This window comes from Saimiri boliviensis, chromosome 21 (assembly GCF_048565385.1).
Source record: "Saimiri boliviensis isolate mSaiBol1 chromosome 21, mSaiBol1.pri, whole genome shotgun sequence".
NCBI lineage: Eukaryota > Metazoa > Chordata > Mammalia > Primates > Cebidae > Saimiri > Saimiri boliviensis.
The window spans coordinates 13,031,794-13,155,938 of record NC_133469.1 but is presented as its reverse complement, the minus strand read 5'-3'; the positions used below and the strand labels follow the sequence as shown (position 1 = coordinate 13,155,938).

Here is a 124,145-nt window from a genome sequence, read left to right as displayed (position 1 = left end):
AGAGAGAGAAGAGAGAGAAGAAAGAGAGAGAGGGCGAGGGCAAGGAGCCGGCCTCTGTGCTGCCGGGCCAGGGAACACTCAGGCTCTGTCTGTCTCCTCCCCACCCCTCCCCCCACTCCACCCCCGTCTCCCACCAGCTTTCATCACTGATCTAACCCAGGGGGCAGGGCGCTGGGGGGTGGGGGCGGAGGGAAGGGCAGAGGTCAGCCCATTACATGCCAGGCCGAGCCAGGAATAGAGCCGCTTTGGGGGTGGCTGGAGGGACTTGGGGCCCCACGGAAGCCCACCTCCCACCTCCGGCTGGCAGCAGCGGGCTGGAGGAGGCAGTGGAGAAGAGAGGAGACAGCTGCCGTGTACCCCGAGGGTGGTGAGAACCAGGGCTCCATCAAAGCTAAGAACAGGCTTCCAGAAGGATGCGGATGGCCCCTGTGCCACTCTAACTCCCTTCCAGGCCTCCACCGCCACCACCATAGTGGGAGACACTTTCCTGTCCCAAGAGGAAGCTGATTCTCCTGACCCGCTGTCCTCAGGGCTGGCCCGCCCCGCCAGGCCTCCTTCTGCTGCCCCAGCCCAGCCTCCCAGTTGTCTGGCCTCCGTGCCCTGTGCCCCTCTTGCTGTAGACTCAGGGGTGCTGTTCCCACCTCCACCAATGCTCCCCCCCCCCACTGCCCCATCTCCCTCAGCCTGTCTATGCTAGCCAGGGGGCTCCAGGCAAACACAGGTCTGAGTACCCTGTCCCTTCCCTGCTAGAATCTCCTGCAGCTCCTCAGTGCCAGGCAGATCAGTCTGGGGTTCTGATGCCAGCACTTGAGACCTCTGCTATCTTCTGCCACCACCTGGCATCCAGCCTCCTACATTTGATGACACAGTTATTCGTTCATTGAACAGACAGGTGTCACCACATGCTAGACAGTGTGCTAGGTGCTGGGGACAGAGGTGTGAGCTGTTTCTGCCAGGCTTCCGTCCTCAGGGCCTGGCTGGCTGTGGAAAACGGACCAGAGGCTGGTTAGCAAGCAAGTGCGGGCCCCATCACCAGCCGCTCTCTGTGCATCTGTGAAATGCGGGGTCCAAGGACTCAGGACTGGCCCCTCCTGGCTACACTGCCTCTTCTCCAGCCACTCAAGGGTGACAGTGTACATCTGCTGCAGGACGCCCCACCGCCTCCTGCCTGGCGCCCCTGGTCACTGCTGCAGGGAGACCCTCCCAGCCCAGCCTGTCTAAGGAACCCCCTGCTCCCATCACCTCTGCCACCCCTCCTTTTTATTTTTTTATTTTATTTTTGCGATGGAGTCTTGCTCTGTCACCCAGGCTGGAGTGAAGTGGCACAATCTCGGCTCACTGCAACCTCCGCCTCCCGGGTTCAAATGACTCTCCAGCCTCAGCCTCCTGAGTAGGTGGGACTACAGGTGGGTGCCACTACACCTGGCTAATTTTTGTATTTATTTATTTATTTTTTTGAGACGGAGTTTCGCTCTTGTAACCCAGGCTGGAGTGCAATGGCATGATCTCGGCTCACTGCAACCTCCGCCTCCTGGGTTCAGGCAATTCTCCTGCCTCAGCCTCCCGAGTAGCTGGGATTACAGGCACCTGCCACCATGCCCAGCTAATTTTTTGTATTTTTAGTAGAGACGGGGTTTCACCTTGTTGACCAAGATGGTTTCGATCTCTTGACCTTGTGATCCACCCGCCTCGGCCTCCCAAAGTGCTGGGATTACAGGCTTGAGCCACCGCGCCCGGCAATTTTTGTATTTTTAATAGAGACAGGGTTTCACCACGTTGGCCAGGATGGTCTCTAACTCCTGACCTCGTGATCTGCCCGCCTCAGCCTCTCAAAGTGCTGGGATTACAGGTGTCTGTAATCCCAGGGCACCACACGCCGCCCTGCCCCGCCCCTCCTTTTTCTAGAATCTCTGGCATCTGCCACCAGCTGGAAGTGGCCAATTCTTTACTTAGGAGTTGATTGCCAGCTCCTCCCACTCATGCGGGCTCTGTCAAGGCAGGACGTCGTCTCCTTCGCTCGCTGGTGTGTGGCCTGGACGTAGTAGGCACTCAATAAATACGTACTGAATGAATGAGTGAATGAATGAGTGACTGTGGGACCACCACATGGCTCGGTACTGGGCCTGTGCACAGGAGGTGCCCAGCCTTAGCTGCCAGGGTCACTGTCGTCTGCTTGACCTGAAAGCCCACACTCTAAATCTCCCTGCTGACAATGAACTGAGCTGAATTCCAGCAACCCACTCCGGCTTCTGGACCTTTAAGCAGGGAGGATTACAGGCCTGGACTCGGGGCACAGCGGTGGCTGCAGAGCGGGCAGCCAGGCACAGCTCAACGTGCGCAAGACCAGCTCACCCGTCGTCCACAAAGTGTAGGGACCCGTGAGCACCCCGCAGCCGTGAGTCAGCAATGGCAGGTGTGGAAAGTTGGGGGCTCTGTGGCCGGCGGTGAGCTCCAGGAGCTGTTTCTCCTAATGGCCACCAGGTGGCAGCACTTCCCCAGGAATGCGGACAGCAGAGCCAGCCCTTGCGGGTTGAATCTGAGACTGGCAACCATCGGGGTGGAAACTTGGAGGGACTCCCCTCCGAGGCCCTTGCCAGTCGCTGCCCCCCAGTGTCTCCCTTGCCAGACTATGATTCCCTGGGGACTGGGACTCTGCCTTGTCCCTTCCACCACCTGCCCGGGGAACCCTGGGAAGCCTTTGCACCTTTCCCTCTTCTCAGCCTGGGCATCACCAGCACCTCCTCCAGGAAGCCCTCACAAGCCTTTGGTTGGGCAGGAGCCCCTTCTCTGGGTCCATGCAACACCCTTAATTATTGGGGATGGTGAGGCCCTGGGGCAGGGATTGCTGGTGCCTCGCACAGGCCCACCCGAGTGTGCACAGACACTGCATGCTCACAGCCTCTGACACAGTGGTCCTCAAACTGCGGGAGGCACTGGCATCACCCGCAGAACGTTGTGAAATGCAGTCCCCAAGCCCTCCCCTTCCCCAGAGATTCTGATCCCACATGTCTGAGCCGGAGCCCAGGAATCTGCATGTAAGACACTTCCCAGCCAAGTCTGATGCAGAGGCCTGAGCACCTCAGGGTCCTTGAAATGTACCATCGGCCCCGCTTTCTGCAGGGTTTCAGCAAAGTAACTCTAAAGGACCATAAAAACCTCTGACATCTGTGCTATGTCAATCATTCGCCAAACATTTTCACACATGGCTCTCCTTTTAATTTATTTATCTATTTTATGAGATGGAGTCTCACTCTGTTGTCCAGGCTGGAGTGCAGTGGTGCGATCTCGGCCTCCACCTCCTGTGTTCAAGCCTCCACCTCCTGTGTTCAAGCAATTCTCATGCCTCAGCCTCCTAAGTAGCTGGGACTACAGGTACGTGCCACCACACCCGGCTAATTTTCTGTATTTTTAGTAGACACAGGGTTTCACCATGTTGGCCAGGTTGGTCTTGAACTCCTGATGTCAGGTGATTTGCCTGCCTCGGCCTCCAAAAGTGCTGGGATGTGGGCAGCAGCACAGGCCAAATCCTGGGGCCAAGAGAGCCCAGGTGCCGCTTGTGGGAGGCTGTGGGCAGCAGCACAGGCCCAATCCTGGGGCCAAGAGAGCCCAGGTGCCGCTTGTGGGAGGCTCAAGTCCTGATGATTCAGGTTCAGCCCGTGGACGGCACGAGGCTGGTAGCGGCACCTGGCACACCTGGCCGGAATTTCCCAACTGCAAGCTTCCTTTGCCCCGCCCCCCTGCCTGGCCTATTTAAGCTGTGAGCTCAGCAACAATAAACGAGACTTGATCAGACTCCTGTCTTGTCTCCATTCTTCGCGTCTCCTGCCCATCCATCCCCACTCCCTCCCTTCGGGCTCCTGTTGTTGTCCTGCAGGTCGGGACACTGGGATTACAGGCGTGAGCCACCATGCCGAGCCTCTCTTCCTCTTTTTAACTACTGTCTTGGGAGGATCATCATCCTCACTCTACAGACACCAAGGCTCAGAGACAAAGGGTGACTTGCCCAAGGTCCTCCAGCTAAAAGAGCGGAGCTGGGATTTGAGCTAGAGCAACCCTGGGCTGCGGGAGCGCCAGTCTCTGTTACAGCTGTTGGATTTGAAGAATGCTGTTTTTTCCAAAACCAAAGTTCAGAACCTAGACACAGCCTGGTGACTCCAGCCCTGTGGAGGAAACTCGGGTCACTGCCACCATCCCTGTTCGGGCCCTCATCTCCTCCCTGAGGCGTCCGACCCTCGATCCCTCTGTCCACTCAAGTCCTCTCCTGGACCCAGAGAAAGCCTCATCTCATACTGAGGCCGCAGCTATTTCTGCAAGCACTAGATTTGCGGCTAGGTATTGTGCTGGACACCGTGGACAATTCAGAGAAGAGCAAAACAAGGCACCCCCTACCCCCACCAGGGACTTCCTGTCTAGCCGGGAAGACAAGAAGTGCTTACTTGGGTGACAGAATAAGGTACTTGAACTTTCTTTTTTCTCAAATAGATTCCTGGTCCCAACCAGACCCCCTGAATTGACTGGGGCATGTTCCTGTGCTGTGCGAGCTGATTCCAGTGACCCCTCTGCTAAAAAACTAAGCGGGTCATGACATTTTCACACCAACAGGTAATTCAAAGCAATCCGATTTTCTTTTTCTTGTTTGTCACAATGACACCTGTTGATGGATTCCAAGTATCCTATGGAAAGTGGGAGTGCCAGGGATTAGAAAGTCGGTAGAGAAAGAGGCCAGCTTAGGTGGCTCACACCTGTAATCCTAGTACTTTGGGAGGCTGAGGCAGGTGGATCACCTGAGGTCAGGAGATTGAGACCAGTCTGGCCAACATGGTAAAACCCTGTCTCTACAAAAAATTTAAAAATTGGGCCAGCTGCGGTGGTTCACTCCGGTAATCCCAGCTCTTTGGGAAGCCAAGGTGGGTGGATTACCTGGGGTCAGGAGTTCAAGACCAGCCTGGTCAACATGGCGAAACCTCGTCTCTACTAAAAATACAAAAAATTAGCCAGGTGTGGTGGTGGGCGCCTATCGCCCCAGCCTCTCAGGAGGCTGAGGCAGGAGAATCACTTGAACCCAGGAGGCAGAGGTTGCAGTGAGCCAAGATCTCGCCATTTGCACTCCAGCCTGGGCAATAACAGCGAGACGCCATCTTAAAAAAAAAAAAATAGCTGAGTGTGGTGGCAGGTGCCTGTAGTCCCAGCTACTCAGGAGGATGAGGCAGGAGAATCGCTTTGCCCAGGAGGCAAAGGTTGCAGTGAGCTGAGATTGTGCCACTGTACTCCAGCCTGGGCGAAAGAGCAAGACTGTCTCAAAAAAAAAAAAAAAAAAGTCAGTAGAGAAAGAGAACACAATAAAAAGAGGGACAGGGAGAAGCATTTTGTAATTTGTCAAGATATGAGCTCTAAGCCCCAAATTTAAAGGAGAAAAAACCTCTCCAGACAATATACAACCATGTAATAAATTAATCATCACAGAATTGGCTCAGGAAAACCATGGAGAGATTTCACAAGGCCAATACATAGCAAATTGCTGAATGAATGATTCCAAGAACAAATAGGAGCTCAGAAAGGGAGCAAGATATATGAGCTAAGCTTGTCTGCTAAGGCTGCCGGGAGGAGGCAAATTAGATCGGGGCCTGGAGGTAAGAGATGGATGAAGCAGAAAAAAGGGGCATCTTGCCCCTACCTGGGAAGAGGGGCCAGAGTGGGTAGGGGTTTTGAGGTCAGAGTGACAGCTGTGCCATGTAAATCGTTTACAAAGCACTCACACCTGTTTCTCCTTTTAATCTTTTTTTTTTTTTTTTTTTTTTTAAGATGGAGTCTCGCTCTATCACCCAGGCTGGAGTGCAGTGGTGAAATATTGGCTCACTGCAACTCCTGCTACCCAGCGTTCAAGCAATTCTCCTGCTTCAACCTCCTGAGTAGCTGGGATTACAGAAGCATGCCACCATGCCCAGCTAATTTTTGTGTTTTTAGTAGAGACGGGGTTTTGCCATGTCGGCCAGGCAGGTCTTGAACTCCTGACCTCATGATCCACGCGCCTTGGCCTCCCAAAGTGTTGGGATTACAGGCGTAAGCCACCTCACCTGGCCTCTCCTTTTAATCTTGACTTTCACAAACACCTGGTGGCAGGCATCATTTCCCCATTCTACAGGCACCCGAGGCTCAGAGTCAGACAGTGACTCAGCCAAGATCTCCCAGCTACACAATGGCAGAGCCTGGGCTTGAGCTAGCATGGTCATGGGCCCGATGTGCCACAGTCCATGTTAAAACAGCTGGGTTTGGAGACTGCTGCTTTCTGTTTGTTTGTTTTGTTTGAGACAGTGTCTTGCTCTGTTGCCCATGCTGGAGTGCAATGGCCTGATCTCAGCTCACTGCAACCTCCCTCTCCCAGGTTCAAGTGATTCTCCTTTATCAGGCTCCTAAGTAGCTGGGATCACAGGCGCACCACCACACCTGGCGAATTTTTGTATTTTTAGTAGAGACGGGGTTTGTCCATGTTGGTCAGGCTGGTCTCGAACTCCTGACCTCAGATGATCTGTGCGCCTGGGCCTCCTGAAGTGCTGACATTACAGGTATGAGCCACCATGCCTGGCCTTAGACTGCTGCTTTTTAAAACCAAAATTCTGGCCTGGAAACAGAGCTTGGTTGTCCCAGCCCTAGCCCTGCCGCTATGACACCAGAGGAAGAGACTTCTCCGGGCCTCAGTTTCCTTGCCTGCACAATGTGGCTGGCAAGACTTGGTCTTTCCTCACAGGGTGGTGGTGAGCTTGAAAATCCTGTAAAAGTGATCTGACTGGAGAGCAGTGGACACGTGGGAAGGCTGTTGCGATCACGGCATTCTACACATCTGCCCAGACTCAGATTGGCTCCCTAAGGACAGCGTAGGGTGGGGCTTCCATCGCCTGTGGGATATGTGGATATCCATCCTTCTGCATCTTTCCTCCGTGGCCCCTGGGGCAGCTAGGGAAGCTGGCTGGCCCTGGCCCCGTGCTGTCGCGGTGAGGTGGAGGCCTGGCTGTGGCTCTGGGAGATCCAGCCTCCCCCGGGGAATCCACTTTACACGATAGCAGTGGCAGCAGAGGCTGAGAGAAAGCTTCGACAGGGGCGCATTGATGACGTTTCCCGAGCCTCAGGTACATGGGGGCCGTGACCCTCCGTGGGACCCCAGGGTGGCTGCTCCTCAGGACTAAGGAAGCGGGGGTAAGAAATCTTTCACCATATACCATAGAAAGCATTGACCATATGGCCTTAGTTTACATATGGGGAAACTCACGCACCTATAGGGAAGGCGGCATGTCCAATCTGTCCTTAATAGCAAGATCCACTGAATACACCACTCCTGGCTCTCTTCTTAGTGTTCGGATGTTCCGAGATCCCTAGACTAGGCGGCGGGAGTTTCGGGGCCACGATCCAGATCTTATACCAACTGTGTGTGGCTCTGCACAAAATCACTCCCCGCTCTTTGGCACTTAAGTTCCCTTGCCTGCGAAACTGGGGTGGGCTGGGACCTCAAAGGGCCATTCTACTAGGGGAGTCACAGGCCCAGGTGGTTAGGGGGTGGAAGGGCAGGTCTCGGGGTTTATACTCCACTGAGCCTCGCCGGAGGTAACCCTGGCTCAGAGATGCTTTCGTTGCCCTGGCAACCGTCTGGCCGGCGCGGGCCCCTGAGTGCCGCTGAGGAAGTTGGGACAAACCCTGCCCTTCCCAAGATGGCGGCGGCGGCAGGGCAAAGGGCGGGGTTAGAGGCTGACAGCCTGTCCAGACTTTTCCTCTGTTTCCGCTTGTTCCTACTAACAGTGAGCCTCTGCCAATACTTGTTCTTGTTCTTGGCTCTGAGAGTCCTGGGAGCGGGTGAGGGAAGGATTGTCTGCGGGGATTGGGGCAAACACCCAGCGGGGGAAAGGCGGGACTTCCGCGTCTTGCCGGAAGTGATGTGATAGTCGCGGCCACCGCCAGGTGGAACGGCAGGTGGGTTCAGGTACCAGCCTGGCCCGGACCCGGCTGTGGGACTAACGCTTCCGGTGAGCAACAGAGGCAGCTCCCCAGGGCCTGGAGACCCTTGGGCCGGGCTCTGGGGTCTGAGCCCATCGTCCTGGCCTGGAGTCCCCCCTTGTACCTAGTAAGAATCACCTACCCAGCCTGCCCCCGCCCCCCCCCCCACAACCCGGAGACTGCCCCATCCCACTCCAGAGGGAAGAAGAGGGCCCTGCTGTCCCGTATGAGAGTGGCGGAGGAACGGGTGGCGTTGACATTTAAGCACTTCGGTTCCCTGAATCCTATGCTCCTTTCTCTCCCGGATCCAGTTCCCCAGTCCCCTGCCGAGCTGGGCAGTTAGCCAGCCCGCTCCAACTCTCGGAGCCATGTTTGCAGACTTGGATTATGACATCGAAGAGGATAAACTGTGAGTATTTTATTCCCCCAAGTTCCAGGAGCATAGGACCCCCCAAATCCCTTATTTCCCTGGACTTTCCAGCCCCACAAACCCTTGCTTCTCCGCAGTGGATCAGGTGTTGTCCTGAAGCAGCAATGGACCCTGCTCTTCCAGGAGCTCACTATTATAGGGGGCTGTGGACAGTTAAAGGGATAATCACAGCTCAGTTCCATAAGGGCACTATTAGCATGTCTTGGTGACAAGGAGAGAAAGCAGATGGAGCAATGCTTCTGCTGGGGTGATCAAGGAAAGCTTCATGGAGAAGGTGGCAGTTGAGCCAGGTTTTGAAGGTTGAATAGGAATGTTGTAGACATACCTTCCTTCCCAACATAGGTTATTAGTAGATTTTCAAAAATGAGATTTGTCTTCCCATTAGAATGTATCCTCTTTCGGATCAAGGAGTGAGTGCAATGCCTTTCTCTGTGCTCAGCACTTAGTAAGGGGCTTGATGTCAGCAGGTTGGTAGCAAATGTTTTTTGAATGCATAAGCGAATCAGCGCAAGTACTTGCCATGAAACACCAGTCAATGCTAGTTTATGGTGGAAACTGAGAGGTAATTGAGGAGGTGGGAGGTGGATAGTTTAACAGGGGAAGACTCCTTGAGCAGGTGGCCATCATATTCCCTAGATGCCTGATAAGGTGACAAGGACAGAACCTGTCTCAAATCGCAGAGATCAAATGAATGAAAGGGAAGGGGACCTATCTTTATGGAGTGCCTGCTGTGGGTTGGGTTGCTGTTAGTGGGCTCCATGCATGGGTAGAAGAACTTGGATAAGGGTGCTCATCCCCATTTTATGGATGAAGAAATTGAGACGCACAGAGGGTGACTTACCCAAGTTCCATAGCTGGCCAGGTGCAGTGGCGCACGCCTGTAATCCCAGCACTTTGGGAGGGCGAGGTGGATGCATCACCTGAGGTCAGGAGTTCCAGACCATCCTGACCAACGTGGTGAAACCCCGTCTTTAAAAATAATAATAATGATAAAACAATACAAAAAATTAGCCAGGCGTGGTGGCAGGCACCTGTAACTGTAATCCTAGCTACTTGGGAGGCTGAGGCAGGAGAATTGCTTGAACTGGTGAGTCAGAGGTTGCAGTGAGCCAAGATTAGTGCCATTGCACTCCAGCCTGGGCAACAAGACCAAAACTCTGTCTCAAAAAAAGAAAAAGAAAACCAAGTCCCACAGCTGATAAATGATGGCAGATTTGATGGGGTTTGATCCCACATCTGCAGAACTCCAAGAACTGTACCTGTTTCAGCACAAAGTGCTATGGTTTAATCCAAGGGAGGGAGAGAAAAAGCTGGGCAGCCAATGGCGCCCCTCAGGAGTTTTGGAGGGCCCACCCCCTCCAGTCATCCTTCCTCCAGGAGAGTCAACCTCACTTGCTTTTCTTTCTAGCGGAATTCCGACTGTGCCTGGGAAGGTGACCCTGCAGAAGGATGCTCAGAACCTGATCGGGATCAGCATTGGAGGAGGGGCCCAGTACTGTCCCTGCCTCTATATCGTCCAGGTATTGGGCACTTTGGAGGGGGGATGACGCAAGGTACGTTCCTACTTGGGCATGAAAAAGGCAGGTTCATTTGTCCACACTGTATAGCTGACTCCTCCTCATTCTTGAGGTCTGACCCCCTCTGAGGGGCTTTCTGACCATCCGCGCTGCATTGGTCTGGCCCGTCTTCTCCCCTGCGTCCCTCTGTGCTTTTCCTTCTCGGCACTTCTTACTTGTTATTTGTCCTCCGTCTAGGAGAGTAGACTCTTTGCACTGAGGACAGTGTCCTGGTTTGCCTTTTCACTGCAGTTAGCACCAGGTACAGTGCCTGACGCATAGTGGACCTGCAATAAAAATTGACTGTTAAATCTTGGTGACAAGCCAAGTTGAAAAAAAAATCGGATAAAAAAAGAAATTGACTGTTGAATCGACAAAAGCATCAGCCTTGGGCTCTAGCAAATGAAGTGTCATAGGAACTCTATGAAATAATGGCCAGAGGTCAAATGCAAGCTTCTTCCCTACTTACTGGCAAGTCACTTAACCTCTTTGGGCCTCAGTTTCGTCACCTAGAAAGTGGGGTTTTAAAACATGTAGACATGAGCATCTTTGGGTTCTTGTGAAAAGTCAACAAAACAACATAACACACTAGCATTTAAGAAACATGCGTGGGCTAGGCACGGTGGCTCACGCCTGTGATCCCAGCACTTTGGGAGGCCAAGGTGGGCGGATCATGAGGTCAAGAGTTCAAGACCAGCCTGGCCAACATAGCGAAACCCTGTCTCTACTAAAAATACAAAAGTCAGCTGGGCATGGTAGCAGGTGCCTGTGTTCCCAGTTACTTGGGAGGCTGAGGCAGGAGAATTGCTTGAACCCAGAAGGCGGAGGTTGCAGTGAGCTGAGATCGCACCACTGCGCTCCAGCCTGGCCACAGAACAAGACTCCATCTCAAAAACAAAACAAAAACAAGAAAAACCTGGAAATGTGCATTGGCCAGGAACAGTGGCTCACACCTGTAATCCCAACACTTTGGGAGGCCAAGCCGGGTGGTTCACCTGAGATCAGGAGTTTGAGACCAGCCTGGCCAACATGGTGAAACCCTGTCTCTACTAAAAATACAAAAAATTAACTGGGCATGGTGCCGCACACCTGTAGTCCCAGCTGCTAGGGAGGCTGAGGCAGGAGAATCGCTTGAACCTGGCAGGTAGAGGTTGCAGTGAACCGAGATCATGCCACTGTACTTACTCTAGCCTGGTTAACAGAGTGATACCCTGTCTCAAAAAAAAACCACACAACCCCACAAAACAAAAACGTGCATTAAGCAGTAGCTGCTGTTAGTTTTCAGGCAGCTGTACATTTTCCCAGATGCTCTGTCAGTGGTAAGGAACACTCTTGTGTCCCCTGCAGAGGAAGTGGCGCTGGTGATATTCTGTGCACCGTAGCTCAGGAGTGGTGACCGGGCTGCTGTGAGGCCTCCTTCACTGTGTGGCTCATTAAAGTCAGTGACCTTGCTCTCGGCTTAGGAAGACTGGTTCTGACCCTCTCAGCTGGGTGGCCGCTGGTGGCAGATGGGAAACTGGCCTCTGTGAGGATCTTGCTAAGGAGTTGCTTCTAGGCCTCGAAGACGGATTCCCAGATTGGCCTGGTCTTGCTTCTGCTCACATGCTGTCTCCTTCATGAGCCATTCGGTCTCCTGTGACCCAGGAGGCGTTAGCAAGGCGTTCCCCAGGCCTGGCCTCCTGGCCATGTGCCTGCTCAGCCTCTCGCCACCTCCCTCTCCCTACCTCGGGGGCAGGTTTGCTTAGAATGAACACACATTATAAAATAGTAGAGTTGGTGTTTGTTTGTTTGTTTGATTGTTTTTTTGAGACAGAGTCTCACTGTGTCACCCAGGCTGGAGTGCAATGGTGTGATCTTAGCTCACTGCAACCTCTGCCTCCTGGATTCAAGCAATTCTCATGCCTCAGCCCCTTGAGTAGCCAGTATTACAGGCATATGCCACCACGCCCAACAAATTTTTGTATTTTTAGGAGAGACAGGGTTTAGCTATGTTGGCTAGGCTGGTCTCGAACTCCTGGACTCAAGTGATTCTGCCTACCTCAGCCTCCCAAAGTGCTGGGATTACAGGTGTGAACCACTGGCCAATAACATAATAGAACTGATTTTTTAAAATTCAGTTTTGTTTTTACCAAAGTGCCATGTAACTTGCTTCTAGCAAGTCAAGAGCATTGACAGCCCTGTGTCAAATAATAGCAATCCACTGCCCTTTCCCCGTGCACCTCACTGGCTTCACTGCTTCTTCATGCGTGAGCTTCCATTTTTCTCAATAGGACGCTTATCCTGTTGTTACTGTCTTTTCGAGTCAGGGTCTCACTCTGTTGCCCAGGCTGGAGAGAAGTGGTTCAATCATGGCTCACTGCAGCCTCAACCTCCTCAGACTCAGGTGATTCTCCCACCTCCAAGTAGCTGGGGATTACAGGCAGGTGCCACCACATCCAGCTAATTTTTTTGTATTTTTTGTAGAGATGGGGTTTTGCCCAGGCATATCTCGAACACCTGGGTTCAAGCAATCCACCAACCTTGGCCTCTCAAAATGCTGGGCTTACAGGCATGAGCCACCTCGCCTGGTCTATCCTGTTTTTGTTTTTTTTTTTTTTTTTTTTTTTTTTTTTTGAGACGGAGTTTCGCTCTTGTTACCCAGGCTGGAGTGCAATGGTGTGATCTCGGCTCACCGCAATCTCCGCCTCCTGGGTTCAGGCAATTCTCCTGCCTCAGCCTCCTGAGTAGCTGGGATTACAGGCACACTCCACCATGCCCAGCTAATTTGTAGTATTTTTAGTAGAGACAGGGTTTCACCATGTTGACCAGGATGGTCTTGATCTCTTGACCTCGTGATCCACCTGCCTCGGCCTCCCAAAGTGCTGGGATTACAGGCTTGAGCCACCGCGCCCGGCTATCCTGTTATTTCTTGATCTATCATCTGTAAATATCTATTGCCTTTGTCTCATCCGTAGGTGAGAATTCAGTTCTTTCCACGACCAGTCTGTTTCCTCTCTCCCCACCTTTCCAACATAGTTATTTTTCCATTTTTGGCTAAATTAATATTAGTACAACGGAGACTTTGTTCAGGAAATCTTTCCAAGTGCCTGGCTAGGCTCTGTTGTGGGCACTAGGGACAAGAAAGTGAGGAAAACAAAGATCCCACCTTCGCGAGCTCTCATTCTAGTTGAAACAGCTCAATGTCTAACTTTCTGAGGATTCTGTTTCTTTTCTCTATTCAGCCTTTTCTTCTTTTTTGAGACGGTGGGGTAATTTCCTGTTTTGTTTTTCATTGCACTCCTTGTTTTCTCAGTATGTTTTCCACAGTTTCCCATCTTTTTTTTTTTTTTTTTTGTAATGAAGTCTTTCACTGTCACCAGGCTGGAGTGCAGTGGTATTATCTCAACTCACTCCACAGGAGACAGGGGAGTAAACCAAGAGCGGGACCTCTGAGATGGGGGAATCCGAAGAAGAGGTGCAGGAGGAGGGCACAGGGGGAGAGGTTACAGGGTGGAACACAGACTGAAGAAGATGGGGCCGGGTGTGGTGGCTCACGCTTGTAATCCCAGCACATTGGGAGGCTGAGGCGGGCAGATCACTTGGAAGTTAGGAGTTTGAGACCAGCCTGGCCAACATGGTAAAACCCTGTCTCTACTAGAAATACAAAAATTAGCTGGGTGTGGTGGCATGTGCCTGTAATCTCAGCTAATTGGGAGGCTAAGGCAGGAGAATCACTTGAACCTGGAGGGCAGAGGTTGCAGTGAGTTGAGATCAATTTTGAGTTATTATTATTATTATTATTATTATTTTGAGACAGAGTCTTGTTCTGTTGCCCAGGCTGGAGTGCAGTGGCATAATCTCAGCTCACTGCAACTTCCACCTCCTGGGTTCAAGCGATTCTCCTGCCTCAGCCTCCTGAGGAGCTGGGACTACAGGCACCCACCACCATGCCCGGCTAATTTTTGTATTTTTAGTAGAGATAGAGTTTTGCCGTGTTGGCCAGGCTAGTCTCGAACTCCTGACCTCAGGTGATCCACCTGCCTTGGCCTCCCAAAGTGCTGGGATTACAGGCGTGAGCCACTGCGCCTGGCCTTGAGTTAATTTTTCTATATGGTGTTAGGTTAAGTGTCAACTTCATTTTTCACATACGGTTGTTGAAATGACTGTCCTTACCCATTGAACGTTCTTGACACCATTGTCAAAAATCATTTGACTATCTATGTGAGGCAGGAGGATTGCCGGAGCACAGGAGTTCAGTGCAGCAGTGAGCTGTGATCATGCCATGCACTCCAGCCCAGGTGGGCGAGACCCTTTCTCACAAAACAAGAGCAGAGGGTAGAGTGGAAGGCAGAGCCGGGCAGTGGTTGGGGTGTCTTCTCGGGCTGCATCTCGGTCCTCCGTTTCTCCCCACCGCTCTACTTCTGCACCCACAGGTATTTGACAATACCCCAGCAGCCTTGGACGGCACAGTGGCAGCTGGGGATGAGATCACCGGCGTCAATGGCAGATCAATCAAAGGGAAAACTAAGGTGGAGGTGGCGAAGATGATTCAGGAGGTGAAGGTAAGGGCTGCTACCGAGGGAGTGTCCAGAGGCGGCCACACGTGCTTCTAGGCCTCCAGGCTGCCAGAGGTCCCAGCAGGCCTGGAAAGGGGAATCGGCCCTCACCCCTTCCTTGGCACATCGGAGTCAGGGTCACACTCCAGCCTCCCTCATCCATCCCTCATCCATTCAGTAAATAGTAATCGTGCCCCAGGACTTGTGCTGGACCTTGGCAAGAGAGTGGCCAACCCCAAGGTCCCTGTGAGCTCCCAGGGAGCTGACAGACCAGGAACCATGCCTCAGGGCTAGCCCATGTGTCCCCAGTCAGCGCTGGAGCCGAAGCTAAAAGTTCAAGGTGATCCTGCTTAGGTCAGTAGACACCCAATAACGTCAGCCGGGCCATGCAGGGCCTGGGAGGGCTAAGAGGGAAAGAAGAGCGCGCTTTCCCCTCCTGGAGGAACTTCTCGTCCTGTGCGTCCTCCTGGGCTTATAGACACCCAGAGACCCCCTCCCACACTAGCTGATCTTTGCTCTGCAGACCGGAGTCACATGCTGCCTGCCTCTGCTTTCCCCAACTCCTGCTGCTCCAGGCCCAGGCCTCTCCGCAGGGACCCTCCCTCCTGGAATGTGACAGTGTCCTGGCCTCTCTGGAAGCGAGCATGCAGCCCCTTTGCCATTTCCTAGCAATGGGGCTGCTAGCAAGTCTCAGGAAACCAGTTCTATGAAAGAACTGATGTGGAGGCAGTGGTTTAACAGTCTCGGGGGCAAGGGTCCCCATTGTGAGTTGAGCTTGGCCAAGGGTTGCAGCTTTCTCCCTCTGCTCCACTTCCGTCCTCCGGGTTCTAGCACCCCTGACAGCCCCCCTTCCTGCCTTCACCCAGGCCAGCCTTGGCTCCATCCTCTCCCTTTATCCTCCCACCCTGCTCCTGCGTCATCCCCGCTACTCCTTCCTTGCCGGAGGGAGGAAGATTCCAATCCTGCACGTTCTCCTATTCCAGCCCCTTTAGCCATTGGACAAATCGGCCTGGGGCTGGGGCTCAGAGCTCTGTTGTACCAAAGGAAGCGACAAGGTTCACTGAGACTGCAGCTGCCACTGCACGTGGTCTGGGTATCACTGCCCCCAGCATGACCTGTTAGACAGAGGAGCTGGTCACGGGAACAGGTGCAGGGGGTCTCCGTCTGGCAGAGTTGAGTTGTGTGTGCCCAGTTCAGCAGCTCCGCCCCCCCTCCCTATCTCTGCTCACCTCCCTCCCTGACCTCTCAGGCTTGGTGACACCAGCCCCTCAGGTTGCCTGTGAGGACAAGAGCTTTGTGTTTGCACACAGCAGTGACAGTGATGCAGCATGGGCCCCGCTCCCCTGTTTGGGTGCTGGGCAGGGATTCCTCTCCCATCTTTTTGAAAATTTTTTTTGAGTTGGAGTTTTGCTCTTGTTGCCCAGGCTGGAGTGCAATGGTGCGATCTTGGTTCACTGCAACCTCCGCCTCCCAGGCTCAAGTGATTCTCCTGCCTCAGCCTCCCGAGTAGCTGGGACTATAGGCACCCGCCACCACGTGCGGCTAACTTTTTTGTATTTTTAGTAAAGACGGGGTTTCTCCGTTTTGGTCAGGCTGGTCTCAAACACCCGACCTCAGGTGATCTGCCCGCCTCGGCCTCCCAAAGTGCTAGGCTTATAGGCGTGAGCCACCGCACCCAGCCTACTGTCCCATCCTACAGGTGTGCAGAGTTGGGGAGTGACCTGCTTGTGGTCACACAGCTAAACTGGAGCCCAGGTCCGACTCCCACTGCAGCCCGCTTGCCGTTAGCCTACAGCTACTCTGTGTGGGATGGCCCCTGAGCCCGGCTGTGTTGCATTTTGGGGGAGCGAGTCACACCCCATCTCTGACTCTGATTGCATCGCTCATTTTGGTTTCCCTTTGGGACTTGATTTTTTTTTTTTTTTTTTTTTTTTTTTTTTTTTTTTTTTTTTTTGAGACGGAGTTTCGCTCTTGTTACCCAGGCTGGAGTGCAATGGCGCGATCTCGGCTCACCGCAACCTCCGCCTCCCGGGTTCAGGCAATTCTCCTGCCTCAGCCTCCTGAGTAGCTGGGATTACAGGCACGTGCCACCATGCCCAGCTAATTTTTTGTATTTTTGGTAGAGACGGGGTTTCACCATGTTGACCAGGATGGTCTCGATCTCTTGACTTCATGATCCACCCGCCTCGGCCTCCCAAAGTGCTGGGATTACAGGCTTGAGACACCGCGCCCAGCGGGACTTGATTTTTAAATCCTGTTTTATATTTGGATGAATGTGGTCCCAAGTTCAAGGGCTTTTGGTTTGCAAGGATGAGAGTGAACACGGTGGCCTCCTGTGCTCAGGGAAGTCCTCTTAGGAGAAGCCTGTGTCTCCTGAGCAGTCACTAGAATGCAGTTTGCATAATTCCCTGGATCAAATCAGCCTTGGGGGTCTGGGGCCGCCCCTGCCCCTTCTCCTTGGCTCCCTAGCACCAGGCACAGAGCAAGTGCTGAGATGTATCTGTTGAATGAGTGGAGGGATTCCCGGAGATGGGGGTGGTTTGGGCGGAGGAGGGAATAATTGGCATACGGAAACGACACGGCCAGGGCGTGGAGCGTGGCGAGCGTGCGGAGGGAAGGAGAGTCTGACCTGGCTGAAGCACAGGGCATCAGAGACCACCAGGCTGTGGGCTCCGTGTCGGCCCTGTCTCCACGGATTCCCCAGGGCTTGGACGTAGAGTGGGAAAGGAGGGGCCTGGGAGCAGACATGGTCACAGCTCTCAGCCTGGTTCCTTACTGGGGCTTAGGATTCTTTTTTTTTTTTTTTTTTTTTTGAGACAGAATCTCGCTCTGTCACTCAGGCTGGAGTCCAGTGGCGCAATCTCAGGCCGCTGCAATCTCTGCCTCCTGCGTTCAAGTGATTCTCATGCCTCAGCCTCCTGAGTAGCTGGGATTATAGGCATGTGCAACCATGCCTGGCTAATTTTTGTATTTTTAGTAAGAGGCTTGCTAGACCCCGGAGCTGAGAGACCTGGGTGTGCACTCACCAGGGGGTTGCTATATTGCCCAAGCTGGTCTTGAACTCCTGACCTCAAGTGATCTGCCCGCCTCAGCTTCCCAAAGTGTTGGGATTACAGGCGTGAGCCACTGCGCCTGGCCTTGGGCTTAGGATTCTTAGTCCAGAACAGTGCTGCCGGAGAAGGGGCTCAGGCCTGGAGCCCCCTCACAAGTCTGTGTGTGCTGCTCTTGCAGGGGGAGGTGACCATCCACTACAACAAGCTGCAGGCGGACCCCAAGCAGGGCATGTCCCTGGACATTGGTAAGCCGGCCTGAGCAGTGACGGGTGTCCAGCAGCCCCCCTGGACAGGCCCCCACCTCCAGGAGAAGTGCCACGGCCAGCCCTGGCCTCCCCTTACTATGGGCGCATCCATGGCTGTGCGCTCCGCCTTCTGAGCGAGCAAATCCGAAAGGCCTGGGAGGACCCATAAGTGCTGTCCCTCCGTCTGTCCCTGGTTTCTCACTGTCCTGTGTTTCACCCCCACCGCCCCGCTTCGGCCACCTCCCCTGGGACCTTGCTGCCCTAGGGTTGTCCTTTGCAGGCCAGCGCCTCAGCTCACCATGGCCCCGGGCCTCACCCTTCATAAACGGAGAGCAGCCCAAGCCTGGCCTGGCGCCTCATGCCCTCCAGCACAGCCGTGCTCCTTCCCACCCCTCCTGCCGTCAGCTCTCGGGGAGACTGGATCTGACCTGGACCTCGGGCTACGGGCAGAGGGTCCATACCTGGGGATAAGTTCCCTCCTGTTAGAAGGGCTGAGCTGTGGTTCTGTAGAAACTTTAAGACCCAAGAGCCGGAGAGCAGCTTCGAGTCCTCTGGACTGGCCGCCTCACATGATGGATCCAAGCCTGAGACCCAGAGAAGGCGCTGCAGCCCCCTGGTGAGCGCACACCCAGGTCTCGGCTCCAGAGTCCAGCAAGCCTCTCCCACACCCTAGAGCGGGCGTCCCCAAACTACGGCCCACGGGCCGCATGCGGCCCCCTGAGGCCATTTATCCGGCCCCCGCCGCACTTCAGGAAGGGGCACCTCTTTCATTGGTGGTCAGTGAGAAGAGCACAGTATGTGGTTCACTGTCCCTCCAATGGTCTGAGGGACAGTGAACTGGCCCCCTGTGTAAAAAGTTTGGGGACACCTGCCCTAGAGCCAGAGGCCAAGGGACTCAGGGCAGACTGGACCTGTCTGGGAGCCTCCTCTAAAACCCTTTGGTTCCAACACAGGTCCCTTCCCAGGACTGAGCTGCTCATATGCAGTCATTGAGTCTGGGGTCCCAGGTTCATGGTCATTGATAGTGCCCACTGCTTTCACATAATCAGCCCGGGCCCCCCCCTTCTCCTCCTTCCCTTGTATGGGACACCCTAGGTCCTGATGTGGCACAGAGGAGGGGAAGAGGCCTCCTTGGCTTCCATCAGCCCGTACTGAGCCGGGGCAGCACTGGGCTCTCAGTGACACCAGCTGATGTCACGCAGCAGGCCCTGGGCAAAGCACTTCATGCTGAACTCTGCCCAGACTGCCAGCAGCTCTGTGAAGCAGAAGGAACAGGGACACTCCCCATTTCAGAGCCACCCCCAGCAGCCCTTTTGCCCCCGTAGGGTGCTCCCTGTGAATGGAGGTAAGGCTGGAGGCAGGGATGGCCTCTGGGCAGCCACACACTCACCAGGTCCTTCGTCCCCCATTCAGTGTTGAAGAAAGTCAAGCACCGGCTGGTGGAGAACATGAGCTCGGGGACCGCAGATGCCCTGGGCCTGAGCCGGGCCATCCTATGCAATGGTGAGTCCCTTCCCAGCCAGCTTGGGCCCCGGGGACTCAAGCCCATGCTGGGAAGATGGGAGGGGCACCGTGGCTGCCTACCAAGCTGCTGTGGGTCCCACGGGCCTGACCTAGCCTCTGCCCGTGGAGCTGAGAAGTCACCATCTCCACATCCCCAGAGGCTTCTCCAGCTCCCGGAGTGTCCACAGCTGTCAGCTGGGCTGTCCTTCTAGCCAGCGTCCCTCAGGTCACAGATGGGGAAACAGACTCCGTATGGGGAGGTGCCTCAACCGCTGCCCTCAGCCCCCTTACTCCTCACCCCAGCACTCTCGCTGCCCACCTCGTGCCTCCTTTGTCCAGGAGGTGGCGCTGCTGCCCTTGTCCTCCTGGGCTGGGAGGTGGCTGCCCAGGCGAGGGGGAGGCGTGTACACGCACACTTACACATGCATGCACACATGCGCGCACACCTTCCCTCCCCCGGGTGGCCAACGAAACACTCAGTCCCACTCCCACCGTCGCCAGTCCAAGTTTAAAAATAGCAGCAGCTCTGCAGTGTGCGTGTGGGGTAGATATAAATACCTGTAGGAATTGTAGGCTCAGCTGGGCACACTGGGCTTTATTGGCTGGGGAAGTGGGGGTGGGGTCTGAGCGCGTTCCAAATGGTGTACAAAAGTGGCGGCTGCTATTTCCAGCCTCCTGGTGCCTATAAACCCCTGTTACTGTAGTTACCAGCCGTTGAGATGAAATTAGAACTGGTTGTTGTGTTTTTCCCCCCAAACCTTGCAATTTTCCTGGCCTGAAATAGGGTTTCTAAAATTGAAGCTGTCATGATGTCCCATGACCCAGCTAAAAACAACAGCGTGGTGCTTACATGGCTCCTTTCCTGCCGGCTGGCAGGGCACTAAGGCTCTGGGGTGCCCGGGCCTGGAGGCCACCGGGGGCCAAAGCCTCCCCAAGACCTCCAGAGTGCCCCTTCTTCCCCTGACAGCCTGTCCCACAGCCACCTCCCTGCCCCGAGAGGCCTGAACACAGCCTGCGCCCCTCCCCTCTTCTGCTCAAAAACCCTGACCCAGATCAGCACGGGAGGCTGGGAGCAGAGAGCACCCAGCTGCCACAGGTGGCCGTGTGACTTGGGCAGGCCACCTTGCCTCCCTGTCCTTTGGTTTTCTCTGGGAGAGAGTTGTCCCTGTCCCATGGCTGACTGAGGAGGGACCAAGACGTGCGTAGGGAGCCCTCGGCAGGCCCAGCTCGTTGAATGGGGATTCAGTCAGTGGCTGCCGGCACTGTGAAAGGCCAGGCCCTGCTATCCCGTGGGGTGGCTGGGCCAGGAGGCCGCCGACACAGGGCCCCTACTCTCTGGTGGCTCCTGGTGGGGAGGTGCACATCTGCCTCATCCTCCTCGGGGTGGATGTCCCATACGGGGTCAGCAGGAGCACTGAATGTCATAGCGCCTCTGCGCTGGCCCTTAGCTTAGCGCCTTAGCTTTCTGCCCACCCTTCCATCTGGAATGCCTGCCTGTCCCTGGCAATCCGCTTCCTCCTCAAGGTGAGGCCGCTTCCCCACCTCTCCCCTGCAGCCCTCACCGTCACACTGCTGCTCATTGCCCGGCCACTGGCCTGGCTCCCCTGCCAGACTTTGAGCCTTGAGAGCAAGACTTGGCTCAAAGTGAGCTTGACCTGGTGGCTGGCACATAGTAGGTGCTCAAGAAACACTAGTTAAGCCAGTGGATATGATCACCAAGGCCTTTTCTCAGTGTGAGCTGTCTCAGCCTTCCTGAATTTCCCCCTCCCTCCCCAAGTTGCATTTCCCCTTTTGAGCCATCTGTGTGCTTGGGAGGCAGAGGCCACGTCCTGCCCGCGCTAGAGGCCTGGCTGCTCCATCTCCGATCTGATGGCCCCTGCCGGCCTTCCTCCCCAGCTGCCAGCAGGCTTTGTGGTTAGAAGTGCGGGAGCTTTGCCTGCTGGGCAAGAACCCTCCACTGGCCATGAGGAAGGCCCAGCCATTTACAAAACACCTCTGAACCCAGCTGACCTGAGATGCCAAATCCCCTCCCTCGGACCCCTGATCTTTCCCATCCTGGTTTCCTCTGGGGCCGCCCCTCCCCTCGCAGCCTGGCCCTGGGCCTCCTGTGGCTTTTGAGCCTGCTGACCTCCCCTCTTCTCTGGGTCCCCACAGATGGGCTTGTCAAGAGGCTAGAGGAGCTGGAGCGGACCGCCGAGCTGTACAAAGGTGGGTGGGGACAGCCTCGTCCCAGCACTGGCTCTACCCCAGGGAGCATGCTTTTAGCAGAATGGCAGTGGGGGTGCTGGCACCCTAGGATTCTAGGACCATGGGCATTAAGAGTTATTAAGAATACGTACTTCTTCTGAATTTAAAAGTAACCCACGGGCCAGGTGTGGTGGCTCATACCTGCAACCCCAGCACTTTGGGGAGGCTGAGGCAGGTGGATCACTTGAGGTCAGGCATTCGAGACCAGCCTGGCCAACATGGTGAAATCCCATCTCTACTGAAAATACAAAAATTAGCCAAGGATGGTGGCGGGTGCTTGTAGTCAGTACTCAAGAGGCTGAGCCTCGAGAGTCACCTGAACCAGGGAGGCAGAGGTTGCAGTGAACCAAGATCACACCACTGCACCCCAGCCTGGGCAGTAGAGCAAGACTTCATCTCAAAAAAACCCTCATACCCTTAAATTCGGAGAATAGCACCCGTAAACATAGTGAGAGTCCCCCAGAATCCCACGCTCTCCCAGGGCTAAAGCCCACAGCAGGCTGTATGCACCTGCATCTTACAAAGTCGTGGCGCCCCTGTCTGGAGAGGGTCCTCATGGGTGGGGCTGGACTGAGCATTTACCCCTAGGCCCTAGTTGGGCGGTGGGCAAAGGCAGGGCACCAGGGCCAAGCAGAGGCCTCAGGTTGGGTGGGCACTTGGAGGCCTTGGGTGGCATGGGCACTTGGAGGCCTTGGATGGCGTGGGCACTTGGAGGCCTTGGGTGGGGTGGGCACTTGGAGGCCTTGGGCTAGTACAGTCCCCGCCATGTGTCCCCGTTCTGCCTCACTCGGTCTCTCCCACAGGGATGACGGAACACACCAAGAACCTCCTACGGGCCTTTTATGAGCTGTCGCAGACTCACCGGGGTAATGGCATCCCCCAAACCTGCGGCATGACCCTGGGCAATCCCTGGGGCCTCTCACATGCATGCTGAGGTGGGTCAGACCCACAGCGCCTGACCTCAGGCCAGCTTTGGGCTGGTCCTGGTCCCAGGTGCTGGGATGTAGCGATGGGGGCCTGCGGGGAGCATCTGGATCAGCTGGCCTCCTAAGGGCTGCAACCATGGACATCCAGGCACCACCCTGTCTCCTCACTGCCACTGGCAGTGCACAGGCCCTTGCTGATTTATATTTCTGACAATCCTGTGGCTCTGGGCAGGCCAGCTGCAGCTGACCCCAGTTACTGCAGAAAATGAAGCTTAGACAGAGGAAAGGGCCACACCGCTCCCAAGGGGTGGAGCTGGTGTTAGAACCCAGGTATCTCCACTCAGACCAGTGCTCTGTCTCAGGCAGAGCCACTGCCTCAAGTCCTGACCCAGCTTCCCTCACTCGTCCCTCGGGGAATGAGGGTCAACTCCCTTGGTGTGTACATGCAGGACGTTAGGGGCATAGACCAGCTGTTGGAGGTGTCAATCCAGTTGCCTCTGGGTGTAGACTCAGCTCCTTCAGGGAGTTTAGACCAGCTCTCTTGAAGGTGTAGACCCCGTGCAGACACTGGCCTCCAGCCTGCCAGGCCCCCTGCCCTGCTTCTCCCCCAAAACCCCTGGTTCTCCATTAGGAGGTCAGGTAGGGGCATCCTTCAAGGGAGACTTGTCACGCAGCCTTTGGGGATGTGTTCTCCGTGATCGGGGTGCGGGAGCCCCAGCCAGCCGCGAGCGAGGCTTTCGTGAAGTTTGCCGATGCCCACCGCAGCATCGAGAAGTTTGGCATTCGGCTTCTGAAAACCATCAAGCCGGTAGGTCCTGTTGATTACGTGTGCGTTTGGCATGTGAGGGTAGGGAGGGGACAGTGTGGCAGACAGAGGGACCTGTGCTGGAGTCCAAATGCCTGGGCGCAGTCTCTGGCACAGTCACCCGCACAGTGGACTGTGGGTGAGTCCCTGCGCCTCCTTGGGCCTTGGCATTGACCTCTGGGCTGGCTTCTGACCCTGGCTCGCCACTGAGTCACAGCCTGCCCTGGGCCTGGCACTAGTCTTCTCATCCTTGGGAGGGAGAAGGCATCGGGGGGGGGGGGGACCGTCTGGCTCTGACAGTCAAGTCCACCAGAAGGGGTGACACATCACTGATGTTTATTGTCACCCTGGCACCCGCCACTGTGAGGGCCTCAGCATCCACCCACCCTCTTTCAGATGCTGACAGACCTGAACACGTACCTCAACAAAGCCATCCCGGACACTCGCCTCACCATCAAGAAGTACCTGGACGTGAAGTTTGAGTACCTGGTGAGTAGTCCAGGCGCGTGAGCCGTTGGAGTGAGCACCCACCTTGGAGAGCTGCCCTTTGCCATCAGCCACGTCTCGGCAAGCAAGGCTGGCCAGAACATACGGCATGTCCGCTCGCGGTATGGGACCAGGGGCCTGGGGAGGTGCAGCCGAAGCCCTGCTGCCACCTGCAAAGAAGTGTCAGAGAGCCTGGGTGGGCACAGCTCTTGCTCTGTGCATGCTGACCCCTTGGGATTTGTGTATTGCCTTTAAACAATGGGTTAGACTAGGTGAGTGAGTGTAAAGCGGGTGCCAGTGAACCTTTGTGAGTTTTACATTTAATAATTCTGTGGTCAGCTGGGCAGGGTGGCTCACCCCTGTAATCCTAGCACTTTGGGAGGCTGAGGTGGGTGGATCACTTGAGGTCAGGAGTTCAAGTCCAGCCTGACCAACATGGTGAAACCCCATCTCTACTAAAAATATAAAAATTAGCCGGGTGTGGTGGTGGGCACCTGTTGTCCCAGCTACTCCAGAGGCTGAGGCAGGAGAATCGTTTGAACCCAGGAGGCAGAGGTTGCAGTGAGCCAAGATCGAGGCACTGCACTCCAGCCTGGGCGACAGAGCAAGACTCCATCTCAAAAAGAAAAAAAAAAAAAAAGTAATAATAATAATCGTATGGTCAAAGGAAGAGGAATTGAGAGAAAATCCTCCATTAAGCAAGCCAACGTTCCTTTGCCGCAGGACTTATCGGAGCCTTTGATAGGCCCATGCACAGTGTGAATTTCAAGGGTCTTCCTAAGCTCCTTTGACCACAGACCCCTTTTTTCCCATAGCATCTCTTGGGCCTTGAGTTTGGTAAACTCTGGGCCACCGAAGCCTCAGGCCCTGGCCATCCCCCAGCCTCATACCTCAGTTGCCTGCTGCTGCCCTCTCTGGGCCTCCCTGAGCACCTTTGCCAGCCTCCCTGGATTCATGTGGGTGATCGGGGTGGAGCTGGGGACGTGGGGTAGGGGTAGTCACTCTGACACCTCACCTGTCCCACACAGTCGTACTGCCTGAAGGTGAAGGAGATGGATGACGAGGAATACAGCTGCATCGTGAGTACTGGAGGGAGGGGCCCCTGGTCTGCCAGAGATAGCAGGTGGCTCGGGCCAACCTGGGAGAAACCCAAACCTTTGCCACTTGGCTGGACTCTTGTTCCTGGAGATTTGGGGCCATCCTCCCCAGTCCCTCTGAGCCTCAAGGTGCTGGCCACCTGGCATGGAACTACTCCCTCTGCCTGTCCCAGGACACTGCCCTTCAGAGTCTGTGAGGCTCTTGGAGCGAAAAACAGATATTCTTCACTCCTACAAGGCACTTTTAAGTTTCTGATTTTTTTTTTTTTTTTTTTGAGATGAAGTCTTGCTTCATCGCCCAGGCTGGAGTGCAGTGGTGCTATCTCGGCTCGATCTCAGCTCACTGCAACCTCTGCCTCTGGGTTCAAGCGATTCTCCTGCCTCAACCTCCTGAGTAGCCAGGATTACAGGTGTGCACCACCACACTCGGCTAATTTTTGTATTTTTAGTAGAGACGGGTTGGTCAGGCTGGTCTCAAACTCCTGACCTCGTGATTCGTCTGTCTCAGCCTCCCAAAGTGCTGGGATTACAGGCGTGAGCCACTGCACTTGGCAGTTTTTGATGGTTTTGCTGTCGGGATCCATCTCGTGGCCAATGTTTATTTAATGTGGCAAAGGTTTGGGTTTTGTTGCTTTTTCCTCTCTCCAAAGCTATCCCTGAGCGCTTCTAAGGAACGCTGAAATCTCAGAAGTGAGGTCTCGGGAACCACCGTGGCTTTGAAAGGGTGGTTTGGTTCTGGTGTGAGGCTGTCCCTGAGCAGACCCTCCTGTCCCACCCCCACTCCAGGCCCTAGGCGAGCCGCTTTACCGGGTGAGCACTGGCAACTACGAGTACCGTCTGATCCTGCGCTGCCGCCAGGAGGCTCGCGCCCGCTTCTCCCAGATGCGCAAGGACGTGCTCGAGAAGATGGAGCTGCTGGACCAGAAGCACGGTGAGCACCGCCCTTCCGCACTCCGTCCGCTCTCCATTTCAGAGGTGGGAAAACTGAGGCCCAGAGGGGCAAGGTACTCACCTGAGGCCTCAGGGCCAGACCACGGCCCAGATGTAAAGCCCCTGCAGGAGCCCAGCCACCTGCCCGGAGCCCGGAGCCCGGCCTGGGTGGGGCTGGCCTGTGCCATGTGGGCTCTGCAGGCTGCGGTCCATGATCCATTTCCCCTGCAGCCTTCTTCGTTCCCTGAACTGGGAGCTAGGAGGCCTGGGTTCTTCCGGGCTGGGCGGCCCCTGCCTCCGCCCCTTGCCAGGGCATGAGGGGCCAGGGAAGTACCAGAGTAGGAAGCACAGGGGAGGCGAGAGGTGGGCCGTGCGGGCTGGGAGAGTGTCCTCCTTCCTGAGGCGGGCAGCCAGAGCCGACCGGTGCCTGTGCCCCAACCTCCCGCCCCAGTCCAGGACATCGTGTTCCAGCTGCAGCGCCTCGTGTCCACCATGTCCAAGTACTACAACGACTGCTACGCGGTGCTTCGCGATGCCGACGTCTTCCCCATCGAGGTGGACCTGGCGCACACCACCCTGGCCTATGGCCTCAACCAGGAGGAGTTCACCGACGGGGAGGAGGAGGAGGAGGAGGAGGACACGGCTGCTGGGGAGCCGGCCAGGGATGCATGAGGGGCTGCTGGGCCCCTGGACAAGGGTGGAAGCTGGCGTGACTCCCGAGTGCCCCGAGGATGGATGTAGTGCCGGGGGCAGGGTGTGTGGGAGGGTGGAGCCTGGGAGCCAGTCGGGGCTGCTGCTCCGGGGGCGTCGCATAAAGGCCTGCTGGCTTGGGGCGCCTGCCTCCCTTTCCTCTGTCCTCGCACAGCGAACCTGGGCTCTTGGCCAGGACAGGCACCAGGGTCATGGCCTGGGACCTGGACACTGGCCGCCCCCCCCCTTTCCTCCCCAGCCAGAGGGAGAGCTTGGTCTCTGGACCTGCCTTAGGAAGGAGAGGGAGGGCAGGAAGGAAAAGCGCTTGGAGGCGGCAGGAGTCCGGGCCCTGGCCCTTGTGGGCACCCGCACCGCCCCCGGAGCCTGCCGGGAGCGAGGCATGGGGTGGACAGCAGGGGCTGGGGCTGATGTCACCTGGACACCCTCGCCTCGCCCCAGACCGGCCTGTCCCCATCACACCTCCGTGGCCTTTATTTATTCTGTTCCCCCAGCTTGGCCACTTCTCTGGAGGAGGGCTGGGCTCTGGGCCTGTATTGAATAAACACAAACCTGGATGGTGCTTCAGACCCTCCTCATCCACCCACCCCCTAGTCTATTGACAGCGCCCTTGCTATGCGTCATTTATGCCTCACCAAAGTGCTGCACGGCTAGAACTGGTCCCCCTACAGCTGGGGTTTGAGGCACAGAGAAACATTTTGCCCAAGGCCACACTGTGTGTCGGGACCCAGACACAGTGGGACTTAACTCAGATGTGTTCTGAAAGCCTGACTTTCCCACCTGCCTCCAAAGCTTTCTGCTTTGTGGAGCCTTTTGTATCCGCTCCCCCGACCCCCAGCAATCTGTGACCTTTCTGTGCGTCCGACAGGAAATAAACCTTTCTTTGGGGAAGGGGAGGGCAGACATTAAGTCAGGGTGACTGAGCCCCTAAGTGGGGGAGGCAGTAAGGGGCAGGTGCCGACTCCAAGTGTGCCTGTTTTCCCAAGGGGCTGTGGGAGGCGCTTGAGGAGTGTGCAGAAACAGGGCAGCCGCTTCTGCTGCTCCTTGCCAGCCCCAGGCCTGGTGTGATCAGACATAGCGGCCCTCGTCACTCTAACGTGTCCCTGTTTGGATGATGAATACGGACATCCTGAGAATGGGAGGGGGGCAAGAGGGTGTGCCAGGTGGGCTGGGTCCAGGATGGAAGAAGGGTTCTGCATCAGCTTTGAGCATGCAGTGCTGGATAGAAACCCGAATGGGAGGCTCAGCAGGGGTGGCACATGGAGGAAAGGCTGGCTGTCACCAGAGGCCCACCTGGGTCCCCTCCCAGAAGGGGACAGCCAGAGTAGAGGTCGAGGGCACAGGCTGGAACTGACAGCCTGGGTTCCTGACCTCCCTGGGCCTCAGTTTCCCTATCTGAAGGATGGCACCTACCTCTGGCTTGTTAGGAGGATTAAGTGAACATCTGGAGAGGGCTTAGAAACAGGGCTTGGCACAGAGCAAGCGCTCTTAAGTGTTGGCTAAATAAAGTCAAACACAGTCGCTGCTCTAGTGACGCAGAGGAAGCCCCAGGCAGTATAAGCAGAAGCCAGCCAGGCATCTACCGGGCTCCCCAGACCTTCCTGGGGCCCGAATGGAAAATGAGGGCCTGTAGGGACCAGTGGGGAGGGGTCATTGTGGGCTGGGCTGGAAGGTCGGGGGAGTTTACAGAGGGAAGGCAGCTTCCTCTGCAGGGGCCTGTTCACACTCATGATTTGAAGGGAGGCAAAGAAAGGGGGTGTGGGCTGGGTGTGGTGACTCACGCTTGTAATTCCAGCACTTTGGGAGGCCGAGGTGAGTAGATCACGAGGTCAGAAGTTTGAGACCAGCCTGGCCAATATGATGAAACCCCATCTCTACTAAAAATACAAAAATTAACCAGGCGTGGTGATGGGCACCTGTAATCCCGGCTACTTGGGAGGCTGAGGCAGGAGAATCGCTTGAACCTATAGGAGGCAGAGGTTGCAATGAGCTGAGACTGCACGACTGCACTCCAGCCTGGGCGACAGAGCGAGATTCTGCCCCCCACCCCCTCCCCCCCAAAAAAGAGGGAGTGTGATACATGGGAGGAGGATAAATACAAAGAGGGAGTAGATCTTGTCTGGCCAGATTCGTGCATCTGGACCCAAGTGCAGGTCAGATGTCAAAGCACGAGGGAGACCCTGGGACACTCCGTGGGGAGAAGGCAGGTGCCAGGGTCAGCAGATGACCACCAGGCTGCTAGCACAGTGTCTAGAGCAAAAGCCCATTGCCCTGGATACCCAGGTTTATCCTCTAGGGGGACAGATGCCTTCTGGGAAGGTGAGGGATGGCCACCTTGTGGAAGGCAGCAGGGCCCATGCTGTTACTGAGTGCCTGGCCCCACCCTCCCCAGGACCCCTGGGGGTGGAGTCGTGTGCTCAGCCTCCAGTGAGCAGAGAAAGCAGCCAGGCTGGGATTCAAACCGACCCTGATCCTTAGACTGCGCGCCATCCCCCACCGCCTGCAAGCAGCCCCTAACCTTGAGCCCTAGTTGCGCCCAACCCCTCATCCCTTCCACGGGGAACAGCAGATGCCAGCAAGGGAGGCTTCAGCAGACAGCTTTGAGCAGTGGGGCTGGGCTCAGTATCCCTGAGCCCTGTGCCCACCCAGCCCCGCGCCCACCCAGCTGTCTCTACACCTGGGAATAGTGGGTCTCTCTTCATCCATCTCTGACGCTTCCTCCCAACCCTGCCCACCTAGAAGCCAGCCTAGGGGCCCTGGAGAGAGAACCTCCCAGACTCCCTCCCACCTCCCTGCCCCCAACACAGGTGACAGCCGGATCCCGGGCAGAGGCGCAGGAACAGAACCTTCTGTTCAACTGAGCTTTATCAACAGTGTCCTTTTGCTCCGTAGCGGCTTCACAGGTGATGGGGTGGGGCCTGGCGGGCTTGCGGAACACATGAGGGAGGCAGTTCCCAGACACCCAGGGAATCAACTAGAGCCCAGACGTGGACCCCGGGAGTGACCACCCCAGGCCAGCCCCCCAGCATACCAGGCCCTCTGAGGCAGGAGGCCACATTCCCAAGTCACTGGGCCGCACCACCCAGTGCACCCTGAATTACACAGACTCGGCTGCCAGCCTTGGCCCTGCCTCCACCTCTGGTTCCATAGGCCCACCCCGAGGGCTCAGCTCCCCTGGGGTCTCCAGGTTGCTGGGTTCCTCCTCGACGGCAGGCAGGGGCTCAGAGTCCCCTTCCGCCTCAGCGTCCTCAGTGCCTGGGCCTGACGGGGCAGCTTTAGCACAACGCAGGCAGCAGTTGGTGGCGACAGCCATGAAGACCCCAGCCAGGGCCACCTCAGAGCCCGCCAAGTAGAAAATGACCTCGTAGTTCTTCAATGCATCCACCAGGCGGCCTGGGGAGGGGAGGGGAGGCAGAGGTAAGAGCCTGTGGGGTCCCTCCTCACTTCCTGCACTCTCAGGTCAAGGGTGGTGCCACTGACTTGGGAGGCTCATGGTGACACACACATGCCCACTCTTTATTCCTGTCTTACAGATGTAAAACCTCTGTGGATTTTGCCATTTGAAACCTGAAAAATGTCACTTGCTCTTCCTGCACCTCAATTGCCTAAGTGATACGGGGCTTTTGGTGAGGCGTCCCCTCCACCCTCTGATTCGCCAGGTGTAGTGGCACGCACCTGTAGCCCCAGCCACTATGGAGGCTGGGGCAGAAGAATGACTTGCACCAGGGAGGTGGAGGTTGCAGTGAGCCAAGATCGCGACACTGCACTCTAGCCTGGGCAGCAGAGCAAGACTCAGTCTCAAAAAAAAAAAAAAAAAAAAAAAAAAAAAATGAGGAGGTGTGACATGCCAGCAGAGGAGGATAAATGCGTAGAGGAAATAGATTTCGTGTCTTTTTTTTTTTTTTTTTTTTTTTTGAGACAGGTGCCACCTCGGCTCACTACAACCTCCCCTTCCCAGGTTCACGTGATTCTTCTGCCTCAGCCTCCTGAATAGCTGGGACTACAGATACATGCCACCATACCTGGCTAATCAGAGGGCTGAGGGGATGCCTCACCAAAATAGTGGCCTGTGATTTGCTTGGCAGTGGGGCATCTGGGGTGGGAGCAGGGAGGGGGCCCTGGGCTTAGCTCTGCCCTCCTGGGGGCCTCCACCTCTTGCTGTTTCCATGGAAACCTCCTGGTCCTCAGGGACTTAGCTGAATCCTCCCACCCCTCTGTCCCAGGAGGCCCATGAGCACCCCAGACCGAGCTATCGTCAGCACAGGCAGGGCTGTGGGCTAGCGACTCGTTTCCTTCTCTATTTCTTGAGGCTTCTATCACTTGCACATACTACTTTCATACTCAAGAAAGTCTTCTCTCTTTTACTATGTTTTTTAGAGATGGGGTTTTGCTATGTTGCCCAGGCCAGTCTTGAACTCCTGAGGTCAAGGGATCCCCCTGACTTGGCCTCTCAAAGTGCTGAGATTATGGGTGTAAGCCACTGCACCTGGCCACAGGAATTTTTTATTCTTTTTTTTTTTTTTTTTTTTTGAGACAGAGTCTCACTCTGTCCCCAGGCTTAAGTACAGTGGCGTGATCTTGGCTCACTGCAACCTCCACCTCAGGGGTTCAAGCAATTCTGCCTCAGCCTCTCAAGTAGCTGGGACTACAGGCACAGGCCACCATGCCTGGCTAATTTTTTGTATTTTAGTACAAAACGGGGTTTCACCATGTTGCCCAGGCTGGTTGTGAACTCAGGCAGTCCTCCCACCTCAGCCTCCCAAAGTGCTAGGATTACAGGTGTGAGCCACCACACCTGGCCCTGGAATTTTTTATTCTTTTGAGATAGGGTTTTGCTCCATTGCCCAGGCTAGAGTATAGTGGTGCATTCTTGGCTCACTGCAACCTCCACCTCCTGGGCTCAGGCCATCCTCCCACTTCAGTTGCAGGTGCATACAACCACGCCCAGCTGATTTTTGTTTTGTTTGGTTTGGTAGAGACAGGAGTTTCCCATAATGCCCTGTCTAGTCTCAAACTCCTGGCCTCAAGTGATCCTCCTGCCTTAGCTTCCCAAAGTGTTGGGATTGCAAGCATGAGCCACTAGGAAAATCTGTTAATTGCAGAGATTTTCCCCATTCCACCGGATTCACACAAGTAATGGAAGACAATTTCTCGAGTCCTGGGCAGCTGGTTTTGTGGGCTACCCACACACTGACTCAGGGGCTTTGCCCTTCTCACTGGACAGAGCTCTGGGAGGGCACTCAGCTAGCCCAGCCCTGGAGAAAGGACAGGCAGCTCATCCCAACTCAGCGCAGCCTGGGACCCCCCGCAGGGCGACCCCACTTCACTGTCCCATCCCACAGCCCTCTGGCCTCTGGGACTCAAGGGCAGGCTTCCTGCTGTTTCAAGGTAACCTGACAACCCAGGAAGACCCTCGTGTCCCCCACTCCCACCTTTCCAACTTTGGTTCCTGCCTTGCTTGCATAAGGACGCTGTTCCCCAAACCCTGCCTGTCCATGCTGTGCCTTTACCTGGAGGATCTTCCAGGAAGCCCTCCCTGACCACCCTCATAATGATGACTTTGTAAGGGTGACAGTGACATGCCAGCAGACCGTCTGCACAGTGAAAGACACCAGCACCTCTCCTTCTTCCCATCTGCCCACTGAGCACCCCCACTCTGGGGTTTCCCAAAGATGTTGTCCCCATTCCAGTCGCCCTTGGAGGCCGGGGAAACTAAAGCACCCAGATGCTGCATTCTAAAAGCATGGGCATTTAGCACCAGGCACACTGAGGCTCTCATTCTGGGACTGAGACTTATGCTAAGACTCTGTGCCTCAGTTTCCTCATTTGCAACGAGATTAAGCACCTGCACTTCAGACGGCCTTGTGCCAACTGCTTGGGATGGCGGACCCGGCCAGTATCAGTGTTGCTTTCTTCCCTGCACCCTCCTTTGCTTTTCTGGCCTCACCCAGAGCAGGTGGTCTGGCTTGGAAAAGGAACTATCTGGCCAGGGAGTCCACCCACCGGCCGCCCCGTCCCCTCATCCCTGGAAGTTCCATCTGAGACAGGGAGGAAGCTTCCTTCCGTCTAAGGGACACTAGGCTTCGCCACCCCCTCCTCCTTCGGGGCGCACCGGCAGAGGGCGGTCCGATGAGCACCGCCACGGCCTCCAGGAGCAACACCAGGCCCAGCGCACTGGGGAAGCGGGGCGCGCCCACAGCCGCCATGAGCACCTCGAACTGCAGCGCGCCCACCATGCCGTAGGACAGACCGAAGGCGACGCAGAAAGCAACGAGGGCGCCATAGGAGCGCGCGCGCGCGCTGCTCAGGTCCGTGAGCCCGTTGGCCAGCAGGGCCAGGCTGAAGAGATACGGGACGTGCGGTCGCAGACGCGCCAGGCCCGCCAGGGCGCCGCACGCCGGCCGCGCGACGATGTCCACGAAGCCCACGATGGACAGCAGGAAGGCGGCGTCGGTGTCGGGCACGCCCGCGTCCTTGGCGTAGTTCACCAGCAGGATGGCGGGGACGAACAGCCCGAGCGCCATCAGGAACTTGGTGACGGCGTACACGGCGAAGGCGCGGTCGGTGCACACCGCCACGTCCAGCAGGCGCCGGCGGGGCCGGGCCCTGGGGGGCGCCTCGCGCAGCTGCAGCCCCGCGCCGTCTGCCTCGGCCTCGCCCGGAGCGTCCCCCGCGCGGTCGCCGGCGCTGTCCCTGCGCGGTCGCGGGCCCGGCCCGGGCGGCCTCATGACAGCGCCGCAGGCGCAGCAGTGCAGCAGGAGCCCGCCGAGCAGCAAGAAGCCGCCGCGCCAGCCGAAGCGCTCCAGCAGCTGCTGGCCGAGTGGCGACAGCGCGGACAGGAAGACGGGGCTGCCCGCCGCCGCCAGGCCGTTGGCCAGGGGCCGCCGCCGCTCGAAGTACAGCCCCAGCATGATGAGCGACGGCTGGAAGTTGAGGGCCAGGCCCAAGCCTGCGGGCGAGGCGGCGCTGTGCCGGGGTCCCCGGGGAGCCCCTCCCCGGCCCCCGCAGGAGGGAGGGGCCAGGCCCCGACGGGGCGGGCAGACCCGGGAGCCCGGCAGACCGAGAACCCAGCAGACCCGGGAACCCAGCCGAGGGACTTCGAAGACCGTCCCTCGTGGGGCAACCGAGGACAGATCCTGCAGCAAGCACCCCGACCCCCAACCCCGCGGGGAGAAGACCAGGGGGCCCTCACCTGTGAGCACCCCAGCGGTCAGGTAGAGCTCCAGGAGGCGCGTGGCGAAGGAAGCTAGGATCATGCCCGCGGAAGCCAGCAGCCCACCCACTAGCATCACCGGGCGACAGCCAAAGCGAGTCACGAGGATGCTGGACACGGGGCCTGTGGGCAGGGCAGGGTCACCACCCGAGCCCTGGGATGGCTTGAGTCCGCTAAGAAATAAGGTCACCTCTGGCTCAGAGATCCAGAGAGGAGGGAATTGTCTGGCCAAGGTCACACAGCTTGGAGGGGACAGGCCAAAGGGACAGCACCCTGCGAGGGCAAGGAGATGTCCTGGCCAGAGCACCCCATCTCCATCACTCCTGAGAACCCAGACCCCAAGCAGAGGGGTGGCTTCCACACCCCTTTAACCTTCACAGCCTCCAAGTCGCGCCCAGGCACAGCCTGGGATTCCCCCGCAGCCCCGCCGCCCAGGATGGGAACTCCAGCAAGCCCCCACTTACAGGTGGTCAGGGCTGCGGGGAGGACGGGTGTTTCTGTAGCCCTCAGTTTCCCCACCTCTACAATCGGCGGGTGGGTCTCAGAAGGGGTCCTCTGAGCTCTCAGGGCAGCCCCCAGGGCCGGTCCCGCCTCTGGCCGCTGTTCCCCTACCGCCCTCCCTTCCCCTTTTTCTGACGCCAGGGTTTCCACAGGAAGGAAGGGATTTCCGAGGCCGCCCCGAGGGTCAGGGGGATGCTCAGGGGGTTGGGTGTCTCCTGGTTCCGGACACCAGGGAGGCGGAGGGCAGGGCGGGGACACTGACCCGTGCCGTAGAGCATGGCCAGCATGATGGAGGACACCCAGGCCGTGTCGCTGTAGCCGGCGCCGAAGTCACGCATGAGCGCGCGGAAGAAGACGCTGACGGCTTTGGGGAAGCCGTAGGCGAAGCCAGTGACCACGAAGCAGGCACCCAGCACCACCCAGCCCCAGCCGCCGTCTGGAGGGCCCTCGCCCCGCCGGGGGCCACCAGCGCCCATCGCTGCCTCTGTTGGGAGGGGGCAGGGACAAGAGGGAGTGGCTGGGCCGGAAGCCCAGAGAAGGAGGGGGATGAAGACGTATATGGGGAAACTGAGGCACAGGGCTACCCATGTGAGCGTGGCTCAGGTCATGGAACCAAAAGGGGAAACGAAGGTAGGACTCTTACCTCAAGTCTCCTTCTCCTGCAAAGGACGCTGAAGGACAAGGGGAGAACGATGAGGCCCACCTGACTCTGCACCTCGGACAGGCTCCCGCTGGGGAACGCTGCTCGGGACCTCAGGTGGAAGGCGTGGGGAATCGGAGATTCGGGCGGCAGCTGTGTGCGTGGAGGTGGGAGTCGGGAGATTCCCGCGGCAGGTGTGTGCCTGGAGGTGGGAATCAGAGATTCGGGCGGCAGGTGCGTGCCTGGAGGTGGGAATCGGAGATTCGGGCGGCAGGTGCGTGCCTGGAGGTGGGTGTCCAGCGCCCAAGTTGCCCTGTACGCCAGAGGGTCTCCGGTATAACGGAAGAAACACAGAGAGCCAGATGCCTCTGGAAAGGGCCAGTGTGCGTGGAGTGTTTCCTCTTTAGCCTTGCATCATGTTCCTGTTTCTCCGTGATCAGAAATGACTATTGTCATTAGAACACTAAGGGGACAAAAGCCACCTTCAGCAGATATCAGCCAGGGGAGCTGAGTTCCCATGCATCCCGGCTCAGCCACGGATTCGCTCGTGACTTGGGCCGGTCCCCTCCCCTCTCCGAACCTCAGTTTTCTCTGATGTAAGATGGGTGATTGATCACTCCCAGGCCAGCTGGGAATCTTGGGGGAAAGGGGTCAAGTCTCTGGCTTCTGCCAGACAGGTGTGGCCCTTAGGAGCACTGAGAGAGAGGCCTGTCCTCCAAACCTCAGCCCTTCCGTGTACAGAGAATGGCTCCAAAGCCTGTCTCATTCCTGGGGCTCCACCCAGGACTCTCGAAGTGGCTACAAGCGCCTCCGTAACGGATGAGGAGGGTGGACTCAGAGACAGGTGCACCGGGAGCTCGGGGCTGGCAATAGCCTCCTCCCCTCCTGCCTGGAGTGTCCCTCCTGGCACTAAGCAGTGCCACCCACCCCCAGGGTATCCCGAACTCTGTCCCTCCTTCACTAGGACCTGCTTTTGGCTTTTCCTGCCTGTTGGCCTCTTGTCAAAGGGGCAGCCACTCGAATGTGGAGACAGGAGGGTCATCCCAGGCAGCCCTCACCCCACACTCACCTGAGCCTGCCTTGTGGGTTTGGGGGGGCTCCAGCCTCACATCTCCTGAGGCCTGCAGGGAGGGGCCACCGTCAAGGCTCCCCGTGAAGCTTACCCGGATGGGGGCTGCAGACGCCCCAGCTTCCCACCAGCCTGGGCTGAGCCTCTGGCTGACTCCCGCCTGACGCTCCCTCCCCTAGGCCTGGGGCTTAGCCTGTGTGCTCCCTCCACACCCCACCCCTGCTAAGAGGCTTTTGTCCAGGAGGAGAGAAGAGACTGGGAGCCCCAGGCCAGGGTGGGCCTCTGCGGTGGGCTCTCTGTCCCCAGCCAGTCCAGGAGGCAAGAAGAGAGCCCCCCGCCTCCTGGAGCCTGGGGTGGGGGACACAGAGACCCTGCCCAGGGAGTCCCAGTCTGGTGCTGGGGGCACAGCCCTGTCCTGGAGAGACCCAAGCAGGTCTAATCACCTCAGTGCCTCATCTGCCCCCACCCCTGCAGGCCACATTCCAGGAGGGGCCGGCAGCTTTCTCCAGGACGAAGCTAATCCACGCCTGTGCCTGGGAATGTTGTGGGGGGAGGGGGCAGAACAAAGGGTGCTGTGTCCAGGCTGCCCGAGGGCAGCTTGCTGGTGGTCCCAGCCCTCGGCCACTGCCACCCCTTCCTTGACCCGAGCAGCCACTACTTCCTAGGAAACCCACACGCAGACATGAGCCGTGGAGATGGGGGCTGCAGCTCGAGGGCTTTGAGGTCACCCTAAAGAGTTTTCCAAACGAGGGGCTGGGAGTGAGACGGCCTCCCGGGGAACAGCCAAAAGCTCAGTACTCTCTGGACCCCATTTTCCAATGGGGGAGTCTCCATCCCTCACCCCTGCCCCATCCCCCAAATAAGACACCACCAATCCTGCAGCTGCATCCACTTCCTTTATTTTTCATCATTTACAAAAGACATCCATACAGAGAGGGCATGTGTGGGGCACGGAGAGGGTACAAGGGGCTCCTCCCCATGGGGGCAAAAAAGGGGGAAAGATGCTGGGGGGCAAGAAATAGGTCTCCCAGGGAGAGTCCTGGAGCCCCTGGAGGGAAAGAAATTGTCCTATCCCCCCATTCCGCCGGCTTTACTTTGAAGGTCTCTGACCCCAGGCCAGTGCTTCGGAGCTGCTCGGGCTGCCGGGGTGCTCTGGGGAAGGGCAGCCATCTCTGGTTTCAGCGCCCCATTTCTTGTAGCCACTGCTGCTGCTGCCGTGGCTGCCACTCCGAACAGTCCCCGGGCAGGTGTCCTGGGGGGCAAGACCTCAGACCCCACCTCAGCGGATGAGGGGCGCTGAGCGGTCATTGGTGATGGTGGGGCGAAGCTTGACGGTGGCAAAAGGATTTGTGCCCCTGTCGGAGGAGAGAATGGGGATGAGAGGAGCGGATGATCCCCACCTGGCTGTGCCAGGTCCTGCCTCCTGCCCCTATTCCGTCTCCACCCAGGCCTTGCCCCATTTCATCTTCTTCTTTTTCTTTTTTGAGAGATGGGGTCTCACTGTGTTGCCCAAGCTGGCCTTGAACTGTTGGAGTCAAAAGATCCTCCCACCTCAGTCTCCCTAGTAGCTGGGATTACAAGTGTGTGCTGCCACACCTGCCACCCCCATCGCCACTGTTCTGACCCATTTGAGGACTCACCTGGGGAAGAGCTCCTGTGGCGGGTACTGCTCTGAGGACATCAGTTTCTGCAGTGGGGGTGGGGAAGGGCTAGTTTGGTGGGGAAAAGGGCAAGCAATTCCATGCTCCTCCCTTCCCAATCCCAATGCCCATAGGGCAGAGGACAGGGCCAGAGAGTCCCTGCTATGCCAGGTTCTTGGGAAATGAGACCCTAAGGTTCTGAAGCCCAGAAATCTGTGGGTTGCAGATCTGAGAAATCCCTGGGCCAGAGCACCACCTCGGAGGACTCCATGAGAGATGCTCTCCCTGGCCTCCCCCAGCCCCGTCCTACCGGCCAGCCCCAGCCCACACGCTGCCCTGACACCCTGGTCTTCCCCTCCAGCCCAGACTCAGCCCCTCAACACCCTCCCTGCACTGAGGAACAGACTAAAGCCAGGCACGCGGGTCCCCTGCCAGACACCCAGTGACAGCCTCGGGGTTCCTGCTCTCCTGCCTCCCTGCCCGCTGGAGGCCCCAGGAGAGGGTGGGCGAGGGCTCACCTTGACATCAGTGGCCACCCCCGTACTGCCCATGCTGCTGCGGCGGCTGCTGGGCAAGGGTGGAGGTACAGGGCTGGGGGCACGGCTCGGCACCCGGCTTGGGGTGCGGGAGCGGGACTGACCATCCCAGTACTCCGAGGGTGCTGTGGAGTTGCCTGGCCGGTCCAGGAGGTCGTCGAGGCTGTGGCTGCCCCGGAGTGGGTAGGATCTAAGTCCAGAGACAGGAGGGGAGGGAGGGAAAGGGGTTGGGGCAGGCCTGGCCAATCCCTTGTCCTGCCAGTGGCTGGGGCACCTTAGGGAGGAGGCATCCAACAGCTTCCTCCCGGCAGCTGCGTGAAAGGAGACTGTGGCCTGGAGGAAGGTACTGACAGGAGGCAGAGGGATGGACACAGTGACCTTCTGTGCAGAGAGAGGGGCCTCAGCATGGTGGTTTTCCAGGGGCTGAAGGGGGCTGGGCCTGCTCAAGACTGCACCTTGCCACCTGGGTGAGGTGACTCACACCTGTAATCCTAGCACTTTGGGAGGCTGGGGCAGGTGGATCATCTGAGGTCAGGAGTTCAAGACTAGCCTGGCCAACATGGTGAAACCTCATCTCTAATAAAAATACAAATATTGGCTGGGCGTGGTGGTGGGCGCCGATAGTCCCAGCTACTCAGGATGCTGAGGCAGGAGAATGGCTTGAACTTGGGAGGTGGAGGTTGAAGTGAGCCGAGATCGCACCACGGCACTCCAGCCTAGGTGACAGGGCAAGACTCCTCAAACAAAAACAAAAACAAAACTGAGAATGCACCTTGTAGATCCTCCCAGCTGGGCAGTGACACCCTCACCGGAGTCCTCACCCCCACCCCACTGCTGATGACTCAGGTACCTGGAAGGCAGCTCGTTCACGGGGTTCATGGGCTTCATGGGCATCATGGGGGTCATGGAGGTCATGGGGGTCATGGCGCTCATAGGATTCATGGGCCCCTCCTCCAGAGCCTTCACATAGGCCTCAGGGAACCAGCCACTCCTGTGGGTCAGAGACAGAGGGTCCTTCAAGCCAGGCCCAGGGACAATGACCAAAAGAAAACATTCTTCCCTCAGGGTCACTGGAAGCGACTTCGCCTGGAATTGACTGACTATAATCAATTCTGTATGTTTAATTCTGTTTCACCTGCGAGTGCCTACTGATGATAAAACACACCATCACTTTCCCTACAGGCTATGTGAGTCCCAGGGTGGATAATGACTTTCCCAGAACATCCCAGGGGGGTGTAACAGCTGCAGTCTAGAAGGTTCTATCTCTGGCACACCGTCCTCGCTGTGGGTCTGTGAAGCAGGCATGCTTGTTGGTGGTGGTCTCCTTCCCCACTGACTCCCTTCCGTTCCTGTCCCTGTGGTCACCTGCCCAGCTATGGACCTTCGTGCTTAACTAAGAGCCCCTCCAAGCATCACCCATCCTCCACTCACCTGTCTATACTCCATCCCCTGTGCAGCCACGAATCCATCCAGCACCCGACCAGCACCTCTCCAATCCATCCAGCACCTCTCCAATCACCCATCAGTGTCTAGCCCCCACATCCACACATTCTCCCACATCCCCAACCACCCAGTCAGTGACCTCCTGTTTATGCCCATCCATGTGCACTCGCAGACCTCCACCTACCCACACGCCCCTCCCCTGGTCCACCCATCTGCCCGTCCACCATCCACTCGACACAAGTCCACCGATTCATCCGCGGGCTGGCTCGGGCAGCCACCACCCCTCGCCGTGCACACGTTCATCCTGCATGTCCTCTCTCCTGCAGCAGGGGTGGGAGGGGGCACCGCACATTCCCCTGCCCATAAAGGCCCAAGGGGGCACTGCCTGGCTCTAGCCAGCCCCATCTGCCCCATTTTCCCCTGCAAGACAGTGGTGCCTGCGCATTCCCTCTGCTAGCTGCCGGCCCTGCTGTCCTCCGGCCTTTCTGGTGACCTCGCTGTATGAAACTCCCCAACCGCTCTTCCGCGCTGGTGTAAAAACAGCCCGGTTTAGGTGCTTTAAGGATTTCCACTGAGTGTGACCGCAAAGAGGTGAGCACATTTCAGCCCCTCTCCCAGCCCAGGCTCCTGCATGGGAGCTCCAGGGCTGACTCTGCAGAGGAAGGCAGCCTCCTCCCGGAGGCAGGAGGGCACATAGTAGGTGCTCCAGGAATAGGATTTCTGCCATTTCCACGCCTTTTTTTTTTTTTTTTTTTTTTTTTTGAGACGGAGTTTCGCTCTTGTTACCCAGGCTGGAGTGCAATGGCGTGATCTCGGCTCACCGCAACCTCCGCCTCCTGGGTTCAGGCAATTCTCCTTCCTCAGGCTCCCTAGTAGCTGGGACTACAGGCACGCGCCACCATGCCCAGCTAATTTTTGTATTTTTAGTAGAGACGGGGTTTCACCATGTTGACCAGGATGGTCTCGATCTCTTGACCTCGTGATCCACCCGCCTCGGCCTCCCAAAGTGCTGGGATTACAGGCGTGAGCCACCGCGCCCGGCCTTTTTTTAAGCTATTCTTTTTTTTTTTTTTTTTTTTTTTTTGGCGACGGAGTTTTGCTCGTTACCCAGGCTGGAGTGCAATGGCGCGATCTTGGCTCACCGCAACCTCCGCCTCCTGGGTTCAGGCAATTCTCCTGCCTCAGCCTTCCGAGTAGCTGGGATTACAGGCACGTGCCACCATGCCCAGCTAATTTTTTGTATTTTTTTTTTAGTAGAGACGGGGTTTCACCATGTTGACCAGGATGGTCTCGACCTCTTAACCTCGTGATCCACCCGCCTCGGCCTCCCAAAGTGCTGGGATTACAGGCTTGAGCCACCGCGCCCGGCCTCATTTCCACGCTTTTGAAAGAACCTGCCCATTCCCCATCCTTTGCCCCCTCTCAAAAGCCGCCATTCTGAACTTGGTAAGGCGGCTCTTCCTATTCCCACTGAATGAATGAGGAAACTGAGGCAGGGCGTAGGGGGTGGGAGGAGAGGAGCATTGTCCGAGGCCTCCAGGGAAGGCCAGGGAAGCCTCAGTCTGGCAGGTCCCCCGGTCCCCGGCCCCCAGGGCCTTCTTCCCAACCCATCCCCAGCCCCTGCAAGGCTCCCACTCACGCGGACGAGCCCTCCAGCTTGCCGTAGAGCCAGCCGTTCTGGGCCTCGGGCACCAGCACCTCCACCACGTCCCCGGCAGAGAAGCGCAGCAGCGTGTGGTTGGCGCCCTCAGAGTGGGAGACCAGGGCACGGACCCTCCTGGCGCCCCCGCCGCCCCCGCTGCCGCCCGGCCGCTCGCCAAAGGAGTTGGAGCGCGAGCACTGGGTGCTGCTGCTGTAGAGCGAGGCTGCAGGTGGGAGAGCGTGGCGGCACGTGGGTGGGAAGTTCTCACTCCTGTCTGCCCTCCATTCCTCCTGCTGCAGCCCCACTCCCACGCCCCTTTCGGCCCTCCCGCCGCCCCAGGGTGGGGGCACTCACAGGCAGACGGCGTGCGGGGCAGGGACCTGCGGTCTGGCTCCAGCTGGGACGCGGGCCTGGAGTCGGGCTCCGGGCCGTAGGAGCCGGAACTGTGCCGGCTGCGGGGGGAGCTGAACTCTCCCAGGGGCCTCGGGGGCTGCGGGGGAGACGGGCAGGGGAGGGTGGGGCGGGGGGGGCGGGGGCCGCGCCCTAGTCCAGCCCCCACCCCCAGTCCCAGGCGTCGGTGTAGGGGCTCTGGGGGCGGAGGCCCGGCCACCACGGGGGCGCCGAGAACGCGCCGGGGCGGAAGGGTGGGCCGGGGTGCGTGGCGTAAAGCGGGAGCATGGGGGGCAGGAGGTTCCAGGCGCGGGGCCTGAGGCCCCAGGGCCTCACGGGGGACAGCGGGGGCGCGAACGGCGGCGGGGGCACGAACGGCGGCGGGGGCACGAACGGCGGCGGGGGCACGAACGGCGGCGGGGGCGCCCAGGTCCTCACCATGTCCAGGCGCGTGGGCGTCAGGCGGCCCGAGGGGTACGGCGGCCCCAGCGCAGGGCCCAGCAGGCCGGGGGAGTGGGCGCGCGACGAGCTGCGGCTGGCCTCCGACTGCTCCTTCCACAGCAGCACGCGGTTCTGGAGCATCCCCCGGGCCTGGCAGGATGGGGACACCAGGGTCAGCCAGGTCCGGGAGGCTCCCTGAATCCTAGGGACCCAAAATGGCACCCTCGGCCTGAGAGCTCGGTCCCTGCCAGCTCTGGACAACCAGATTTTCTAGCTGGACAGAGCCAGAAGACCGCTGTGGTGCCACTCGGGGTCAGCTCACCATGCACCCCGCACCCTCCACTTTTGGCAAAGGCGCCTCCATTTTCCATGAAGAGCTTCCCCTGACCCCCACCTCCGCCCCTCAGTGCGTGTGTTTTGAGTGGGGCTTCAGGGCTAGGGGGAGCACCCGGGCCTGGCCACTCAATGGCTCCATCCTCCTGTCTGCAGTGATGGGATCAGGGATGGCTCTTAGCCAGAAACTGCGACCAAAGAACCCAGTCCCATGACTTACCCTGTAACACTCTGGAAAATGCTTTTTTTTTTTTTTTTTTTTTTTGAGAATGAGTCTGGCTCTGTTGCCCAGGCTGGAGTGCAGTGGTGCGATCTTAGCTCACTGCAAACTCCACCTCCGGGATTCAAGAGATTCTCCTGCCTCAGCCTCCGGAGTAGCTGGAACTACAGGCATGTGCCACCATGCCCAGCTAATTTTTGTGGTTTTAGTAGAGATGGGGTTTCACCATGTTGGCCAGGTTGGTACGGAACTGAGGCCCTCAGCCTCCCAAAATGCCGGGATTACAGGCGCATGAGCCACCATGCCTGACCTAAAACTTCTGTCAGTGCTATTGACCTTTCTGTGTTGTCACTCAGTCACCTCCATAAATTAAATCCCAGGTATAATCAGAATTGTTCTCCAGCTATAAAGATCTCTCCCTCTCCTTTTCAAAATCCCTCTCCCTCAAGGCCTAGCTCAAGACTGTCACCTTAAGAAAAGCTCCCCCTGGCCGGGGGTGTGGTGGTTCACACCTGTAATCCCAGCACTTTGGGAGGCCGAGGTGAGCAGATCACTTGAGGTCGGGAGTTCGACACCAGCCTGACCAAAATGAATAAACCTCATCTCTACTAAAAATATAAAAAATTAGCTGGGCGTGGTGATGCATGCCTGTAATACCAGATACTCAGGAGGCTGAGGTAGGAGAATCACTTGAACCCGGGAGGCGGAGGTTGCAGTGAGCCGATCCTGCACCACTGCACTCCAGGCGGGGCAACAAGAGTGAACCTCCGTCTCCAAAAAAAGAAAAGCTTCCCTTTTGGAGCAGTGACTCTGTGCCAGGCCCTGCTTTAAATGCTTTATCGGCATCATCTTACTTGATTCTCACAATAACCCTGGTGGTAGTTGCAATTATTATTCTCCAGTTTATAAAAGATGCCGAGTGTCAGAGAAGTGAAGCGACTGGCTCAAGGTTTCACATTCAGTAAGCAATGAAGTGGTCTGTATTGGTCTTTCCTGGAAGATGCACCCTCTGATTACACCTTTCAATGATTTCTGCCTTGACCTGGCCCCATGACCGACAAGCTCACATCAAATTCAGGCAGCAATAATGGGAAGGCTCGGTGCCTCCCATCACGGGAGCAGCTAACCTCGCTGGTCACTAAGTGGACAGCCCCTCTGCTTCCTTGTGGTAACTAATTAGCAGAAGAGCACAAAGATGAAACCCAAAGGCCTTAATTCCCAAGTTTCAGAGGCATAAGCAAAGTGAGAGCATTAGGTTCTGCATATTGGATTTTAAAAGGGGTTTGAGAGAGTATAATTGGATTGTTCGTAACACGAAGGATAAATGCTTGAGGGGATGGATGCCCTATTCTCCAGCACGTGATTACTACACACTGTATGCCTGTATTGAAACATCTATCAAATGTGTACCCCATAAATATATACCCCACTATGTAAGCACAAAAATTAAAATAAATGGTAGTGAGAAGAAATACTGCATAGAGTTTCAAAACCATAAAGGAGGCCATGGAAAAAATTTAAAAATATATATACAAAGTGGAAAAGTCATTCTAAGTATGACACCAAACCCATAAACTCAAAAAGAAAAGACTGATACATTTTCCTAAATAAAAATGATGTTTTTGCTGAGCATGGTGGCTCACACCTGTAATCCCAGCACTTTGGGAGGCTGAGGTACAGGTCAGGAGTTGGAGACCACCCTGACCAACATGGTGAAACGTCCTATCTACTAAATGAAAAAGTCAGTCAGGCGTCATGGTGCATGCCTGTAGTCCCAGCTGCTTGGGAGGCTGAGGCAGGAGAATAGCTTGAACCTTCAAGGCAGAGGTTGCAGTGAGCCAAGATTGCCATTGCACTCAAGCCTGGGCAACAAGAGCAAAACTCTGTCTCAAAAAATAAATAAATAATGTTTTTGTATGGCAAAACCACTGTAACACAGGCAAATGATAAATGGCAAACTGGTCATGATATTTGCAACTCATCACGAAGAAAAAGCTGCTTTAGTAACATATCAAGAGCTCCTACAAATTACTAAGAAAAGCAGATGAAAAGATACTGACATGTCACAGCACAGAAAATCAAATGGCTTTGAAACATGAGAAGATGTTAAGCTCACTTTTAAGACAAGTATGAGGTAAAGCTACACTGAAATATCATTTTTACCTTTCTGATTAGCAAAGATCAGAAAGTTTGCTCACACACTGTTGTCAAGAGGTACAGAAGCACAGAAACTCACACGTTACTGATGGAAATATAAATTGGTGCAACCAATGACCATATTCTTGGACTCATCAACTCCACTTCTAGGCATTTATCCTGGAGATACATTTGCACAGCTGCAGTAAACCAGAGAAGTGGCCGGGCGTGGTGGCTCACACCTGTAATCCCAGCACTTTGGGATGCTGAGGCAAGTGGATCACCCGAGGTCAGGAGTTTGTAACCAGCCTGGCCAACATGGTGAAACACTGTCTCTACTAAAAATACAAAAAATTAGCCAGGCATGGTAGCAGGCATCTGTAATTCCAGCTACTTGGGAGGCTGAGGCAGGAGAATCGCTTGAACCCCGGAGGTGGAGGTTGCAGTGAGCCAAGATCGCACCACTGCATTCCAGCCTGAGCAACAAGAGTGAAACTCGGTCTCAAAACAAAACAAAACAAAAAACAAAATAAAAAACTGGAGAAACTAAGAGTAAGGTAGGAAGGCATGTTATTGACTAGACTTGAACTAAGACTAATTATTGAAGTTGAATAAGAAAGACATTTCTCATTCAACTTACTGTGCCCAGGCACCTAGAGTTCTTTAAATCTTATTATAACTGTGCCTTCTTTTTTTTTTTTTTGAGACAGAGTCTCACTCTGTCACCCAGGCTAGAGTGCAGTGGCATGATCTCAGCTCACTGCAACCTCCACCTTCTGGGTTCAAGCCATTCTTGTGCCTCAGCCTCCAGAGTAGCTGAGATTACAGGCACCCACCACCATGCCCGGCTAATTTTTGTGTTTTTAGTAGAGACAGGGTTTCACTATGTTGGCCAGGCTGGTCTCGAACTCCTGACCTTGTGATCTGCCCACCTTGGCCTCCCAAAGTGCTGGGATTACAGTTGTGAGTCACTGCACCCGGCCCTAAGTGTGCCTTCTACTTATAAATAAAGCAACAAGTAAATATATTTGCTTAAGAGTTATATATTGGATGTTCTAAAGTCCATCTGATTCAGACAAGTTACTTGCTCCTTATGTGATATGGTTTGGATATCTGTCCTCTCCAAATCTCATCTTGAAATGTGACCGCCCCCCACCACTGTGGCCCCAGTGTTGGAGGCAGGACCTAGTGGGAGGTGTTGGGTCATGGGGGCAGCTCCCTCATAAATGGTGGTGCTCTACCCTACGGTAATGAGTTGTATGAGATCATGGAAGATCTCCTTGTTTAAAAGAGTGTGGCAGTTGGGCGTGGTGGCTCACACCTGTAATCCCAACACTTTGGGAGGCTGAGGTGGGTGGATCATCTGAGGTTGGGAGTTCAAGACCAGCCTGGCCAACATGGTAAAATCCTACCTCTAGTAAAAATGCAAAAAGTATCTGGGTGTGGTGATGCATTCCTGTAATCTCAGCTACTTGGGAGGCTGAGGCAGGAGAATTGCTTGAACCCAGGAAGCAGAGGTTGCAGTGAGCCAAGATCATGCCATTGGAATCCAGCCTGGGAGATAAGAGGAAAACTCCATCTCAAAAAAAAAAAAAAAAAAAAAAGAGTGTGGCACCCCTACCCCCACCAGCTCCCTCTCTGGCTACGAGCTTCCCTTTGCCTTCCTCCATGATTTTAAGCTTCCAGAGGCTTCACTAGGAGCAGAGCTGGCAGTACACTTGTACAGCTTGCAGAATGGAGAGCCAAATAAGCCTCTCTTTAAAATAAGTTACCCAGCCTGAGGCATTCCTTTAAAGCAATGCACAACGATGAACCCCTTGTGTAGGGGAAAATCTGGTCAAGCCACAGCTCCATCCAAAGCAGTCATGGAGGGGCTCAGCTCTTCTCTTAATGTTGGTGGTTAACTGTTTAACAGGCAAAAAGGAGTTTAACACAGGTTAAAAAAAAGAGTTTCCTTCCAAAGGAGATATATCAATAGCCACGAGGCACAGGAAAAGATGTTCAATGTCACTAGTCACCTTGGAACCACAAATCAATACTGCAGAGAGATGCCGCTTCACGCCTGCTGGGATGGCTACATAAAAAGGACAGTAACGGCCGGGCGCGGTGGCTCGAGCCTGTAATCCCAGCACTTTGGGAGGCCGAGGCGGGTGGATCACGAGGTTGAGAGATCGAGACCAACCTGGTCAACATGGTGAAACCCCGTCTCTACTAAAAATATAAAAAATTAGCTGGGCATGGTGGCGTGTGCCTATAATCCCAGCTACTCAGGAGGCTGAGGCAGGAGAATTGCCTGAACCCAGGAGGCGGAGGTTGCGGTGAGCCAAGATCGCACCATTGCACTCCAGCCTGGGTAACAAGAGCGAAACTCCGTCTCAAAAAAAAAAAAAAAAACAAAAAAAACAGGCTGGCGTGGGGGCTCACGCCTGTAATCCCAGCACTGTGGGAGGCTGAGGCAGGTAATCACAAGGTCAGGAAATCGAGACCATCCTAGCCAACATAGTGAAACCCCATCTCTACTTAAAAAAAAAAACAAAAACTAGCTGGTTGTGGTGGCGTGTGCCTGTAAACCCAGCTACTCAGGAGGCTGAGGCAAGAGAATGGCTTAAACCAGGGAGTTGGAGGGTGTAGTGAGCTGAGATAGAGCCACTGCACTACAGCCTGGTGACAGAGCGAGACACTGTCTCAAAAAAAAAAAGACAATATCAAGTAGTAGTGAGGATGTGGAACAGCTGGAACCCTCATAAATTGCTGATAAACATGGAAACTTCCAGAGACTCTGAAAAAGGGTCTGGAAGTTCTCCAAACAGTTAAACATAGAGTAACCATATGGCCCCGCAATTCTACTCTTATATCCCAAGACAGATGCAAACATATGTCCACAAAAAGACTTGCACATGGGTGCTCAGAGCAGCTTGGTTCATGACAGCCAAAAAATGGAAGCAACCAGGCGTCCATCAGCTAACATCTGAGTAAATCAGTATATACAATGTGGTCTATCCAAGCGATGGAATATTATTCAGCACTAAAAAGGAAGACAGTCGCAAAGGAGCATGTATTGTGTGATTTCGTTTTTGTTATGTTTTGTTTTGTTTTTGAGATGAAGTCTCGCTCTGTTGCCCTGGCTGGAGTGCAGTGGTGCAATCTTGGCTCACTGCAACCTCCACCTCCCTGGGGCAAGCAATTCTCTGCCTCAGCAACCCGAGTAGCTGGGATTACAGGTGCCTGACACTATGCCCAGCTAATTTTTATACTTTTTTTTTTTTTTTTTAGTAAAGACAGGGTTTCACCATCTTGGCTAGGCTCGTCTTGACCTCCTGACCTTGTGATTCACCCACCTTGGCTTCCCAAAGTGCTGGGATTATAGGCGTGAGCCACCACACCTGGCCAATATGATTCCATTTATATGAAATGTCCAGAAGGGCAAATGCATTGAGACAGAAAATAGATTACCGTTCGTCTAGGGCTGGGGTGGGTGGGAAGACTGGGACTGACAGCTAATACCGGTTTGTATTTTTGGTTTTATGGTTTGTTTGTTTTTTGAGAGGGAGTTTTGTTCTTATTGTCCAGGCCGGAGTGCAATGCTGCAATCTCAGGTCACTGCAACCTCCACTTCTGAGATTCCAGCGATTCTCCTGCCTCAGCCTCCCGAGTAGCTGGGATTACAGGTGTGTGCCACCACGCCTGACTAACTTGTATTTTTAGTAAGATGGGGTTTCACCATGTTTGCCTGGGTGGTCTCAAACTCCTGATCTCAGGTGATCCTCCCATCTCAGCCTCCCAAAGTGCTGGGATTATAGCCATGAACCATCGTGCCCGGCCGGGGTGCTGGGTTTTTGTTGAGGGGATATTGAAAATATTTTAAGCTTGATCGTGGTGATAGACGCATAACTCTGTGAACATATTACAAACCAGAAAGTGTTCATTGTAAATGGTGAATCCTATGTGAATTATATGTCAATAAAACTGTTTTTTAAAAAGGAAAACTGTTTCTCCCTGGAGGACCTTTAGTGGAAGAGTAGGGGAAAAGAAAGCTGAGCCTGGGGCTGGGTAAGGTGGTAAGAGCGGGCAGATGGGAGCCTGAGCTGAAGTCTGGGTCTCTGGATCCAGCCATGTGCTCCTGGGCTCCTGGGTTCAGATCCAGAGACTTGGGGAGAGCCTGGCAGGGATAAGAAACCCGAACCAGGGCCAGGTGCAGTGACTCAAGCCTGTAATCCCAGCACTTTGGGAGGCTGAGGCAGGCAGACCACCTAAGGTCAGGAGTTCAAGTCCAGTGTGGTCAACATGGTGGTGAAACCCTGTCCCTACTAAAAACACAAAAGTTAGCCACGCATGGTGGTGCACACCTGTAATCCCAGCTACTCGGAAGGCTGAGGCAGGAGAATTGCTTGAATCTTGGAGGTGGAGTTTGCAGTGAGCCGAGATGGCACCATTGCACTCCAGCCTGGACAACAAGAGCGAAACTTCCAGCAACATAGTGAAACCCTGTCTCTTATAAATAGACGATAATTGGCCAGGTGTGGTGGTGCGCACCTGTAATCCCGGCTACTCAGGAGGCTGAGGCAGGAGAATCGTTTGAACTCAGGAGGCAGAGATTGCAGTGAGCTGAGATTGCACTACTGCATTCCAGCCTGGGTGACACAGTGAGACTCTGTCTCAAAAAAAAAAAATCTGTTGAATAAATGAACCAAAGAATGACATTGGAAAAATGCAGGGAAAAAAGTCAGCTATATGTTAGTAATAGAAGATATACTTAACATAGGAAGAGATAAGCAAAGAGAAGGGAAAGTAGAAAGGGCAGTGTTAATATCAGACAAGGCGGAATTAAAAGCATCAGACTTGACTAAGAGAGACATTAAGTACATAAATGGCAATATTTACAAAGAAGGTAGAAGAGTCATAACCAAAAATGCACCAAACAACATAGCAGCTAAATTCAGAAAGCGGAATCTATTAGAAACACAATGAAATAGGAGAGAGTCTGACTAGTCTAGCAGACAGAACAAAGCAAGAGCATAGCAGATTTAAATAATACGATAAAATGGCCAGGCATGATGGCTCATGCCTGTAATCCCAGCACTTTGGGAGGTCAAGGCAGGCAGATTGTTTGAGGTCAGGAGTTTGAGATCAGCCTGGCCAACATGGCAAAACCCTGTCTCTACTAAAAATACAAACATTAGCCACGCATAGTGGTGCATGCCTGTAGTCCCAGCCACTGGAGAGGCTGAGGCAGGAGAATTGCTTAAACTGGGAGGCAGGGTTGCAGTGAGCCGAGATCGTGCCATTGCACTCCAGCCTGGGCAATGGGAATGAAACTTTGTCTCAAAAATAAATAATATAATAAAATTAATAGACAATAACTGAACCAACCTATCAATTAATGAATTTATGAATTGTGAGAATATACAAGCAGGCATTAAAAAATGGTCTGCACATGAATCAATAAACACATGAATTAGTGAATGCATTAAAAAACAAACAAAATCATGAGTGAATACATGAGTGAATCTACAGTGATACAAGCAAGCCCAGAAACAATGGAAGAAATGGATAGAGAGAGCAAAATAAAATGAATTCCTACAGACAGGCAGGAAGGGAGGGCAGAGGGAAGAAGGAAGGGAAATCTCTGTGTACAGCAGCTCAGGTGCAGCTCCCAGAAGCGCCCCACTTGTGGCCCCCCAGTGCAGCTCACCCGGCCGAAGAAGTGCAGGAAGGTGTTGGAAAGCAGCAGGTGCTTCTCCGCCAGGAAGCGGTAGCGCCGCTTTTCTTCAAGTTCAGCTGCCCGCTGACTCTCAGACACGAAGGCCTGCATCTGGGCGTGCAGCCGGTTCACACTCTCCTGGGGGGAACGGGAGTTCTGGCTGGGGGCAGTGGGCGAGTGTCTCATCCTCCCCCTCCCCCACAGGCACCTGCTGTTCACTCCTGTCCTTCCTCACTGCCCCCTCCCCAAGTCCACCCCCCATCACCCAGCCCATCCTAGCTCCTGAGCCTGCCCCCTCATGGGCATCCTTGTCCTTATGAGTCTGGGCCCTGCGTCCTCTTTGCCTGGGTGCTTGTCACAGGCAGGGCTGGAGGTGTCTGAGGGTGTCTGAGCCATCGCTCTGTCCGTGGCACCCAGGACAAACCCAGATATGGGATTGGTGGGCAGGGGGATGGAGGGAGATGGGTTTAATGAGAATATGAATGAGTAGATTAATAGCCCCTACCTGGGGGGAAGGTTCAGAGGAGGGAGACATGAGCTTACTTAATGGAGCCAGGAGCCAGGAGCAGAGACCCGAAGGGAGGTAGAAGGTTAATCCATAGGTTTGGATCTTGGAGACAGAGGCCAGGGATGGGGCCCCAGTTTCAGGAGCAGGTAAGGGCCTTAGCTGGGGTGGGATACCTCTGCCTGGCAGGAGGGAGGGGAGGAGAGTGGGCAGCTGGTGGATGACACCTTTGTCACCATGTACAGGCGAGCAATTTTCTCGATGAAATAGAAGAAGCGGGAGGTGGGATGGGGTTGCAGGAGAGGCCGGGGGATTCTGGAGAAGGCTAGGAAGCCACGGGGCAAGGATCGGTGCTGGGCATGGCCCTGGGAGCTAGTGACGCCAACCCCACCAGAGGCTGGCTGCCCTCCCCAGCCATGATCCTCATAGTTGGGGTGGTGCTCGGTGGGGGAGCTCAGGGGGGCATTCGGGGTTCCCAGATCCTGGTCTCAACCCGAGGTCTGCCCACTGCCCTTCCCAGCCCTCCTCGGCTTCCTGGCCCACCCTCCTTCCCCCTTCCGGCCCTGGCACCTTCATCTCCCGCACGTTCTTGTCCCTCTTGCGCTCCATGCGCCACAGCTCAGACATGCACTTCTCCAGGTTGGCCGCTCGGTGGCGGTACTCGATCTCATAGTGCTGGCGGCTGTCCTGGGGGAGGGTGGAGTGGGGAAGGAAGAATCCCCCTACATCAGAGAGCTCAAGACACCCCTTCCAGAGATCAGGGCCCTGGAAGTTTGGAGACTGGGAGCTCAGCTGGGAACCTGGATAATATGGGGCCAGTCAACACTCAGCACTGCCCACCTGTCAAACGGGAGAGGTGGTCCTGCCTTCAAGGGGCTGGAGGCTGAGTGGGGAGGTCAGACTCACTTTGATGAACTGCATGTCCAGCTTGGTGTTCTTCTCCATGTGCTGCAGCAGGTCTCCATGGAATGTCTGCACCTGCGTGGAGTGCAAGGTGAGGGTGATCAAGGCCCCCCTACTGTTCCCAGGCTCTAGCACCCCCTTGCACTTTCTGCTGTAAGAGACCTCCCACCATGCTCCTCGCATACAGGCACCTGCCCATCTGTCTGAGACACGGAGACAAGAAGAGCCCCTGGTTGGAGGGTGGATGAAATGATTAAACACGCAGGCCGGGTGCAGTGGCTTGTGCCTATAATCCCAGCACTTTGGGAAGCTGAGGTGGGAGGATCACCTGAGGTCAGGGATTCAAGACCAGCCTGGCCAACATGGCAAAAACCTGTCTCTACTAAAAATACAAAAATTAGCCAGGCGTGGTGGTTCATGCCTGTAATCCCAGCTACTCAGGAGGCTGAGGCAGGATAATCGCTTGAACCCAGGAGGTGGAGGTTGCAGTGAGCCAAGATTGAGCCACTGAGGCAGAGGTTACAGTGAGCCAAGATCACAGTACTGCACTCCAGCCTGGGTGGCAGAGTGAGACTCCATCTTAAAAAAAAAAAAAAAAAGAAAAAGCGGTTGACAATGGAAGCGAACTTTGAGCTCTTGCTGTGTCCATTACAGGCAGATAACAGGCTGTGAGCAGGTGGCTTCTGACAGAGGAAGTCACCAACCCCAGAGCAGGCTGAGAAATTCCCCATGGATTAGACAGAGACTGCCCTCCCCATTTCCACTCCCTGGGGCACACACTTCATTACAGGGTCCTGGGAATACCTCAGCACAGAAGTACAGGGAGCTAACAGCAGATCCCGTGGTTGAGACCATGCACTGCAAACTCTATGGACAGAGGAACTCAGTAACTCTTTTTTTTTTTTTTTTTTTTTTGAGACGGAGTTTCGCTCTTGTTACCCAGGCTGGAGTGCAATGGCGCGATCTCGGCTCACCGCAACCTCCACCTCCTGGGTTCAGGCAATTCTCCTGCCTCAGCCTCCTGAGTAGCTGGGATTATAGGCACGCACCACCATGCCCAGCTAATTTTTTGTATTTTTAGTAGAGACGGGGTTTCACCATGTTGACCAGGTTGGTCTCGATCTCTCGACCTCGTGATCCACCCGCCTCGGCCTCCCAAAGTGCTGGGATTACAGGTTTGAGCCACCGCGCCCGGCCTACCTTTTTTTTTTTTTTTTTTTTTTTTTAAAGACAGAGTCATTGCTCTGTTGTCAGAGCTGGAGTGGCAGTGGTGCTATCTCAGCTCACTGAAACCCCTGCCTCCTGGGTTCAAATGATTCTCACACCTCAGCCACTGAAGGAGCTGGGATTACAGATGTGCACCACCATGTCTGGCTAATTTTTGTATTTTTAGTAGGGACGGGGTTTCTCCATGTTGGCCAGACTGGTCTTGAACTCCTGACCTCAACCCATCTGTTCACTTTGTCTTCCCAAAGTGCTGGGATTACAGGCATAAACTACTGTGCCCAGCCTCCAGTAACTCTTGGGGAATCTTTTTGCCACCTCTGCAAATGTCACTTGCTAAAAATGACAAAGCATTACTAAGAAAAGTAAATGGAGAAATACACCATATTCATGGGTCTGGAAGACTCAATATTGTTAAGATGACCATTGATTTATAGATAATGCAACTCTATCAAAATTCCAGAAGCCTTTCTTAAAGAAATTGACAAGATGATGGATTCCATAATTTAGATAAAATGCAAAGAATCTTGAATAGGAAAAATAATTTTGAAAAAGAAAAAGTACTTAGCCTACTTGATTTCAGTATTCACTATAAAGCTACAGTAATTAACACAGTGTGATATCAGCATAAGGTTAGACACACACACCAATGGAACAGAGTCCAGAAAGAAACCCACACATATATGTAAAATCAATCTTTTTTTTGAGATACAATCTTGCTATGCTGCCCAGGCGGGAGTGCAGTGGCACAATCTCAGCTCACTGCAACCTCTGTCTCCTGGGTTCAAGCGATTCTCCTGTCTCAGCCTCCTGAGTAGCTGGAAATACCGGCGCACACCTTCACACCCGGCTAATTTTGTATTTTTAGTAGAGATGGGGTTTCACCATGTTGATCAGGCTGGTCTTGAACTCCTGATCTCAGGTGATCCACCCACTGTGCCCAGCCCCAAATCAATTTTTGACCAAGATATCAAGTCATTTCAGTGAATCAAGGGAAGTGTTTTAAAAATGATGTGGGAATAACTGAATACTCATCCAGGGAAAATTAAACTCTGACTCCATCTCATTCCATACACAAAAATAAATTTAAGACAAATCATAGAAAGGAATGTAAAGTCCATAAAATAGAGTTTCTAGAAGAAAACTTAGAATATATTTGCCACGGGGCAGGAAAAGATTGCTTGGATAGGACACAAGCACAAACCACTGCAAAAAATAAAAGCACAAAAATTGCAAAACTGGGCCTCATAAACATTTATGTATTTATTTATTTATATCTTTAGGGATAGTGTCTTGCTCTGTCACCCACAATGGAGTGCAATGGTGCGATCAGAGCTTCAACTTACGCCTTGAACTCCTAAGCTCACGTGATCCTCCCACCTCAGTCTCCAAAGGAGCTAAGACTATAGGTGTGCAGTGCCATTTCTGGCTATAAAAATTTATAATTTGGCCAGGCACAGTGGCTCACACCTTTACAGGTGGGAGGCTGAGGCGGGTGGATCACCTGAGGTCAGGAGTTCGAGACCAGCCTGGCCAACATGGTGAAACTCCACCTCTACTAAAAATACAAAAACTGAGCTGGGCGTGGTGGTGGGCGCCATAATCCCAGCTATTTAGGAGGCTGAGGCAGGGCAAATCACTTGAACTCAAGAGGTTGTGGTTGCAGTAAGCTGAGATCATGCCATTGCACTCCAGCCTGGGCAACAGAGCAAGACTCTCTCAAAAAAAAGTTATAATTCATGTTCATTAAAGACACAGTATTAAGAAAATGAATAGGCAAGCTACAGATTGAAAAAAAATTTCCCATACATCTACTGACAAAGGACTCATATCTTAACTATACAAAGAATTCAACAATAAGGATACTCCAATAAAAAATGAGTAAAAGGCTAAACCAACATCTTAAGGAAGAAGCTGTACAAATGTCCAGCAAGCACATTAAAAGTCATTAGTCATCAGGGACATCTAAACAAAGCCACAGTGAGACACCACTCCATACCCACGAGAATGACTAAAATAAAAAAGACTGATGACGCTGAACAATGGCAAGAATTTAGAACAACAGCCATTTTCATTCACTGCTGGCAGGAATGCAGAATAGCGCAAGAATGTTGGAGAACTCTAATAAACATATGTCAACCCCATGCCCTGCTAATTCCACTCCGAGATATTTGCCCAACAGAAATGAAAACATACATCCATAAAAAGACTTGTACAAGAATGTTCATAGCAGCCTTATTCATAATAGTTCCATAACAGTCTTCAACTGGAAATGACCCAAATGACTATCAGCAGAAGAATGGATAGACACATTGTGGGATATTCATACAATGGAATTCTAAGAAATAAAACAGAAAAAAATGTTGATACATACGTGATATGGATTGGATCTGTGTCCCCTCCAATCTCATGTGGAAATGTAATCCCCAGTGTAGGAGGTGGGGCCTGGTGGGAGGTGTTTGGGTCATGGGGGCGGATCCCTCATGAATGGCTTGGTCGCCTCCCTGTAGTAATGAGTTAATGCAATATCTGGCTGTTTAAAAAGAGCCTAGCATCCGGGCGCGGTAGCACACGCCTGTAATCTCAGCACTTTGGGAGGCCAAGGCAGGTGGATCGCCTGAGGTCAGGAGTTTGAGACCAGCCTGGCCAATGTGATGAAACCGTGTCTCTACTAAAAATACAAAAAATTAGCTGGGTATGGTCGTGGGTGCCTATAATCTCAGCTACTTGGGAGGCTGAGGCAGGAGAATTGCTTAAACCTGAGAGATAGATGTTGCAGTGAGCCAAGATCATGCCACTGCACTCCAGTCTGGGCAACGAGAGCAAAATTTCGTCTCAAAAAATCAATCAATCAATCAATCAATCAATCAAAAGAGCTTTCTTCTTTTGCCATGTGATGCACCTGGTATTCCCCCTTCACCTTCTGCCATGATTGTAAGCTTCCTGAGGCCCTCATGGGAAGCTGAGCAGATGTTGGTGCCATGCTTGTACAGCCTGCAGAACCATGAGCCAAAATCTACCTCTTTTCCTTATAAATTACCCAGTCTCAGGTATTCCTTGATAGTGACACAAACAGATTCATACAATGCAACAACATGAATTAATCTTATAAACTATGCTGAGTGCAAGAAGCTAGACACAAAAGAATATATAGTGTACAATTCAAGTCAAATGAAGATAAAAGAGATATAAGTCAGCAAGTGTTTGCCCCTAGGGCACAAGATTAACAACAGGGACTTATGAGAACTTTCTGGGTTGATGAAAACATTCTAAATAAATCCTCTTTAACACACTGGCCACATAGGGCACACAACTGTCAATATCTGTTGAGCTTAACACTTAAGATATTTAAGAACTTTATTTTGGCTGAGCGTGGTGGCTCACGCCTGTAATCCCAGCACTTTGGGAGGCTGAGGTGGGTGGATCATGAGGTCAAGAGATTGAAACCATCCTGGCTAACATGATGAAATCCCATCTCTACCAAAAATACAAAAATTAGCCAGGCATGGTGGCGGGCACCTGTAGACCCAGCTACTCGGGAGGCTGAGGCAGGAGAATCGCTTGAACCTGGGAGGCAGAGGTTGCGGTGAGCTGAGATCGTACCATGGCACTCCAGCCTAGGTGACAGATCGAGACTCCATCTCAAAAAAAAAAAAAAAAAGATTGTTCCCTATGCCCAACTGATCAGTATTTTATGGTGTCCCCCTGCAAAGAGCACCCTGACTTCCAGCAGTTCCCCTTCACACGCTGGAAGGAAAACAATTACTTGAAATTTCCTTCCCAACTTTCTGAGACGCCTCGCCACCAGACCCCACCCACCTCTCCCACTCAGGCCCTGCGCCCAAGCCCTGGCTCCCGTCTGCCTGATGCCCGCTGCCAGGCTCCCTTGGAAAGCCCTCTCTTCTCTCCATCTAGCCAAGCCCACTCCCTCAGCTTTCTTTCCCGTGGCAGTCACTGAGGCCCTGCTGGCAGCAGGCCCTGGAGCTATGGAGAGGAGGCCTTAGTAGAGCTCCCAGTCTCGGGAGGGGTGGGGCAGGCGAGGCAACTTCTAGTTATCATAGCTGAGGTACCCAGGGGCCTTGCGGGGGCCAGGGCAGACAGTTTGTGTTTATTAATTCACTTCATCCTCTTGAGAGTCCTGGGAGGAAGTTATTGTGATTATCTTCATTTCTCAGATAGGTAAACAGAAGCCCAGAGTCCAAGGTCACAAAACTAGTCACTAGTGAAGCTGAGCTTTGAACCCACCACGAGCTAAGGACAGACAGAAGGACCTGGTGGAGTCCAGGGGGAGGGGAGACTGAACCTGCCCCAGGGGGTCAGAGGAGGCTTCGGGGAGGAGGGGACAGCTGCATTGGGCAGCAGTGGGAGGGACAGGTGGCTCTAGGCTTAGAGGCCAGCAGGGCAGCAGCCCCACAGTGGGGACACCAGCAGAGGGCCCACTCTTCGGGGGGGGGTTGGGCTGTGTTGGGGGTGTCGGGAGAAGCTGCTGGAGCGGCAGGGCCTAGGACCCCTCACTGAGGAGCCTGTGTTCAGTTCTGTGGGCAGTGGGGACGTGGAAGGGTTCTGCTCAAAGGCATGACAGAGTCAGGTCCGAGTGGCTACTCCCTGGGAGGCTGCAGGGAGGAGGGCAGGGAGGGGGCAGCAGTCCTTTCTCTTCCTTGGGCCTCCACTCACTCTGGCATCTCAGGCAATGACTAGCTCTTAGGCAATGACTAGCTTTTTTTTTTTTTTTTTTTTTTTTTTGAGATGGAGTCTTGCTCTGTTGCCCGCCGGAGTACAGTGGTACGATCTCGGCTCACTGCAACCTCCAACTCCCTGGTTCAAGCGATTCTCCTGCCTCAGCCTGCTGAGTAGCTTGCACGCGCCACCATGTCCAGCTAATTTTTGTATTTTTAGTAGAGATGATGTTACACCATATTGGCCAGGATGGTCTCGATCTCCTGACCTCAGGTGATCTGCCCACCTCAGCCTCCCAAAGTGCTGGGATTACAGGTGTGAGCCACCGCGCCTGGACAATGACTGGCTTTTTGAGACTCCATTTCTTCCTCTGCAAAATCGAGGCAGAAATGCCACCGGCCTCCTAGGGCTGCTAGAAGCTTGAATGACTATTGCAGGGAACTGTGCCCCACGAAGCCAGGTGCTGGGAAGGGCAGCCACTGCTGTGGCTAAGGACCAGCTGGGGCAGGTCATCCTCCCTGGGACGGTCATCTGGCAGGCGGGGCCCTCTCTTTGGAACCCAGCCTGTTTCCAGACCCTGGGGTCTGATACTCACCACCACCTCCAGGTCGGAGTTCAAGTGTCGCTGGGTATCAGACATCTGCACCAAGATCTCCCCTGGAGGCATGGATGGAGCTGTGGTTAAGGTGTCGGGAGCCGCCCTGCCCGCCCGCCCGCCACCTCTTCCCCTGGAAGCCAACAGAGGGCCTACCCCAGGCTTGGTTTTGGGACCAAAGTCCGGGAACCTCCCATATGGCTCTCCGGGAGCCAGGCCATGTGTGTCCCAGCCCAGGGGCAACCTGGCAGGGAGTGCTGACGGGAAGCCTGGATCCCAGAGTCTGGCTCTGGGCCTTGGGCTGCAAGGCCTGTGTCAGGGACGCAGGACATCCTGGAAGGGCAAGTGTGCCAAAGGAGGGCCCGAGAATGGGGTCTGCCGTGGAGGGGGAGCCTCACCCAGAATCTGGGAGGTGGGACTCTGCAGGGCATGCTCCCCAATCTTCTGGATGGCGCTGAAGTAGACCTCGGCCGCCTCAGACAGGGCTGTGGACCAGAAGGGATGGGTCGGGTCCAACCCTGCATCCACCCCCCCCTCATGGAGGCTGCTTGCATCTGGAGGGAACTGTGTCTGTCGTGGGTGGGGTGTGGGCGTCTGTGTGTGCCCCTGAGAGTGTGGCCAGTTGCGCTGTGGAGCTTGGGTGCAGGGGCATAGGGTGAGGGCTGGGGCAGGGAGGTGCCGTGGAGGGCGTCTAAGAAGCAGGGGGATGGGTGGCCCTGAGCTTCAGGGTTGATCAGCACTAGTGGGTAGGGGGCTGCTATTGGCAGGTATGGGTGGCCACAGTGGACGGGTACAAGGGTTTGCATGGGGATCAAGGCAGTGTCAAGGCCAGCTGCAGGGTGTGTGGATGGTGGCGGGTCAGAGTGAGGAAGCCAGCTGCCGCGTGAGCCTGGGTGTAGAGGTGGGACTGGGTATAGGGGGTGGGTTCAGTAGGTGGCATCGAGGTGACACCTAGAAATGTATGCACCATCAGGGGATGCCCCGGGGTATGTGGGCCTGCAGGGCCTGGTACTGTATCATGGGAGTGTCTGGGGACACCTGAAGGAGAGGGCAATGAGGGGTGTGGACAGGGATGCGTGGGCACAGGAGAGTGGAGTGCATAAGGCCTTTCTGGCTGCAGGGGCGTGAGGGTGGGGGTGGTGGGTAGGAGGGTGTAGGGCTGAGTATGAACAGGTGTGGGGTACAGAGACTCTGGGTTGGGGGTACAGAGCGGCCTCGGGGCGGGGTGGGGACAGCAGAGGCTAAGGGCTGGTGCTGGGTGGCCCGGGCAGGTACTCACCATGGAAGGCACGAAGGTAGTTGTTGCCCAGGTACACCAGGTTCTCCAGGGCGGGGTTAAACTGCTCCATGATGCTCTGGAAGCCGGGGGCCAGGAGGGAAAAATGTGGAGATGCGGGAGGGAGAAGAAACCATGGACAGAGCCAAGTCACCGGGCATGAGGGGCAGGGCACCCCCAGCTCAGTGAGAAGCCCCCGGACTTTGGGGAGCCCACCTACAAACCTAGGCTCATCCAGAATCCTGGCTCTGGCTGCAGGGGCCTCAGATCCCATTTTTGGCTTCCTGTTCCAAGCTATGGTCCCCTCGCAGCCAGCTCCTGGTCACACCTGCTCTGGCGGGACCGAGGTGCCTCCTGAGATAATGCACCAGGAAGGTTCTCCTCCTCCCACTGGGCTGAAGCAGGCCCACCGGCTGTGGTCCCCACTGAGCACAGCTCAGCCCTGCCCTGAGTCCAGGCTTTGCCGAGCCAGACACATGGGGCTGCACACAGTTGCCCCAGCAGCAAGGGCAGCTCTCGCCCTCCTCCAAGAAGACCCCGCCATGGGCAAGAGTGTGGCTGGATGAGCGTGGGCCACCCCGGGCGGGGGCCAGGTGGAGGGCTCCCTGCATGGTGGAGACTGGCCTGGACTTAGGCTTGCTTGGACCTGGGTCTTGGTTCAAATCCCAGCAGCAACTCTTCCTCCCTTCATGACCTTGAATGAGCTGTTTAACCTCTTTGGTCTCAGTTTTCTCATCTATGAAACAGGGGGATCATTTTCTACTTCACAGGTGGGTGATGTGAGGCTTACAGGTGCACACAGGAGGTGCTCAACAAACGTCTGTGGAGACCAGCAACCCCCTGGGGGTGAAGCAGGAAGTCTGAGTGAGGGGCTCAGAAATGAGAGAGAGAGAGAGAGAGAGAGAGGGTCTTTATTCCTAGGCTGAACGGCCAGGCCCTTCTCATCAGGACTCTCAACAATTCCCACCACGGGTTCCTGGACCCCCTCCTGCCTTTCCAGCACCTGGGAGTTAGGAGTTCCTGCTGAGTGTGTGGCTGAGAGCTTTTAGAGATCCTCACCCCCGTACCCACCCCTGGCCCAGCCTGGCTCCAGGCTTCCCTTCCAAGGACACCTGCAGCCCCAGCTGGCCCTCTGTCCTCCAGAGCAGGCCTGACTTCTGCTTCTAGGAGGAGGGGCTGGGGCCCTGGCTCAGCTGCCATGTGCTCACCTTGTAGATGGCGATGGTGGACCTGTAGCACTGGTCCATCTCGGGGGCCATGGGATGGCTGTTGCCGGTCTGAGCAGGAGGCTGGGAGCTGGTGGCGATGGCCCGGCTGGGAGCAGTGGTGGGTGGTCTCTCAGGGGCCCACGGCTTGGCCGGCAATGAGGAAGCTGCAGAGTGGGACCTGGAGATGGAGGCCTGCCTCAGAGGAGGAGGCAGCTTAATTATTCACCAGCTGGGGATGTCAGAATGCGATCTGGGGCGTAACCAGACCCGGCGGGGAAGGCATCCTGTGACGGGCGGGCTCGTGTGACCTGCCCTTCAATTATTCACCCTTAGGAGCCATGGGCTGGTACAAGTGCCCATGTGGATGAGCCCTCCCCTTCCTGAGCCACCCCCTTCTTAAGGACCCTGACCCTGGGGGCCCCGCCCTCCCACCTGCCTATACCAGGCATTGCCTACCTTACTGGGTTGGTGCTGCCCGATGCCCTCCCCCAGGACCCTCCCTGCCAGACCCACAGAGGCAGCCCTGGAGGGGAACACAGCTCTGCTCCTCACCGTCCTCAGGCCTGTGGCTCATGGTGGGGCCACGCCCTCTGTGGCTCCCACAGCCACTCTGGCCCGCCCAGCTCCACTTGCTGGAGCTGGAGTCGCCCAAACCCTGGGCTGACCTTGGCCCTGCACATGCGCCGCCTGTCTGTGTGGAGTCCCCGGCCTCCCTGGGTGGCAAATGGGGCTTGCCCTCGTCTGCCAAGATGAGGTTGAGGAGTGTGGCCCCCTTGGGCCTGCCTGGGGTACGTGGACCTGGCAGCTGCCTCTGAACACCCTAAGGGCCAGTTTAGGGGCGGCCTAGAGGAAAGAGGAAGTGTCCCTGCCCAGGGGTCCTGGAAAACAGGAGTGTCTGGGTATACAAAGGAAACGGCCGGTCAAGGCTGAGAGACGCTGGGGAACTCACACCACTGCACACACAGCGCAGGTGAACTTGAATCCAAATGGTTTATTTCATAGTTCTGGCTCTTAAGCCACTTCCATTGGGAAGAATAAGCTCCCCGGAGTGACCTTTGAGAGCTGAGAGTTCTTGGGGTTGGGCAGCTGAGGGGCTGGGTCAGAGTGAGAGGCAAAGTCCAACAGGCATCCCGCTCCTGCGGCCAGGCCGATGGGGTGGGAGACACCCCATTTCTCTAGCTCCAGACTCCTGGGAACAGGGCAGAGGGCAGAGGAAGTGGGTTGCACCCTCCAGGAAGCCTGGGAGTGCCCTTGCTGGAGGCTGGGGCTGCGGCAGGGTATGGTTGCGCCCGGGTACCCTTAGTGTCTGAGCTGATGGGGGAATCAGCTGTCCTTCACAGTCAGGGAAAGGGGCCAACGGGAGCTCTAGACTTTCCCAGCCTGACATGACAGAAGTGCTGGAACAGGGGGTTGGGGGAGAGTGGCCTCCATGACCAGCCTCAGGCAGGCAGCTTGGGACCCTCCCAGGCCCGGTCTATGGACGCAGAGCTGCCTGGGCCCGGATCTGCCCAGGAGGGCAGTGGCTGGGCCTGGCCTGGGCTCCCCAGCAGGGGCTGAGTGGACGAGGTCAGCTGGGCTGTTGTGAGGCCGGAGGCCCTCCGGGTGACAGCAGCAGCTGGATAAGCTTCTGGAACTCCTCTCGGTGCTCATAGATGTAGACCTCGGTCTCCCAGAGGGCGTTGACCAGCACTGTGTCACTGACCTCATCCAGCATGATGTCCGTCCCCAGCTGGGGGTTCAATCTGTCCGGGCCAAGGAAGAAGGGGTCACCCTAGGATGCTCAGGCTGGGCAGGGGACAACAGCTAGGACCAGGGTGTGCTGGGGAACAGAGCAGGCCCTCAGGGAAAGGGAGAGTCCACACCAGAGCTGAGAGGGGAAGGGCAGTGAGTGACCAGGCCAGGGCGGGGGGCTGAGGGGGTCTAGGGGTGAGGGGCTGGGGGGCCAGGGGCGGGGGCTGAGGGCCGGGGGTGGGCTGAGCCCTCACCTGAAGTACTGGATGCCGACCATCTCGCACCAGGCCCGGGCCCGGTCCACAGCCCGCCCGTCTGGATCTGTGCACTGGCGAGAAGCAGGCTTGGTGAGCCACCAGCTCACACCTGTCCGGCCCTGCCATGCATTCCCGGAGCCCCCACCTGGGGACCCCCAGGCTCTTTGAGTCAGCCTGAGCCACACAGCAGCAGAGTGGCTGGGACAAGACCTCTTCCTGGAACTGCAGAGACAGTCCCAGCTGTGCCATCAGAGGGGCAGGGGTCTCAGCAGAGCCCCTTCGGGGGTGGTGAGTTGGGGAAAGGGTAGCAGCTGAGTGCATAGGCCTCCATGTCCCCTCTCCCTGAAGTTAGTTTGTTTCTTTCATTCTTTTTTTCTCTTTCTTTCCTTTTTTTTTTTTTTAGACAAGGTCTCCCTCTGTTGCCAGGCTGGAGTGCAGTGGCGCAATCACAGCTCACTGCAGCCTCTGCCTCTTGGGCTTAAGCAGTCTTCCCCCTCAGCCTCCTGAGTAGCTGCGACCACAGGCACACACCACCATGCCCGGCTAAGTTTTAATTTTTTTGTGGAGACCAAGTCTCACTATATTGCTCAGGCTGGTCTCGAACTCCTGGGCTCAAGTGATCTGCCCACCACAGCCTCCCAAACTGCTGGGATTTTAGGGGCAGGCCACCTGGGCGGGCCCACTCTGGAGCTTTTGTCCACTCTGGGCTTCTCCACAGTGCTGTTTGCAGAAAGGCATCCACAGCTACAAAGTGTTTGAAAACACCCCTGCTGGTGGTCTTTGAGGGGCCCTGCCTCGCACTGAGACTCTGAACTGGGGACTCTCTCCAGCTGGCTAAAGCCCTATTGTCTCCCCTGACACCAAAGGCCCCACAGGACGAGGGGGAAGCCATCAACCTCGGCTGCAGACCCTGAAGGAAGTGGCCTGGGGGAAGGGCCCACACTCACACAGTCCACCACCATCTTGCCCAGTTCCTTGGCCCCAAAAACAGTCTTGGCCAGTTCCCAGGGGTTGCTGGGACGGAAGACATCCACACAGGTCACAGGCACCTGTGGGGACCTCCCTGTCCCCAGGGAGACAACAACGGAGAGTTTCTTCACCTTCTTGGCCTGACCCTGTTGGGGACAGGACAGGGGCAGTCAGAGGGGATCTTCCACAGGCAGGGGACACGCAGGGGAGCATCAAGGGGAGGCCCAAGGCTGGGCTCTGGGGCACATGAGGACAGGGCAAAAGGCCTCTGGTGGCAAGAGCATACACGGCATGATTTCCAACCAGCCCCTTGCAGGCCCCCCCAGAAGGGCTGGTGCAGGCGGCACGTGCCATCTGCTCGGGACAGCACCTGTGTAGCAGCAGGACCACACATACACCAGCTGCGAAAAGGATCCCGCCCACCCCATCTGATGCTAGCCCAAGTCAAGTCGAGGCTAAGGGAGGAAAGGCAGAGTGTTCCTTGGTGCCTGTGATTTGCCAGGTGTTTGCATCGTGACTGAATTTAATCTCCTGTCAGTCTGTGGAGCGGGCACTGATCACCCAGTTCGCAAATGAGGACTCTCAGCGAAGCTCAGGCCCAGAAGCAGCTGCCCAGGGTAGGGAAGTAGGGGCTAAGGCTTGAACCCGGGCCCTGGGTGCTGCCTCTCTTGTTTCAGAACAAGCTCTGCAGCCAATTTGCTGGATGATCTTGAGTGATGCCTCCCACTCTGGCTCTAGGCTCCCCATCCGCATGCAATAGGAGAGTTAGACTGGCTGGTGTCTGACAGTCTGCCACCTGCAGGAAGCCTGCCCTGCCTGATCTGGCCCCTAGAGGGCGCTCCCCTCCCTGTCCATCCAGAGCCTCTGCAAGGATGGAGCTCAAGGTCCAGGCACTGCTGTGACCATTTCACAGACAACAGCATGCCAAGGCCTCCCAGCCTCCTCAGGGAGGCACCATGATGGCCCCATTCAGTAGCTGCAGTGAAGCATGGGCAGAACCGGGAACCCCCCTCCGAGGCGCTCTGGCTCCAGGGCTGGAGCTCAGCCACCGAGCTTGCTCCCTCACTGCTTTCAGCTGTACCTCCGCAGGGGAAGGGCGGCTGCTCTTCCTCCAGATCACTGATTCTGCACTGCCCTGTCCCCAGAGTCCTCATGATGGGTCCTCTGTTCCATGGAGCCCTTTCTGAGCCCCCGGATCTTTCAGCAGAGGCATCACAGTCCTCCACCACAGCACTGGCAACCCGTGGGGGCGCATGCTCCTGTTGGACTGTCTCTTCACAGAGGTGAGCTCAAGGGCAAGCAGGTGTCCTATCCCCAGGCTGACCAGAGTGGCCCATTCGTGGTATGCGTGCCGCCCTCCCCACTCACGCACCCTTAGAACACAGTGGGCCTTAGACCCTGTCTTAGCACAGTGCTCCAGGCAGACCCCACCCACAGCACAGGTTCCAGTGACATCAAGTTGCCCTGCATGCACATATGAATGAGTGCGTGTTTGTAAAAACCACCTGCCGTCCTGGGGGTCAGTCCCTAGCATGGTTTGCTGGAACAGGGTTGGCTCTTGGGAGCAGCTGGTCCAGGCCCTCTGGCCTGAGGCACTCACCTTGCGGATCAGGTCCTGATTATACTCATGGATCTCGGTCATGGCGTCCAGCGTGGGGTTGTTGGCCAGCAGCCCGCCATCCAGGAAGCGTCCATTGGGTCGGAAGTAAGTGGGGGCTGCCCCACTGCTTCGGGCTGCCCGCCACACCAGTTGGTCTGGGGGCAGGAAGGGAGGGCATCCCAGGGGCATAAGGGACTGGTATAAAACCCATGCACTCAGATCTCAAGGTGCGGACCCACCAGGCCACACTGTCTGGCCAATTCATCCTGGTGGAAGGCAGGTCCAGCTAAGGACTTGCCAGGGACTTTTCTAACCTGATGGGGACCTGACAGCTCCCCCCCCCACCAGCCCTCGCAATCCCTGTCCTCAGCCAATAAAGACCAGCACAGTAGGTGGGTCAGTGGCAAGGGCAGGACCCCCACCCGGCACCCCACAGCCTCTCAGGCTAGTCGCTCCCCATGGATGCATCAAACACGGTTTGAACCTGAGGGCTGAGTTGGAGGCCTGAGGTTAACGTTCTGGTTGAAACGAGGCTCCCGGACAGTTTCTGGAGCATCATAGTTCCGGAAGAGGTGGAGTTCAGCTGGCTGCCGGTCAGACAGTGTCCCTGTCAGCATCACCCTGGGGAGAAATGAGGTGGGAGGACCACAGAGCCACCCGTCCACCCACCTTTCCCCTTCCCCGACATTCTCAGCCCAGGCCTTGGGTAGCAGAGTGCCAGCTCCAACCTCTGTTCAGGATGGTGGGCTTCTCCCCTGACCAGCCCCCGAAAACAGGCTCTCTCCAGCAGTGCTGGGGGAGTGTCAGATTGGTCCAACCTTGGGAGGGCAATTCAGTAAAAGCTGGTTTTTTTGAAAGGCCAATCCAGCTGGGTGCGGTGGCTCATGCCTATAATCCCAGCACTTTGGGAGGCTGAGGCGGGCAGATCACCTGAGGTCAGGAGTTTGGGACCAGCCTGACCAACATGGAGAAACCCCATCTCTACTACAAATACAAAATTAGTTGGGCATGGTGGAACATGACTGTAATCTCAGCTACTCGGGAGGCTGAGGCAGGAGAATCTCTTGAACCCGGGAGGCAGAGGTTGCGGTGAGCCAAGATTGTGCCATTGCACTCCAGCCTGGGCAACAAGAGTGAAACTCTGTCTCAAAAAAAAGAAAAAGGAAAAAAAGAAAGAAAGGCTAATCCAATGGAAAAGCCTGTGGCAAGACTGATAAAAGGTGTCTGTTATCTGTTATCAGAATCAGAAAAGAAAAGGGGGCCCTCACAACTGATGCTGCAGGCATTAGAAAAAAGAGAGTATTTTGAGTGACTCTATGTCAGTAAGCTTAAAGATTGAGATGAAAGGGACACATTCCTAGAAAAACCTCACTTAACCAAAACTAACTCAAAAAGGTATTTAGAAACCCTGAGCAGTCTTACAACCACTAACGAAATTAATTCCATCATCAAAAATCTTCCCACCAAGCAAACTCCAGGCCTCGAAGAATTGACTGTCAAAGGCTACCGTAAGTTCAAAATAAAGTCACTATTACACTAACTCTTTCAGAAAAAAATACAAAGAGGAAATATTCCCTCAAAACCCAAAATAGGAAAAAATGGGTAAAGCTCACCCACGAGCATGAGCATGGACACAAAATTTTTTTCTTTTTCTTTTTGAGACAGAATCTTACTCTGTTCCCCAGACTGGAGGGCAGTGTCGTGATCTCGGCTCACTGCAACCTCTACCTCCCAGGTTCAAGCAATTCTCCTGCCTCAGCCTCCTGAGTAGCTGGGACTATAGGCACCACCACCCACACATGGCTATTTTTATTTTTTATTTTTTAATAGAGACGGGGTTTCACCATGTTGCCTAGGCTGGTTTCAAACTCCTGAACTCGGGCAATATGCCCGCCTTGGCCTCCCAAAGTGCTGAGATTACAGGCGTGAGTCACCAAACCTGGCCACACAAAAATCTTAAACAAAACATTAGCGAACTGAACCCATCAGAATTCTCTCTAGAAGTAATACAGAGTAGGCCTCAAACCAGTATTTGCACACCCTATGTTCACAGCAGTGTTATTTATAATAGCCAAAAGGAGGCAACCAAAATATCCATCTGGATGAATGCAGAAGCAAAACGTGGTGGGTACAGACAATGGAATGTTACTCAGCCTTAAAAAGAAGGAAATTCTGGGTGCAGTGGCTCATGTCTGTAATCCCAGCACTTTGGGAGGCTGAGGTTGGTGGATCACCGGAGGTCAGGAGTTCGAGACCAGCTTGACCAACATGGAGAAACCCTGTCTCTACTAAAAAACAAAAACAAAAACAAAAAAATAAATCAGCCGGGTGAGGCAGTGCATGCCTGTAATCCCAGCTACTTGAGAGGTGGAGGCAGGAGAATTGCTTGAACCCAGGAACAGAATTCTGACACATGCTACAACATGAATGCCAAGTGAAATAAGCCAGTCACAAAAAGACAAACCCTGTTATGATTCCACTTACATGAGGTAATGTCAAAGATAAAATTGCAACTAATTTAAAGATATCAGTTGGCTTTCATTGGTGAAATGAGAGCCAGGCAGTCCACAGAACCAGCTTACGTTCAAAGAACTCCAGCCTGCAATGTAGTCAGGCAGTGTTGACGGACTGAAAACCAAAGTGAGGTGTGGAGCTGAACTGGTTTGCCTTGTTTGAATCAGTTGCCCACCTGCAGCCGACGAAAGATGGCTGCTGTAGCTAACCAGAGCTCAGCTATTGTTACATGGGTATACGAAGAAGCTAACCAGGTTCACTTAGCATGAGTGACTCTGTATTGGTTTGGTCTGTTGGGCCTCTTACAGAATCCTGGTCCAAATCAATTACCGCCTACAAATTTTACTTAGACGTACCCAGAATACTCAAACTCACAGGAAAAGAAAGTGAAATGGTGGTTACTATTTGAGCACTTCTGAACGATCTTTTCACATGCTGAAAGTGAGTCCTTTGATGGATGTATGGCTTTGAAATCTTTTCTCCCACTCTGTGGTTTGTACTTTCACTCCCTTTATGGTGTTTTTGTTTATTTCTATTTATTTATTGGGGGGTACCCATGTTCTTAATGGAGTAGAATTTATAAATATTTCTCTTTTTATAGTTTGTGTGTTTTGTTTTCAAGACAGGGTCTCACTCTATTGTCCAGGCTGGAGTGCAGTGACGTGATCACAGCTCACTGCAGCCTCAGCCTCCAGGGCTCATGCGATCCTCCCATCTCAGCCTCAAGAAGCTGGGACTACAGCCATGTGCCACCATGCCCAGCTAATTGTTAGTTTAAATTTTTTTTATAGAGATGTGGGTCTCACTATGTTGTCTAGGCTGGTCTTGAACTCCCGGCCTCAAGTGATCCTTGCACCTCAGCCTCCCAAAGAGCTGGGATTACAGGCTTGAGCCACCATGTCTGGCATATTCCTATTTTTGAAAAGAGGAAACTTCGGGGCCCATGCTTGTAACCACTTCTTCTCACTACTGCCTCCAAGAATAGCCCTGATATTCTTAAAGAAGGCCACGGTGGAGGATCTGCTGCCCAGAGACACCAGGACTCATCACACAGCTGCAATCATGTAGGCTCTGTGGCCGGCCACAGGGACAGCTTTCCAACCAGTGGAACAAACCACAGCCTGGAGCCGATCTAAGCGCAGAGGGACGCTTGACCCAATGCTGAGGAAGCAAGCCCCATGGATGCGGAGGGAAAGGCAGACTTCACAGATGGAGCTGGGAAATCGGCCAGTCATGTGGGAAACATTGGCCGGTCTCGGCCATTCTCGGCCAGTGAAGATCTCGGACTTCACCCTCATGCGAAAATCCATTCCAGGCTGATAGAAGACCTAAATGTAAAAGGCAGATCTAGAGAGCTTTCCAACTTGACACAGGAGAACTGTGTGCTGCCTGGGGATGAGCAAAGCAGTTCGTGAATGAGACATCAAAAGCACAGACTAGGCTGGGCACGGTGGCTGACGCCTGGAATGGGGCGCAGAAGCAGGAGGATCACCTGAGCTCAGGAGTTGGAGACTAGCCTGGGCACTATGGCGAAACTTCATCTCTACAAAAAAACATGATTTAGCCGGGTGTGGTGGCACATGCCTGCAGTCCCAGCTACTCGGAGGCTGAGGTGGAAGGGCTGCTTGAGCCCAGGAGATCAAGGCTGCAGTGAGCTGTGTTCATGGCAATATACTCCAGCCCAGGCCCCAGAGCAAGACCCTGTTTCAAAAAGGAAAAAAAAAAAGGAAAAGGAAAGCGGGAGGGGAGGGAGGGTAAGCGAAGGGAGGAGGGAGGTGGGAAGAGAAGACGGAAAGAAAGAGGGAAGGAGGAAGGGAGGGGGGAGGGAGGCAGGGAGGAAGGAGGGAGGGGGGAGGGAGGCAGGGAGGAGGGAGGGAGGGAGGAGGGAGGCAGGGAGGAAGGAGGGAGGGAGGAGGGAGGCAGGGAGGACGGAGGGAGGGAGGAGGGAGGCAGGGAGGAAGGAGGGAGGGGGGAGGGAGGCAGGGAGGAGGGAGGCAGGGAGGAGGGAGGGAGGGGGGCGGGAGGCAGGGAGGAGGGAGGCAGGGAGGAGGGAGGGAGGGAGGAGGGAGGCAGGGAGGAGGGAGGGAGGGAGGAGGGAGGCAGGGAGGAGGGAGGCAGGGAGGAGGGAGGGAGGGGGCAAGGAGGCAGGGAGGAATGAGGGAGGGGGAGGGAGGCAGGGAGGAGGGAGGCAGGGAGGAGGGAGGGAGGGAGGAGGGAGGCAGGGAGGAGGGAGGGAGGGGGGAGGGAGGCAGGGAGGAAGGACGGAGGGGGGAGGGAGGCAGGGAGGAGGGAGGGAGGGGGGAGGGAGGCAGGGAGGAAGGAGGGGGGAGGGAGGCAGGGAGGAGGGAGGCAGGGAGGAGGGAGGGAGGGGGGCGGGAGGCAGGGAGGAGGGAGGGACGGGGGAGGGAGGCAGGGAGGAAGGAGGGAGGGGGGAGGGAGGCAGGGAGGAAGGAGGGAGGGGGGAGGCAGGCAGGGAGGAGGGAGGGAGGGAGGAGGGAGGCAGGGAGGAGGGAGGGAGGGAGGAGGGAGGCAGGGAGGAGGGAGGGAGGGGGGAGGCAGGCAGGGAGGAATGAAGGAGGGGGGAGGGAGGCAGGGAGGAGGGAGGGAGGGGGGAGGGAGGCAGGGAGGAGGGAGGGAGGGGGGAGGGAGGCAGGGAGGAGGGAGGGAGGGGGGAGGGAGGCAGGGAGGAGGGAGGCAGGGAGGAGGGAGGCAGGGAGGAGGGAGGCAGGGGGGAGGGAGGCAGGGAGGAGGGAGGCAGGGGGGAGGGAGGGAGGGAGGAGGGAGGGAGGGAGGAGGGAGGCAGGGAGGAAGGAGGGAGGGGGGAGGGAGGCAGGGAGGAAGGAGGGAGGGGGGAGAGAGGCAGGGAGGAGGGAGGGAGGGGGGAGGGAGGCAGGGAGGAGGGAGGCAGGGAGGAGGGAGGGAAGGAGGAGGGAGGCAGGGAGGAAGGAGGGAGGGGGGAGGGAGGCAAGGAGGAGGGAGGGAGGGAGGAGGGAGGCAGGGAGGAGGGAGGGAGGGGGGAGGGAGGCAGGGAGGAGGGAGGCAGGGAGGAGGGCGGGAGGGAGGAGGGAGGCAGGGAGGAGGGAGGGAGGGGGGAGGGAGGGGGGAGGGAGGCAGGGAGGAGGGAGGGGGGAGGGAGGCAGGGAGGAGGGAGGGAGGGAGGGGGGAGGGAGGGAGGAAGGAGGGAGGGGGGAGGGAGGCAGGGAGGAGGGAGGGAGGGGGAAGGGAAGGAGGAGGGAGGCAGGGAGGAAGGAGGGAGGGGGGAGGGAGGCAGGGAGGAGGGAGGGAGGGGGGGAGGGAGGCAGGGAGGAAGGAGGGGGGAGGGAGGCAGGGAGGAGGGAGGCAGGGAGGAGGGAGGGAAGGAGGAGGGAGGCAGGGAGGAAGGAGGGAGGGGGGAGGGAGGCAGGGAGGAGGGAGGGAGGGGGGGAGGGAGGCAGGGAGGAAGGAGGGGGGAGGGAGGCAGGGAGGAGGGAGGCAGGGAGGAGGGAGGGAGGGGGGAGGGAGGCAGGGAGGAGGGAGGGAGGGAGGAGGGAGGCAGGGAGGAGGGAGGGAGGGGGGAGTGAGGCAGGGAGGAGGGAGGGAGGGAGGAGGGAGGCAGGGAGGAGGGAGGCAGGGAGGAGGGAGGGAGGAGGGAGGGAGGGAGGAGGGAAGGAGGGAAGAGGGAGGGAGGGAGGAGGGAGGGAGGGAGGAGAGAGGCAGGGGGGAGGGAGGCAGGGAGGAGGGAGGGAGGGAGGAGGGAGGGAGGGAGGAAGGAGGGAGGGGGGAGTGAGGCAGGGAGGAGGGAGGGAGGGAGGAGGGAGGCAGGGAGGAGGGAGGGAGGGGGAGGGAGGCAGGGAGGAAGGAGGGAGGGGGGAGGGAGGCAGGGAGGAGGGAGGGAGGGGGGAGGGCGCCAGGGAGGAGGGAGGCAGGGAGGAGGGAGGGAGGAGGGAGGGAGGGAGGAGGGAGGCAGGGAGGGAGGGAGGAGAGAGGTAGGGAGGAGGGTGGGAGGGGGGAGGGAGGCAGGGAGGAGGGAGGCAGGGAGGAGGGAGGGAGGGGGGAGGGAGGGAGGGAGAAGGGACCACTAGAAGAAAAATATTTATAAATATTTTCTACCCATTAAGAACATGGGCCCACCAAAAACAAACAAACCAACCTGGAGACACCTCAAAGCAAAGACAAGCCCCAGAGTGGGAGAAGAGATTTAAAGTCCCCAGCCTTGGACCCTAGGGAAGACCACAGAGGGGATGCCAGGCTCCTGAAGCCGGGGGAGACTCACTTTCAAAATACAAAAAAATCACTAAGAAATGCTCAAAATACTCTGCATGGAACACACCTTTCATCCAGCCCCAAATGGGATGCGTTGCTTAGTCCTAGGATTTGAGCCTCCCAAACAAATGTCTCCTGGAGACACGACTTTCTCCTTTAGTCTGACTTAAATTAGTTCAAGTCTTGCAGGCCTTAAATTAAAGGCAGGACTGAAGCCCTATGATTATAACCTAGGAGTCCGATCATGCGAGCAAGTGCTGTCTCAACTGTGAGAAACTGTTCAGCCATGTCATTTGAAAGGTCAGTGGGTTCCTTTTGCCTGGGCAGAGAAAAGCCAGGCTCTGCCCAGGTGGTCTCGGAGAAGGGTGGCCAGGCTCTCTCCAGGGAAGTCCCAGAGCCCTGGCCAGGCAGGGCAGAGCCAGGCTCAGCGGGTGTATGGATGCCCAAACGAGAGCCACACCCCAGCCCTCTGCCTCCCTGGGAGGGGGGTTCCCTCTGCTGCCCTCAAGGGTGGGGTGCTCTTCACCTCTTCTCCAGGAGCTGCTCCCCACCCCAGGCAGGACGGGGAGCCCTCTGTCCCCAGGGAACAGCTGCAGTGCGCCAAGGCTTACTTAGGTTTCTTGACGTCTGTCATCTTGGTGTGCTCCCCAAACTCCCGCTTCAGGAATTCTTCCAGAGGCCCTGACTCGTAGGGTCTCGAGCCCCGGAACACCTCATCTTTCATGCGAAAGTACACACCGCGCATGTAGGCCATGGACTTACCTAGGAACAAGGGGATGGGAGGTGGGGAGACAGGACGGCCACACGCTGGGCTCCCCCAGGAGAACAGCTTGCAGAGAGTCTGAGCACAGGAGGTGGCTGGAGGAGGTGCATTTACCGAGGCCTAAGCAAACCCACATTCTGGGCCCTTCCTTTGCAACTTCCCGGACAGGGAGAGAAAAGCCCCCTTTTTGGCCGGGCACAGTGGCTCATGCCTGTCATTCCAGCACTTTGGGAGGCAGATGAGGGCAGATAATGAGGTCAGGAGATCAAGACCAGCCTGGCCAACATGCTAAAGCCCCGTCTCTACTAAAAATACGAAAATTAGCCAGGTGTGGTGGCAGGTGCCTGTAGTCCCAGGTACCTGGGAGGCTGAGGCAGGAGGATCACTTGAACCAGGAGGCGGAGGTTGCAGCGAGCTGAGATCACACCACTACACTCCAGCCTGGGCAACAGATACAGACTCCGTCTCAAAAAAAAAAAAAAAAAAAAAAAAAAAAAAAAAAAATGCTTGCTATGTTTTTTATTAAATATTTTCTACCCCATTAAGTTCACACAGTCAGCTCTACCCTCTGTGGCCAGAGGGTAGGGGAGCCCCAAGCCCGTGTGCCCAGCTCTTCTCCTTCCAGTCTGGGACCCCAGCACCTGCAGCCCACCCCTAGCCTCCACAAAGGGCTTACAGCCCTCCCCTCCCCCTCCATCCTCTTTCTGCAAAACTCTGAAAACAAATTCAGCCCCCTTGAGGGCAGGTCTCAGCCCAGCACCCCCCACCCCCGGCCCTGTCCCCAGTGTCAGCTCTCACTGTGCAGAATGGCCAGGGCCAGGATGCCCCCAGTGCTGGTGCCCGCCACCCAGTCAAACAGGTCCTTGGTGGCCACACCCGAGGCCTTCTCGATGGCGATGAGGAGCTGGATGATGACCAGCCCTTTCACTCCTCCTCCATCCAGGCACAGCAGGTGGTCATGGCTGCAGTGGGAACAGCGGTGGCAGAGAGGAGGGTCCCACCACAGCCCAGCACTTTACATCCGCCCTCATAGCCCTTGTCCCCTGCAGCTGTGGCCTGGCAGATGGACCCAGACAGACCTGAGGAACCTCACCCTGCGGAGGGGTTGGGGGAAGGGCCGTAAAGGAACAAATGTCTAATATTTTCAGTGGGTGGAGAGTACAACAGAGAAAGGCAAAGGAAGGTTGGGGGATGGCCTCACTGACCAGACGCCATCCCAGCAGGCTCCAGGTCAGTCTCCCCAACTTGAGACACCTGATTTTGGTATCAGTCTTGACCCAAAGCAGGTGCCTGATAAACAAGGCTGGGGGAGGAGGGGCCGGGACCCTACAGCCAGACCTGGAATGGGCAGTCAGGGGGCATCAGGGCCCTCCACGCAAGGTAGGAGAAGCAGGGGAGGAGGGGTGGTGGAAGGAAGAGGTTCGTGCCAGGGGCTGCGCGAGGGTGCCACCAGCATTAGCTCATGTCATTTTCCCAAACGCCTGAGGCAGATCCTCCTGACATCGCCGTGCTTCTTTACAGAGACAGTCTCACTTTGTCGCCTGGGCTGGTGTGCAGTAATGCAATCACAGTTGACTGCAGCCTCAACCTCTGGGCTCAAGTGATCCTCCCACCTCAGCCTCCAAGTAGCTGCGAATACAGGCAGGAGCCACTGCACCTGCTCTCTGTGCGTATTTTTGAGTGAAGGAGGGAGTGCAGCTCAGACTTTGTTCCCAGACGCGAACAAAGTCCCATGGATGGGATCTGGACCGGAACCCGCGTCTGCCGCTCCTGAGTCACATGCTCTCCGGCGTGCCCTGACGCTGTCTCCCCACTTCCTGCCTGTCCTCACTTGGCCATGCCCTGGGGGAACGCCTTTGTGGTCTGCTCAGCCTGGAACCTTCCTCTGATCTTCTCGTCATCCCAATTCAGCTTGAATGCCACTGCTTGAGAGAAGCCTGCCCTGACGCCACCAGCACCCTGCTCCACCCACTTCCTGACGGAGGATGCTTCTACTCCATTTACCATCTTTCACTTTCTTCCTCCTGCACTGACTGGGAGGCTCGATGAGGGCAGAGGCCGAGCACCTCTGCTCTGGGCAGTGCTGCGTATCGAGGGGATGCAGGAGGTGCCCGAGAAGGCTGATAAATGGAGGAGGCCTGGATCCCACCTCTAGGGGTCTTTTCCTGGACCAGGTGCCCAACCCCTCAGCAAGCCTACAGGTAGCAGGGGAGGCTACGCTGCTGCTGGGGCCCAAAGCAAAGAAGCAAGACTCCTGAAGGTGCGGGGCTGGTGACAAGAGATCAACCCAGAGGGTGCAGGGCTCTTTAGCTTGGAAGGTCCAAGTGGGGAGGCACCGAGGTGTCTCCTGACTCTCCCCTCAGCCCTGCTCCAGGGAGGGCGCTGAGGCTCCAGAATCTGGGGAATCTGTTTCTCCTCCTCTGAGAAATGTCAGCCCTCCCTCAGATGCAGCTGCCTTGCCTCAGTCCCTGCACGGCGGGGTGTGTGCGTATGTGTTTGCATGTGTGTGTCCATGTGTGTGCGCATGTGTCCATGTTTGCATGTGTGCACACGAGTGCATGTGCGTGCATGTGTGGATGGATGTGCATGTGTGCATGTGTTCGTGTCTGTATGTGTGCACGTGTGCATGTTTGTTTTATGTGCATCTGTGCACGTGTCCATGTTTGCAAGTGTACACAGATGTGTGTGAGTGCATGTGCTTGTGTGTGTGTGTGCGTGTGGGTGTGGATTGCATGTGTATCTATGTGTTCGTGTTTTTGTGTGTACACACGTGTGCATGTATGTGTGTATGCATGTGTGTGTGCACGCAGGCATGCAGGGGGCACAGGGGAGGGAATGCTTCTGGGGCAGGGGCACCTCCAGGGCACACAACGGGGTGGCACGGAAGTGAGTTGGATGTGTGGGGACCCACAGAGCTGCACGATCACAGCCTGGCCCTGGGAGTGGAGCTGCCTCTGGTTCTGAGAAGAGCTTTCCCCGAAGGGGGCTGGCACCAGAAAACCCAGAGAGAGCCTGGGGTAGCAGGAAGGACGTGCGTTCGGAAGACCTGGGTGTGAGTCGCCACCCTGACACTCACTCTGTGTGACCTTGAGCAAGTCACTTAACCTCTCAGGGGCTCAGGTTCTGCATTTGCAAAACGAGGTTACTAATTCCTCCCTGAGAAGGCTGTTTGGAGCATGAGAGGCTAATAAAGAATAAATTAATCAACTGCAGCAATAAAGGGAGGTGGAGCCAGCACCATGGCTGGAAAGACATCTGTCTTGGTACCATGCCGTGCCAGCTGGCACTGATTTCCAGGCACCCAGGATTATGCCTGAAGGGTAAGGCCTGGGCTTCTTCTCCGTGTCCTGTCACCCAGGCCTCCCTTTTAGAATGGACCTCGGTATACAGCAGGTGCTGGGGAAGGCAGCCCATGCCACTATTCTGCAGAGGGAGACGATTAAGAAAGCTGGTAGGAGCAGTGGGAAGCAGCCGCTGAGATCTCCCCGGGGGTACTCGGGCATCTCCCTCTCCTCCAGCCATGAGGAGGGTCAGAGAGGGAGGCCAGAGCACTGTGCCAGCCCCTCAAGTCCAAGAAGTCTGACACTCTGGGCTGGTCCCCCAGAGCCTGCACCGCCAGGAATTCATGAACGAGTGACACAGACTCTCCACGCTCTGTCTCTGCTGAGGACTATATGACTAGGAGCAGAGCCACCTTGCAGGCTGTGGGGGTGCAGAGAGAAAAGCCCCGAGCCTGCAACAGTCGGGGGTGAAGGGCAGGAAGTGCACACGTTCCCCCCTCTGTCCCCGCTCTCGATCCACTTACCTACGCTTCTCGTCCCTCATGGAGCCCAGGATGAAGGCTGGCTTCCGGGCCCGAGAGATGTGCATGAGATCCTGCAGTTCTGTGAGGCACAGGGCAGGGCGTGCTGTGGCCAGGCAGGTCCCCAAGCCCTGCCACCCCAGGGCTCCCTAGATCAAACCTGGGCTGTGCCTTGCCCACAGCCACACCTTCACCCCACTCCCCCGTCATCTGTCCCTTGCCCCCAGGAAGGACTCTTTGTCCCAGGAGAAAGCTGAGCCAGAGGACACAGGAGAGAAACGGCTGGAGTGGAAAGGGGAAGGGCTCCCCACCCTGCCTAGCCAGCTCCCAACTCCCCTCAATGTCTTCCTCTTGAAACCCCGAGGCATGAACACCCTTGAGTGTCCTCCTCAGACAAGTGCTTCTTGCATCGGAGCGATGCTGCTGATAACCACAGGGGCTAAGAATTCGTATTCCATGTTGACAAGTGAGGCTCAAAGGGGATTCACGATTCGCCAACATCATTTAGTCAAAACGATGCTCCTCAGAGTTTAAGTCCATGGAGGAAGGGAGACACCCCTTGTCCTGATCCCAGGTCTGGAAATTCCAGTGGCCCACCAGCCACTCTGCCCACATGTTCTTTTGCGTCTGGGGCCTGCCCCATGCCCACCCAATTGACTAGCTGCCCCTCCTGCAAGCAGCCCAGCCTCCAGGTGCCTGGCATAGCAGCCTGCGTGGCCCCAACTCTGACAGCCCCCCACCACTGTGCAGGGTCTAGAAGCAGCAAAGCAGAACCGCGGGCTGCGAAGCGGTGTCTCCTCCTCCCCAGAGCACATGGCTGTGCGGTGGACAAAAGAAGCAGGAAAGTGGCCGAGAGGCCAAGGACAGAGCTCAGGGGACACAGCGCAGGGGAGGGGCATGTCACGTGTATGCAGCTGAGAAGGACGAGTTGGGAACGAGAGCTAGCGCTAATGTCGCATGGCTAGGCTCAGCGGCCTCTCCAGGCCCAGGGCATTACCCATCTGACGCCGCACCCCAGGCCCACCATCCGGCCTGGCTTGGGTGACTGCCTGCAAAATTGAGAGATAAAGACGGGAGGTGGAGGGAGCAGTTCCCGGGAGGGGAGACAGAGGTAGAGCCAGAAGGACTAAGGGTGGCGGTCATGGTGCCTCTCCAGAGCTCCAGGCTTGGTCGGGCTACCCTGGCTGGAGGTGCTGCCACCACCACAGTCAAAAGTATGGCTCGCCAGGGACTGGCTCTCGGCTGCCCTCTGTTCAGGGAATGCCACTCCCAAACAATAGAGGTCCCTGGGTGGGCCAGCTGACAGAAAGCCTAGAAAAGGGCCCCGTCTAGCCTGGGGGTGTCTCCCTGGGTACCAAGGAGGTACCGGGGCAGATGCTGGCTGTGTGGCCACATTCAATGCCTGAAAGTCACCACGGGGCCAGGAAGGGGGCACACAGGTCTCAGGTTCAACCGAGGTTCAAACAGTGTGATAGAGGTGAAGCCAGAGTGACAGAGGAGAAGCCGGAGGGCCTGGGCCCCCAGACCCCTGACAGCACTCCTCACTGTCCACCCTGAGCTCCCTAGGGACAGGAGGGCAACGAGTGTAGCCACCCTGTGGGTGCCACTGGAAATGCCCAGGCCTGAGACTGTGTGCAGGGCACATCCTCTCAGGGGCAACGGACCGGGAGACGTCAGCCAGGGACGCCCTAGGCCCCTGGGATCTGTGGGTTGCTGGCTGCCTGGAGGCTGACAAATCCAGCTCCACCCTCCCCTGCTTCCTTCAGTGCCTTCCGTCCTGGGGATCCTGTTGCTTTGGTGAGGCCTGGGAACCAGCTGGAGAAGAGGGAGTCGCGGGGCGAGGCCTACCTAGGTTGTTTAGGCTGATCGGTGGGGGCTGAGCTCTTTCCAGGGAGAAGGGGTGACGTGGTGCTGCAGAGCCCTGCTCCGTGGGGACCCCGTGGATGTGTGGGAAGCAGTATTCGGCCCCCACAGTTCTCAGCAGAGTCAAGATCGCCTTCCTGGTGACAACTTGTCATGGTTTGGGGAAGGGGAGATCACACAGGATCATAAATGGTGCCACATGCAAAGGAGAGGCCCCTCCTTTCCACACTCTGTCCCTTGTCCCAGTTAACCAGGCCCTGGGCACCCCCTGACAGGGGGTGCTGCCCCCAGGCTGGTACATCCCAAGCAGCTTCTTAAGGCCAGGGAAGGGGCTGGAGACTGACCATGGGATATGGGAGGAGGAGGTCGGTGTTCACTCTGCCTGATGACTCTGGGAACCCCTTCTGGCCTTCTACTCCAGCCAAGACAGCAGGATTCCTGCGTCCACGTTCAGTGAGTCTCAAAAATGCTAAGTGGACAGTTGAGGGTTCCAAAGGGACTAGTGAGCCAGCCCGTGGGCACCTATTCCATCTGATGGATGGGATCATTGAAAAGGAGGCAACAGCTTCGGTGTATGCAGACACCTGCATGTGCCCTGGCACGCATACACTGGTGCCATCAGGTACCTGCCCACAGTGACCCCCACGGCTCCCTGAAACCTTCCAGAGTGGGCTCCAGGCCTCTGGTGAGGGGGATCTGCTCTGTCCAGATCTGAAGCTAAGGCTCATTGGGCAAGCGTGCAGCGTGGGTCCATGCACTCCCGTCCACACAGGCATGCTCGGGGCTGGTGCAATGTAGCGCATGCACCCTAAGGTCATTCTAGCCAGTGGTCCCATCAGTGAATTTCCCCACAGTGGGAGAAGAGGGCTGCTGCTGCCTCTCCTGTCCCCACCCCTGCTGGGAGTCTCAGCACCTTGAGGTGGGGCGGGGGCTGCAGGGAAGAGGATGTTGGTATGGCAAGCTCCTTGGTGAGCCTGCATCTACTGCTCAGGGCCCTTGTGCTTGGGTAAGGAAGCTCCCTCTCTGAGTGCCAGGCACTCCTGGCAGCTCTGAGCAGGGCGAGTCAGCACAGGACACTGGCGCCTGATGGCTGGGACTTCCCTCCTCCTCAGTCCCTGCGCCCATCCCACCCTCACCCCACTCTGGCCCCAGAGTGCAGAGCACATACGTTTGCTGATCTTGGAGGCTAGGAGTGTAGGAGTCTCCCCAAAGTCATTCCGGGTGTCCACTTCTGCTCCAAACACAATGAGGGCCTTGATCATCTCCACATTGTCTTTCTGTCAGGGATGGAGAGAGGATAAGATGTGTAACTGCTCAGGGAACTGAAGAGCAAAGGGACCCCTGGCTGCCTGCCCTAACCTGTCAACTCACCCAGCAGGCCTCTCGTCAGCACAGGGAGACACTGGAACCCTCCTGACCCTACCCCAGTCAATCTGCCATTTGATGGCTGGAGCCCTGACAAACAAGCTTAAAAGCACCTACAGGTGAGGGCTTAATAATCCCTCCCAGTATACTGGGAGGCCAAGGTGGGTAGATCACAAGGTCAGGAGATCAAGACCAGCCTGGCCAACCCTGTCTCTACTAAATACTAAATGGTGAAACCCTGTCTCTACTAAAATACAAAAAATTAGCCAGGTGTGGTGGCAGGCACCTATAGTCCCAGCTACTTGGGAGGCTCAGACAGGGGAATTGCTTGAACCCGGGAGGCGGAGGTTGCAGTGAGCCGAGATCACACCACTGCACTCCACCCAGGCAACAGACTGAGACTTCGTCTCAAAAAAAGAACCCAGGCAGAAACTAGAGGTGACTCGCCCCAGCTCTGCCAGCTCCACCTCCAAAGAAGTAGCGCATCTGTACCCTGACCCAGGAGCCACGGGGATACAGTAAGTCAGCTGCTGATGGCTTTCGGGAGGAGCAGGGAGAGGGTGGGTGAGGGCAAGGAAGGCCATCTTACCCACCCAGTCCAGGGTGTCATCCCTGAGGGGTCACTGAACACACATGCCCCTGACATCAGCCTTCAGGGGAGCATCAAGCATTTTAACAACTGGAGGCCAGGCAGGGGCACAGGGCATGGCATGCTTTCACAGGACGCACCAAGCGGCTAGCCACCTAGAAGTCTGGGCTCTGGTCTTGTCACCTCCCTCTTCTTGGGACCTAATTTCCCTGCTAGAGTATGAAGTGGTGCGTCTAGAATTGGGTTTTCCAAACAGTTCTTCACGTTCTATTAGGACTTCTATGGGTACAGGTATGTGTGTGTTTTCATCACTAACTGTGATTCTGTGTGTGTGGTTACCTTTTATGGTTGGCACTGGGTGGATGGATGGATGGATGGCCATTTATGGTAGTGAAGCAACATTTCTTTTAAAAGAAATTTAAGTCAGTTGAAAAGTGAGCCAGTTTGAAGAGATGATTAACTACAGAATTGTAAAGGTGGTTGATGGACATGCCAAAAACTGCGAAGATGGTATGAAAATCACCAAAATACTTCAGCAGTTCTCAAAGTAAGACCTGGGGATGCCTGTGCATGCATGAGGCCCTTTCGGAGAGTCTGTGAGCTTAAGAATAGTTTCTTTTTCTTTTTCTATTTTTTGAGATGGAGTTTTGCTCTTGTTGCCCAGGCTGGAGTGCAGCAGCACCGTCTGGGCTCACTGCAACCTCTGCCTCCTGGTTCAAGCGATTCTCCTGCTCCAGCCTCCTGAGTAGCTGGGATTACAGGCGCATGCCACCATGGCCCACGAATTTTGTATTTTTAGTAGAGATGGGGTTTCACCATGTTGGTCAGGCTGGTCTCGAACTCCTGGCCTCAGGGGATCCACCCATCTTGGTCTTCCAAAGTGCTGGGATTATAGGCGTGAGCCACTGTGCCTGGCCAGTTATTTTTTAAGCTTTAAAAAAATTTTTAGGCCTGGCGCGGTGGCTCAAGCCTGTAATCCCAGCACTTTGGGAGGCCGAGGCGGGTGGATCATGAGGTCAAGAGATCGAGACCATCCTGGTCAACATGGTGAAACCCCGTCTCTACTAAAAATACAAAAAATTAGCTGGGCATGGTGGCGTGTGCCTGTAATCCCAGCTACTCAGGAGGCTGAGGCAGGAGAATTGCCTGAACCCAGGAGGCGGAGGTTGCGGTGAGCCAAGATCGCGCCATTGCACTCCAGCCTGGGTAACAAGAGCGAAAACTCCGTCTCAAAAAAAAAAAAAAAAAAAAAAAAATTTTTAATTTTAATTTTTGTGCATACATAGTAGGTATAGATATTATTTTTAAATGCAATAAATATTTTGAAATTTTCACACTTTAAATTTCTAATAGAGTGAATATAGACAAATAAAATCCAGACCATTAAAAGATCTTTGTGATCCTCAATAATTTGTGAGAGTATAAAGGGATCAAATAGGCCAAAAACTTGAGAACTACTGAACTAGATCATTCCAAGGGCCCACCCAGTGCTAAAAATGTCCAGAGTTTCAAAAAGCAAACTATTTATAGTTTCAGCCTTTTGGGCAACAACATCTCTCCTAAGTGTTGACCTTTGGTATAAAACAGGATGTCTGGCAGGGCGCGGTGGCTCCCGTCTGTAATCCCAGCACTCTGGGAGGCTGAGGTGGGCAGATCACCTGAGGTTAGGAGTTTGAGACCAGGCTGATCAACATGAAGAAACCCTGTCTACACTAAAAATACAAAATTAGCCAGGTGTGGTGGCATGTGCCTGTAATCCTAGCTACTTGGGAGGCTGAGGCAGGAGAATCGCTTGAACCCCGGAGACGGAGGTTGCGGTGAGCTAAGATCATGCCATTGCACGCCAGCCTGGGCAACAAGAGCAAAACTCCGACTCAAAAAAAGAAAAACAGGATGTTCTTGAATTTGTCCTGAATCGACTTTCTTTTAGAGTTCCAGGGGTCTCTCATGTTCTGTCACTGAGATAGTGAACTGACTTATACACATACCGTATTGCCATGGAACACAGGCACGTAGCTGGGCGAGGTGGCTCACACCTGTAATCCCAGCACTTTGGGAGGCCAAGGCAGGTGGATCACTAGGTCAGGAGTTTGAGAACAGCCTGGCCAACAGAGTAAAACCCCATCTCTACTAAAAATACAAAAATTAGCTTGGCATGGTGGCACACGCCTGTAGTCTCAGCTACATGGGAGGCTGAGGCAGGAGAATCACTTGAATCCAGGAGGCGGAGGTTGTGGTGAACCAAGATCGTACCATTGCACTCCAGCCTGGGTGCCAGAGCAAGACTCCGTCTCAAAAAAAAAAAAAAAAAGAGTATGTGAACACACATGTGTCTGTAACACAATAACATCCTCCTCTGCTAGATTTAGCATGTTCAGACTCTAGCTGTTGAACCAGACTGTTAGGCCTTTGAGGGCAGGAACTGTGTTCTATAATAAACCAACAAAGGTGCCCAGCACCTGCCATGGGCTGCTGGGCTGCACGTTCAGGCTTTTCCTGCCAGGATGTTTTGTTTTGTTTTGTTTTGTTTTGAGACGGAGTTTCACTCTTGTTGCCCGGGCTAGAGTGCAATGGCTCAATCTCAGCTCACCGTGACCTCCGCCTCCCAGGTTCAAGCCATTCTCCTGCCTCAGCCTCCCGAGTAGCTGGGATTACAGGCGTGCACCACCACGCCCAGCTAATTTTGTATTTTTAGTAGAGATGGGGTTTCTCCATGTTTATCAGGCTGGTCTCAAACTCTCAGGTGATCCGCCCACCTTGGCCTCCCAGAGTGCTGGGATTACAGACGTGAGCCACCACACCCGGCCAACCGGCCAAGATCTGACAGTCTCCCTGGGAGGTGAAAGCAAATGTGGATCAGTGAAGGGAAGCAGGCTGCTCCCTCATGCCAGGTACTGCGTGTGTCATTTAGACATTCTGCAGAGCATGACCAACTGTCCACCGTTCAATCAATCCTCTCCACAACTTTTCCAGATAGGTATGGACACCACTGTAATCCGGATGAGGAAATCGAGGCTGACAGGTGATGTGGCTTGCCCAGGGCCAGTCTGTGGCCAGGGCTGTCATGTTTCCTTCTCACGCCATGCAAACATCAAATGTGGGGACAGGTGGAAAAGGTACCAAAGCATACAGGGAGGTGATGATTTTTAGGGCTGATGGGGGAGTTGGAAGGCTTCCTGAGGGAGGAAGCAGGGTCTGAAGTGAGTTTTGGGTGGGAAGATGATTTGGAACCATGGAGGAGGGAGGGAGAAGGTGGGGAGGAGTGCTCTAGCCCAGATAGCCCCCCTGCATTCCCACCGGGGCCCCACAGGGCTCACCGACATGGCCAGGTGCAGCGGGGTGTTGCCGTGCTCACCGCGGGCATCCGCGTTGGCCCCGTGGGTCAGCAGCACCATGGCACAGTCGAAGCGGTTACGCATCACTGCCACGTGCAGGGCCGTGTTCCCTGCAGAGCTGGTGCCATTCACGTCACAGCCCCGTTTCAGCAGCATGCGGGCCATCTGCGGGAGACGGTCAGGCCAAGTCAGCACAGGCACTTGGGGAGCTGCTGTGGCTTGTGACACCTGGGCACCGCCACTTCCTCTCTGAGAGGCCTACAGGCACTGGGAAGCCGGAAAGCACTAGCAACAGGATTCCAGGGGTGGCCCCAGTTCTGGGGGCACCTAGACTGGCTCCCATACCATCAGCAACCCAGGACGAGGGACAAAAAGCCAAAGGTGTGCTGACTGTTTTAAGAGGCTCTGGTTCTTTCCTAGAGCTAACAGAACCCATCTCTCCTTGCAAGGGCTCTTCTGGGCCCTGTCCTGAAGTGCCCCACTCCCTGGGACCTGCAAAGGTATCACCTCTCACTGGGCTTTAGCAAAACACATCCCTGTTCCTGCAGCAGCACTGGAGAGCCTTGGGACCAGGGAGGGGAGCCTGGGCTTTGGAGTCACACAGACATCAGCTCAAAGCCCAGCTCCACTCATCCCAGCTGCCTGGGCTTGGACAGGTCACTGTAACCACGTGCACTTCAGGTTTCTCTTCTGTAAAAATGGGAGTGCAAGTCCCCACCTCACACAATGTGATGACAATGAATGACCAAACCTACACGAAGGGCCTGACTTGGTGTCCAGTTCCTGGAACACAGAGGTACCTCCGAGACTGTCCTCCCTCCTGGCCCATCACGTTGAGAAGTGGGCCATGATTGCTGGGACATCCCATGTCCTGTCGAGCTGTGCTTCCTGGTGATGAGACCAGAGGCCTCCATCCTCCCAGGAGGACAGAGCTTAGCTTAGGGGAAGGCCTCAGAGGAGATGCCCAGCCAGGTTCCCTGTGTGTGCAGCTAGACCCAGCAGCACCACCACCATCATCATCATCGTCATGGTTAATACTGTCAACCTGACTGGATTGAAGGATGCAGAGTGTTGATCCTGGGTGTGTCTGTGAGGGTGCTGCCAAAGGAGATTCACACTGGAGTCAGTGGACTAGGAAAGGCAGACCCACCCTCGATCTGGGTGGGCACCAGCTAATCAGCTGCCAGCATGGCCAGAATGTAAAGCAGGCAGGAGAACGTGAAAAGGCTAGCCTGGCTTAGCCTCCCAGCCTGCATCTTCCTCCCATGCTGGATGCTTCTTGCCTCGAACATCAGACTCCAAGTTCTTCAGCTTTGGGACTCGGACTGGCTTCCGTGCTCCTCAGCCTGCAGACTACTGTGGGACCTTCTGATCGTGTAAGTGAATGCTCCTTAATAAACTCCCCTTTAATATATATATCTAGCCTATGAGTTCTGTCCCTCTAGAGAACCCTGACTAACAATACAATCATCATCATGCCACCTTCTATTCGGGAAGCACTTTACAATTTGTGCAGAATTTTGTCATGCACTAACCAGCTGACTTCACCACCTCTCCAAAGCAGAATTCCTGGATGAGGAAACTGAGGCACAGGGTGGATCCTGCCACCCAGCCAGAGAGCAGCAAAGCCATGCCAGGATCCCAGCTCTTCATGGGCTTCTCTGCCTGCAGACCCACTACAGGATCAGCCCCTAAGTGCTAGCCTCAGAGTGCCGCTGGGAACCTGCTTCCTGTAGGCACTGAGGACCTGCAGGGCCCTGCCCCCTGCCCCCTGCTTCACCCCACCTCAAGCTCCACTCACCTCTGCGTTCTTAGCCCAGTGGAGGGGGCTGGCTCCGTAACGGGGGTCTTTGCTGTGGATCTGGCTGCTGTCCATGCTGATGATCATCTCCGCACACCTGGGGAGAAAGGGGCCCAGGTTGGTGAGCAGAGGCTGGGATCCACTTGGCGTGGGATGAAGCCAGGGCTCAGGGCTTCATCTACTGCTTACAGAGAGCATCACTGCAAAGTTCAACAGACCCAACCAGCATGCTCACTATGGTATATTAAGGCTGTACTGAGCCCCTCGAGGCACAACTAACCCCCTCCTCCAAGAAGCCTTCCTGATGACTGCCACCAGCAATGATCACCCTCCCTGGTGCTGGCTTGAGAGTCAGATGGGCTCAAAGTCAAACCTCAGCTTCTTCACTGGTGGCCTCCAGAAGCTGAGCAACATGGAGAGAGTGCTGAGAGGAGTGGCTGGGGCGCAAGGAAGACCACACATTTCAGAGCCCCATTCTGTGGCCAGCACACAGCCACCCTCCATCTCCTTATCACAGCATCAGGACCTGCATACTATCGGAAGCAGTATGGTAGAGTGGGTAAGAGCGGAATTGCTTTCTACTCAGTACACAACCAAAGGACTGAAAGCAGGGACTTGAACAGACATTTCCCGACCCATGTACACAGCAGCATTATTCACAACAGCAAAAGGTAGAAACAACCCAGGTGTGTATCAGTGAATGACTGAATGGAGAAGCAAAATAGTATTCTGGCTTTATAAAAAAGGAAATTCTGGCTGGGTGCGGTGGCTCACGCCTGTAATCCCAGCACTTTGGGAGGCCGAGGCAGGTGGATCACAAGGTCAAGAGATTGAGACCATCCTGGCCAACATGGTGAAACCCCATCTCTACTAAAAAATACAAAAATTAGCTGGGTGTGGTGGCATGCACCTGTAGTCCCAGCTACTTGGGAGGCTGAGGCAGGAGCATTGCTTGAACCTGGGAGGCGGAGGTTGCAGTGGGCTGAGATCACACCACTGCACTCCAGCCTGGCACCTTGTTTTTTTAGAACAAGACTGTCTAAAAAAAAAAAAAAAAAGAAAGGAAATTCTGATACGTGCTACAGCACAGATGAACCTTGAAGACATCAAGCTAAGTAAATAAGCCAGACACAAAAGGACAAATACTGTATGATTTCACTTATGAGGTTCTAGAACAGGCAAGTTTGAGAGACAGAGAGGATATGAGAGGTTATCAGGGGCTGTGGGGAGGGGAGAATGGGGAGTTGTTAATGATTACAGAGTTTCCGTTTGAGGTGATAAGAAAAGTTTTAGAAATAAGGGTGATGGGGCCAGGCACGCTGGCTCACGCCTGTAATCCCAGCACTTTGGGAGGCGGAGGTGGGCAGATGACTAGGTCAGGAGTTCGAGACCAGCATAACCAACATGGTAAAACCCTATCTCTACTAAAAACACCAAAATTAGCCAGGCATGGTGGCATGTGCCTGTAATCCCAGCTACTCAGGAAGGTGAAGCAGGAATTGTCTGAACCTGGGAGGCAGAGGTCGCAGTGAGCCGAGATTGCTCCACTACACTCCAGCCTGGGCAACAGAGCGAGACTCCACCTCAAAAAAAAAATAGGAGTGGTGGTTGGACAACATTGTGAATGTGATTAAAACTACCAAATTGTACACTTAAAAGTGATTAAGATGGCAAATTTTATGTTATATATAATTTACCACAGTTGTAAAAATCAACATAACATGTCAGAACCATTGAATTGTATACTTTCAATAGGTGAATTGTATGGAATAGGAACCATATCTCGATAAAGCTTTTTTTTGTTTGTTTTAAGTGTAGTTACTAGTAGAGCCCACATGTTTAATTCCCAGGTCTGGCACTTACTGACTGCCTGACTTTGGGCAAGTTACTTAATCTCTCTAAGCCTTGGTTTCCTCATCTGTTTTTTGTTTGTTTGTTTGAGACAGGATTTTCCTTTGTTACCCAAGCTGGAGGGCAATGGCATGTTCATAGTTCACTGTAGCCTCGAACTCCTAGGCTCAAGCAATCTTCCTACCTCAGCCTCCCAAAGTGCAGATGGAATTAGAGGCATGAGCCACCACACTTGGCCCTCGTCTTTGAAAGGGGAATAAAATACATCGGTTCTCGGGGCTGTGGTGAAATAGCCCACGTGAAGGCTCGGCTGGCGGCTGGGACAGCGTTAGCGTGCAGCTGCTCTTCTCTGTTACAAGGGGTGTCCGGCACAGGCCCAGCGTGGCCACCATACCCAGCCTAGATCGTACTTTAAGATTTGAGGTATCCATCTCTTTTATCCTTTTTATCTCACCCCCCACCCCTTTCCTTTTTTTTGTTTTTTTTGTTTTTTTTTGTTTTTTTTACCCCCACCCCTTTCAACATAATTTTCCTGAGACCAGGGTTTTCAGGCTCCCCAAACACGGGCCTGCACCTGCCTCCCAGCAGTGCCATCTGACAGAAAGGAAAGTGGCATCTAGGCAGACAGGCCCTTGGTCACCTTGCCAAGCATTTCCTGGACTTCGAGCTGGGCACACAAGAAACCAAGGAGCACTGAAGCCATCAGGGGCTGTTCACGGCAGGCTGGGCTGGGTTAGAGGAGCCAGGTGTGCCTCGGGGTTGCATCCGACTCCAGAACTGGAGTACCACCTGGAGGGGAGCTGGAAGAGGAGACCCCAAAGAGGGCTAAGATTGTTTTTTTCCAGTTTGGTAGAGGGAGATTCACTGCTAGGGATTAAGGCACATTATAGAAAAATTTTAAAGTCTCCTCCTTATACAGCTGAACTTGTGAACCAAGATTCCTGACTCCTACCCATAATACAATGACGGAGCACCCTCTTCAGGCCAGGCCGGGCCTAACGAGGCTTGTGAACCTGGGGCCTCTGCTCTGAGGCTGGAGATGCTAAGATCTATCGTGGACACTGCTCACCGTGGGCATGAGACAGGTGATATGAGAGCTGGAGCCCAGCAGGCCAGCGGGTAGGGCGGGGAGGGAGGTCTTACCCCTTCTGAGAGAACTTCATGGCGGAGTGGATGGGGTAGCCGTTGGGACCCATGATGTTGCAGCGAGCATTGCACAGCAGCAGCACGCGGACCATCTCCTGCTTCCCCAGCTGGCAGGCCAGGTGCAGCGGGGTCAGCCCTTGGTTATTCACCTGATTCAGGCCAGCCACTGCATTCTTTCCGAGGAGCTGATGAAAGAGGAAGGGAGGTGTGACTCCATGAGGATGCTGGTAAGAGCGTAAAGAGGCCAGGCGTGGTGATTCACCCCTGTAATCCTGGCACTTTGGGAGGCCAAGGCAGGTGGATCACCTGAGGTCAGGAGTTCAAGACCAGCCTGGTCAACATGGTGAAACCCCATCTCTACTAAAAATACAAAAATTAGCTGGGCGTGGTGGCACACATCTGTAATCCCAGCTACTTGGGAGGCTGAGGCAGGAGAATCGCTCGAACCCAGGAGGCGGAGGTTGCAGTGAAACACGATCACACCATAGCACGGCAGCCTGGATAACAGAGCAAAAACTCTGCCTCAAAAAAAAAAAAAAAAAAAAAAAACAGAACATAAAGAGAAGTGACAGGAAAGCCAAATGCCAGTGTGGACGGGAGGGAGGGTGTCCACCTGGCATGACTGTGGCTCATGTGAAACCCTTCCAAGTCAAGGAATTTAAAAGCTGGCTGTATCTCAGGATGGGTACTGGGGGTCCAGGTGGGAGTGATTCTTGCTTTTCATTCTGTCCTGACTGATTTTTTTTCTACATACAGGTACTATGTTTTCAATGAAAGAAGAGCAGTATTAGGAAGAGAGCTAGAGGCCAGGTACCGTGGCTCATGCCTGTAATCCCAACACGTTGGGAAGTGGGAAGATCACTCGAGACCAGGAGTTTGATACCAGCCTGGACAACATAGGGAGACCCCATCTCTACCAAAAAATTTTAAAAAGTTAGCTAGTGTGGTGGCATAAGCCTGTAGTCCCAGTTGCTCAGGAGCTGAGGCAGGAGACTCGCTTGAACCTGGGAGGCTGAGGTTACAGTGAGCTGAGATTGCGCCACTGCACCCCAGCCTGAGTGACAGACCCAGACCCTGTCTCAAAAGAAAATAAAGAGAGAGAGTGCTAGGAGGGTTTTATTGTCTCACTTTTGGCTGAATGCTGTCTCCCTCCATGAGGTTCATTACAACCTCAGTGTACCCCTGTGACACTAGGGTCACCTCGCGACAGTCCCACTGGGCCTGGAAGCAAGGCAGAGACATGGCAGGGAGAGCAAGGGGCTGGCATCGAGGCCAATGGAAGGGCAAGCCCCACCCTCTCAGCTTTGTGTTCCTCCCTGGGCACCCCTCCTAACAACACTGAATCTCAGTTTCTTTGGAAAGGGGATTAATGATCTTCACCCCATGAGTGTATTCTGAGACTTAACTAGAACATACGCAACACTCAGTTCAGGGTCAGGCACCAGTCAGCACCTGATAAAGGACAGCTGCACTCCTGCATGACTAATGAGAGGTGGGTGTGAATGCCCTCGAAGGGAGGCAGGGTCTTCGTGGGACCATGCTGGGTGCACAGAAGATTCTTAGCGGAAGTGGAGTTCAACAGTGGGTGGAGAATTTCCTTCCCTGAGAGCACGCAGCATAAGATATGAATCCACATTTTCTGGGTTGGGCACAATGGCTCACGCCTGTAATCCTGGCACTTTGGGAGGCCAAAGCGGATGGATTGCTTGAGGCCAGGAGTTGGGGACCATCCTGGGCAACATGGCAAAACCCCATCTCTACTAAAAATATGGAAATTACCCTGGCATGGTGGCACGTGCCTGTAACCCCAGCTACTCTGGAAGCTGAGGCACAAGCACCACTTGAACCCAGGAGGCAGAGGTTTCAGTGAGCTGAGATTGCACCAACGCACTCCAGCCTGGGCAACAGAGGGAGACTCTGTCTCAAAAAAAAAAAAAAAAAAAAAAAAAAAAAAAAGAAATCCACATTTTCTGGAATAATGTAGTTGCATTCTGATGCCAAGGCACAGAGAACACGATCTTTAGAAGAATTTTCTAGTTCTAGACAATAAAACATAACCCAACATCCTGCCTTTTCTTTTCAATCTAATATATGAAGTTGCTTTTAATAATATCACCAGGCAGTGGCTCACGCTTGCAATCCCAGCGCTTTGGGAGGCCAAGACTGGTGGATCATCTGAGGTCAGGAGTTTTGAGACCAGCCTCGACAACACGGTGAAACCCCGTCTCTACTAAAAAAATATAAAAATTAGACAGGTGTGGTGGCGCGCGCTTGTAATCCCAGCTACTCAGGAGACTGAGGCAGGGGAATCACTTGAACCTGGGAGGCTGAGGTTGCAGTGAGCCGAGGTAGTGCCACTGCACTCCAGCCTGGGCAACAAGAGTGAAACTCTGTCTCAACAATAATACCTCATCTGCTTGCCCACAGGTAATCAAAAACATTAACAGGAGGGCCTCTGGCACAAATGCTGACAGGAAGCGGAGAGAGTTCGGTTTGCTTCGTTTGAATTCCTATAAAACAGAAGTGTCCAATATTTTGGCCTCCCTGGGCCACATTGGAAGAAGAATTGTCTTGGGCCACACATAAAATCCATGAATGATAGCTGATCTAAAAAAAAAAATCAGTGCATAAATCTCATGGTGTTTTAAGAAAGGTTATGAGCCGGGCGCGGTGGCTCAAGCCTGTAATCCCAGCACTTTGGGAGGCCGAGGCGGGTGGATCACGAGGTCGAGAGATCGAGACCATCCTGGTCAACATGGTGAAACCCCGTCTCTACTAAAAGTGCAAAAAATTAGCTGGGCATGGTGGTGCGTGCCTGTAATCCCAGCTACTCAGGAGGCTGAGGCAGGAGAATTGCCTGAGCCCAGGAGGCGGAGGTTGCGGTGAGCCGAGATCGCGCCATTGCACTCCAGCCTGGGTAACAAGGGCGAAACTCCGTCTCGGAAAAAAAAAAAAAAAAAAAAAAAAAAAAAAGAAAGGTTATGAATTTGTGTTGGGCCACATTCAAAGCAGTCCTGGGCTGCAGGCAGCCTGAAGGGCCCCAGGTTGGACAAGTTTGCAAAACGTTAAGCTCAGGTCCTGCCGGCCCACAAGCCCCTCCAGGCAGGCATCTGGCTCCGTTTGTGCTCAGGAAAAGCGGAACTGAGCTGACTGATTGGAACGAGGCCTTGAGTTTATTTTGCTGGGTTGGAGGTCTTCCCCAGGGTTATCAAGCAAAGAGGTTGACGATGTGGCTCCTGGAAAAGCACTGGGAGGGAAGAGCTAGGGAAGGGTCTGCACCCTCCAGGAAGGAGCTCAGACCTCAAGGACCAAGGTGTGACAGTGAGAGGCCCGAGAGTGACACCTGAGCCCAGGGGCTCAAAGGGAACTGTGGACACCGGGAGGTAATGGGTGATCACCTGCCCCTCCCCTGCTCACCTGCAGCACCTGGGAATTGTCACCCTGGACAGCGTAATGGAAGGCAGTCTCTCCCTTGTTGTCAGTGACATCCATCTGGGCGTGGCAGTACTGCACCAGCTCCACCAGGATCTCCTCATTGCCCTTTCGGCAGGCCAGGTGCAGGGGAGTGCACCCCTCCTCATTCTCCGTGCTATTGGCACAGCTGCAGGGGAGGGCAGGGGTAAGAAGAGGTGAGCAGGTGTGGCATACAGTGGCAGGGGAAGGTAGGCGCACATGCAGGGAAGCAGGCTCGGAAACTCGGACTTTCTGGTTTATTTCCGTTCAAGAGCATTCCCACCACTGGAACTTTCTGGTTTATTTCAGCTCAAAAGCATTCCCACCATTCAGCTAGTTGGGCTGATTTGAGCGTACTTGGCTCTGATGTGACCTGCGTCAGGTTTTCGTTGTTCGCTCACTCATACAAGACATGTGCCCTAGGGCCACACCAGCATGAAGTGGGCAGGGTGGTGGCACAGAAAAGGGACACAGAACGCAGATATCTCACTAGACTTGGGCAATTCACTTAACCTTCCTAGGCTTCAATATATCTACACAACCTGCTGTACCTGCCCCAGGAAATGGACGGAGCGGTAGCGAGATTAGACACTGTGCTATCCAAGGTCGTGCCTGGAAACTAAAGCGCAGTGAGGCTTTTTGTCTTGTTTTGTTTTTTTGAGATGGAGTTTTGCTCCTGTCGCCCAGGCTGGAATGCAGTGACGTAATCTCGGCTCACTGCAACCTCTGCCTCCCAGTTTCAAGCGATTCTACTGCCTCAGCCCCACTGAGTAGCTGGGATTACAGGTGTGCGCCACCAGGCCTGGCTAATTTTTTGTATTTTAGTATTTTAGTAGAGACGAGGCTTCACCATGTTGTCCAAGCTGGTCTCAAACTCGTGACCTCAGGTGATCCACCAGCCTCAGCCTCCCAAAGCACTGGGATTACAGGTGTGAGCCACCATGCCTAGCCAGCAGTGAGGTTTTGAGTTCTGGGTCTGGGAACTTAACTGAGCCATCTGGGGAAGACTCAGAGGAGGTGTGGCTACCCCTGCACAAGATGGCCAGCTGGTGTCCTGTGTAAGGGTGGGGACAGTGCCCTCACCAGGGGCAGCCGCTGCTCCATCTGCTGGCTGAATGGATGCATGGAAGAAGGCCTTCAGCTTCCAGAAGAGCGGCCTGCAGGCACACACCAAGGATCCAAACCCCTCTTTCACCCTCTCTGGTTGAGTGACCTGCACAGATCCTGCTAGCTCTCTCTAAAATGACAATACCTGGGTCAGACGCAGTGGCTCACATCTCTAATCCCAGCACTTTGGGAAGCTGAGGAAGGCAGATTACCTAATGTCAGGAGTTCAACACCCACCTGGCCAACATGGTGAAACCCCATCTGTACTAAACAAAAATTAGCTGGGCATGGTGGCACATGGCTGTAATCCCAGCTACTTGGGAAGCTGAGACAGGAGAATTGCTTGAACCCAGGAGGCAGAGGTCACAGTGAACCGAGATCGCACCACTGCACTCCAGCCTGAGTTGAGCCTGAGTTGAGACTCCATCTCAAATAAAATAAAATAAAATGATAATACCTTGTGGGGGGTGGGAAAATTCAATTTCATGGTGGGCAGAAATCAGCTCCTACAGTCCTGGCACCTGGCAAGCACTCCGGAAACACTGCATTGTCCTTCTTACATTTTATTCTGGTAGCCAGGCAGCACCTTTTTTTTTTTCTTCCCCCTAGAGACAAGGTCTCATTTTGTCGCCCAGGCTGAAATGCGGTGGTGCAATCATAACTCACTGTAACCTCTAACTCCTGGGCTCAAGCAATCCTCCTGCCTCAGCTACCCAAGTAGCTGGGACTACAGACAACATGCCATCACACACGGCTAATTTTTTTTTTTTTTTTTTTTGAGATGGAGTTTTGCTCTTGTTACCCAGGCTGGAGTGCAATGGTGCCATCTTGGCTCACTGCAACCTCCGCCTCCCAGGTCCTCCGCCTCTTGGGTTCAAGCGATTCTCCTACCTCAGCCTCCTGAGTAACTGAGGCCTGTGGCCCCCACTGCCTACACAAGCAGGTACACACATGTTGTCCAAAGGGCATCGCTCCCCTGCTCACCTGATGATGCGGCTGTGATGGAAGCACTCACGGATCCCGAGCTCCACGGCCAGGTGGGCCACTGACCAGCTGGGGTGGTTGCGGATGAGGTCGGTCAGGTGCTGCAGGACCTCAGTTTGCAGGACCTGTGGGGAGCTCTCATAGAAGGGCAGCAGCTGGGAAGAATACTGCTGGAAGTTCACCAGGGCATCTGCCTCCACCTCCAGCTGGAAGAGTCTGTGGAGCCAGGACAGAGGAGCAAGACCCAGAAATGAACCAAGTGGGACCACCAGCCCACATCCCTGCTGGAATCAGAAGGCCCCCAGTCTGCAGCCTGGCCTGCTCCAGGCTGACTCCCCTCCCAAGCAAACACACACACACAAACACACACGCACGCGCGCGTACATAAATGACATAATGACACTTAGGTTAGACTTCTTTGTTTCTTAGAGACAAGGTCTTGCTCTGTAACCCAGCCTGGAATGCAGTGGTATGATCATGGCTTACTGCATCTTCCAATTCCTGGGCTCAGGGGATCCTCCTACCTTAGCACCTGAGTAGCTCGGATGACAGGCATGCGCCACCAGGCCCAGCTAATTTCATTTGGAGACAGAGTCTTGTTTTGTTACCCAGGCTGGAGTATAGTAGTGTGATCTCAGCTCACTATGACCTCTGCCTCCCAGGTTCAAGCAAGTATTCAACTAAGTATTATTTAACCTAAATGTACAGCAACAGAATATAAATTATGGTACAACTATGTAGTGAACTATTATGTAGGCATTAAAATGAGATATTTTTAAAAACAGGGAATTTTTGTTTTTGAGACCAAGTTTTGCTCTTGTTGCCCAGGCTGGAGTGCAACGGTGTGATCTCGGCTCACTACAGCCTCCATCTCCCAGGTTCAAACAATTATCCTGCCTCAGGCTCCTGAGTAGCTGGAATTACAGGTGCCCACCACCACGCCCAGCTAATTTTTTGTATTTTTAATAGAGACAGGGTTTCGCTATGTTGACCAGGCTGATCTCGAACTCTTGGTCTCAGGTGACCCGCCCACGTTGGCCTCCCAAAGTGCTGGGATTACAGGCATGAGCCATCGTGCCCAAATGTTTATTGTTATGTAATAACATACCAGAAGGTTTTGTCTTGCAGACTCTACAAGCCCAGCAGCCAGCCAGAGTCCAGTGGAGGCAGTGCCCAGAGAGTGCTGGCTCAACAGGGCCAGCCTGTTGTTCCACAGAGAGTGCATCGATTAACAATTAACTACTGGAAAAGTGAGCTGTGCCAAATGGAGGGGTCAATTACTGAGCAATTGCATAAAATGCTCTGCCCTCCTGAAGCCTATTTTTTTTTTCTTTTGAGACAGAGTCTCGCTCTGTTGCCCAGGCTGGAGTACAGTGGCAAGACCTCAGCTCACTGCAACCTCCACCCACTAGATTCAAGCAATTCTCCTGCCTCTCAGCCTCCCTAGTAAATGGCATTATAAGCATGTGCTACCACGCCTGGCTAATTTTCATATTTTTAGTAGAGATGGGGTTTTGCCATGTTGGCCAGGCTGGTCTCAAACTCCTGACCTCAGTCTTCCAAAGTGCTGGGATTACAGGCATGAGCCACTGTGTCTATGTTATTATGGGGGAAATCAACAAAATGACCAAAGTAAAAACATAAAATAAGGAAGTCCATTAAATAGACTATAAGGTAATTGGTGCTGTAGAAACAACAAAAACCACAACAAAGGTAAGGAAGGAGGAGGTGGAAGGAAGCCATTCCTCATGGCCCTTGGCTGCGTTTTTCCTTCATCCTGCCAACCTCTTACCATCAGGGCACTCCGACAACTGAAAACTGATCACTGGAATTAGCATCATGGGGGCATGCACAACCTTGACAACAATGCTTGCAGTGAAGTAGGGAACCAAGGCCTGATTAAAGTGAGTTTAAGGACAGGATGTAAGAAACTGAAGACTGCAAAGATAGTTGATATTTTTGAGGAGTTTTGCTGTGGAGAGGAGCAAATAAAGGTAGGGATAGCTAATAGGAAAAGTGTAATCAGGCATTTGAATGCTGATGGGAATGATGATTCTCTCTCAGAACTTCCACTTTCCATTAACGGGAGACTAGGGAATGTAAAACAGACCACCTACTGAGGACAGCCAGAAATGCTAGACGAGTTATTAAAAAACATCTGCTGGCAGGCACTGGATACCTAAAAAGACACTGATGACTCACCAGGCTGGAAGGAATGACAGAAACCCAGGAATTAAGCTCAGTGTTCAAGTGGCTGTCACTGGAGAGGACTGGGGGGAAGAGGGGATGAGCAGCACCAGGTATAACCTTGTGGGGCCCAGAACACAGGGACTGGAGCCCAGGGGTCTGCCAAGAGGAGAGCCCTGATGAACACCTCTTACTCTAGGTTAGGATCCTAAAGAACTACTGAGCCTAGGAATAAGGGTGAGCCATACACAGACACACCCTCACAGGGACCACAGTTCAGCCTTAAGTAATTTCAGCTCCAGAAACAAGACTGAGGTTATCCTAGTTGCAAAGTGTTCCCAGGTACCTGGGAGAAACCAAAATAAATCCATTCTTTATAAGGAAACATCAAACTAGGCTCCAGATTACTTCCACAAGCATACTTGCAAATACAACGTCCAGCACATAATCAAAACTCACCAGGCACATGTGGCGATAAGACATGAAAGAAAACCAACATACAAAAGAAAACATATTTGTAAGTGAGGGGGCTGTAAATATTTAAGTTATCCAAAATAGACTTTAAAGTAACTGTGATAACATTCAAGAGGTTAAAAAAGGAAATTTAGAATTTTGTCAAAGATCCTCGAATTATAAAAAAGAATCAAATGTTAACTACAGAATTAAAAAATATAATCAACAAAATCCGGAACTTGATAGCTAAGTATAATAGCAGATTGAACAATACTGAAGAGAAAATGAGTGAACAGGAAGGTAGGTAGGGAAGAGTAAACAGAATAAAGCATGGACAGACAAAAGAATAAAAATATATAGTAAAGTAGCTAAGAGATATAGACTGTCTAATAAAAAGATTTAGCATACATATATAAGTGGAGGGTCAGAGGCAGAGTAGAAGAATCAGATGGAAGCCACATTTGAAGAGTTAATGTCTGCAAACTTTCCAAAACTGATATTTTTTGGAGGGGACAGAATTTTCACACTTGTTGCCCAGGCTGGAGTGCAATGGCACTATCTCGGCTCACCACAACCTCCGCCTACCGGGTTCAAGTGATTCTCCTGCCTCAGCCTCCCGAGTAGCTGGGATTACAGGCAGCTGCCACTACACCCAGCTAATTTTTGTATTTTTAATAGAGACAGGGTTTCACCATGTTGACCAGGATGTGCTGCTTTCCAGTCTGCTCGGTGAAGATGGGCTGTGGGTGGGATGAACGGATGGAGGAGATAGCCCCAGAGCAAGTGGCTGGGGCCCTGGGCACTCCACTTGTCTGAGGTTCCTGACAAGCAGTTTTAAGGCAAAGTCCCAGTCCGGAGCGCCTCAAAAGTCAGCTCCTGGTAGGGAAGCACGGATCACATGTTTCTGTCCCCTGAGGTAGGGTCATTACTCCCTGGGAGGGACAGCCCTGTTTCTGCTGAGATACCAGTGAGAAGCTGGCCAATTTCATCAAATGTCATCTGTTACCAGTCAATGTCAGCCATAAATGATTAATTTCTGCCAGGAACAGAAGTATCTATGCTATCATAATGTACACAGGCATATTACAAGTGACCCTTGGGAGCTTATACAGGGAGAGCCAGGGCCCCCCGCATAGGTCAGGCAGGCAGGGCCAGGATCAGCCCAGTGGGGTGGAACGTCACTCAGCTCACCACACTACAAGGCAGCCCTGATGTCAGAACAGTAAACGAGTGGGTTCTATAGCCAGATGATAGGGTGTGAATAACCACTACACTGACCAGCTGTGTGACTTCAGGGTACTTCCTTAAATTCTGCGAGCCTCTGTTTCCTCATCTGTAATAGGAGGTCAGTAAGGACCCCACCTCATGGGACTGTCGTGCGGATAAAATGACTGGGCCACGCCAGGCACGCGGCACCTGCAGATGCTACTGCTGTCACCGTCTATATCAGCAGGGTCCAGTCTCGCCACCCCAGTAGCAATGCTGTGAGATTCTCGGGCCTTAAGTTACACAACCCAAGAATTCAGAAGCTCCTAATTCCCTTCCCCAGGTCCATCCAGAAGCTCAGGATGACAGCTCACCACAGCAACAGCAGCAAAAGTACAACAGAAACCCCTCTACCCGGAGCCAAAGGCTAGCAGCCCATGCTCACTCTAACATACTTCAAGTACCCAGACCAAAGCTGGGCGCGGTGGCTCACGCCTGTAATCTCAACACTTTGGGAGGTCAAGGCAGGCAGATCACCTGAGGTCGAGACTTCAAGACCAGCTTATCAACATGGAGAAACCCCATCTCTACTAAAAATAGAAAATTAGGCCGGGTACGGTGGCTCATGCCTGTAATCCCAGCACTTTGGGAGGCCGAGGCGGGTGGATCACTAGGTCAAGAGATGAAGATCATCCCGGCTAACATGGGAAACCATGTCTCTACTAAAAATACAAAACAATTAGCTGGGTGTGGTGGTGCATGCCTGTAGTCCCAGCTACTCTGGAGGCCAAGGCAGGAGAATCGCTTGAACTCAGGAAGCAGAGACTGCAGTGAGCCGAGGTGGCGCCACTGCACTGCATCCTGGGCGACAGTGGGAGACTCCATCAAAAAAAAAAATTAGCCAGGCGCGGTGATGCACGCCTGTCATCCCAGCTACTTGGGAGGCTGAGGCAGAAGAATTGCTTGAACCCAGGAGGCCGAGGTTGTGGTGAGCAGAGATCGTGCCATGGCACCCCAGCCTGGGCAACGAGAGGGAAACTGCATCTCAAAAATAAATAAATAAATAAGTAAGCACTCAGGACAGTCCAAAGTCCTCCAGGGCAACACCGGAGGAGGATCATTTAGAAGGCAGAACCTCAGCCCCAGGCAGAGGAAGTCCAGTGCAGCAGGCATGCTCTCCACAAACTCCAGGGTGTTGAGAGGAGCTTCGAGAAGACTGCAATGACTACCCCTGGCCCTGGAGAAGCCCGGGGCTCTGGCAGTGCCCTGACCCCTCCTCTATGGCCTCAACTCCCCCCCCCCCCCGCATTGCAGCCTCACTCGAGGTCACACCCTAGGCCTTGGCATTACCGCTTCTGGGACCCTTGGTAACCTGGACCCCTGCATCCCACTCCCCATCCTCCACCTTCCCTTCCTAGCTCACTCCATCAACTGCCTGAATGCAACAGCCCTCGACCCTCCACCCATGTGGCACAGAGGGCCTGGCACACAGCAGCCCTCAATGAACACTATAAAGCTGAATTAATATATCACATTCATTTATTCCACAAACCTGATCTATGCCGGGCACCTGCTGGCGGCTGGGCACACTGTCATGAACCCGACAGACACAGTCCCTCCCTCACAAGGTCTGCGGCCTACCAGGAAGGCAGGCTCCCCAGAGCAGGGATGGGTGTCATGGGACACCCAGCAGAAACTCCAACGCCAGCCTGTAGGTCAGGGGAGGGCAAGAGGAAGGGAGGCAGGCAAAGAAAGGGGAGTATTCCAGGCCACAGTGAGAGCCTGGGCAAAGGCCAGGAGCACAAGGCAGCATGAGCTGAGACCACAGAGGCAGAGACTTGATCACACAGGGCCCCTTTAAGCCCTTAAGCACCTGATGTGTTAAGAAAACAGGAAGCCCTTGAGGAGTTAAGCAGCAGAACGACAGGTTGTGACAGCAGCTTGGAAGAGGATGAGAGGAGTGTGGACCACAGCTAAAGCGGCAGGAGCCCACGTGCACAATGACTGTGGCCTGGAGAAGCGAGCCAGCAGCAAGATGGAGAGGGAGAGAACCCGTGATTTTCCACTGGCACGTGGCTGTCTGCAACACCACACCACTTCCTTCCCAGCCTCCCTTGCAGTTAGCTGTGGCCATGTGACCAGGTTCTGGTTAATGGGATTTAGGTGGAAGGCATGTTTGCAACTTCCAAGAAGCCTACCTAAGGAGGGGGAGAGTGCCCTGCTGCACCCTGCCCTTCCGCCCTCCCTCTGGCTGGAAAGGTGGATGTGATGGCTGGAACTGGCGGCTGGAATGGTGCTATTTGCTGAAATGGAAATGCTTGGATGGGAGCAGATTAGAGAAGAGAAGATAAAAAAGACTGGAGAGCTGGCCGGACGCGGTGGCTCACGCCTGTAATCCCAGCACTGTGGGAGGCCGAGGCAGGCAGATCACAAGGTCAAGAGATGGACACCATTCTAGCCAACATGGTAAAAACCCATCTCTACTAAAAAATACAAAAGTTAGCTAGGCATGGTGGCACGAACCTGTAATCCTAGCTACTCGGAAGGCTGAGGCAGGAGAATTGCTTGAACCCAGAAGCGGAGGTTGCAGTGAGCCAAGATCCGCCACTGCACCCAAGCCTGGTGCCTGGCAACAAAACAAGAAAAAAAAAAAAAGACTCCAGAGCTATGACTGTGAAAATAAATAAATAAAATTTAAAAACAAGACAAACAGACAGGTGTGGCAGCTCAAAAGCCTGTAATCCCAGCACTTTGGGAGGCCAAAACAGGTGGATCACATGAGGTCAGGGTCAAGAGTTTGAGACTAGCCTGGCCTACGTGGGGAAACCCCGTCTCTACTAACAATACAAAAATTAGCTGGGTGTGATGGTGGACGCCTGTAATCCCAGCTATTGGGGAGGCTGAGGCAGGAGAATCTCTTGAACCCGGGAGGCAGGGGTTACAGTGAGCCAAGACAGAACCATTGCAAGCCAGCCTGAGCAACAAGAACGAAACTCTAAATCAATCAATCAATCAATCAATAAAACAAAAATACAAAAAAAAGACTCTAGAGCCAAGTTAGGGATGTCAGGAATTCTGAGATAAGAGAATGTGCTTAGCTTGAAACTCCACCCAATGCTCCTTGGTCTATCTAAATACACAGAAATGGTCGGGCACAGTGGCTCACCCCTGTAATCCAAGCACTTTGGGAGGCCAAGACGAGGGAATCACCTGAGGTCAGGAGCTCGAGACCAACCTGGTGGCAAAACCCTGTCTCTACTAAAAATACAAAAATTAGCTCAGTGTGGTGGCAGGTGCCTGTAATCCCAGCTACTGGGGAGGCTGAAGCAGGAGAATCGCTTGAACCCAGGAGGTGGACGTTGCAGTGGGCTGAGATCGCACCACTGCACTCCAACCTGGGTGACAGAGCAAGACTCTGTCTCAAAAAAACACATACATACATACAGACAGACAGACATACAGACATGGAAACTACACAGCAGCACAGAGAAATGGATTGGGAACCAGAAGACACTGATTCTGTTTCTTCGCTGCTTCCTGTATAATCTAGGATGAATCATTTATCATCCCAAGGCTGTTTTCTCATCCGTAAAATGGGATACTGCCTTCTTTGCCCACCTCCATGGCTCAGCAGAGACTGTGCTAACCCAACGCACTCTAAAACATCCTATAAAGTACCACCCAATATCTTACCTGTAGCTAACAAGCTGCTGGCAAAGGACTGAATCCCCCTGGGATGGAGGTCTGCCCACACTGGGGCTGAGACAAATCTGGAATCCTACCAAGGGACTTTACAACTGAAAGAACTTGGTGATTATTGGTACGCAGAGGTCGGTGGTATCCCCAGGGCCATGTACCTCAAAAGTGGGACTGTCCAGCTCTCCAAGGAGTGGGCCCGCTGCCCTGGCAGCTGTGCCTGTAGTAAGGCTCTGGAGGTGCGAGAGCAAGCCTGCCCCATTCAAGGTCACCCCCGATGCAGTCCAGCTGGAGGGCAGTCCACTCAGATCCATCTGCACTCAGAATCTGGAATGGCCCCGCTATGTTAAAATTGGTACCTGGGCCAGGTACAGTGGCCTATGCCTGTAATCTCAACACTTTGTGAGGCAGAGGTGGGCAGATCACAAGGTCAGGAGTTCAAGACCAGTCTGGCCAACTTGGTGAAACCCAATCTCTACTAAAAATACAAAAATTAGCCGGATATGGTGGTGTGCACCTATAATCCCAGCTATTCAGGAGGCTGAGGCAAGAGAATTGCTTGAAGCTGGGAGGCGGAGGTTGCAGTGAGCTGAGATCCTGCCATTGCACTCTAGCCTGGGCAACAAGTGAGACTCCATCTAAAAAAAAAAAAAAAAATGGTGCCTGGACTGGCCACTGAGCTGCCTTCAGCCCAAGTACCCGCTGTGGGTGCCTCTGCCTCAGGTTCCTTGTGGAAGCAGCTCTGAATTCTCACCTGCTTGGATGGGGCCTGATATCTGCCATGCTCCTCTGTTGCTGCCAGCCCCTGGCCCCAAGCCTGACACTTTTTTTTTTTTTTTTTTTGAGACAGAGTTTCGCTCTTGTTACCCAGGCTGGAGTGCAATGGCGCGATCTCGGCTCACCGCAACCTCCGCCTCCTGGGTTCAGGCAATTCTCCTGCCTCAGCCTCCCGAGTAGCTGGGATTACAGGCACGTGCCACCACGCCCAGCTAATTTTTGGTATTTTTAGTAGAGACGGGGTTTCACCATGTTGACCGGGATGGTCTCGATCTCTCGACCTCGTGATCCACCCGCCTCGGTCTCCCAAAGTGCTGGGATTACAGGCTTGAGCCACCGCGCCCGGCCGCCTGACACTTTTAGAGACCCCTCCTGCCATGCTTCTTCAGTCAGAATGAGTCCCCAGCTGCCTCCTTCAGCCTCAGTCTCACCAAGGCGCTGCATGCACCTGGGACCCAGCCAGAGCCACCCGCCCGCGGGCTCACAGCTCCACACCTCTGCATGGCTGGAACCACCTATTCATTCTTTCTGCCACCCAGGTTCCTCCTCACTCTTCCAGACACAGAGTACCTCTCAACCACCTCCTCATGATCCACAACGCTTCCTCGGCTCTCCCTGGGTCAGAGCACTCCTCAAGGGGTGCTACGATGCCTGTTTGCACTGGACCTCCCCCACCAAACTGTAAGTTCCTTAAAGACACAGGGCATGTCTGTCATCTCACAGGGCCAGCCAGGACTGACCCAGAGCCCGGGATTCTGGAGACACTGGAGGTGCCTGGTGCATGCTGAACGGATGGCTGGCAGGGCAGCCAGATGGATGGGCAAGCGGAAACAGGGATATCTGTCTGAGCCCAACTAGATGCCAGTCTGCCAAGCACTGCTGGGACCTGCATTTGGAATCTTGGCTGCTTCTCCCGGTTTTCCACCAGCTCTGCCATCTGTCTGGTTCTCAGCCCTGTACTGGCTTCCAGGCCTTCCTTTAGGGCCCAGAAGAGTCCCAGCGTGCCCCAAGAGGCGACAGCTCTGTCCAGCCCTCTTGAGCAAATCCTGGTCAGCCCCTATGAGGATGGCCATGCCCTTAAAGAGCCAGGGCTAGGCCAGGCACAGTGGCTCATGCCTGCAATCTCAGCACTTTGGGAGGCCAAGGCAGGTGCTAGGCCAGGCACAGTGGCTCACGCCTGCAATCTCGGCACTTTGGGAGGCCAAGGCAGGTGGATCACCTGAGGTCAGGAGTTTGAGACCAGCCTGACCAACATGGTGAAACCCTGTCTCCACTAAAAATAAAAAAATTAGCTGGACATGGTGGCGGGCACCTGTCATCCAAGCTACTCAGGAGGCTGAAGGAGAATTGCTTGAACCTGGGAGGCAGAGGTTGCAGTGAGTGAGACAGCACCACTGCACTGCTGCCTGGACAACGGAGTGAGACTCTGTCTCAAAAAAACAAAAACAAAAACGAATAATAAAGAGCCAGCGCTAAGGGTTCTCCTTGTCTGATGCGGCCCCGCCCAGCCTCCCTGGGCTTCCTTCTTCCCTTTGTCCATACAGGTCAAGCCTCCAAGCAGGAAACAACCCAGGCTTCCAAACCCACTCTCATGCTGCTGGGACACCGACGTGCCAGAAGTGTGGAGTCTCGGAAGCCCTTCCCTCTGGTCTAAGAGTACAGTCTCCCCTCTCTCCCGCCTCCCTCCAGATCCCTCAGATGGAGACCCAAAGAAGCTGCTTCCCTGCCAACAAGACCTCCAATCCAAGAGATCAGGGGAGTCAAAGGAGAGAAATGTGTGTCCCTGACCATGACCCACCGGAATCCACTCTGTGAGTTCCTGGAGTTGACCAGGACGCAGTCCCAGGTGCGGCTGGGAGCGTTCTGGAACAGGATCAGCTGCCCTTCCTCCCGAACCCGGCCGCTTGAGGCATAGTCGGCCACAGCCACTTCCTTCACCCGGAATGGGTTAGAGAACAAGTTAGTGACGGTACTGAGGGTATTGACCAGGCGGCCGAGGAACTGCATCTTCTGCGGGGCAGGTGGGGAAGCCCCACCACCTTCCGCCTCAGTCTGGAAGAAAACGAGGTTTCTGGTCAGCTGGGCGCGGTCTCCCATGCCCCCCTCACCAACTGCAGTGGTTTCCTGTACAGACACCCGGATGGCTCCTCACCAGTGTTGTCCCCAGATCCTGGGCATGGAGGGACCTGAAAAGGAGGGGAAAGACAGAGAAATGACACTGAGTGGGAGGTAAAAGTGACAGGACTCTCAGGACAGACCGGGGACCTAGCAAACCCTGGCCAGCCCCCTAAGAGGACAGCCATACCCTTAAAGAGCCAGGGCTAGGCCAGGGTCTGTCCCCGCACCCTCCTGTGCTGCCATGGTGCGGTGACCTTAACTGCCTGCTCCCTGACCCAGTGTCCCCAGCAGAGACTAAGTTTCCTCACCTGCAGTGAATGGTATTGACCAAAGGAGACAACAGATGTGAACATACATTACAGGCAGTCATGTCCTCGGCAAACGGAGGTTTCTCACCATGTAAGTTACAGAGATAATCTTTCAGCACCCAAAGAGCCCAGCATGGACTGGGCGCAGTGACTCATGTCTATAATCCCAGGCTTTGGGAGGCCTTTGGGAGGCTGAGGTGGGTGATCACCTGAGGTCAGGAGTTCAAGACCAGCCTGACCAACATGGTGAAACCCCACCTCTACTAAAAATAAAAAAATCAGCCCGTCATGATGGCGGGCACCTGTAATCCCAGCTACTTGGGAGGCTAAGGCAGAAGAATCGCTTGAATCCAGGAGGCAGAGGTTGCAGTCAGCCGAGATCATGCCACTGCACTCCAGCCTGGCAACAGAGCAAAACTCCACCTCAAAAAAAAAAAAAAAAAAATCTATAATTATACCAGGAGACGTTTACTAAGCACTGACTATGTAGCAGGCTCTGAAGTAAGCTCATTGATTATCTCATTTGATTCTCACAAAATTGTGAGGCAAGCACACCAATGAGACAGCACAGATCTAGAGCCAGGCGCAAGCAAATCTCAGCCTCACCACATCCCAGCTGTGTGACCTTAGGCAAGTTACTTAACCTCTCTGTGTCTCAGTTTCCTCATCCGTAACATGGGGGCCATAACAGCACACAATAACAGCACATGGAAGACGTTAAGTGTTCAGTAAATGTTGGCTCTCTTTATGCTGCTGACCACCCTCTTTACAGATAAAACGGAGGCTTAAAGAAGCTGGACTGTAGAACTCTGAAAATGTTCCAAAGCTTTATAATGCCCTTCCTTTTATGATTAGTAGTAGACAATAAAGGCGTGAAAAGATCGTGAGCCTCAGTTTTCTCCTGCCCTTTTTTTAGACAGAGTCTCGCTCTGTCACCCAGGCTGGAGTGCAGTGGCGCGATTTCAGCTCACTGCAGCCTCTGCCTCCTGGGTTTAAGCAATTCTCCTGCCTCAGCCTCCTGAGTAGCTGGGATTACAGGTGCACGCCACCACGCCTAGCTAATTTTTGTATTTTTAGTAGAGACGGGGTTTCTCCATGTTGGTCAGGCTGTTCTTAAACTCCTGACCTTGTGATCCACCCGCCTCAGCCTCCCAAAGTGCTGGGATTACAAACGTGAGCCGCTGTGCCCGGCCAGTTTTCTTCTTCTTTAAAATGGGGACATTTTTTGTCTCCAACACGTTACGAGAATAAAAGAAGAATGTTTGTGAGAATACTTGAACCCGTGCCAAGCTCCCTTCTTTCTTCCGCAGTGGAGGACTATGAGGACAGGGAAGTTGGGGTGCCCGTGCCCCTCACCACAGCGGGCGAGAGGGGAGGGCCACCAAGGGGAGGCATGGGAATCAGTCCCAGGGAAAGAACTCCCCCAGATGAGAGATGCTGTACGCGTGTCAGCGGGCACCACGGCAGTCTTTGTGATGCCACAGAAATGGAAGCAACCCCGACATTCAGCATTAGGAGAAGGGTAAGTTATGACGCGTTCACCCCAGAGATACTGGGTGTGGTCACTGACAGTTGTGAATGTGAAGATTATAACAACCCGAGAAGAGTTCACAGTGTCCCATTACAAGGCTCAGTGACATCTCTCAGTGATGTCTATCTGGAATGTCCTTCCTCTCCTTTTCTGTCTGAGAAAGCCCAGATCCCTCTTCAAATCCAAGCTCAGTTCTCACGGTTCTCACCTCCTTAAAAATGTTTTTGTTGGCCAGGTACAGTGGCTCATGCCTGTAATCCCGGCACTTTGGGAGGCCAAGGCGGTTGGATCACAAGATCAGGAGTTTGAGACCATTCTGGCCAACAGAGTGAAACCCCGTCTCCACTAAAAAAAATACAAAAAAAATAGCTGAGCATGGTGGTGGGTGTCTGGAATCCCAGCTACTTGGGAGGTTGAGGCGGGAGAATGACTTGAATCTGAGGTCATGTGTCTGCACTCCAGTCCGGATGACAGCACGAGACTCTGTCTCCAAAAAAAAAAAAAAATTTTTTGTTGTTGTTGTTGTTTTGAGACAGGGTCTGGCTCTCTTGCCCAGGCTGGAGTATAATGGCTCAGTTATGGCTCACTGTGGCCTCAACATCTTGGGTTCAACGATCCTCCCACCTCAGCCTCCTGAGTAGCTAGGACTACAGGTTTGCACCACCACACCTGGAGAATTTCTTCAAAAAAAAATTTTTATAGAGGCCAGGAGTGGTGACTCATGCCTGTAATCCCAGCACTTTGGGAGGCCAAGGCGGGCGGATCACTTGAGGTTAGGAGTTCGAGACCAGCCTGGCCAACACGGTGGAACCCTGTCTCTATTAAAAATATTAAAAAATTGCCGGGCGCGGTGGCTCACGCCTGTAATCCCAGCACTTTGGGAGGCCGAGGCGGGTGGATCACGAGGTCAAGAGATCGAGACCATCCTGGTCAACATGGTGAAACCCCGTCTCTACTAAAAATACAAAAATTAGCTGGGTGTGGTGGCGCCTGCCTGTAATCCCAGCTCGGGAGGCTGAGGCAGGAGAATTGCTTGAACCCAGGAGGCGGAGGTTGCGGTGAGCCGAGATCGCGCCATTGCACTCCAGCCTGGGTAACAAGAGTGAAACTCCGTCTCAAAAAACAAAACAAACAAACAAAAAAAAATTAAAAAATTAGCCGGGTGTGGTAGTGGGCACCTATAGTCTCAGCTACTCAGGAGGCTGAGGCAGGAGAATTGTTTGAACCCCGGAAGTGGAGGTAGCAGTGAGCTGAGATAGCACCACTGCATTCCAACCTGGGTGACACAGCAAAGACTCAGTCTCAGAAAAAAAAAAAAAAAAAATTACAGAGACAGGGTCTCCCCATGTTGCTCAGGCCGGTCTCGAACACCTGGGTTCAAGCAATCTGCCTGCCTCGGCCTCTCAAAGTGCTCGGATTACAGGTGTGAGTCACCATGCCTGGTCTAAAATGTTGCTGACACAGCATCTCCAGGCGCCAGGTTCTCTCTCCTTGCTCTGGGCTCTCCCTCACATTAAACACATCGGTACGATCACAGCTCGGCATGTTCCAGCTGCCCCTCCTGCAGACGGAGCTCCGTCGGCCTCCCGCCAAACACTCCTGCGCATCTTTCCGGCACCATCCTAAGAGCTTTACATTTATTAATCATTTCATCTACACAACCACTCAATGACTGGTTACTATTACTATCCTCATTTTCCATAGGAGAACACCAAAGAACGGAGAAGTAAAGTCACGCTCCCAGGGTCACCCAGCCGGCAGGCGGAGGGGGAAGGCAGGCGCCCAGCTGGGCTGGCCCCGAGTCCGACTTCTCAAAGGCGGCTGCCCGTCTTTTCATCTCCGTCCACAAGCTTGGCTCATGGAAAGCTTGTCAAAACAAACGTTTAACCGAGTAAATACTGTGCACAGAAAAAACAAAGACTAACAGAAAACAAACCAAGATAGACTGATAGAAAACAGCCTATGAGCAGACGAGGGTGCTGGGTTTACGGGCTTTATTTTCTGTTCCCTATTTTCCAGATGCTACGTAAACTGATTATAGTTTTCGAAGGAAGTGGCTGTGTAGGCTGAGCCCCTGGAGCCTGCAGCCGGGAAGATGGGGACCCCTGGGGTTCAGGGCTGACCTGGAAGAGTAGCAGAGAGGCTCCCCTGAGGACAGGCCCGCAGGGACCCGGCGGGGTGCTCCCAGGAAGGGCAGAGAGTCCAAAGCATCCAGCACCCATAAGCCTTGGGTCAATGGAGAAAGCCACCAGGGATGCAGTGGACTCAAAGAAAGATTCCACACCCCGAGAGAGACCCCTTCCTCAATGCCCCAGCCTGCATTCCCACCACCAGGGCCTGGGGCTGGGAGATGCCCCCGCACCGCACACCCACAGCAGCGTGGCCACAGAAAGGACAGGCCTGGCTGGCATCCAGCCTTTGGGGTTGGCGGGAGTATGAAATGACGCAATGGAGGGAAGGTGTCTGGGACACAGGCCGACTGCAGGCACACAAACAGTGGCCATTGTTATCGCTAGGTGGAAGAAAGGAAATTACTAGCACGGGCCACATCCTGGAACACTCACGGCATTGCCAACCAGGAAGGCGGCCAGCAGGGAGAAAGTGCTCACACATGCTTCCTTCTGTCCCCGCCACCTCGGACCCGGAGCCCAGGCTCTTTCCAGCTCAGCTGCAAGGGGGATGGGTGGGGGCCCCCCAATCATGCCTCACTTCATCTCTCCCCCTGGTTTCTCACAACCTCCTACCCTTGACCTGCCCGTGGGGTAACCACTTTTCCCTACTGATGACCGGCCCGTCCTGCTCCTCACCGGGGCTTCTCCCTGCACCCCCAGGATACCCGGGTCACCTGACACAGACCCCACCTCGGCTGCATCTAGCACCTTTCTCAACACCACAAGCAGAAAGACAAAGACTCAAGACCTTTGAGTTGACAGTGACAATTCTGCCTTCCACACCAGGCAATTTTTAGGTACCAGTTTTGGTCCCTCCCTCAAGGGAAGTCAGCTACTTCTGGCCTTTCTCTTTATCTCTGCTCACCCATCCCCTGTCAAAACCAAGCTTGCCTGCTGGGTTCACTGGGGGAAGACTTACAGAGTGTGCTAGTGTGAGGCTTTCCTGGAGGAGCTGAAAGGAATAAGTATTATTATCCCATCTCAGAGATCAAGAAACTGAGGCCCAGAGAGGCCCCAAATTGTACAAGTTCAAAGGGCAAATTAAGGGCGGGCACAGTGGCTCATGCCTATAATCCCAGCACTTTGGGAGGCTAAGGCAGGCAGATCGCTTGAGCCCAGGAGTTCAAGACCAGCCTGGGCAACATGGCAAAACTCTGTCTCTACAAAATACAAAATAAAATTAGCTGGGCCCAGTAGCGTGCGCCTACGGTCCCAGCTACTCAGGAGGCTAAGGCCAGAGGATCACCTGAGCCCGGGAGGTTGAGACCTCAGTGAGCCGAGGTTGCACCAGTGTACTCCAGCCCGGGCAACAGAGCAAGCCCCTGTCTCGAAAACAAGACAAAACTAAGGGCAAAGTAAACTTGCAATCCACCAAAAAAGAAAAACAAAGAAACGAAAAACCTCAACGGGGAAGAGAGGGGGACTGGAAGCAAGGGTAGAATCTCTGATGAGCTCCCTGGAAGTGACTACTTGGGTTCCTAACACAGTCACCGGAGAGACCCAAGCCTGGTTCCTGTCTCGCTGAGGGCACAGTCCCCTGAGGGAAGGACTGCCAAAGGAGGTGACTTTTGAGCTGAACGGTACAAGAACAGGAGTTTGCCTGTTCTTGTAAGCGGGGAGACGGCGAGGCCTTCACAGCGGATGAAGTGGATCCGAACGTGGGGGAAGGCAAGGAACAGGGGCTTGCCTGGCCCACCCGTGAACTGGGTGGCTCGAGAGGGGAAGGTGCCCACCCAGGAGAGGCTGTGGTTAGTGCTGTGATCCATATGAACACAGGTCACCCAGAGTCACTTGTCCAGTGGCTGCTATGTCAGCCACGCCCGGGGAAGCAGGTTTTTCGCCTCCTACAACGAGGAGCCGAGCCCAGGAAGAAGTGCAGCAGAAGACGGCGACCAAGAGGGTGGCTCATCATGAGTGGTGAGGGCGAACTCTGTCCCCAAAATCCGGTTCCTCCTCAGCCACCAATTCCCTGAAGGACCCTGGGCACGTCTTGGGCAGGAGAGGAGCGGTCCCTGTCCTCTGATGGTTACTGCTTGCAGCAGCTGCCAGGTCCGGGCTGTCCCCTCTCCTCCCCTTTGGAAGGTTTGTGTGAAAACTGCTTTTCAGCCAGGTGTGGTGGCTCACACCTATAACCCCAGCATTTTGGGAGGCCAAGGCAGGCAGATCACGAGGTCAGGAGTTCGAGACCAGCCTGACCAACATGGCGAAACCCTGTCTCTACTAAAAATACAAAAATTAGTTGGGTGTGGTGGCACACGCCTATAATCCCAGCTACTCGGGAGACTGAGGCAGGAGAATCACTTGAACCCGGGAGGTGGAGGCTGCAGTGAGCCAAGATCATACCACTGGACTCCAGCCTGGGCCACAGAGGGAGACTCAGTCTCAAAAACAAAAAGAAAAAGAAAGAAAACTACTTTTCCAGAGTGAAAGGAACTCACGCTTGCATCCTCCCGGGATGCTCTCTCCAGTTCCTGCCGCAGCCCCTGCTCGTCCTTCAAGGCTCAGCGGCCCCTCTGAATGCTCAGAGCACCGGAGCTCCTTCCAGCCTGCGCGGTAGTCATTTCTGCACATAGGCCCATGACAGCCAGGTCCATACCCCCGCAGCCTGACCCCTTCCATGCCCACTGTGCAACGCAAATCCAGCTGCAGGTCTCCCTGCTGACCCTGGCTAGTGGCGCCCCAGGACCTTCCAGAAAAAGCCCAGACTCCAGAGTCCATGAGAGCTGGCCCAACCCACCCCTCCAGCTCACCTCTCACCTCTACTCCAGCCACGCTGCACCATGGATCCTCCCAGAACAAGTCCAACTCACGCCACAGTGCACCTGGGGATATGCACATACGCTCCATGGCCTTAGCCCATCCTCCCCACTTTCTTAACCTGTCTCCGAGTATGCGCTGCATAAAGGACAAATGAATAAATCTCTTCTTGTCCATCAAGATTCAGCTCAGGTGCTGAAAATTCATACCTGCCCCTCTGCGCCGCAGCCCCAGTGTGCCTGCCCCTTCTCCCCAGCACCCCACACCACCCAGGGCCCAGCCTGCAGGAACACACACCATGTGAGAACGGGGATGCCTCTGTTGGCTTGGGCGGCCCACCCCACCTGCTTTGTTTCCCTAAGCACCTAGCATGTTCCTGACTCACAGTGGGTGTTTAATAAATGTCTGGTGAAGGCCGGGCATGATGGCTCACACCTGTAATCCCAGCACTTTGGGAGGCTGAGGCGGGTAGATCATGAGGTCAGGAGATCAAGACCATCCCGGCCAACATAGTAAAACCCCCATCTCTACTAAAACAAACAAAAAAAATTCGCCAGGTGTGGCGGCGCAGCCTGTAGTCCCAGCTACTCAGGAGCCTGAGGCAGGAGAACTGCTTGAACCCGGGAGGCGGAGGCTTGAACCCAGGAGGCAGAGGCTGCAGTGAGCCAAGATTGAGCCACTACACTCCAGACTGGCAACAGAGCAAGACTCCATCTCAAAAAATAATAATAATAATTTTTTTAAAAATGTCTGGTGAATGAATGAGAACGAATGAATGTACCAATTATAATCCCATGGGGCAAGCACCCTGAAACCCCCAGACACACCTTATTCTCTTGAAGGTGATAACAGGGACCACACACACTGTTCCCACCCACTCTGAGCTGCCAGGTTCCTCTCTACAATGGAATGGAAATATCGTGCTCAAATCCCACCAGTGGCTAACGGTCCCCAAGGGATTCACTTCTGCACCAGGAGAACCTGTATCCAGAACCTGCACTGCTCCAGGAGGGGCGCTACGTGATCAGACTAATCCCTCCCCAGTCTTCGGTCTAGAAAGTTCAGCTTTACACAGTCAGGGCGTTTAGGCTGAGCTCACTCCTAGTCCAAGCAGGAAAGACTCCAAGCCTTCTGCTTCCTTCTTGACTAAGCCGAGAGCAGAGAAGCAGGACAGCTGCCCGAGAGGTGCGTGACAGGAACCCACAGGCAGCAGGCCAGGAAGCAGACTCACAGGCTGGGCCACGCGGGGGACTGCAGGAGCACACACAGAACTGCCCGAGGTGGAAATCAGGTCTCATGAGCCCCAGTTGCTGATGATAGGATGTCCCATGATTGGGACAACTGCAGGATGGTCCTGCAGCAGAATAGTGATACCCTCCTAAACACCCTCCTCCTCCCCACTCACAACAGAGCGGGCTGAGAACTCAGGGTCCAGTCAGAGGGCCAGGCTGCCCTGACTTCCTTCCTGCAGCTCCCACTGACCGTGCCACCCAGCACGTGAGTGTGCCACCACACACTGGCCTCCGTCCTCTCACAAGGCCACCATGCTTCATGGTTGGCAAAGGGTTTCACACTTGTTACCTGCCTCCAATCTCACAAAGAGACAGGGAAGGTGCAGCTGGGCACGGTGGCTCACACCTATAATCTCACCACTTTGGGAGGCTGAAACAGGCGGATCACCTGAGGTCAGGAGTTCAAGACCAGCCTGGCCAACATGGTGAGAAAGAAACCCTCTCTACTAAAAATACAAAAAATTAGCCAGGCATGGTGGTGGGCAACTGTAATCTCAGCTACTCAGGAGGCTGAGGCAGGAGAATCCTTGAACCCGAAAGGCAGAGGCTGCAGTGAGCAGAGATCGCGCCACTGCACTAAAGCTTGGTTGACAGAGTGAGACTCCATCACAAAACAAAACAACAGGGAAGTGCGATCATCTCCCTGTTTGGCATATGGGGAAATCAAGGCCCCAAGAGAGGAAATGGGGGGGAGGATTTTGCCTGCCTGTGTCCTCTGACTCCTAAACAGCACTAGGCAAAGAGCTGGCCACACGGCAGGTGATCGATCCACAGGTGAAAAAACACTGAATGAACACAGGGGTCACATCAGCTCCCATCCGAGCCTCTGGGCCTCCAAGGCACATCCCAGCAAAATGTCCCCCAAATGTTCCCTCTGAACCCAGTTCCCACCACCCTCTTTCCTAAGTTAGTGGAGAGTGGGAAAGGGCTTAATCCCAGCCCCTCATGGCCCATCAGCGCCCACTGCTGCCCTGCACCCACAGGGTGCCAGATGTCTCACCAGTGTCTCAGGTGAACTGCCACATTTAATCCTCCAAACACCGGTAAGAAAAGGGCCAGTTCTCCCAGGAAACTGGGGCACAGGTTACACAATTTGCCAGGGTCTGAACCCAATTAGCTGGAATCCGGAGTATCCGGCTCTTAATCCTCAAACTGCCTTCAGGAGGAAGCTGAGTGGCAAGCGGCTGAACGAGGCTTGCTCTACCGCCTCTCAGATTCCGAAAGCCAAGGCCCTCGTTGCAAAATGCACTGCCGCTCACGTGAACCAGAGCAAAATGCCCTTTCACAAGAGGAAAAAGCGTCTCTTTCATTCACTCTGCTTGGCTGGACCACAGCCGGAGGCAAAGTGCCCCGAAACTGTCACTGGAGCTCCCATGCACGTGAGACAGGGGTGACTTCAAGAGATCTTTGGGCTGGCGGCATGGTACAGTGTGGCCCGTGTTATGACTCACTCCACAAACATTTACTGAGACGGATTGTTCGCAGGGCATTGTTCTAATGCTGAGGATACAATCGTAAACAAAACAGACTGGGCAGTTCACTCCTGTAAGCCCAGCACTTTGGGAGGCTGAGGCAGGAGGATCACTTGAGCTCAGGACTTTCAGACCAGCCTGGATCATATAGTGAGACCTCATCTCTACAAAAAATTTAAAAATCACCGGGGCATGGTGTCTCACGCCTGCAAGTCCCAGCTACTAAGGTGGCTGAAGTGGGAGGACTGCTTAAATCCAGGCTGCAGTGAGCTGTGATTATGCCACTGCAATCCAGCCTGGGCGACAGAGTGAGACCCTGTCTTAAAACAAAGGCCGGGCGCGGTGGCTCAAGCCTGTAATCCCAGCACTTTGGGAGGCCGAGGCGGGTGGATCACGAGGTCAAGAGATTGAGACCATCCTGGTCAACATGGTGAAACCCCGTCTCTACTAAAAATACAAAACATTAGCTGGGCATGGTGGCACGTGCCTGTAATCTGAGCTACTCAGGAGGCTGAGGCAGGAGAATTGCCTGAACCCAGGAGGCGGAGGTTGCGGTGAGCCGAGATCGCGCCATTGCACTCCAGCCTGGGTAACAAGAGCGAAACTCCGTCTCGGAAAAAAAAAAAAAAAAAAAAAAAAAAAAACAAGGCCAGGTGTAGTGGCTCACACCTGTAACCCCAGAACCTTGGGAGGCTGAGGCGGGTGGATGACTTGAGGTCAGGAGTTCAAGATCAGCCTGACCAACACAGGGAAACCCCATGTCTACCAGAAAATACAAAAATTAGCAGGGCGTGGTGGTATGTGCCTGTAATTTCAGGTTCCTGGGAGGCTGAGATGGAAGAATCATTTGAACTTAGGAAGCGGAGGTTGCAGTGAGCCGAGACTGCACCACTGCACTCCAGCCTGGGCAACATAGTGAGACCCTGTCTTAAAAACAAAACACACAAATAACAACAACAACAACAAAGTCCACAAGATCCCTGACCTCCTGGAACTTATATTTCAGACAGAGCTACTAATAATAAAGATTAACAGGCAAAATGTAGACAAAGGTTTTAGATACCAATTAAGTACTGAGGAGAAAAACCTGAGAATGGGGATAGGCAGTGCTGGGGTGGAGAGTGAAATTTTAGATAGGGCGATGAGCAAAGTCTCACCAAGAAATTGACCTTAAATAAATACCTGAAGGAGAGAGATTAAAGTGATACAAATATCTGGGAGAAGAGCTTTTTAGGCAGAGGAAAGAGCAAGTGCAAAGGCCCTGGGGCTGGAACATGTTCAGCGAGTTCCAGGAAGAGCCAGGAAGGCAACAGGGGGCCAGGCGTGTGCCACAAGAGGAGAGGCCACTGCAGGGCTTGGAACAAAGAAACCACATTTTTTTCTTTTTTGAGACGGAGTCTCACCCTGGTTGCCCATGCTGGAGTGCAATGGCACAATCTCAGCTCACCGCAACCTCCACCTCCCAGGTTCAAGTGATTCTCCTGCCTCAGCCTCCCGAGTAGCTGGGATTACAGGCATGTACCACCACACCCGGCTAATTTTGTATCTTTAGTAGAGACAGGGTTTCCTCATGTTGGTCGGGCTGGTCTTGAACTCCTGACCTCAGGTGAGCTGCCCACCTCCGCCTCCCAAAGTGTTGGGATTATAGGCATGAGCCACCACACCCAGCCAAGACAACATTTTAACAAGACCGCACTGGCTAGATGTGAGGTAAGAAACAGAGAGGCCTCACAGATAATCTCACTGCTTTGACTTGAGCAACTGAATGAATAATACTCCCATTTCCTAAGATGAGAAAGCAAGTGGGAGGAGCATAAATAAATAAATACTTGAAGTTGGAAATGCCTAAGTTTGAGGTGCTGAGTAAGCAATTAGATATTGGAGTCTATCATTCCAGGGAAAGGCCTGGACTGGACTAGGATATAAATTTGTGGCCTGACAGAATAGAGACGGCACTTAAAGCCGTGAGACTGGATGAGATCACCATCCGAAAATGCCAAGAGACATGTAAGACCTGACCCTATTAAAATCCACTGTGAAAGACACAGAACATGTTCTCCCAAGGAGCCACCCTCTACTCAGTGAAGCTTTTTTTTTTTTTTTTTGGAGACAGAGTCTTGCTCTGTCACCCAGACTGGAGTGCAATGGCATGATCTCAGCTCAATGAAACCTGCTGCCCAAGTTCAAGCAATTCTCCTACCTCAGCCTCCCAAGTAGCTGGGATTCCAGGTGCATGCCACCAGGCCTGGCTAACTTTTTGTGTTTTAGTAGAGACAGCATGTCACCGTGTTGCCCAGGCTGGTCTCGAACTTCTGAGCTCAGGAAATCTGCCCGCCTCAGCCTCCCAAAGTGCTGGGATTACAGGCATGAGCCACCACACCTGGCCCAAAGTGAAGCTTATAGCACACTCTTCACTATAAAGCCCTTGCCCCTTGCCTACCTACTTCCCCCAGCACAGACCCAATAGATGTGTGCAGACACACACACATGCACACGCACACACACAGAGTATTTAAATTCCTCCTTTCTGTATCTCTTAGTGATGTCATTCTGCTGAGTCAGAGGAAAACTCCCTTTTGGGGATGCTATCATGTAACAAGAAAGTAACCCACGGAAAGGAGAAAAGGCGTCCTAAGCACTGAGACAACAGTAGCAAACCTTACGCATCAGGGTGATCACACAGGCTCTGGTGCCAGATTCCAGCTTCAACGTCATCAGTCATTCACCCTCTTTTTCTCATGTGCAGTGAGAATAACACTGACTACACTAAGAGTAGCCCTAGAACAGCAGACAGTCCAAAAATAGTTGTTGGACAAATGATGAGTGAATGAATGCTAAAGATAACATATACAGAAGAGCCTGACTCACGGGGAGTGATCAACAAACACTGCCAAATGATGCACTGAAAGACAAGGGACCTCCTGCTCACCCTTCTCTCCTTGTCTTCTCATTCCCTTTCCCTTTCCATTCTTCTCAATCCTGCCTATGACCCAACAGTAAAATCATGCCTTTGTTCAGGGCCATACTGGTTATAAAGCTTTGCCTTCTACATTTTCTCACTCAAATTGTGAACCTCATGGCAGCCTTATGAGGGCAGGAAGTACAATCCCCTGTCACAGATGAGGAAACTGAGACTTGGACGGAAAACAGCTTCCAAACTCCAGGCAGAAACAGTAACAAAAACAATGCATTCAAACACAATGCATTCGGCCCAAGGGTGGAGACTCAATGTTGCCAAACCAAACCTGCCTGACATCCTGCTGGGTGGGTAAGAGGCAGGTGAGGGAAAGACCCAGAAGCCAGGGGAGGTTATTTGTTTGGAGTCATGTGGGTAGCCCATTAAACCTATGGCCACAGATCCCCTTGCCCTGTGTCCTCCCGGACCCACACCCACAGGCTTGCCCCTGGCCCAGTCACATGATCACCCGGGTCACATGCTCCCCGTCACCAGCTTCCAAGTCATCCGTGGAAGCAGGAGGTGGACAAATGACGGGATGGTGGCCAGGCTGAGGGGAAGGAGGGAGCATGTCGGGGGCAGATCTGGAGGCACGCGAAGAGGAAGGGCAGGGAGGAAAGGCAGGAGAAGCGGGGAGTGAGAAACGGGTACAGAGGCACCACGAGGTGGAATGCAGAAGGAGGCGGAGGTGAAGTGGGGAGTCAAGTGAGAGCTTAGAGGAGCACAGGAAGGAGGGCGACCAATGGGCCCAAAGAGGCACTGAGAGGCGGGGAAAGAGGAGAGACGGGTTGACTCGGGAAGTTAGGGATACTGAGGGAGACACACGGAAGAGACCAGGGTACAGGGGAGGAACTCAGGGTCGAAGCTCCGGTCCCTGGGGTCCACAAGTTCGAGATGAAGACAAGGGCGGTCTCGGGATGGGAGTTGGGGACGCTGAGGGGATGAAAAGAGGGAAGCTGCAGGCACTTAGGGAGTCACATAAGGGTCAATGGAGGACATGCCTCAGAATCGGCGACACGAGGAGGATCCAAAGGACGGCCCGGCGGAGACGTCGGAGTCCGGGACGCCGAGGAGGTTGGGGAAGCGAACCCAGGCCCCGCCCACCTGCGAGGTCACTCACCTCGGCTGACTCAGCACTTGTACTTCCTCCTACTTCCGGAAACAAATAGGCCTCGGGTCACGTGACGGCTTGACCGCCGCTCTCCGCCAATCACTGGTGGCCCTGCCCCAGGCCTCCGCTAGGCTCCGCCCCCCCGCCCGAGAACGGCGGGAGGCGGGGGGTCCGCCATTTTTTTTAACTGTCCAATGGAAAGGGCTTCCTTAGCTAGGGAGGACGAGCTTTCGGCAGGAGCCAATCCTCGGCGGCGAGGTGCGGCCATGTCTGTGCCGGGCGGAAGATGCGCGTGGCGGCTCCTTGGCAGTCATGTTGATGAGGGGCAGGAGTCTCACCTGAGTCCGCCTTCCGCCTCTTAAAGCGGCGACAGCCTGGAGTCTGAAGTTACTATTAATGATTGCTCGTAAAGATAAAAATAAAGGCAACAGTGGCATAGGGCATAACAAGGAGGAGCCTGTTTTGATTTTGCCAGGTAGCCTCAAGCCAGGGTTGCCAGATGTAGCATATAAAAAATACAAGATGTTCAGTTAAATTTGAATTTCAGCTAAATAGACAAGTTTTTTTTCCCCTGTAGAACAGAAATTGATCAGAGCTTTTTTATTTTCACAACTAAGGCCAAACTCCCTAGGGAATTACCACATAGGTCTTTTTTTATTTCTGTTTGAGAAAGTCTCGCTCTGTCTCCCAGGCTGGAGTACAATGGCATTATCTCAGCTCACTGCAACCTCCACCTCCCAGATTCAAGTGATTCTCCTGCCTCGGCCTCCCAAGTAGCTGGGCTTACAGGCATGCACCACCACAGCCAGCTAATTTTTGTATTTTTAGTAGAGACGGGGTTTCACCGTGTTGGCCAGGCTGATCTTGAACTCCTGACCTCAAGTGATCTGCCCATCTCGGCCTCCCAAAGTGCTGGGATTATGGGTATGAGCCACCACGCCAGGCTGCTAAATTTTTAATGTAAGCAAAATATACTAAGTTTAGTATCGTGCTAGAAATGTATGCATTGTTGTCTGGCAACCCATCCTGAGCCAATCTCAGGAAATACCTTAGCACTTTCAGTAGGAACTTGGGCAAATGATCTTTGTGAACCTCAGACCCATCATCCAAGAAGTGGGCACCGTAATACAAGGGTGTTGTGCCATCTAGAAGTAAATTAGTCCCCATTCGTGCACATGGTGGGATTTCAATAAATGGCAGTTGTTAGGGTTAATAATGCCGATAATGACGTATGTTGGAGAGAAGCCAGGAGGCTAGACTTTAGTCCCACATCTGCATCGGGCCGACCAGGTCATATCCTCTCTTTAGCCCACCGGCTTGGTTGCGCCTTTTCTCTCCCTAATAATCCCCCAACCCAACCAGGCGTGGTGGCTCACGCCTGTAATCCCACCACTTTGGGAGGCCGAAGCAGGCAGATCACGAGGTCAGAAGATCGAAACCATCCTGGCTAACATGGTGAAAGTCCATCTCTACTAAAAATACAAAATATTAGCCAGGCGTGGTGGCATGTGCCTGTAGTCCCAGCTACTCGGGAGGCTGAGGCAGGAGAATCGCTTGAACCCAGGAGGCGGAGGTTACAGTGAGCAGGAATCATGTCACTGCATTCCAGCCTGGGTGACAGAGGGAGACTCCACCTCAAATAATAATAATAATAATAATCACCCAACCCTAGATGAATCTGCCAGACTGCTCTCTGTTTATGTGGGAAGTCTAGTTGCTGGTGTTATTCTTGTGGAATGAAGTGTGTAGGTGTGGTGACTCACATCTATATGCCCAGCACTTTGGGAGGCTGAGGTTTGGGAGGCTGAGGCAGGTCAATCACTTGAGGTTAGGAGTTTGAGACCAGCCTGGCCAACATGGTGAAACCCTGTCTCTACTAAAAATACAAATAATTAGCTCGGTGTGGTGGCCATAGCCTGTGATCACAGCTGCTCAGGAGGCTGAGGCAGGAGGATCACTTGAACCAGGGAGGCAGAGGTTGCAGTGAGCCGGGATCGTGCAACTGCACTCCAGCCTGGGTGACAGAGTGAGACTCTGTCTCAAAAACAAGTGTTTTCTCCTCAGTCCATCTAATGATATTAGTGCCTAGACCTGGCAGCCAATGAAACTTGTACAAGGTTTAGTTAAGGATCTTCACAGGTTAATGAAATTAACCATCTTAACATCCTCCTGTTCCCCATTTTACAGGTGAGGAAACTGTTCCTTAAAGTAAGATTTAAAATTTGCTTCAGAGTTTCAGCTGGGCCAGGCCCCGTGGCTCACACTTGTAATCCAAGCACTTTGGGAGGCCAAGGAGGGAGGATCATTTGAGATCAGGAGTTTGAGACCAGCCTGATTAACATGGTGAAACCTTGTCTCTACTAAAAATACAAAATTAGCCAGGCGGGGTGGCACATGCCTGTAATTACAGCTACTCAGGAGGCTAAGGCAGGAGAATTGCTTGAACACGGGAGGCAGAGGTTGCAGTGAGCCAAGATCGCACAATTGTACTCCAACCTGGGCAATAAGAGCGACACTCCGTCTCAAAAAAAAAAAAAAAAAAAAAAAAAAAGAGTTTCAGCTTGGCTGGGCATGGTGGCTCCAACTGTAATCCCAACACTTGTGAGGCTGAGGTGGGCAAATTACTTGAGCTCAGGAGTTCAAGACCGGCTTGTGTAACATGGAAAAACCTCATATTTACAGAAAATATAGAAATTATCCAGATGTGGTAGTGCATGCCTTTGGTCCCAGCTACTGTGAAGGGGAGGCCAGGGGGTGGAGGATATAGTGAGCCAAGATCACCAGCACTCCAGCCTGGGTGACAGAGCAAGACCATGTTTCAAAAAAAGAGAGTTTTAGTTTGAAGTGGAGAGAAAAGGATAAAGACTCGGAATTCTCAATGAAAATACCTTGCCCTCCATACCCCAAACAAGCAAAATTAGAGAGATGGTTATCAGGGAGCTTGCAAAAGGCCATGCATTCCACCCACTGCCAAGCAATCTTTCCTGAGAAAACCCACAAGGGCAACATGAGGTGTCCAGTTCTTCAACAAACACCGACCCTTGCATTCAGGATTATGCAAAGCACGTTTGGAAATGCAGACACACAGGTGAATCTCAAATGTGGAAAAGGGAAAAGGGCTGGGCAGGGTGGCTCACACCTGTAATCACAACACTTTGGGAGGCCAAGGCGGGTGGATGACCTGAGGTCAGGAGTTCGAAATTAGTCTGACCAACATGGTGAAACCCCGTCTCTACTAAAAATACAAAAAATAAAAAATAGCCGGGCATGGTGGCAGGCACCTGTAATCCCAGCTACTGGGAAGGCTGAGGCAGGAGGATCACTTGAAAGCAGGAGGTGGAGGTTGCAGTGAGCCAAGATTGCACCACTGCACGCCAGCCTGGGGGACAGAGCAAGACTCTGTCTCATAAAATAAACACATTTTAAGAAGGAAAGTAAAATGCGGAAAAGGTCAAGGGAGGTTGGTTGGATTCATTGTTGGAAACACTTAAAGATCCATGGAAGACATTCACAAAACAGAATCTCAGTACCTGACGAAGTTAAATATCCCTTCCCTAGGTATTTCTGGTGGAAACTATTTAATGAGTAGATAAATCAAAAGATGAAATAGAGGGAATTATTAGGTAGAACTGAATGAGCAAGTAAAGGGATGGGGCAGGTAAGCACGAGGGAGTGTGTCCTGTAGTGCTAGCGGATGCAGCTGTGCAGTTAAAGTCAAAGAACTTCTCTTGAGGTGCTGTGCTAGGTTCCTCCCGTACAACTTCAGGAAGCAGGGTGTCTGCCCTCTAAGAGCTCAGAGCACAGAGGATCAGATTCAACTAATCCCTTCCTTCAAGGAGCTAGATGAATATGTAACTAACATGCTAACGGTGCAATTTTGTACTTCCTTTTTTTTTTTTTTTCCCAGAGATAGGGTCTCACTCTGTCACCCAAGCTGGAGTGCAGTGGCATGATCTTAGCTCACTGCAACCTCCATCCACCTCCCGGGTTCTAAGTGATTCTCCCGCCTCAGCCTCCAGAGAAGCTGCATTAAAGGCGCATGCCACCACGCCTGGCTAATTTTTGCATTTTTAGTAGAGACGGGATTTCACCATGTGGGCCAGGCTGGTCTCGAACTCCTGACCTCAGGTGATCTGCCCGCCTCTGCCTCCCAAGTGCTGGGATCACAGGCGTGAGCCGCTGTGCCGGGCTGACATCTTACTTTTTGATACTTGCAACAGCCCTGTGATATACTACTGTCATCCCCACTTTGTAGATGAAGAGACTGAGTTTCCACAGGGGAAAGTTATCCCCAGAGTTGCCAATGAGAGGCGGTGCCAGTTGCCAGAGTCAGTGAGAGGCAGCACCAGAATCAGCACCTGTCTTGTCTTTCCTGTCTCCAAACTCTAGAAGCACCCATTATGTGCCAGGCGATGCTGTTGGTGCTAAGGAAACTGCAGTGAACAAAACAGACCAAAATCCCTGCCTCTGTGCTGCTCACATCCTGGTGGGAAAGGCAGACACTAAACAAGATAGAGAGGGAGATACAGAGCGTGTTCAGCAAATGTCTTTGAGTGAGGTGTCATGACGTCCGCGTCGTACACTCAGAACACCTTAAGTGTGGAATCTGGGGCTGTGAAGTTGAATGCCTTTGCACTAGTCCTTCCATTATCTGTGTGTTTGAACTTTTTTTTTTTTTTTTCCAGACAGGGTCTAGCTCTGTCACCCAGGCTGGAGTGCAGTGGGGTGACCTTGGCTGACTGCAACCTCCATGTCCTGGGCTCAAGCGATCCTCCCACCTCAGTCTTCTGACTAACTGGGACTACAGGTTCAGGCCACCATGCCTGCATAATTTTTTTTTCTTTTGGTAGAGTCTGGGTTTTGCCCTGTTGTCTAGGCTGGTCTCGAACTACTGGCCTCAAGCAATCTGCCTGCCTCGGCCTCCCAAAGTGCTGGGATTCGAGGCATGAACCACCGTGCTTGGCCTGAACATTTTTATAATTAAAAGGTTGGAGGAGGCTGGGTGCGGTGGCTCACACCTGTAATCCCAGCACTTTGGGAGGCCGAGGCAGGTAGATCATGAGGTGGGGAGATTGAGACCATCCTGACCAACATGGTGAAGACCTGCCTCTATTAAAAATACAAAAATTAGCTGGGCATGGTGGCATGTCCCTGTAATCCCAGCTACTCAGGAGGCTGAGGAAAAGAATCGCTTGAACCAGGGAGTTGGAGATTGCAGTGAGCTGAGATCCTGCCACTGCACCCCAGCCTAGGTGACAGAGCCAGACTTCATCTCAAAAAAAAAAAAAAAAAACTAGCTGGGTGTGGTGGCTGGTACCTGTAATCCCAGCTACTTGGGAGGCTGAGGCAGGAGAATTGCTTGAAGCCGGGAGGCAGAGGCTGCAGTGAGCCGAGATCTTGCCACTACACTCCAACCTGGGCAACAGAAGGAGACTCTGTCTCAAAAAAGCAAAACAATAACAACAAAGTTGGAGGAATATATACTGAGTGAGCGGGTAAGGGATGCTGGGGAGCGGACGCAGGAAGGAGAGACGAGGGAGGGTTGCAGCTGTAACTAGACTGGCCAGGAAAAGCGTTGAGAAGGGAGACATTTAAATAAAGACCTGATGGGGGAGGAGGAGGGAGCTATGTGGACAGCCTGGAAGAGTGTTCCTGATGGAGCAAGAACAGCCACCCTGAGGCAGGAGCCCGCCGGCTTGTTTTAGGAAAAGCAGGGAGGCTGTCCCAACTTTGTACTGGAGTACACAGAGCCAGTGGGGGTGTCATAGGCAATGAGGCTGACGTTAAAAGGATATTGGGAGTCGGACTTGTAGGACACTGGAAAGCCCTTGAAGACTTTGGCTTTCATTCTCAGGGCAGTAGGGAGCCATGAGAGGTTTTTGAGCAGAGGAGTGACCAGAACAAATTTACATTTTAGGAGCTTATGTCCATTCTGTGAGAA

The 124,145-nt window shown here is 54.2% G+C and overlaps 4 protein-coding genes across 20 annotated transcripts; 1 reads left to right on the top strand and 3 right to left on the bottom strand.

Annotated features, from left to right (window-relative positions):
* The first annotated feature begins 7,832 nt into the window (after nucleotides 1-7,832).
* On the top strand, nucleotides 7,833-26,904 carry PICK1 (protein interacting with PRKCA 1). 3 transcript variants are annotated; one of them, XM_010343481.3, is made up of 13 exons: nucleotides 7,833-7,959; nucleotides 8,295-8,392; nucleotides 9,822-9,933; nucleotides 14,382-14,510; nucleotides 17,736-17,802; nucleotides 19,216-19,305; nucleotides 21,460-21,513; nucleotides 22,356-22,418; nucleotides 23,153-23,286; nucleotides 23,680-23,772; nucleotides 24,798-24,848; nucleotides 25,653-25,797; nucleotides 26,248-26,904. In XM_010343481.3, exons 2-13 carry the CDS (start codon nucleotides 8,352-8,354, stop codon nucleotides 26,466-26,468), a joined length of 1,200 nt encoding a protein of 399 aa, XP_010341783.1. In that variant the 5' UTR covers nucleotides 7,833-7,959; nucleotides 8,295-8,351; the 3' UTR covers nucleotides 26,469-26,904. The 3 variants fall into 3 exon arrangements, with proteins under 3 accessions (XP_010341783.1, XP_010341782.1, XP_010341781.1); XM_010343480.3 differs by having other exon boundaries at nucleotides 7,834-8,012; XM_010343479.3 differs by lacking the exon at nucleotides 7,833-7,959 and adding an exon at nucleotides 8,020-8,110.
* A 2,420-nt stretch (nucleotides 26,905-29,324) lies between these two features.
* Nucleotides 29,325-36,126, bottom strand: SLC16A8 (solute carrier family 16 member 8). 3 transcript variants are annotated; one of them, XM_074391362.1, is made up of 5 exons: nucleotides 34,481-34,767; nucleotides 33,697-33,840; nucleotides 33,210-33,453; nucleotides 32,617-33,110; nucleotides 29,325-29,897 (listed from the first exon to the last, which is right to left on the bottom strand). In XM_074391362.1, exons 1-5 carry the CDS (start codon nucleotides 34,692-34,694, stop codon nucleotides 29,602-29,604), a joined length of 1,392 nt encoding a protein of 463 aa, XP_074247463.1. In that variant the 5' UTR covers nucleotides 34,695-34,767; the 3' UTR covers nucleotides 29,325-29,601. The 3 variants fall into 3 exon arrangements, with proteins under 3 accessions (XP_074247463.1, XP_039319160.1, XP_074247464.1); XM_039463226.2 differs by having other exon boundaries at nucleotides 32,617-33,453; XM_074391363.1 differs by lacking the exons at nucleotides 32,617-33,110; nucleotides 33,210-33,453; nucleotides 33,697-33,840; nucleotides 34,481-34,767 and adding an exon at nucleotides 35,928-36,126.
* Nucleotides 36,127-36,810: 684 nt separating this feature from the next.
* On the bottom strand, nucleotides 36,811-61,684 carry BAIAP2L2 (BAR/IMD domain containing adaptor protein 2 like 2). Of its 7 annotated transcripts, none has more exons than XM_074391130.1 (15): nucleotides 60,798-61,684; nucleotides 59,806-60,325; nucleotides 59,593-59,668; nucleotides 58,712-58,798; nucleotides 58,314-58,375; nucleotides 51,821-51,892; nucleotides 51,485-51,601; nucleotides 50,401-50,547; nucleotides 42,017-42,169; nucleotides 41,543-41,678; nucleotides 41,186-41,411; nucleotides 38,954-39,094; nucleotides 38,086-38,293; nucleotides 37,568-37,614; nucleotides 36,811-37,282 (listed from the first exon to the last, which is right to left on the bottom strand). In XM_074391130.1, exons 3-15 carry the CDS (start codon nucleotides 59,660-59,662, stop codon nucleotides 37,207-37,209), a joined length of 1,542 nt encoding a protein of 513 aa, XP_074247231.1. In that variant the 5' UTR covers nucleotides 59,663-59,668; nucleotides 59,806-60,325; nucleotides 60,798-61,684; the 3' UTR covers nucleotides 36,811-37,206. The 7 variants fall into 7 exon arrangements, with proteins under 7 accessions (XP_074247231.1, XP_039318985.1, XP_039318983.1 ...); XM_039463051.2 differs by having other exon boundaries at nucleotides 59,814-60,325; XM_039463049.2 differs by having other exon boundaries at nucleotides 59,593-60,325.
* Nucleotides 61,685-61,773: 89 nt separating this feature from the next.
* PLA2G6 (phospholipase A2 group VI) lies at nucleotides 61,774-118,287 on the bottom strand. Of its 7 annotated transcripts, none has more exons than XM_039463044.2 (17): nucleotides 118,214-118,287; nucleotides 104,641-104,674; nucleotides 104,287-104,540; nucleotides 94,170-94,385; nucleotides 92,043-92,226; nucleotides 88,623-88,810; nucleotides 85,629-85,725; nucleotides 83,810-83,992; nucleotides 79,707-79,815; nucleotides 76,679-76,757; nucleotides 73,672-73,835; nucleotides 72,722-72,872; nucleotides 65,839-65,975; nucleotides 65,355-65,509; nucleotides 63,733-63,900; nucleotides 62,783-62,856; nucleotides 61,774-62,539 (listed from the first exon to the last, which is right to left on the bottom strand). In XM_039463044.2, the coding sequence occupies exons 3-17, from the start codon at nucleotides 104,493-104,495 to the stop codon at nucleotides 62,365-62,367; spliced, it is 2,289 nt and encodes a 762-aa protein (XP_039318978.1). In that variant the 5' UTR covers nucleotides 104,496-104,540; nucleotides 104,641-104,674; nucleotides 118,214-118,287; the 3' UTR covers nucleotides 61,774-62,364. The 7 variants fall into 7 exon arrangements, with proteins under 7 accessions (XP_039318978.1, XP_074247225.1, XP_039318979.1 ...); XM_074391124.1 differs by lacking the exon at nucleotides 118,214-118,287 and adding an exon at nucleotides 118,095-118,207; XM_039463045.2 differs by lacking the exons at nucleotides 104,641-104,674; nucleotides 118,214-118,287 and adding an exon at nucleotides 118,095-118,207.
* Nucleotides 118,288-124,145: the final 5,858 nt, after the last annotated feature.

Excerpts from the sequence above, each read along its gene's own strand:
- PICK1 (XM_010343481.3), top strand. The coding sequence starts at position 8,352 with ATGTTTGCAGACTTGGATTATGACATCGAAGAGGATAAACT. Across the intron at positions 23,287-23,679 it reads TTCTGAAAACCATCAAGCCG|ATGCTGACAGACCTGAACAC; the intron begins GTAGGTCCTGTT and ends ACCCTCTTTCAG. Across the intron at positions 25,798-26,247 it reads GCTGCTGGACCAGAAGCACG|TCCAGGACATCGTGTTCCAG; the intron begins GTGAGCACCGCC and ends CTCCCGCCCCAG.
- SLC16A8 (XM_039463226.2), bottom strand. The coding sequence starts at position 34,694 with ATGGGCGCTGGTGGCCCCCGGCGGGGCGAGGGCCCTCCAGACGGCGGC. Across the intron at positions 33,841-34,480 it reads GGCCATGCTCTACGGCACGG|GCCCCGTGTCCAGCATCCTC; the intron begins GTCAGTGTCCCC and ends CCCTGCCCACAG. Across the intron at positions 29,898-32,616 it reads CATCGGACCGCCCTCTGCCG|GCCGCCTGGTGGATGCATTG; the intron begins GTGCGCCCCGAA and ends TCCCCTCCCCAG.
- BAIAP2L2 (XM_039463049.2), bottom strand. The coding sequence starts at position 59,863 with ATGGGATCTGAGGCCCCTGCAGCCAGAGCCAGGATTCTGGATGAGCCT. Across the intron at positions 41,679-42,016 it reads CGCCCACGCGCCTGGACATG|CCCCCGAGGCCCCTGGGAGA; the intron begins GTGAGGACCTGG and ends TCTCCCCCGCAG. Across the intron at positions 39,095-41,185 it reads AAGCTGGAGGGCTCGTCCGC|GAGTGGCTGGTTCCCTGAGG; the intron begins GTGAGTGGGAGC and ends TCTGACCCACAG.
- PLA2G6 (XM_074391127.1), bottom strand. The coding sequence starts at position 104,585 with ATGGGAGACCGCGCCCAGCTGACCAGAAACCTCGTTTTCTTCCAGACT. Across the intron at positions 85,726-88,622 it reads ATGAAGTTCTCTCAGAAGGG|GTGTGCGGAGATGATCATCA; the intron begins GTAAGACCTCCC and ends CTTTCTCCCCAG. Across the intron at positions 73,836-76,678 it reads ATGAGGGACGAGAAGCGTAG|CCATGACCACCTGCTGTGCC; the intron begins GTAAGTGGATCG and ends TTCCCACTGCAG.